Raw genomic sequence first — 144179 nt, forward strand, 5'->3', positions numbered from 1 at the left:
AGGCCATCTGGCCCATCATATCTGCTCCATCATTAACTCATAGTTGATTTCTTTTCAGACTCATTCTCCCATCTTAACCATAAGCCATAATACCTTACGGCAAAAGTAAGACATTTTTACTACAACTTAGATGACTTTGACTTTGATCACATCGGGTCCATTCCGTCTAGCCTTTAGGATATATTTACCTTGGAGACAATGAAGGTAAAATCCACTAGACTGATTCCAAGATTGAATGGGTTATCCTGAAAAAAAAAGATTAAGCAGGGTTGGCCTATACTCTGGGGGACTAAGATGAAGGAAAGGTGAGCTTATTGAAACACATAATTGAAAGGACCTGGCCAGCTAGATGTGAAAGGAAGATTAGTCTGGTTAGGAAATTTAAGAATTAGTGGGCATTTTCTCATGGTAAAAAAATCATCTAATTAAGACATGAATGAGGAGGAAATTCTTCTCGATTCCTCTGAGCAGATTCCTCTTATTAGGAAATTTAGAATTATTGGGAATTATCTTATGGCAAATAGTCATCCATTTCAGAAACAGCTGAGGAGGAACTTCCTCGCTTGAGGTGTTGTAGATCTTTGGAATGCTCTGTCGCAGTGTGGATATTGAGTCATATTATAGATTTTAAGGCAATCAGATATTACTAGGTCAGACAATTAAGTGGAGTTGAGGCCAAGATAAGATTGGATATGATAATACTGAATCGTGGAGCAGGCTCTGTGGACTATATAGCCTAATTCTTATACTCTTCTATTCATTTGTAAAAATAATTATAACAGAATTTTGGACTCAGCATGCAGCAGCACTTGAGAAAAGTACAGCGTACTTTCCCAAAGCATTTCTTGCATTTGAGATCAGGTTGTAAGCGAGGATCGAAATAAAATCAAATCAAGTTTAATTGTCATTCAAACCATACATGGATACAGCTGAATGAGAGTGTTCCTCTGGCGCCCAAGGTGCAAAAACATACACGCACATTCAAAATAACAAGCGAGGGAAAACAAGAACATAGTCATGTAAGAAAACAAATTTTTAGACCAGATTCCCTCCGTGACAAATCCTGCAAATTGATGGAACCTGGCAGTCCAGCCTATAATTCCACTAATCCACCACTGGAGGACAGCACCAATGGGAAAGGCCACCTCCAACCAAGCCCAGACACCAAGCTACAATGCAATCTGAAGGACTGAGGCCAATTCCTATCTACAACTGAGGAGACACTGCTACCTCACCACCTGTCTCCCCACCAAACAAGGGAAACAGGCCTGCGGCAAATAATGTCCCACAGGGTCCTGCGGTCGCAATAGAAAGATCTAAGGCAATCACTCACGGTTTCACTGATGTCTCTTTTGCGCCAACTACCATGCCTCCGAGTAGCAGGCAGCAGCATAGTCTCCCCCCAGGTCAATTCTTCCGAACCCAGTCTGCCTTCTCCTGCAGCCTGACGGCCCAGCTCGAATCCCCAGCCCCAACGGCCCGGCTCAAAACCCCCAGCCCAGTGGCCCGGTGGCCCAGTTTGAATCCCCAGGACTGACAGCCTGGCTCGAATCTTCCGGCCCAGTGGCCCAGCTTGACATCTCCATCTCAATGACCTGCAGTTAAGATTTAAACTGTACCCCACAGATATTCAGCAAATCCAACTAAGGGCCATATTCTGGCTTTTCCCTGGGTTAGGAAGGTCTGCAAATTACAGCAACAACCACATGAGAACAAAGGGGCAGAATTTTAAGGTAATTGGAGGGAAGTATATGGGTAAGTCAGACAAAGTTTATGTTCAAACAGCATGTGATTAACAGCACTGACAGAGTTCTACACATACTAACATCTATGGTTAATGAAGGAAATGTGATAGCTATACTGTAATGAAAATGAGAGTCAATTGACAAGTTACCTCAGGGCAAATGATAGGGATGGAATGACAGGGAGTTAAAGGGAAAGAAATTTAAATTGTATAAATTACATGTAACGCTCTGTAAGGTTTCGCTGCTAATATAATGGCCTCTTTGTAGCAGCAGTGTTTGGATTATGACTAGAGATAACGGAGGCTTTGAAATGTGTGCATACAATGAGAAGCGTGTTTTACTTTCCTGTGTGCCCGAGAGAAGGTTTCTGGGGGCTTTTGTTCAGTGGAAGATGGAGAGAGAAGAGAGAGAATGGGGAAGTCATAGTCTGCAGGACTGAGTGGACATGGAATAGGGTTGGGAGTCAACGGCGCCGGAGAAAATTGATGGACAATGAACAGACAGGAAAACCGTGTGTTCCAACGTTGCACATTAGACTGTTTCATGAGAATGGGCCCTTTTTTTTGTTTTCTTTACTAACCATATAGTCAAATTAAGAATTATAAAGCTCAATTGCTTAATTGCATATAGTGTATTGTTTGTTATTTCAGGTTACTGATTTGTAACAGGGAGCATCCACTCAAACAAGATTTCTTACAAATCAGAAGAAATGTAAGTGCGTCCTGTCAAATATGTGAATCATTAGTGTGATGTACCAATAGCCATATCAGCCCTAGGCCTACCATTGTAATCTCCAGTAGTTCAAGCCCTCAGATGCTACTGAATTGAGCTTGCACCCCAACTTCTTATTCTGGCTTCTGCCCCTTCCTTTAAAGATTCAAAGATTCAAAGTATGTGTCCAGTCTACAACCCTGAGACCTGTCTTCCCTCCGACAGGCACGAAACAAAGAAAACCATGGAGCCCATTCAAAGAAAAACCTTAACCCACCAATGCACAAAAAAATGCATAGTCAACAGAAAAAGACGAGCTATAAACACAGAATATAAAGCACAAAATTGAAAGTGTCCAGGCATATTCAGTTCAGCTCAGTTCAGTTCAGTCTAGTGCTGTGTCGTTCGCTATCTGCAGGCTGCCCTGATGAAAAATGCCCAAAGTAACAACAAAAAACGGAGCAACCAGAAGCCAAAAACACATCACAACATGAACTACAGTGTCCAATCCACAAGCTCCACTGATTAGGCTTTGCCCAAGACCCAGGACTCCGGTCTGATGAAGGGTCTCGATCCAAAATGCCGATTATTTATTTCATTCAGTAGATACTGTCTGACCTGATGAGCTCCTCCAGAATTTTGTGTGTGTAGCCTATGATTAAGGCTTCACTAAGGAATCACATCAGATACTTGAGGCTCAAACAGGAATTGGAGGTTTGTGGTGTAGGTCAGCTGTCAGATAATGGGGATCTGGAGTGGAAGAGGGCATTATTTGTAGACATGAGAAGACTTGGACCTTGCAATGGGGATTAATTAAGTGTGGGGTCAGTTTCTAGGCCTGTCATAGGCTGGGAATTAGATTCAGTGAAAGTCTGAGAGTAAAGGTCAAGAACACTTAGTGGATGAGATTGGGACCAGGAGCAATCAGGCACAATTGGGGCCTCAAAGTCATGTCAAAGGCCAAAAGGAGAGCCAGGATTCAGAGCCGGAATAAATTATGGCTTGAGATAAGGGTAAGTTCAGTATTGTGTTGGCTTGCGGATTGTATGGAGATTTGAAAATAGATGGGTCAAATATAGAGCAGCTAACATTTTCCCACATAGTCTTTCCCATGAAATCATACAACAGTCATTCCCAAATAAATCTTCCTTCATTCCATTGACCAATCTGAGTGATAAGTGTGTAACTTCAGACCTTACAGTGTTAATAACCTTACACAGTTCTTGATAACCTGTACATTGGGTCAGCAAGACATATGGATCAATCATTGACTCCCTGGGTCAGCTCTTCATGGACAAATGGCTGCTCACCAGTCCAGATAAGATGGGACGTCATTATGTCTTACTTAATAGACTGCTTGTTGTCTTGATGGCTCACTTCTATCAGTGAATAATGTTTTTGCCTATCTAAGAGCACAAGTCATAACTAGTACTGACCCTTTAATATGCAAATTGACTACTGTGCATTTTGAGTGCACTTTAAGATGCTTAAAGTGGCTACACAGATTGATAGGGTGATTAATTGGCTTCATTATTTGAGGCACTGAGATCAAATGTCAGAAGTTATATTGCAGCTTTTTTAAATTCTAGGTAGTCTACATTTGCAGTATTGCATACAGTTCTGGTTGTCACCCCATTATAGCAAGCATGTCACAGCTTTGGAGAGGGTGCAGAGGAGGTTTACTTGAACGTGGCCTAGATCAGAGGGCATAACAAGGAGTTGAGCATACTTGGAGCAACAGAGGCTGAGGGGAGATCTGATAAGGTTATGAGAGGCATGGACAGGGGAGACAGGCAATACCTTTTTCCAAAGATTGAAATGTCTAATACCAGACGGCATGCATTGAAAGTGGGAGGGCCTAATTTCAAAGGAGATGTGAGGAGCAAATTTTGTTACTTATACTTTATAGTCATACTTTATTGATCCTGGGGGAAATTGGATTTCATTACAGTTGCACCATAAATAATTAAATAATAATAAAACCTAAATAATTAAATAGTAATATGTAAATTATGCCAGGAAGTAAGTACAGCACCAGCCTATTGGCTCAGGGTGTCTGACCCTCCAAGGGAGGAGTTGTAAAGTTTGATGGCCACAGGCAGGAATGACTTCCTATGATGCTCTGTGTTACATCTCGGTGGAATGAGTCTCTGGCTGAATGTACTCCTGTGCCCACCCAGTACGTTATGTAGTGGATGGGAGACATTGTCCAAGATGGCATGCAACTTGGACAGCATCCTTTTTTCAGACACCACCGTCAGAGAGTCCAGTTCCATCCCCACAACATCACTGGCCTTGCGAATGACTTTGTTGATTCTGTTGGTGTCTGCTACCCTCGGCCTGCTGCCCCCGCACACAACAGCAAACATGATAGCACTGGCCACCACCGACTCGTAGAACATCCTCAACATCATCCGACAGATGTTAAAGGAACTCAGTCTCCTCAGGAAATAGAGACGGCTCTGACCTTTCTTGCAGACAGCCTCAGTGTTCTTTGACCAGTCCAGTTTATTGTCAATTCGTATCCCCAGGTATTTGTAATCCTCCACCATGTCCACCATGACCCCCTGGATGGAAACAGGGGTCACCGGTACCTTAGCTCTCCTCATGTCTACCATCAGCTCCTTAGTCTTTTTCACATTAAGCTGCAGATAATTCTGCTCACACCATGTGACAAAGTTTCCTACCGTAGCCCTGTACTCAGCCTCATCTCCCTTGCTAATGCATCCAACTATGGCAGAGTCATCTGAAAACTTCTGAAGATGGCAAGACTCTGTGCAGTAGTTGAAGTCCAAGGTGTAAATGGTGAAGAGAAAGGGAGACAAGACAGCCCCCTGTGGAGCCCCAGTGCTGCTGATCACTCTGTCAGACACACAGTGTTGCAAGCACACGTACTGTGGTCTGCCAGTCAGGTAATCAAGAATCCATGACACCAGGAAAGCATCCACCTGCATCGCTGTCAGCTTCTCCCCCAACAGAGCAGGGCGGATGGTGTTGAACGCACTGGAGAAGTCAAAAAACATGACCCTCACTGTGCTCGCTGGCTTGTCCAGGTGGGCGTAGACACAATTCAGCAGGTAGACGATGGCATCCTCAACTCCTAGTTGGGGCTGGTAGGCGAACTGGAGGGGATCTAAGTGTGGCCTAACCATAGGCTTGAGCAGCTCCAGAACAAGTCTCTCCAGGGTCTTCATGATGTGGGAGGTCAATGCCACCGGTCTGTAATCATTGAGGCCGCTGGGGCGCAGCGTCTTCGGCACAGGGGTGAGGCAGGACGTCTTCCACAGCACAGGAACCCCTCCGGAGCCTCAGGCTCAGGTAGAAGACGTGGCGAAGTACTCACATAGCTGAGGGGCACAGGCTTTGAGCACCCTGGTACTGACACCATCCGGTCCTGCAGCCTTGCTTGGGTTGAGACGTTTCAGCTGTCTTCTCATCTGTTCAGCTGTGAAGCCCACCATGGTGGTTTCATGTGGGGAAGGGGTATAGTCATGAGAGCAGGATAGGGGACTGTGAGGAGGGGAGAGTGGAATATATGTTGGTTGGGGGCCGACAACAGATGAATCATGTGGGGGATGGGCAGGGGCCACAATGTCAAATCCGTTAAAGAACAGGTTAAGTTCGTTGGCCCTGTCCACACTGCCTTCAGCTCCTCTGTTGTTAGTTTGCCGGAACCCAGTGATGGTCCTCATCCAACTCCAGACCTCTCTCATGTTGTTCTGCTTGAGTTTCCACTCAAGCTTCCTCCTATACCTGTCTTTAGCCTCCCTGATCCTGGCTTTCAGGTTCCTCTGTATTGCCCTTAGCTCCTCCCTTTTTCCATCTCTAAGCACCCTCTTTTTAGCGTTCTGGATGTCCTCAATGGCCTTTGTTACCCATGGCTTATACTTTATTGTCATCAAACAATTGATACTAGAATGTACAATCATCACAGCAATATTTGTTTCTGCGCTTTCCGCTCCCGGATTACAAATATTACATGTTAAAAATATTAAAAGTAGTAAAAATTAGTAAATATAAAAAATTTAAATTATACATCATTAATAGAACATAGAAAAACAGAAAGTAAGGTAGTGCAAAAAAACCGAGACGCAGGTCCGGATATTTGGAGGGTACGGCCCAGATCTGGGTCAGAATCCGTTCAGCAGTCTTATCACAGTTGGGGAGAAGCTGTTCCCAAATCTGGCTGTACGAGTCTTCAAGCTCCTGAGCCTTCTCCCGGAGGAAAGAGGGACGAAAAGTGTGTTGGCTGGGTGGGTCGTGTCCCTGATTATCCTGGCAGCATTGCTTTGACAGCGTGCGGTGTAAAGTGAGTCCAAGGACGGATGATTGGTTTGTATGATGTGCTGCGCTGTGCTCACGATCTTCTGCAGCTTCTTTCGGTCTTGGACAGGACGACTTCCATACCAGGTTGTGATGCACCCTAGAAGAATGCTTTCTACGGTGCATCTATAAAAATTAGTGAGGGTTTTAGGGGACAGGCCAAATTTTTTTAGTTTTCTCAGGAAGTAAAGGCGCTGGTGGGCCTTCTTGGCAGTGAACTCTGCTTGGTTGCACAAAGTCAGGTCATTTGTGATATTGACCCCGAGGAACTTAAAGTTTTTGACCTGTTCCACTTGCGCACCACCAATGTAAATTGGATCGTGCGGTCCACTACTCCTTCTGAAGTCAACAACCAATTCCTTCGTCTTACTGACGTTGAGGGATAGGTTATTGTCTTCGCATCATGCCACCAGGTTCTTAATTTCCTTTCTGTACTCAAACTCATGATTACCCAAGATACGGCCTACAATTGTTGTGTCATCAGCAAACTTATATATTGAGTTTGATGGAAACTTGGCTACACAATCATGGGTGTACAGTGAGTACAGCAGGGGGCTGAGTACACAGCCTCGTGGGGCACCAGTGCTCAGAGTGATTGTAGAGGAGAGCTTGTCCCCTATTTTTACAACCTGGGTCCTGTCTGTGAGGAAGTTGAAGATCCAGCTGCAGATCTGAGTGCTAAGGCCCAGGTTCCGGAGCTTAGGAATCAGTTTATTTGGAATGATGGTATTAAAGGCAGAGCCGTAGTCAATGAAAAGGAGCCTTAAGTATGCGTCTTTATTCTCCATGTGTTCTAAGGAGGAACGTAGGACCAGAGAGGAATTGCTCCAGTAGGCGAATTGCAAAGCGTCGAGGTTGACTGGTAGGCTGTGATTGATGTGTTCCATAACCAATCTCAGAGAGTGGTAGCTGTGTGGGCTGGTGAAAGAGACAAAAACATTATGGACTTCTGGAGATGTTAGAAAGGCACGTGAATAGACAGCAAGTGGAAGGATGTGCAGGCAGAAGAGATTCGTTAACCATTTAATTAATTAATTAATTTAGCAATGCAGCAAAGAGTAGCCCCTTCCAGATCTTTGAGCCACATCGCCCCATTAACCCCACAAGCCCAATTTTACCCTAACCTAATCAAAGGGCAATTTACAATCACCCATCGACCCGCCTGGTACATCTTTGGACTATGGGAGGAAATTGGAGCACCCATGGAAAACATTCCACAGGGAGGACGTAAAGAGACTCCTCAGAGAAGGGCACTGGAACTGAACTCTGAACTCCGGAGCACTCTGAGCTGTAATAGTGTTGCACGAATCAATGAAAGTTGAATTCATAAGAACATAAGACAAAGGAGCAGAAGTCGGCCATTCGGCCCATCGAGTCTGCTCCGCCATTTTATCATGAGCTGATCCATTCTTCCATTTAGTCCCACTGTCCCGCCTTCTCACCATATCCTTTGATGCCCTGGCTACTCAGATACCTATCACTCTCTGCCTTAAATACACCCAATGACTTGACCTTCACTGCCGCCCGTGGCAGCAAATTCCATAGATTCTCCACCCTCTGGTTAAAAAAATTTCTTTGCATTTCTGTTCTGAATGGGTGCCCTTCAATCCTTAAGTCATGCCCTCTCGTACTAGGCTCCCCCATCATGGGAAACAACTTTGCCACATCCACTCTGTCCATGCCTTTCAACATTCGAAATGTTTCCATGAGGTCTCCCCTCATTCTTCTATTCCAAGGCATACAGTCCAAGAACGACAAACGTTCCTCATATGTTAACCCTCTCATTCCTAGAATCATTCTAGTGAATCTTCTCTGTACCCTCTCCAACGTCAGCACATCCTTTCTTAAATAAGGAGACCAAAACTGCCCACAGTACTCCAAGTGAGGTCTCACCAGCGCCTTATAGAGCCTCAACATCACATCCCTGATCCAATACTCTATTCCTCTAGAAACGAATGCAGACATTGCATTTGCCTTCTTCACCACCGACTCAACCTGAAGGTTAACCTTAAGGGTATCCTGTACAAGGACTGCCAAGTCCCGTTGCATCTCAGAACTTTGAATTCTTTCCCCATCTAAATAATAGTCTGTCCCATTATTTCTTCTGCCAAAGTGCATAACCATACACTTTCCAACATTGTATTTCATTTGCCACTTCTTTGCCCATTCTTCCAGTCTATCCAAGTCTTTCTGCAGACTGTCTGTTTCCTCAGCACTACCGGCCCCTCCACCTATTTTTGTATCATCAGCAAACTTAGCCACAAAGCCATCTAGTCCATAATCCAAATCATTGATGTAGAATGTAAAAAGAAGCGGCCCCAACACAGACCCCTGTGGAACACCACTGGTAACCGGCAGCCAACCAGAATAGGATCCCTTTATTCCCACTCTCTGTTTCCTGCCAATCAGCTAACGCTCTATCCACGTATATAACTTTCCCGTAATTCCATGGGCTCTTGTTAAGTAGCCTCATGTGTGGCACCTTGTCAAAGGCCTTCTGAAAATCCAAATATACAACATCCACTGCATCTCCCTTGTCTAGCCTACTTGTTATTTCCTCAAAAAATTGTAATAGGTTTGTCAGGCAGGATTTTCCTTTAAGGAATCCATGCTGAGTTCTGCCTATCTTGTCATATGCCTCCAGGTACTTTGTAACCTCATCTTTGACAATCGACTCCAACAACTTCCCAACCACCGATGTCAAGCTAACAGGTCTATAATTTCCTTTTTGCTTCCTTGTCCCCTTCTTAAATAGCGGAGTGACATTTGCAATCTTCCAGTCCTCTGGAACCATGCCATAATCTATCGACTTTTGAAAGATCATCGCCAATGCCTCCGCAATCTCCACAGCTACTTCCTTCAGAACATGCGGGTGCATTCCATCTGATCCAGGAGATTTATCTACCTTTAGACTATTCAGCTTCCTGAGTACTTTCTCTGTCGTAATTGTGACTGCGCACACTTCTCTTCCCTGCCACCCTTGAGTGTCAGGTATACTGCTGACATATTCCTCAGTGAACACTGATGCAAAATACTCGTTCAGTTCCTCCACCATCTCCTTATCTCCCATTACAGTTTCTCCAGCATCATTTTCTATCCGTCCTATATCTACCCTCACCTGTCTTTTACTCTTTATATACTTGAAAAAGCTCTTAGTATCCTCTTTGATAATATCTGCTAGCTTCCTTTCATAGTTAATCTTTTCCCTCTTAATGACCTTCTTAGTTTCTTTTTGTAAGCTTTTAAAAGCTTCCCAATGCTCTGTCTTCCCACTAATTTTTGCTTTCTTGTATGCCCTCTCCTTTGCTTTAACTTTGGCTTTGACTTCTCTAGTCAACCACGATTGCATCCTTTTTCCATTCAAAAATTTCTTCTTTTTTGGAATATACCCGTCTTGCACCTTCCTCACTTCTCGCATAAACTCCAGCCACTGCTGCTCTGCCATCCTCCCCGTCAGTGTCCCTTTCCAGTCAACTTTGGCCAGTTCCTTTCTCATGCCACTGTAATTTCCTTCACTCCACAGAAGTACCGACATATAGGGTTTCGGCTTCTCTTTTTCAAATTTCTCAGTGAACTCAATCATGTTATGATCACCGTCTCCTAAGGGTTCCTTCACCTCAATCTCTCTGATCACCTCCAGTTCATTACACAATACCCAATCCAGTACAGCCGATCCCCTAGTGGGCTCAACAACAAGCTATTCTAAAAAGCCATCTCGCAGACATTCTACAAATTCTCTCTCTTGAGATCCAGTGCCGACCTGATTTTCCCAATCCACTCACATGTTAAAATCCCCCACAGTTATCATAACACTGCCCTTCTGACAAGCCTTTTCTATTTCCTGTTGTAGTTTGTAGTCCACATCCCTGCAGCTGTTTGGAGGCCTATAAATAACTGCCATCAGGGTCCTTTTACCCCTGCTATTTCTTAGCTCAACCCAAGATTCTGCACCTTCCGATCCTATATCACCTCTTTCTAATGATTTAATATCATTTCTTACCAATAAAGCCACGCCTCCCCCCTGCCTACTTTCCTATCCTTCCAATACACCGTGTATCCTTGGATGTTCAGCTCCCAGAGACATGCATCCTTTAGCCACGTCTCAGTGATGGCCACAATATCATACCTGCCAATCTGTAGCTGTACGACAAGATCATCCACCTTATTCCTTATGCTGCGTGCATTTAAGTATAACACCTTAAGACCAGTATTTGGTACATTTTGCTTTGATTTCACTGCAACTTCATTGCACTACAACTCATCCCAATGGCTACAAATTTGTCCCATCACCTGCCTGTCTTTCCTGACATCTTTACTGCTCACTTTCTTAGATTTATTTCTGTTTTCCCCTTCCTCCGCGCTATTATTCTGGTTCCCATTCCCCTGCCAAATTAGATTAAACCCTCCCTAACAGCTCTATTAAACCTTCCCGCCAGGATATTGGTCCCCTTCGGGTTCAGGTGTAACTTGTCCATTTTGAACAGGTCATACTTCCCCCAGAAGAGATCCCAATGATCCAAGAATCTGAAGTCCTGCCCACACACCAGTCTCTCAGCCAGGCATTCATCTGCCTGATCCGACTACTCTTGCCCTCGCTAGCACGTGGCACAGGTAGCAATCCTGAGATTACTATCCTGGAGGTCCTGCTTCTCAGCTTCCTTCCTAACTCCCAGAAATCTCTCTTCAGGACCTCCTCCCTTGACCTCTCTATGTCCTTGGTACCAACATGTCCCAAGACAACTGGCTGTTCACCCTCTCTTATGAATTCTGAATTCATAACTATAATAATTAAACTGAGGGGATGAAAGCAGAAAAGACTGAAACATGATGTGAGCCATTTTGCATTTAAAGTTGCATTGAGAATTTCTGGAAGCCAAAAAATAACTTCAACTCAAACTACAAAGCCAAAAGAAAAATGGATTGTAAATGTGCATAAATTCTAATTGGATTAAATGAAGTAATTTCAGGACAAACATTGGGATGAGTTTATATTTGGACAGATCTGGTAAACAGGGCAATCATACTGCTGACAAGAGCCTCCATTATTTGGTATACTCAATCAACCTTTATTTTTATCTTCTCAAAGGACATTAAACAGGTTGAATCAAGGCAAATTATACACAGTCAAATGCTTAAACAAGGATGAACAGGAAAGAGCCACTAGATTGCAAAACTACATCAGAACATATATACTTCCCAATAAACCTAAAAACCAACAACCTTTTCTCAAATATTTTGTCAAGAGGTGTGATTATCTTTCCCCCTCACTCTCCATTTGCTGCACACCCGTGAGATAATGTGATGTGTGTCGGTTGTACAGTGGTTCCTTTACTGTACTATTATCTACAGAAATGAATAAAACAGCCATACCCGATACCCACCAAGGCAACTGGAGATATTGAACTCAGGTAATTTTTGTTAAGAAAACACCTAACTTGCTCATTTTCTCCAGGGAAGAAAACCTGCCAGCCTTACCTAGTCTGACCTATTGGTGACTCCAGACCAACTTGGGAAGCTGACTCTGAAATAGCCCAGCAATCTATTCGGTTATGGATAATGGGTAAGCAGTGATGGGCAACTAATGTTGAACTTGTCACTCTTTGTTAACACTTCAACCACATGTATGGTTATTCTTCAACCACAATCTCACCTAAACTCACAACAATGGTCACGTTTCCGTCCTGGCTACATTTTCAGTCAGTCTTGGTCTCGTCACTGATGTTCACTGCTTGTGAGTGAATAAAATCAAAACAGGTGAGGTAATTTTTCTCTTGCAAGAGAAAATCTGCAGATGCTGGAAATACAAGCAACGCACACAAAATGCTGGAGGAACTCAGCAGGCCAGGCAGCATCTATGGAAAGAGTACAGCCGACGTTTTGGCGGAAACGTTGACTGTACTCTTTTCCATACTTTTTCTCTTTGAGCTAATCAGTGTACTGGCTGAAAATATATATTAATTGGTCAGATTCCCAAATGCATTACCACTTTGGTACCTAAGCTAGCTATTCTCTTCCTTCTGTTTTACTTAGAGGTTTACTTAATCTTGCTTGCCACAGTACTCCATGGTGACTTATGCTCTTTCTTAAATTCTCTCCTTCACACTCCATATTCCCCAAAAGATTACCTTTATTCCAATTTCCTGTCTTTAGCTTGCTTTTTCCCCGATCAAGACTTTCCAATCTTGTCACCTTTGCTTTTCACCCTGTCCAGAACAAGCTGGCCCAGAACTCTCAGCATCATGTAACAAACACCCACCATTTTACACACATGCATCTTCCCTGTGGAATGCATGGGTTTTCTCTGGGTGCTCCGGTTTCCTCCTACAGTCTAAGATGCACTGTATAGGTTAATTGCTCACTGTAAATTGTCCCCTGATTACTTTGGGATTAATTGGGGGTGTGGGGTTACAGGGGTGACATGGCTCAAAGGACCAGAAGGCCTACTCCACGCTGTATCAATAAATATGAGGGGTGATTGATAAGTTCGTGGCCTAAGGTAGAAACAGATGAGTTATTAACTTCAAACTTTCTGCATTATCAGTCAAAGAGTTGAAACGCACGTGCATGCAACGAGAGCGTCTTGGATCTCCAGGTGGTCCATAGCAGGGGTGACTGATAAGTTTGTGCCCTAAGGTAGAAGGAGATGAGTTATACAGCTCTCATTGCATGCATGTGCAGTTCAACTGTGAGTGAAAATGCAGAAAGTTTGAAGTTAATAACTCATCTCCTTCTACCTTACGTCACAAACTTATCAATCACTCCTGCTGTGGACCACTTTCTGGAGGTCCAAGACGCCGACTTTTACAAAGAAGGGATCCGTATGCTCCATGACCGCTGGGCTAAGTGTGTAAATGTAGGAAAAATAAATATGCTAGGTTTTCTAAAATTGAATCCTTCTACCTTAGGCCACGAACTTATCAATCACCCCTCGTAAGTAAATAAATGAATCTTCTCCCAATCTATCTCCACAAGGTGCTCTGCTCTTGAAATCATCCTTTTGAAATTTAGGGCCTTAACTTGAGGACCAACGTTATCATTTTCCAAAAGTACCTTGACATTTACAGAACTGTAGTCACACCTCCCAAAGTATTTCCGCAGAAACACTTACACCATTTGTTCAGTTTTATTTCCCAAAACAAAGTCAAGTATTGTCCCATCTGTAGTCAGATTCTTTCCATGTATTCTTAGAAACTTACTTGAATGTAATTAACAAATCTGTCTCATTTTCCTGTTTGCTACTCAGTATCGGAGAATTAAAATACTCTTCTACTGTAACCCTATAGTTTTTACACCTTTATGCTATTTGTTAACTTATCTGTTTCTCTAATTCTAGCCGACTATTGGGAAGTCTATCAATCATATAATGTCAGCAAAATGATTATCCCTTGCTCATTCTTAAATTCTTCCCAAATAGCTTCAATAGATGGTTCTTCCATGATATTCTCTCATTTCTGGTAGTTCTCTCCAAAAGTGTGACACCCCTGCCTCTTTTGCATTCTCTCTGTTACACCTGAAACTTCCAAACCAAAGCTGCCAGCCTTGCCTTCCCTGAACCGTCATTACATGACTGCAATAACATTGTAATTCCAAATGCTGATCTACGCTCTAAGTTCATCTGACTTAGCCGTGATGCTCCTTGCAATGAGGTAAATACAGATTACAGCCTGGTACGGGAAAATCAATGCATCTGAGTGGAAAAACCTACAGAAGGTAGAGGATTTGGCCCAGCATATAATGGGAAAAGCCCTCCCAACCATTGAGCACATCTAAACAAATTGCTGCCGTATAAAAGCAGCTTCCAATATCAAAGATCCTCATCACCCAGGCCATGCTCTTTTCTCACTGCTGTCATCAGATAGAAGGTACAAGTGCCTCAGAACTCACACCACCACGTTCAAGAACAGTTACTACCCCTCAGCCATCAGGCTCTTATCCAAAAAGGATAACTACTGTCATCTATTGAGATGTTCCCACAACCAACGATTTCACATCAAGGACACTTTGTTTTGTTATTTCATGCTCTCATAATTTATTGCTATCTATTTATATTTGCACTAGCACAGTTTGTTGTCTTCTCTGCTCTTGATCCTTCATTGATCCTGTTTACAGTTACTATTCTATAGATTTGCTGAATACAGTATGCCCACAGATAAAAGGACCACAGGGTTGTATGTAGTGGCATGGATGTACTCTGATAATATATGTTACCTTCAACTTTTTGAACTTTACAGTTTAGAAGTTATCCTTTAGAACTACAGGAATAGAACACAAAGGAATATAGGTTCAAGCAAGAGAAATGCAAATCTCTGGTTAGATTATGTCCAAAATATTGTTTGAGCTCGAATAAAAGGTCCTCTATGACCAGCCCTCCCACCAACTCACCTCATGATTTCAAGGAGTCCTTTCTGGTTCTATTGACCCTGGAAATTTCAACAGTGATAATGAGTGAAATAATTATGAGGAGGATTCCCCATCTTTAATTCTAATCTGAAAGTGAATATGACATCAGTAGTACAATCACTTCATGCTGAAGTGGTGAATTAAATTCCAATTTCCCCATGAATTTAGTAACCTGGATCAACAAAGGACCATATCATCACAACTCAATATATTTGAGATTAACCTCATCTAAGAAAAGGTCATAGAGTAGCTTACACCCTTGCATTCAATGTCAGTAAGATGAAAGAGCTGATTGTGGACGTCAAGAAGAGTAAGATAAGGGAACAAGAAGTGGGGAGACAGTGAGCAGTTTCATGTTTCTGAGTATCAAGTTCTCTGAGGATCTATCCTGGTCCCAACATATTGACGCATCCATAAAGAAGGCAAGACAGCAGCTGTATTTCATCAGGAGTTTGAAGAGATTTTGTTTGTCTCCTAAAACACTTGAAAACTTCTATAGATGTACCGTGGAGAACATTCTGACAGGTGGGGGGGGGGGGAAGGGGTGCTACTGTATGGAACTGAAAGAAGCTACAGAAAGTGGTAAAATTAGTCAGCTCCATCTTAGGTACTAGCTTCCATAGTATCCAAGACATCTTCAAGGAGTGGTGTCTCAGAAAGGTAGCATCCATTATTAAGGACCCCCATCACCCAGGACGTGCCTTTTTCTCACTGTTACCATCAGGTAGGAGCTATAGGAGCCTGAAGGCACACAGTCAATGATTCAGGAACAGCTTCTTCCCCTCCGCCATCCGATTCCTAAAAGGACGTTGAACCTATGAACACTACAGTACCTCACTTTTTTTAACACACAGTATATTATTTCTGTTTTTGCACTACATTTAATCTATTCAATATATATATAATATATACTTACTGTAAATGATTTACTTATTTTTGTCCTTTTTATATTATGTATTGCATTAAACTGCTGCTGCTAAATGAACAAATTTCATCGCACATGCCAGTGATAATAAACCGGATTCTGATACACTATTTATGAAATTGCTCTAATGAAGGAAAAATGAAGGAGAATGATACTTCTGTCTCTTTCTCCACAGATGTTGACTGAACTGCTGAATGTTGCAACATGTTCTAGTTCTGTTCCCCTAAGTATAGCTCTCTATTTTCAGTAAATACATCTTCGAAACAGCATTAAATTGTCAGATTGATATATGAATTGCGAGGATTAAATTATGAGTGATTACACAACAGGATTACATTTCTGAAGGTTATTAGATGAGGTGATCTGATCAAACTTTTCAAGTTATTAAGAGCAGCATATAGAGTAGATAAAGGGAAATAATTTCCGCTGGTCAGAGCCTTACTCAGCATCTGTGGAGGAATATAAAAGATTTTTTTTTACTTTATGTCAGAACCCAGAGAAGGAGTCAGATAGATAAAGAAACATATCAAGCGGTAGTTATGGAAGAATGATTTGTAATAAAACGGAGAAATGAAAACAATGCCAAAGTCAAGGCCCAAGGGCCAAATCAAAAGTCCAGAAGCTGTGGCCTACTGGGCCAGAAACTAGCTCTGCAAATCTGCTGGAGTGGTCAAAGGCCCAATGTCTGTGTTTTAAGTCCAAATCTGAGCCTACTGGAGGCTACAGCCAAAGAAGGCAGCCTGCCTTGGGGTTAGAGGACTGTGTCTGTGTCTGGGTGGGAGGGAGGAAAGGGACTTGATTTGCTGTTGTACTTTTGCTGCTTGTTTTCTTCTTTGTTGTGTTCAGTGTTGTTCTGTTGAGCATTGTGGGCCTGCTACGTTGGCACCAGAATGTGTGGAAGCATTTGCAGGCAGTCCCCAGCACACCCTCAGGTGTCGACAAACACAAGAAAATCTGCTGATGCTGGAAATCCGAAGCTACACACAGCAGGCCGGGCAGCATCTATGGAAAAGAAAGGCCATAAACAGAAGAATTCAGAGTTTGTAAAGAGTGAGCATTGAGTGATAATAATCATTTTAAAAAATCAGATAAATGGATTTTATATTCTGAGCAAATTGAGCAGTATTTTGAAGCAAATGAAAAGCAAGCATCAATTTGCAGAGTACATTGGGTTTAACGGCATACAGTTTGCTTCGAAGTTTGACTGCTCCGACAAAACCAACAGATCTAAAGGCAATTCTGCCAGGAAATGCAACAAAGTAGGTCACATAGAAAGAGCATGTCAAACAGACAAAAATAAATGGATTGCACAGAGAAGAGAATAAGATAAGAAGTCAAATTGTAGATTCAAAAAGAACACTAATCTGCACTCTGTTGATGACAGATCTGATAATGATGAGAGTAGCACGGGACTGTGTAGGCTTGAGATTTACAGTGTGAAAATTAACAATAGACAAGCCATATGGCTTATATCAGAAGTGAACCACAAATTAATTAAAATGGATGAACACTGGCTCGGCTGTTTCAGTCATTCCACAAAATGAGTTTGAATTTCATTTCAAAGATACCAAACTGAAGCCTGCAGATATCCAACTAAGAACTTACACGAGAGATAAGTTAACTTCTGACATTTGTACCTGTGAAATACAACAACCAGCAAGTCACATTGAGTTTGTAAGGGTAGTGCAACCATCATTGTGAGGGCGTGCGTAACTGAGACAACAACTTGATTGGAGATCCATCCACAGTTTGTATGCAACAGCCCTTGCAATGAAGGCGTATGAAAGCAAATTAAGAACGCTATTGGATGATGCCAACTATCTCCATGCTGAACACGATGAAACGCTGCCCAAATGAAGACAAACAAGTGTTTGTGCCAACCTCTGTGACTCTAGTTGGGAAGTGTATTGGACCGAGGAAAGACCATTCTGCTCAGAGAAATTGTGAAAGTGACAAAAGCAGTAGTAGGACTGCAACTGTTTTTATCAGCAACATTATCTGAGAAAGCTTCTGATATGTTAATCAGGCAGTTACCTGTGAAATGCGGCTTGGTTGTAAACTGGAAGAGAGTTCAAGGAGCTTCAGGAAAGTTGAAATCATTTGGTTTTTGTGAGTATAAAGAACCAGAATATACTCTGCATGCATTAAGGATATTGTATGAAGCTCAAGTGGGAGACAAAAAGCTCCTTGTAAAAGTAGATGCATAAACCAAAGCCCAGCTGGATGAATGGAAGGCCAAAAAGAAAAAAGTCAGTGGGGATATGAAAACAGTGGATATGTCTGATGACGTTGTGGATCAGGAAACCAAGAGGGGAGACCAGAACGTAAAGGGAGCAAAAGAAGAATTAATAAGAGAATACTCCAGTGAACTAAATAGTTTGTGCATCTTGATCCCAAGATCAAGATGCACAAACTAGAAGAGAAAAAAAGAGGGAAGAGAGGATAGAAAGAATATGAATGGGGAAGAGAATGGTGTGAAAGAAGAAAGCACATGCAAAAGAAAAAGAAAGGGATCCAAGTAGATCAAGAGAGAGAACAGGAAAAGAAAGGTGTCAAGAGCTGACAGGACCACTTCCTGCAGTCTTAGAGTCAACCCCTGCAACCACCATCCACAACGCCCCAGAACATGAGATTGTTTTCACAGTCAGAAGTACCACTGGCCAGGCAGAGAGATCTTGTTTGTTAGGAAAGACATTATCTATAAGATTAAGGAGAGAGTACACTGTTAAAGCAAGGGCCTTAACATTGTTGCTAAGCAGAAAGTTCTTGAGATCCAAGTTCATCGTTCCCTGGAAGTGGCTACACAGGTCAATAAGGTGGTTAAGAAGGCTTGTGGAATGCTTGCTTTTATTAGTCAAGGCACTGAGTTCAAAAGTCAAGAGGTTATGTTGCAATTTTATAAAACTCTGGTTTGGCTACATCTGGAGTATTGCATGCAGTTCTGGTCACTCCACTATAGGAAGGATGTTGAGGCTTTGGAGGGATTGTGGAAGAGATTTACCAGGATGCTGCCTGGTTTTGAGGGCATGTACTATCCGGAGAGGCTGGATAAACTTGAGTTGTTTTCTCTGGAGCACTGGAGGCTGAGGGGAAATCTTAGAGAAGTTTATAAGACTATCAGAGGCACAGATAGAGTGGACAGAAATTACCTGTTTCCTAGGGCTGAAATGTCTAATACCAGAGGGCATGCATGGAAGTTGAGAGGGGATAGGTTCAAGGAAGATGTGAGGGGTAAGTTTTTTACTCAGAGGATGGTGGATGCCTGATATGGTGGTAGAGGCAAATACATTAGAGGCTTTTAAGAGACATTTGGATAAGCACATGGATATAATGAAGATGGAGGGATATGGGCATGGTGCAGGTAGGAGGGATTAGTGTTTGAGTGTTTTTTGGTTTGCTTTTAGCTGGCACAGCATTGAGGGCCAAGTGGCCTGTTCCTGTGCTGTTCCTAAAAGTAAATTTGAAATTAGACTTGCAATTCGAACTTCTGTGACATCCTTTAAATTAGTTTAATGTTCTGAAGTTAGAAAACCTATCAATTATATCCCCACTCACCATTTCCAATTTCATATGCTTTTCCCTACACCATAGGAAGGATGTAGTTGTACAGAGGAAGTTCACAAGGATTCTGCTGGATTGGAGAACTTTGGTTCTGGGAAGAGACTGGATGGGCTGTGTTTGTTTTCCCTGGAGTGAAGGAGGCTAATAGTTGACATGACTAATCAATATCAGATGATGTGAAGCATAGCTTGGGTAGAGAGACAAGACATTTTACCCATGATAGGGGACATAATAAGCAGCAAGGTATGGTTTAAGGTGGGAGTAAGGAGTTTAAAAAGGGATTTGAAGCTAATTATTTTTAAGCATAGTGATTGATATCTAGAATGTGCTGCCAGAAGTAGAGGAATAAGATATAATTGCCATGTCTAAAAGACACTTAGATGCACACCTAAATAGGGAAAGCATGAAGGATACTGTTCTCATGTGGGCAAATGGGATTAGTATAATTATGCAAAAAGATTGGCATGGATAAGTGGAGCAAAGAGTCTGTTTTGTGCTGAACATCTTCCGGATATTCAATTCATTTTAAATCCTGGTAATGTCACAACAGTAGAGAGTGGTTTGTCCCCATGAATCCTCAGTGAACGAGGGGGACATGACTATACTGCATTGAACTGTTACCTCTACACATGACTGTTTCTCTGGCTTGGATTTCCACTTTGCTTGCTCAAGCTTGGCTTCATCATACTGTTGCTGCCATTACTCCAGTTCACGCATCAATTGTCGATGCACACGAAATGACTGAGTTAAGCTGTGTTTGAATTAGAATTGTTCTCTTTCTTTTCAAATGTCACCAAGGTTTATCTCCTCTTATTTTATGTTATCTCTTCCATTCTACAATCGTTGAAGGTCTCTGCACTTCCAGGATGTACTGCTGAGGTTTTATAAGGTGTTGCTAAAACTGCATTTGGAATATTGTGGACAATTTGTGGCCCTGTCTCTATGAAAAGTTATGCTTGACCTTCAGGTGGTCCAGAAGAGTTTCAGAAGAATGATCCGAGAATAAAGTCTTAATGTATGAGGAGCATTTGATGGCTCTGGTCTTGCACTCAATGGAGCTCAGAAGAATGAGAGGACAACTCACAGGACCTAACAGAACACTGGAAGGCCCGGGTGGACTGGATAGGGAAAAGATGGTCCCATTAGTAGGAAAGTCTGGGATCCAAGAGTACAGCTTCAGAATAAAGTGACATCCCTTTAGGGCAGTAATGAGGAGGTCCTGAATCATCACTCCTGAAGAAGGGTCTCAGCTGGAAACTTCAATTGCTTGTTCATTTCCATAGATGCTGCCTGGTCTGCCGAGTTCCTCCAGCATTTTGTGTGTGTTGCTTTAGATTCCCAGCATCTATAAACTGTCTTATGTTTACAATGAGGAGTAATTGCAGTCAGGAGGTGGTGGATCTGTGGAATTCATTGCGACAGGGTGCAATGGAGGCTAGGTTTCTATACCTATTTAAAGTAGAGATTGATAGGTTCTTGATTGATTGGGGTGGGTTAAGGATTATAGGGACAAGGCAGGAATAGGGTGGAAAAAAATCAGCCACGATTGAACAGTGAAGGATATTAATAGGCAGATTGGCCCAATTCTGCTCCACCTTATGCTCTTATGGTCATCTGATGATGGCCTTTTGCACAACCTTAATTTGCATTGCACCTTTATTGTCAGCCATTCTTTCAAAACCTGAGACACCAAGCACAACCTTTTCCTCCCTATCTCTTCAATGATCAAATTATCTCTGTTCTCTGACAGTTCTCAGGTGGAGAATATGAACACTCTCCGTAAGTGCTAAGTACAGAAAGTTCACTGTATAAATACAGGTTGTCATAGTATACTAGTAGACATCACCACCTTGCTGTGCCTGGGAATGTATCCTGTCAAATAAATCCTACCTACCAAATACTCCAGGTTGTGATTTGACAGTTCAAACCTGTCACTGTAAATTAGGCTTAAAATAGATAGCACACACCCCTCAAAATTACAGAGATACTTGAAATTCTTAGGAGTCCAAGCATAACTGAAGTGATATTTTACATAGTTGGAAATAACATGACACTGAGCCCAGCATGTAAACTGGTATGACAACTGAATCCTTCAGCTATAACAAAGGCTGAGGCATGGCATTTTCACTTATCAACCTGTCTTTACATTGAAAGGGGAGAAATCTCACATTGAAATACAGAAAGCAAGAGTTGCAAGACATACTTTGAAACATTCTATTTCTCCAACAGTTGCAGGAGAAAGGCGCTAACTAATATAATGTCGCTGACCGCCTTTCATTTCTGGAAGTGCTTTCTTTCAAAATGAAAGCACTCCTGCTTCACCTTAACCAGGTGAGCAATAGAATCATACCATATAAGCAACACAGAAGCTGAATATCTGAACAAGACAAGAATCAGAAAATGCTAGAAAAATGCAGTAGGTCAGGAAGCACCAGTGGAAAAAGTAACTGTTAGCATACCAGGTTGGTAGACTCTTTATCAGTGTTCTGATGAAGTGTCTGAAACATTAACTGACTCTCTTTCTGCTGATGCTGCAGACTGTTGTCTCTTTGCAACTACATATCAATTAAAAGAAAGCATGCATGCAGGAGATGGATTTAACTGGTGTATTCACATTGGAGAGAGAGAGAGAAATGCACATGCATAGACAACAGTCCATACATGGTGATAAGTGGAGTCATTGCTCTAAAAGAAATGGATCCATACATTACACTTTCTCCCCCTTTAAATACTATGACATAAAACTAAGTATGTACCAAACATTCAGTTTCAGTTTCACAAACCATATTCCAAATAAACATGCTTTCACAATAACAGTCCATAACTAACTTCACTATACTAAATATTCAGTCTTTTGGGTGGCGCTCTATTTCTTTCAGGATAGTGCCTCTGGAACTGGTGTGACATCAGGTTTGGCAGGTATCTTGTCAAAGTTAACGTTCTCGGTTTCCCATGTCACGTCACTGTCAGTGACATAGTCATCACTGAGAGGCACTCTGGTGTGTTCTTTGGTTGAGCATGTGGTATCTGGTCATGACGTCTCCATGTGTGATCTCCGAAATCCACAGTGTACAACAGTGGTCCTGTTCTTGTAGCCATCCTACTGGGTGTCCACTTGTGTTCTCAGTAATCCCATGCTAGGGCTTCCTTTCCAACCTTGAAGCTCCTTGCTGATTCACTTGGCAACTGGATGAACTGTTTATTCTACACTTCCCTCCATAGATCTGGCTTCAGGAGGTCCATGCAAGATCTCAGAATCCTGCTCATGAACATCTTTGCAGGTGTTTGATTTACCATGTGAACAGAGTTCTGATACACAAAAAGGAAATAGTCCAACTTGTGCTGTAGAGAAATGTCCTCCTTGTCCACAGATTTAATGGACTTCTAGAAGGTTTGGGTAAACTTTTCAGATAAGCCATTCATTGCTGGGTGGTGAGGAGCTGATTTAAAATGTCTGAACTCCTCTGACATGTATCGTGGTCCATTGTCACTCAGAATTTCTTCAGGTAAGCCATTGCTGGCAAAGATTGTCCTCAGAGCGGAAACGGTCTTTGCTGATGTGGTTGGCTTCATTGGTGTAACCTCTGGTCACATCAAATGAGCATCCACAGCAATCAGCAACATGGAGTCCATGAATGGCCCAGTAAGGTCAATATGTATTCTTTGCCATAGTGACAATGGCCACTCCCACAGGTGTAACAGTGCCTATGGGGTGCATTTTGAATTTTTTTGGCATCTGGAACAGTTTTTGGCCAAGTCTTCACCTGTTTATCTATTCCCAGCCACATAGGTCCAGGCGAGCCTCTTCATCTGGTCAGTACTCAAGTGTCCTTCATGCAGATTTTCTAGCACTCTCTGGTTTGCAGATTAGAGGGAACCTCAACACAAGATTCACACATCAGCATCCTTTGACATACCGACAGTTGGTTTCGGCTCACTGAGAACTCGAGAAACATAGGGTTACCATGAACTGGTCATCCTTGTATGGTGATGTCATAAACATTTGACAATGTTGGGTCATTCCTTCTATCTCTTTGTATTTCGGAATTTGTTACCGGTAACTAGTCCACCAATGCGGTGTGGAACACCTCAGCTGGGTCAAAGTATGAACACTTTTCTTCTTCAGTTACCAACAGTGGAAGATGTGACAAACCATCAGTGTAGCTGTGTTGTTTGGTACCCTTGAACTCTGTGTCATAAGTGGGGGCTCCTAGGAACAATGCCCAACATCGTAACCAGGTAGCAGACTTCACTGGAATTCCCTTCCTCGGATTGAAATTGTACACAAGGGGCTGGTGATCTGTCACTAGCATAAACTTTTGTCTGTAGGCTGGTGATGGAACTTCTTTATTCCCCATACTAGAATAAGGGCCTCTCGAAAAACACTTGAAAAACTCACATTTCTCTCTCTTTGCAGACAGACTATAGTCACTCGGCTTGGTAAGCACTTTATCAAGGTTCTGGAGCTGCTCTTCATCATTCTTGCCAGTCATGATGATGTCATCAAAGTAACATTGTGTTCCGGGATATCTTGGAGAACTTGGCCCATTGCTCTTTGCCAAATTGCTGGAGCTGATGCGACACTAACGGAGAGCCAATTATACTGGAACAGTCCCTTGTGAGTGTTGATTGTGAGCAACTTCCTGCTTGACTCCTCAATCTTCATTTGCAGGTAGACATGTGACAAGTCAATCTTTGAAAACATCTTCCCACCTGCCAAAGATGCAAAAAGTGTCTTATTTGTGGCAGAGGATATTGCACAGTACACAGCTCCGGGCTGATACTCACCTTGAGATCCCCACATATGTGAACGGCTCCAGCCTTCCCTTTCTTGATCACTGGGACAATGAGCATGGCCCAATAGCTCCACTCATCCTTGGAGAGAATTCAAGATGCCTTCAAGCTTTGAAGTTCAGCATCTACTTCAGTCAATTTAATTGCTGCTTCATTCAATTCAATTCTGGCCTTCATGCCTTTGAGTTTACTAATCACCTTCTCATCAGCATTAGGCAGCTGTGTCAGTCTCTGGTTAGTGCTACCATTCAGACTGCAGTTGCTTGTTGATGCTACATTGACAGCTTTTATTGAGTACCAATCTAGTTGGATTTTTCTCAGTCACTCATGTCCGAAAAGTGCTGGCCCTCCAATTTTCAACACATAAACCTCTACTTGCTGTGTTTGGCCTCCATACATCACATTCACTTTCACTTTGTCTTAGGGAGACACTTTTTCACCTGTGTAGGTCTTTAGCATCACTGAGGTCTTCTCTAATGGTATCTTAGAGAACAGTCTATTGTAGTTGGCCTCTGAAATAATTGGCAAATCTGACCCTATACCCAGCTCCATTTTTAGTTTTACACCAGACTCATCCATTGCGATTCTTATCATTTTGTCTTCTGCCTCAGTAATACTATGCAGTTCTCGGCATAACAGCTCACCTTTGTCAGACTCCATGTTGTCTGATTCTATTTCACATTCAGTCACTTTATACATTTTCTTAGTTATATGTTTGAAACTGTTTACTCACTATGGTTTTTCTCTTTGGTTGTGCTTTTTTTCAGACTTGCACACTCTTGACCTTGTCTGTGACACTTACTGCAAATCTTGTTTTTGAACCAAGTGTCAATTGCACCATGGGAGGATTTGTCACATCAATAACATTTTTGGCTTTTTGCACCATTCAGGTTTATTTTATGCATTTCACATTCTAATTACTTTTTCTGTAGTTCTGCTGCATCCTTTGCTGCAGTCTCTAATGGTATTGCAATAGTCAACACCTGTTCTAAGGTTATGTCTCTTTTTGACAGTAGCCTCTTTTGATTGCTTTGACTATGCAAGCTGCATACAAGCCTGTCCCTTAATGCATCAGAAAGTCCAACTCTAAACTCACAGCACTGAAAAAGTTTGTGCAGTTTTGCAATGTATTCAGAAATGCTTTCATCCTTTGATTGTCCCCTTTTGTAAAATCTAAATCTATCAGCTATTACCAGCAGTTTAGGGCTCAAGTGATTTTGTAAAATTGTAACAATTTCATTGTAACTCTTGCTTGCTGGCTTTTCAGGGTTCACTAAGTTGCAAAAGAGACTGTATTTTCTTGCATCCATTAAGCTCAGAAGCTTGGGGGCTTTCTTTTCCTCATTCACGTTGTTCACATTACAATACTGTTCAACCCTCTCGATATACAACCCCCAGCCTTCATTAGCACTATCGAATTCATCAGTTTTCCCAAATAAAGTCATCACCACATTATTTTCACTTTAACTTTGCTAGTTGTACACTTCACAGCGTACTATGCAGGTACTCACATGTATCAAGTGTGCAAAAATAGCATGATCAAGCATATTAATGCATGGATGAGAGACTGGTGTAGGGGGCAGGGCTTCGGGTTCCTGGATCATTGGGGCTCCTTCTGGGGGAGGTATGACCTGCACAAAGAAGACAGGTTATACCTGAACCAAAAGGGGTTCAATATCTGAGCAGGCAGGTTTAATAGAGCTGTTAGGGAGGGTTTAAACTAACTTGGCAGGGGGATGGGAACCGGAGTGACAGGGCTGAGGAAGGGGGATACAGAAATACATCAAAGATAGCGTGCAACAGAGATGGTAGAAAGGACAGGCAGGAGATGAGGCTTAATCACAGCCAGTGGCATGATTTACAGGGCAATAGAGGCGTGGTGCAGTTCAAACACAAAGCAAAAAGTACTGGACTGAAAGCATTATATTTGAATGCACGCAGCATGAGAAATAAAATGGACGATCTTTAAATTCAGCTACAGATTGGCAAGTATGACATTGTGGCCATCTCTGAAATTTGGCTAAAGAATGGCAGGCATTGGAAGCTGAAACTCCAAGGATATACGATGTATCAGAAAGATAGGTTAATAGGCAGAGGAGGTGGTGTGGCCCTGTGTATAAGAAATAATATTAAAACATTAGTAGGGGATGACATTGGATCAGAATGTGTAGAGTCTGTATGGGTTGAGTTAAGAAATGGCAAGGGTAAAAGGACCCTAATGGCAGTTGTATACAGGCCTCCAAACAGCATCCAGGATGTGGATTATAAGTTACAGCAGGAGATAGAAAAGGTGTGTCAGAAAGGCAATGTTATGATAATCGTTGGGGATTTTAACATGAAAATCGATTGGGAAAACCAGACCAGTACTGGACCTCAAGAGAGAGTATTCGTAGAATGTCTAAAGGATAGCCTTCTAGAACAGTTTTTTGCGGCTGCATCACTGGGGGAGGGGGGTGGCTACTGCACAGGACTGAAAGAAGCTGCAGAGGGTTGTAAATCTAGTCAGCTCCATCTTGGGTACTATCCTACAAAGTACCCAGGACATCTTCAGGGAGCAGAAAGGCAGCATCCATTATTAATGACTCCAACACCCACGGCATGTCCTTTTCTCACTGTTACCACCAGGGCATCAAAAGGTATGGGGAGAAGACAAGGGAGTGGGAATAACTGGAAGAATTAAATCAGTCCATGATTGAATGGCGGAGCAGACTTGATGGGCCGAATGGCATACTTCTGCTCCTAAACCTTATGGGCTTTTGGTCTGTTTATTACAAATGTTTGTAGGTCTGTGACGTCTTTCTCCGTACTGTGTAAGCCTTTCTTCTCGCTGTTTCGTCCTGTAATCGTCCTGTAACTGTTGGTACAGTTGGTGATATTCTCTGGCGTTCAGGTTTGTACTCATCACCAACTTGTTTTGTCTTTGCAACTACATATCAATTAAATAAAAACATGCATGCGGGAGATGGCTTTAACTACTGTAATCACATTGCAGTCAGAAACAGTGAGAGAGAACAATGCGCATGTGTAGATAACAGTTCATACGTAGTGCTGAAGGGAGTCAATGATCTAAAAGAAGTAGATCCATACATTACAGCAGACCATCTAGTTTTTCAGCATTTCCTGCTTAATTTCAAATAAACTATTGCCTAGGTGTATTTGTAAAATGATAGCCAATTCCTTCCAAGCCAGAAAGGAATTATTTTAAGATAATTATTTAAGCACTTAAATTAGTGTACATAATGGACAGCCTCATACAATGCTTTCAATAATTGCATCATTTTCATTGGAACATACAAGATGACTGTCCATACCTTCAAATTCTTCAAAGGTCATAACTTGCTAAAGTAGTGAAAGCATTTCGGTTTTTACTCTCAGGTGTTTTTGGCATCTCCAAACCTGGATGCTTGAAACCATAGTGAGCAAAATAGTTCTGAATTATCTTACTACCTATTTCTTGCCAACTATCAGTAACAAAAAACACTGCTTATTGAACACAAACATGCAAGTGATGCTTTTTAAGAACTATTTGCTCTAAGCACAGTGTAGTGTCTAATGGGAACACGATGTGCATGTGACTAACACCCATTAATAAATGTTTGGCAACAGTCACCTGCTCCAATTAACTGGCATAGTGTCCCAAATAAATGAAGGGAGTACTGGCTACTTTCTTGATTTGTTTTTGTTTAAGAGTTGCCCCAAATAAGCAGAAGCCCTGATTAACTGATAGCCCAATTAACTGGATTTATGCCTTATTTCATTAAAGCGAAACAGAACCTGGCCAAGTTAGACTGGAAGCATCTATCTGCAGGTGGCCGATTAGGAAAAGGGGAGGTGAAACGAGACCTGGGTGTCATTATACACCAGTCATTGAAAGTGGGCATGCAGGTACAGCAGGCGGTGAAAAAGGCGAATGGTATGCTGGCATTTATAGTGAGAGGATTCGAGTACAGGAGCAGGGAGGTACTACTGCAGTTGTACAAAGCCTTGGTGAGACCACGCCTGGAGTATTGTGTGCAGTTTTGGTCCCCTAATCTGAGGAAAGACATCTTTGCCATAGAGGGAGTACAAAGAAGATTCACCAGATTGATTCCTGGGTTGGCAATCTTTATATGATGAAATTCTGAATGAACTAGGCTTATACTCATTGGAATTTAGAAGATTGAGGGGGGATCTGATTGAAACGTATAAAATCCTAAAGGGATTGGACAGGCTAGATGCAGGAAGATTGTTCCCAATGTTGGGGAAGTCCAGAACGAGGGGTCACAGTTTGAGGATAAAGGGGAAGCTTTTTTGGACTGAGATTAGGAAAAACTTCTTCACACAGAGAGTGGTGAATCTGTGGAATTCTCTGCCACAGGAAACAGTTGAGGCCAGTTCATTGGCTATATTTAAGAGGGAGTTAGATATGGCCCTTGTGGCTAAAGGGATCAGGGGGTATGGAGGGAAGGCTGGTACAGGGTTCTGAGTTGGATGATCAGCCATGATCATACTGAATGGCGGTGCAGGCTCGAAGGGCCGAATGGCCTACTTCTGCACCTATTTTCTATATTTCTATGTTTCTTTCTACATTGTGGGAAACATTCCAAGGAGAAACAGCAAGAGTTCAGAACCAATGTTCCTCTCAGGGTAAAAACGGAGGGTATCAATTATAGGGAACCCTGTAGGTCAAAGTTTCATAAAAGGGAAAAGGAAGCATATAGCAGATATAGAGAGTTAAAGATAGAAGAGGCCTGTTACTGTCATAAATCTGAAGATGATAAAAGGAAGTTAGAAAGGAAAAGAGGTGTCACAAAATATCATTGAGACAGAGGATTAAGGTAAGTCTGAAGGGGTTTTATGATTATATAAAGGACAAAAGAATAACCAGAAGCGGAGTAGAGCCAATTAGGGACAACAAGGTAAATCTGTTCATGGAGTCAGAAGTATGGTGGTTGTAAATGAATCTTTATCAACACTGTTCACAAAGGAAGCACATTTTGTGGTTAGAGAGCTCAGCAAAAAGGAAGGTGAACTCAAGTGCAAGTCTTTATAAATAAAGAGAAGGTAATCAAAGCTTTAGCAGGCTGAAAGATGGATAAATTTGAGTGGCATGGTAAAGTAGCTGTTAGTGCAACACTATCATAACAGCAGCAGTGCAGGTTCAATTTCTCTGGCATCTGGAGGGCATTTGTACATTCTCCTCATGACCGTATAGGTTTCCTCTGGGTGCTCCAGTGTCCTCCCACTTCCCAAGTCGCAAGGGTTAGGACGTTAATTGGTCACATGAGTGTAATTGGGCAGCGTAGGGTCGTTGGGCCGGAAGAGACTATGTCATATCTCGAAATAAAATAAAAATAAATCCACAGGCCTGGACAGTTTTTATCCCAGGCTACAATGGGAAGCAATAGAAATGATAGTGGAGGCTGGCTCTGATTGTCACAGGTGAGATGGCAGATGACTAAAGGACAGCAAATGGGGGCTCACCTTTTCAAGCAGTGAAAAGCTTGGCAATTACAAACTTTTAAGTCAAACATTGATGGTAGAGAAGTTATTGCAAAACATTCTGAGAGACAGGATTAATAATCACTTGGAAAGACAGGGGCTGTACAGAAAAAGCCAGTGTGACTTGGTCCAGTTCAGATGTGTCTGACCATTTTGACTGAATTTTATGAGGAGATATCCAAGTGTATTACTGATTACAAAGCAGTAGATATAAAGTTCAAAGTTCAAAGTAAATTTATTTTCAAAGTAAACGTACCTCATCATATACAACCATAAGATTTATTTTCTTGCAGGTGTACTTAATAAATCCATAATAGTATAATAACCATAATAAAATCAACAAAAGACTGCACCAACTTGGGTGTTCAATCAGTGTCCAAAGGACAACAACTGGTGTAAATACAAAAAGAAACAATAACATTAAATAAATAAGCAATAAATATCAAGAACATGATGAGATGAGGAGTCTTGAATGTGAGTCCATAGGTTGTGGGAACATCTCAATGATGGGGCAAGTGAATTTGAGGAAGTTAATTTCGAGAGGATCAGAGGGAGATCCTTTGCACCCAGAGAGTGCTGAATACCTGGAATACACTGTCAGAGAGATGTGGAAGCAGAGTTACCACCCATACTTCAAAAATATCTAGACCTTGAATATTAATATGGATGGATGCCCACTGTTCAGTGTGGATGAGGTGAGGTAAAGAGTATGTTTCAAAGCTGGCGGACTCTATGACTCTCTGACTCAGTGAGTCAATCAGAGCCACATTGTTGAATTCTGGTAAACATAATAGCATAGGGCTTTTTTATTCAGAATCTAAAATCGGTCTTCTTTTTCTGGCAGAGAAAACAACCCTAACCTATTGAGGCTCGTTGCATCCTCTTGAAATTCAGCTGGGCACTTTAGTCAAAGCTCACCTTTGTGCATCACACCTGATTTTTGCATTGGATGATATAGTTTCATGTGTAACAATTTGCATTACTAGGAACGTTTATCCATGTTATCCTGTGAGCAGACACACCTGGGATACATACTTACTTACTTACTTACTTACTTTCTTTCTTTCTTTATTAAGATACAGTGCAGAATAGACCTTTCGAGCCACACCGCCCAGCAACCCCTGACTTAATCCTAACCTAACCCTACGACAATTTACAATAACTAATTAGTCTACCAACTGGTCCGTCTTTGCACTATGGGAAGAAATTGAAGCACCCAGAGGAAACCCATGGGAGAAAATACAAACTCCTTACAGACATCAGAGGGAATTCTAGTGTCATGCCATTCTTCCCTGCTGGGATTCTCTTCAGGCATGTTGCGTTACTGTCACTCCTCTGTCTCCTGGTGCCAATCCCACACCCACCAGTCTCATCCCTCCAAACTCCCTCTCACTTGAGTCCTTAATTGACTAAAATCCCATTTCCCCCATTTGACATAATTTACAAATCCCTGGGCTACTGACACCCTGATCTTAGAAATCCTCCAGACTCATTGAAGTCCAACCCACACAATAACCCCTGCTCCCTTAACTCCCTGTCAACCTTTCCATTTTTCTGAAGATACAGGCTGACATTTTGCCTCTAACTACGCAACTAAGACTTTGGTCTCAGCCAACCCTTTGATGTTCCTTGAGGGCCCTGATCAAAGCCCACTACCCTAGCCTTGATTGTTGCTGCTATTTGCAGCAGAAGCCCACTACTGAAACAGTTGTGGGTGCGCAATGCCATTATTCTATTGTTTTAGACCACTGGCTAACACTTAGGCCAAGGCTAACACTTCTACACCTCTCAGTGGCCAATGAGACAGCGACACATTTAGGAACAGATGCTCTGTTCCTTTTAGATGGTTAGCTGTCAAATTAATGGAACAAGAGAGAAGAAATGTTATAAATAAATTATAAAATTAACACACAGTGGGATTTCAAACAAAATAAAAGTAGGACATTGGCCTCTTTCTAAAGGTGTGGCAGACAGTGAAGAGAATTTCACTCCCTTTGCTAATCCTGTGCATGCCTTTGTTATTCCGCGTAAAAGTAAAAACCATACTCAAAATTTATGTCAATGCACTTACCATCAACAGCGAAGCAAGTCAAGGCCCTGAGCATTCTGAAAGAGCAGTTCGATACAATAATGTCAATTGTTCCTTCTGTTCAAAAGCAAGTCAGCTTAGGGATGGAATAAGCTTCTCCAAGGTCATTAATTCGCAGTATCAGAAATATAATGGGAATCTTTTCTGCAAATAGTGAAACAGCAAAGATGACAGATTTGAAAAGGATGCTGACAGGGTTAAGTGATAAATGGAGCAGTAAGTTGCCTGGGTGGAAGGAAGGAGACTAAATGCTCTTTTGTGTTTATTATGATGAAAACATGCAAAGATGTGTGAATAAAAAGTGTTCTGGCAAAGATTTTTAACATGCATGAATAAGCTTCTTGTAATCATTTTCTTTTGTTACTCATTCATGTTATTTAACATAGTGACACAATTTTAAAAAGTGTTAATCTTCTCCTTGTTTTGAAATAATTGTTTTTACTGATTTTAGTGATATTTCACAAACTCAGATGCTTCCAAAAAATAGCTGAGATCTAAGAAAACATGACAATAATTTTTGTCCTTTTATTGGATTTCAGATATAATACAGCAGGAGATTTAGCTGAGAATGTCCCACTGTACCTTAACAAGAAGCACTAATGAAAAACTGGAAGCAGTCCAGGTTTTTGCTTTGAATAATTTAGAAGCATTTGGGCACAATTTCCATTGGGAGTTTTTGGATTTCCTTTTACGATGTCTCTTCAAGACCTGTGAGTGGCTATTTATACATTTCTCAGAGATTCCATCTAAATTATGATTGGAAATTAGAGCATCTACACCCTCTCAGATCACCTGCACCATTAGGAAACACATTGTAATCCAGACTAGCACTTTAATGTGGTTTTAAGATGATGTTACTCTGATAGACATATCACTTTATAAAGAAATTAATCTCGACTCTGAACCAGCTGTACAACGGTCTGAAGAGGAACAAAGAACTCTGGTATTCTAACCAACCTCCAGCATTCAGCAACTATTTAATCAGGTCTTCAGAGTTCAAATTTCAAAGTAGATTTATTGTCAAAATGTGTCTATTGCATCATATACTACACCAAGATCCATTTTTGCAGGCATTCACAATGGAAAAAGAAATACAATAGAATCAATAAAAACTACAGACAAAGACTGGCAAACTGTGAAAATATTTTTAAAAATCAACAATAAATAAATACCTTAATTCCTTCATCACTAGGAGACATTGGAGTGTGTAGCAAGAGACAGATTTCAAAAGAAGTGATTAGAGGCATTCTTCTTGCCACACATCACTAGGAACCATTAGAGTTTACGTAGAGAGAGAGAGAAATCAAGATAAGCAAGTGAGGACAGTTGGGATATTCTGCGCGTCACACATCACTAGGAGGTTTTGGATTGTGTGTAATTAGGCAGTTGGCAAGGTCCAATTAAAAGAAGCTAGGTTTGAGTGAAGCAGCCACTCTAAGAACAGGCCAGTGTTAGAATGTTAGACCTCCACTCTCTCTACGCGCATGATGATTTACCTATGTACAGCTCAAATGCCACCTATAAACTTGCCAATGACACAACTATTGTTGGCAGAATTTCAGGTGGTGACAAGAGCGTACAGGAGTGAGATGGATCAGATGGCTGAGTGGTATTGACACAAAAAACTTTCACGCAATGTCAGTAAGACCATGGAATTAACTGCAGACCAGGAGCGGAAGCCAAGAGAAAACTCGACATCATTGAGGGATCAGCAGTGAAAAGGGTTCCTGGGTGTTAACATCTCTAAGATCAATCCTGGGCCCAACATATCGATGCATTACAACGAAAGCATAACAGCAGCTATATTTCATTTGGAGTTTGAGGGGAATTGGTCACCAAACACTCACAGATTTCTACAGATATACCATAGAGAGCATTCTAACTGGTTGTATCACTGTCTAGTATGGAAGAACCACCACTACACAGGATCAGAAAAAGCTGCAATAAGTTCCAAACTCAGCCAACTCCGTCAAGGGCATTGACCTCCCCAGCTCTGATAACATATTCAAAATCGAATGCTTCAAAATGTTGGCATTTACTGGATCTTTAAGGATCCCCATCACCCAGGACATGGCCCCTTCTCATTACTACCGTTAAAAAGGAGGTATAGGAGCCTGAAGGCAGAAAAACAAATTCCATGACAAATGCCAGAGATATTAAATATTATTCTGATTCTGATTCTGAGTAGAGTGTTCAGCCGTTCACTCATAGAAGTGTCCATGACAACTACACCTGCAAGAAGTACAGCCAGCTGCAGCTTCTTACAGACCATGTTAAGGAATTAGAGCCGGAGCTGAATAGTCTGGGTCATTCGGGAGACTAAGGAGTTGATTGACAGGACATACAGAGTGGTAGCTGCACCCAAGGTGCAGGACACGGGTAACGGGGTGACAACCAGGAGGGGTAAAGTGATAGGCAGTCACTACAGAGTACCCCTGTGGCCATTCTCAATAACAGATATACCGTTTTGGATACTGTTGGGGGGTGGGAATGACCTAGCAGAGGAAAGCCACAGCGGTCAGGTCTCTGGCACTGAGTCCGGCTCTGTGGCTCAGAAGGGAAGGGGGGAAATACAACAATCTGTAGGGACAGGGAATTCAATGGCTTTGGGAACAAACAGGAGGTTCTATGGACGACATCGAGGTTCCCAGAAGGAACGTTGCCTCCTGGTGCCAGGGTCAGGGACGTCTCAGATCACATCCACAGCATTCTTAATCACACAGGATGTGCACTGTTCTCAATGCTACCATCAGGGAAGAGGTATAGAAGCCTGAAGGCACACAGTCAACGATTCAGCAGCAGCTTCTTCCCCTCTGCCATCGGATTTCTGAATAGACCTTGAACCCATGAATACTACCTCACTACTTTTTATTTTAATTTTTGCACTACTTGTTTTATTTAACTATTTTATATATGCATATTTGCCCTAAAACCCACAAACTTCTGAATCTAGGAGTAACTAAATACAATTCCTGAATTTGGTAAATATTGCTCACAGCCTTAACAAGTATTCATAAAATGATTGTCATACAGCATAGAAGCAGTACCTTTGGATCTGTCCTCAATGAACATCTTACACCCATCTACACTACTCCCATTAACTTCCCCAAAATTCTCTTCCCAAGGTTTACCAATCGGTCATACACAAGGGGCAATCTACAGTGGCAAATTAACTTTATAATCTGAACATCTTTGGGATGTGTGAGGAAACTGGACACCAGGAGGAACCACTTGTGGTCACAAGAGAGAAAATGCAATGCAGTCTCTGGAGATCAGGATTGAATTTAGTCACTGCTGAGCACTGTAGCACAGAAATTGAATCTTCTTCAACTTTCATTTGTTGGTTGGTGTCAGGTTGTCCTAAAATGCCCCAAGTTTCCTGAAAATATTGTCTCATGCGTTCAGACCACCACTTATGTTGAAATAATGAGGTATCTGATCTAAATAACCTTAGCCGCTCTCTATGTTTTTAATTCAAGTTTCTTAAACAACATGCACAGCTCCAGCAAAGAATATCATGATCCCTCTACGTTCCTGTCAAAAGGACGTTTTTCCAAATCTAGTCATAAGCAGATCCAGCCAACCTTCAGGAATGCACAAGGTACATAGAATATGTCCATTTTGGTTCAATGGTGGCACTCCAGCCTCTAGTTCGGGTTGTTCTTTGTTGAAGTCTTGTACAGAAATCTGAATATAAAATCCAGGTTGTACCCAGTGAGGGAAACCTTCTGAATAAAATATTATACGTAGATTCATAGAATTATACACCATGGTAGTGGGCCCTTCAAAGTTCAAAGTACATTGTACATTTATTATCAAAGTATGTGTATTGACATATGTGTATACAGCAACAGACGCTGCTCTAACACAGACTGAAGCTAGCCTTTCCAGGCGCAGATCCATGGTCTCGCGAGACTAACAGATGCCATCGTGTATGTATGTGTATTGTATGTAGCCTTGGGATTCATTTTCTTGCAGGCAGCCACAAAACAAAGAAACACATTAGAACCCATTTAAAAAAACCCACACCACAAAAACCATCAAACACCCAGTGTGTGAAAAAATAGAACCAATCGTGCACACTATGAAAAGTAAACAAATAACACATAGAACATGAACTGCAGAGTCACCGAAAGTGAGTCCACCAGCCATGTAGCCAGTTCAGTGCTGAGTTGAGTGAATCCGGTCCAGGAGCACAATGGCTGCAGGCCACAGCCACAGAGCCAGTTCAGCACAGAGGCAAACGCCAACGCTTGTAGGTCACAGCAGAAGCCAACTTGTCCATGTCAACCTAGTTGTCTCACTGAGCTAGTCCCATTTACAAGCATTAAACTAGGTATCTAACAGAACACATACAATCTCTTTTGCAAGTTTTGTCCAATACATATTCCTCAAACTAATACATAACAGCTGATTACCTGTTCAATACCTAATTTATGGGATGTCAAATTGGCCTTGTGGTTCCCTGCTAAATATTTGTGATTATACTTCGAAATGTACAAATTGAATGTAAACATTTTAGAATATCCGTGGTGATGAATTATGATACACACTTCCTTCTTGTTGCTGGGATATAAGAAGATATGATTTAATCCCACCATTTTTCAGATGAACATACAGATCTAACTAACGTACACAAAATGCTGGAGAAACCCATCAAGTCAGGTAGCATCTACGGAGAGGAACGAAGAACCGATGTTTCAGGACAAACTGAGATCTGTGCTTATTTTCCTTTCAGCCTTTAAGTTATGATCTCTCCCTTATTTTCCAGTTTGCTCTATGTGCTTGAGAGGAAAATGATTCCCATCACTTTGAGATGTAATGTATTGGCATATTACACATCACTTTAACCGCTGTGTACTATTCTGTGTCGCTCATGCTTACAGTTCAACTGTATTACCCATGTTACATATGAAGATGTTTAATACTCATATATCACAATTTTTCACAGCATAGAAGACCATTCAACCCATTAAGTCAATGCCAGCTCTCAGAGTAATCCCCTCAAACCCTTTCCCCAAATGAAGCATGGGGGGAGGGATGGACCCATGCAATCACAGAGAGGGATTCCGATATCCACACAGGAAGCATCTAAGCTCAAGATCATATCTGAGTTGCTGGTGCTGTGAAGCATTATAACACTATTTGCTGTACCAAAGTGCCACTTGCGTGTTTTCCTCCCACACATCCCTCTTAATTTTACTGTGGGCAGACCAAGAAAACATTTGTAAGAAAAAAAATTCAGGCATGGATCATTACGCTGCATTAACTTACAGCAATTTAACATGCCGAGCCACAGAAAAGGTCTTGGTGTAATTGATGAAGAATAATACAAAATAATCATTGGTTATGGGGATATTTAATGATTGTTGTTATATTTCCAGTGTAATTGGGAAGGAACATAATGTTACTTACAAAAAGAGGTCAATATGCTTGTGGAACATAAGCAGATAATTATACACAGAGCAACCAGCACAAAATGCTGGAGGAACACAGCAGGTCAGGCAGCATCTATGGAAATGCATAGAATATTGATGTTTCAGACCTAGACACTTCCTCATGACTGGAAAGGAAGGGGGAAGATGCCATAATAAAAAGGTAGGGTGAGCGGAAGGAGAACTAGCTAAAGGGTGATAGGTGAAGCCAGGCGGGTGGGAAAGCTAAAGGGCTGGAGTAGAAGAAATCCGATAGGAGTGGAGAATAGATCATGGGAGAAAGGGAAGAAGGAGAGGGACCAGGGGAGGTGATGAGAAGAGGTAAGAGGCCAGCATTGGGAATAGAAGAGGGAAGGGGGTAGGGAAAAAAATTACCAGAATGAGAAATTGTTGTTGGAAACTCCTTTGATGGAATATGAGGTGCTGCTCCTCCAAACTGAGATTGGCCTCATCGTGGCAAAAGAGGAGGCCATGTACTGACATGTCAAAATGGGAATGGGGATAGGAATTAAAATACTTGGGCACCATTCAATTCCGCTTTTAATGGATAGAGTGGAGGTGTTCGACATAGTGGCCCCCCCAATTTACATTGAGTTTCACCAATGTGGATGAGAATGCATCAAGAATACTGAATTCAACAGATTTGCCAACAGATTCGCAGGTGAAGTGTTGTCTAACGTAGAAGGACTCTTTGGTGCCCTGAATGGAGGTAAGAGAAGAGGTGAATAGGCAGGTGTAGCATTTTTGTCACTTGCAGGGTTATGTGCCGGGTTGGTGATTAGTGGGGAGGGATGAATGGACAAGCAAACACAGAGGGAGCAATCCCTGTGGAAAGTAGAGAGTGGGGGGGGGGTGTAGTTGGGGAGTTAAAGATGTAGTGATAGGCTGACTTGATTTCAATCACTGCAAACAAGAGAAAATCTGTAGATGCTGGAAATCTGAGCACACGCACAAAATGCTGGAGGAACTCAGCAGGCCAAACAGCATCTGTGAGAGAAAAAGAAAAAAGTACAGCTGACATTTTGGGCCAAAACCCTTTGGCAGAATTGGAGAAAAAAAGCTGAGGAGTAGATTTAAAAGATGGGGGTAGGGGAAAGAGAAACGCCAGGTCTTGGGAGGGGTATGCTGATTTTTCACCATAACAAGGAATCACCAAATAATTAAATAAAACTGAAAATACTTTGTTCTAATTATTTTCCTTTTCTCCAGTTTACTCCAGTCTGGTCGAAAGAGATTAATTCCCTAGCCAAGGTTCAGTTTTGCAAGCGGTGATTGAGTCAGACAGGATGGAAACTGGTTCTTGATCCGCCAACTGGACACTGACCATGTCAGACACATATTTACACTATTCCTGCACCAATCCTATTTCATTCTCCCCCACGTTCACATCAACGGCCCCCTAGATTCACCTGCTTGCTAACTGCAGCGGCCATCATTCAGATATCGGAGGAAACTGGAACACACTAGGAGGAAACCACAAATTTGTTAAGAAAGTGAGGATGGATTTAGGCTGGAACTAGCCTCAAGGCTATTTGTATTTCATTGTGTTAGACAATAAACTACGTTGCCTCTGTGACATTCTGAAATACAGATTAAAAGCTACTTAAATGAATCATAAGCTCACAGAGATATAAACACAGAAATAGCTCTTCAGCCCAGCTCATCATGCTGAGCAAGTTGTTTATCCAAACTAGTCCCACTTGTCTGAGTTTGGCCCATATCCCTTTAAACCAGGGGTTCCCAGCCTTCTTTATGCCATTGACCCTTACCATTAACTGAGGAGTCCATGGGCCCCAGGTTGGGAACCGCTGCTCTAAACCTATCCACATACCTGTCGTATGACATAGAGCAGCGGTCCCCAACCACCGGGCCACGGACCAGTACCAGGCTGCAAAGCATGTGCTACCGGGCCGTGAGGAAACGCTATGAGTCAGCTGCACCTTTCCTCATTCCCCGTCTCGCACTGTTGAACTTAAACATTACGTTGCCAACTGTCCCGTATTGGCCAGGACATCCCGTATATTGGGCTAAATCGGTTTGTCCCATACGGGACCGCCCTTCTCCCGTATTTCCCCCGGTAAGGTGAAGCATTCCTATGAAACCCTTCGTGCCAAAATGGCGTGAAGCGAAGAAGCAATTACCGTTAATTTACATGGGAAAAATTTTTGAGCATTCCTAGACCCAAAAAATAACCTAACAAATCATACCAAATAACACATAAAACCGAAAATAAATAACACTAACATATAGTAAAAGCAGGAATGATATGATAAATACACAGCCTATATAAAGTAGAAATAATGTATGTACAGTATAGTTGGAAAGATGAAGGCAAAACCGATTTGTGGGGGAAAAAATCAGCAGGTATGCGCATGCGCACATCACACGTGCACGTCACACATTAGCACACAAGTGCCCACGCAAGGCTTCATGGTCATGGTAGTCTTATCCCAGAGTGAAGTGTCCCGGGTTCTGACTGCTACTTTTGTCCCTTATTTGGGAGTGAGAAAGTTGGCAACCCTAACTGTAAAAGACATGCTAAGGTGAGTTTAACCCTACATGAGCACCCAACCCGGTCAGCCGGTCCGCAAGAATATTGTCAATATTACACCAGTCCATGGTGCAAAAAAGGTTGGGGACCTCTGACATAGAGTGTAATGATGTGTAAGAAATGGAGAGAAAGGCCACATTGGAAGACTATTTTAATGCTGTCCTCAGAGTACTACATTATCGTCATGATCCGTGAAATGGCTTAAAGTTCAAGAAATAATTCACTCTTGCTGTGTCTTGAGTGTGTGGCATTGTTGTAGAAGTGTCGAGGATAAATTTGGGAATGCAATACATTAACAGTATTTCTTCAGGTCATCCACCAACCAAACAAGAATTTCCATTCAGAATAAATATCTGGCAAATGGCCCTCGAGCGTACTAATATAAAAACGTAACAATAAAGTGTGTTGAAAGGTGACTTGGATGCAATGTTGATTCCATCTATTCTGTTAATACTGACACTACCTCTGAGGTAAATCTGGTTTTCAGTTTCAAAGCCAAGTGTCATTATTTATGAATAAACTCAACACATTCTGCAGATGCTGGAAAGCCAAAGTAACACACACAAAATGCTGGAAGAACTCAGCAGGTCAGGCAGCATCCATAGAAATGACCAAATAGTCGACTTTTCCGGCCAAGGCCCTTCTTCAGGACTGGAAAGAAAAGAGAAAGATGCCCGACATAAAAGGTAGGAGGAGGGGAAGGAGGATAGCTAAAGGTGTTAGGAGAAGCCATAGTAAAGGGCTGGAAAGAAAGGAAATGATAGGGGAAGAGAGTGGACCATAGGAGAAAGGGAAGGAGGAGGGGCAGCAAGGGGAGATGATAGCAGATGAGAGAGGTAAGAGGCCAGAGTTAGGAATAAAAGAAGAGAGGATGGGGAAGGAATATTTCTTAACAGAAGGAGAAATTGATATTTATGCCATCAGGTTGGAGATAGAAAATAAGGTGTTACTCGTCCACCCTGAGCATGGCCTCATTGTGGCACAAGAGGGGGCCATGGACCAACAAGTTGCAATAGAAATGGTATTTTTGGTAGTCAGAATGTTCCACTTTAGGTGGATGGAGCAAAGATGCTCGATGAAGCAGTCCCTCCATTTACGATGGGTCTCACCAATGTTGAGGCGACATCAGGAGCACCAGATACCATAGATGACCCCACCAGATTCGCAGATGAAATGCTGCTTCACCTGGAAGGACTCTTTGAGGCCAAGGGTAGAGGTGAGGGAGGAGGTGAATGGTGGGAAGATAGCCTGGGCATGGATATCTAGCAACTGGAGGAGAAGCAGGTGAGGACAGCATCAGTCGTGGAGGAAGGGAAACCCTGTTCTATGAAGGAGGAGAACATCTCTGATATCCTGGAAAGGAAAGCTTCATTCTGGGAACAGATGTGGCAATGAAGGAACTGAGTAAAGGGAATAGCATTTCTACATGACACTGGGTGGGAAGAGGCATCGTCAAGATAGCCGTGAAAATTGGCAAATTTTTAAAAGATGACCATTGACAATTTGGCTCCAAGAGATGGAGAGAGTGAGATCAAGAAATGGGAGAGGGTGTCAGAAATGGAGCAACTGAATTTAAGGGAGTGGTGCACGTAGGAGGCAACGTTGAAGAAATTGACGAGTTCAGCATGGGTGCATGAAGCATCATCAACACAGTCACCAGTGTTGCAAAGAAAGAGTTGAGGAGAATTACCAAGGAATGTTTGGAACATAGACCACTGTACATAGCCAATGAAAAGACAGGCATAGCTGGGGCCTGACTGATTACCTGACAGGCAGACCACAGTACATGTGCTTACAACACTGTGTGCCCGACAGAGTGATCAGCAGCACTGAGGCTCCACAGAGGACTGTCTTGTCTCCCTTTCTCTTCACCATTTACACCTCAGACTTCAACTTCTGCACAGAACCTTGTCATCTTCAGAAGTTTTCGGGTGATTCTGCCATAGTTGGATGCATCAGCAAGGGAGATGAGGCTGAGTACAGGGCTACGGTAGGAAACTTTGTCACATGGGATGAGCAGAATTATCTGCAGCTTAATGTGAAAAAGACTAAGGAGCTGCTGGTAGACCTGAGGAGAGCTAAGGTACCGGTGACCCCTGTTTCCATCCAAGGGGTCAGTGTGGACATGGTGCAGGATTACAAATACCTGGGGATACGAATTGACAATAAACTGGACTGGTCAAAGAACACTGAGGCTGTCTACAAGAAGGGCCAGAGCCGTCTCTATTTCCTGAGGAGACTGAGGTTCTTTAACATCTGCCGGACGATGCTGAGGATGTTCTACGAGTCTGTGGTGGCCAGTGCTATCATGTTTGCTGTTGTGTGCTGGGGCAGCAGGCTGAGGGTGGCAGACACCAACAGAATCAACAAACTCATTCATAAGGCCAGTGATGTTGTAGGGGTGGAACTGGACTCTCTGACAGTGGTGTCTGAAAAGAGGATGCTGTCTAAGTTGCATGCCATCTTGGTCAATATCTCCCATCCACTACATAATGTACTGGGTGGGCACAGGAGTACATTCAGCCAGAGACTCATTCCACCGAGATGCAGCACAGAGCATCATAGAAAGTCATTCCTGCCTGTGGCCATCAAACTTTACAACTCCTCCCTTGGAGGGTCAGACATCCTGTGCCAATAGGCTGGTCCTGGACTTATTTCATAATTTACTGGCATAATTTACATATTACTATTTAACTATTTATGGTTCTATTACTAGTTATTATTTATGGAGCAACTGTAACGAAAACCAATTTCCCCCGGGATTAATAAAGTATGACTATGACTATGACTCTGCAGGTGCACATGGAGGAGGTAGTTGTGGAGGGGTACCAGTCATTTTTTTCCGTGAAAGAAGTGGAGATCTCTAAGGCCTTTGTGATGGGGGATATAATTGTATAGGGATTGGACACCCTTGGTGAAAATGAGGCGGTCAGGGCCAGGGAATTGGGAGTGAGGCAATTGAGAGAATGAGAAATTGGTGGGAAAGGACTGAGCCAAGGGGAATAGAATGGATTTGAGGTATGAGGACACGAGTTCAGCAGGGCAGGAACAGGCAGAGACAATGAGCCTACCTAGACAGTCAAGTTTGTGGATCTTGGGTAGGCAGTAGAAGTGAGCAGTGTGGGGTAAGGGAACTATGAGTTTGGAGGCAGTAGGTGGGAGTTCTCCAGAGTTGATGAGGTCAGTGATGGTGTTAGAGACAGTTTTCTGATGGTCCAGAGAGTGAGGTCCTTTTCAAGGGGTAGGTGATTGGAGATATATGAGATTTGCTGCCTGGCCTCAACAAGGTAGAGGTCAGTCCACCACATTTCAACAGCACCCCCTTTGTCTCTGGGTTTCATGGTAAGGGCAGGATAGGTATGGAGAGAGTGGAAGGCAGTGCATTCAGAGAGGGTAAATTTCAAGGAAGAGAGGAGTGATGAAGTTGAGTTGATTGAAGTTTCATCAACAACTCGAAATGAAAAGATCCAGGACAGGCAGGGACCTAGCACAAGGTGTCTAGGCAGAGGAAGAGGGTTGGAGATGGTGGAAGGTAACATCTATACGGGGTGGAGAACTCTGGCCGAAGAGTGGTCTCAGAGACGGAGACAATGGAAGAAGAGCTTGGTGCCGTGGCAAGTGTGTAACACACTGAGGTGTGGGCAAAGGGGGACAAAGGTAAGGTCCTTGCTGAGGACAGAATGTTCCACCTCAGAGAGGGAATTTCAACAGGAATGGTGAAAACATGCAGGAATTAGAGCTGAAATTGAAGGGGGGAGGAGAGTAGGAGGGAGGGTTAACGTGTTCACAAAAGGTGGGGTGGGTGGAAGATGGAGGCTCCCAGGGTTCAAGAGCCTGAGAGACCCAGGCTAGGAGAGTGGTGGTCAGGGCAGGGGAGCCCGAGGGCCCAATGGCATTGTGAAAGTGCTCAGCTTTCAGCCAAGGTCCAGGCTGAAATTATAAATGAATGCTTATAAATGTAGCATTGATAGCTGACTAAAACATCAATCCTATATTTTAATCCATGTCCCTTCTCCTCCACCAATATATGCTCAATCTTAGTCGTGGAATGGCGTAAAATGTAGGATTAATCAAATATCCTAAAATGAAATACTAAATATGGAATCCCAAACAGTAAACACAAATTTAGTCAGGCAATAGAAAAGTCTCTGACAGGAAGCACTATCACTGTTTCTCTCCAGAATCAAAATCAGAATCAGGTTTATTATCACCAGCATGTGACGTGAAACTTGTTAACTTAGCAGCAGCAGTTGAATGCAATACATAATATAGAAGAGAAAAAAAATTAAATTAAAATAATAATAATGATAAATAAGTGAGTAAATCAATTACAGTATACATATATTGAATAGATTTTTTTAAAAACATGCATAAAACCGAAATACTGTGCATTAAAAAAAGTGAAGTAGTGTCCAAGGGTTCAATGTCGATTTAGGAATCGGATAGCAGAGGGGAAGAAGCTGTTCCTGAATTGCTGAGTGTGTGCCTTCAGGCTTCTGTACCTCCTACCTGATAGTAACAGTGAGAAAAGGGCATGTCCTGGGTGCTGGAGGTCCTTAATAATGGACGCTGCCTTTCTGAGACACCGCTCCCTAAAGATGTCCTGGGTACTTTGTAAGCTAGTACCCAAGATGTAGCTGACTAGATTTACAACCTTCTGCAGCTTCTTTCGGCCCCACCCCCGCCCCATACCAGACAGTGATGTACCCTGTCAGAGTGCTCTCCACAGTACATCTATAGAAGTTTTTGAGTGTATTTATTGACATACGAAATCTCTTCAAACTCTTTACGAAGTATAGTCGCTGTCTTGCCTTCTTTATAACTACATTGATAGTTGGGACCAGGTTAGATCCTCAGAGATCTTGACACCCAGGAACTTGAAACTGCTCATTCTCTCCACTTCTGATCCCTCTATGAGGATTGGTATGTGTTCCTTTGTCTTACCCTTCTTAAAGTCCACAATCAGCTCTTTCGTCTTACTGGTGTTGAGCTCCATAAGAGCTGCCTGGAGTGTTTCCAGTGCTTTTCCATTATTTTTATAGATCGATTGGAGCATCTTCAGTACTTTACTTTTAGTAAATACCTTCAGTTACCCTTTCGGCAGTTTTCAATGGTGAGGATTATTAAAATAGGCATGTTGTATCCTTGTTAAAAATAATTAACAACTTCATCAGCTTACTTTAAATGGGATAGAAAGAATCTATCTACAAGTTCCTGAGGGTAATGAGGGAATATTAAGGAGACTAGTTTTATTTTGTCACAAGTACATATAGGTGCCAATTCAAGATAACGCTGGTGAAGCACAGCGACGACTTGCTGGCAGCAATCACAATTATTAACTATTTCATTACTCAGACTTTTTCTGAAAAACAATCACTGCAATCAATAGTGCATAAGTTCCCTTTTAAAACCATCTGTACGACCTGGCATTTTTGTGGTGTGAACAGAAGACTCGAAGGTGCAGGATGGTTGCGGCATTGTGACTGCTAGGGTTGCCAATTGTCCCGTATTAGCTGGGACATTCCGTATATTGGAGCTAAATTGGTTTGTCCCATACGGGACTGCCCTTGTCCCGTATTTCCCCCGCTAAGGTAGAGCATTCCTATGAAACCGTTCGTAAGCCGAAATGGCGTACAGCAAAGAAGCAATTACCATTAATCATATGGGAAAAATTTTTGAGCATTTCAAGATCGAAAAAATAACCTACCAAACCATACCAAATAACACATAAAACCTAAAATAACACTAACATATAGTAAAATCAGGAATGATATGATAAATACACAGCCTATATAAAGTAGAAATAATGTATGTACAGCATAGTTTCACTTAACAGAATCGGGAAAATTAAGCCAAAACTGATTTGTAGAAAAAAATCGGCACGCATGCGCACACAGGTGCCTGAGCAAGGCTTCATGGTCATGGTAGTCTTTCTCGGGGGTAAACACAAGTGTCCCGTATTTGACAGCTACTTTTGTCCTTTATTTGGGAGTGAGAAAGTTGGTAACCCTAGCGACTACTGACCAAATCAAGGTGCCAGGGCCCAGGCCTGAGAGCAAGGAGCGAGCCAATATTTGGCCACTGCTGGAGCAGACTTGGAGGAGATTCAAATTAGCAGAACCAAGGCTGGAAAGACTCAAGGACCTAGGCCCAGAGCCAGGAAGGACCTATTGTTTGACCGAGTTTGTCATAATGGGGCGGCTGGGAGGCGGACTCAAGTGCAAGGCACAGACACTGAAGTACAAGGAACAGGACTAGGTTAGTCAAGAAGGCAAGGGAAGATGGGAGGAAATGATGCTGGACATGGACACAGACCCTGGACGAGACAAGGATGCAGGGCCTGGGTTAGGACTTGACCAGGATAGCGGAACCAGGATATGGAACTTGGAACTAGGAGCCTGGGCATGGACTCCGAGCCAGAGACTGGGCAAAGACCCAGAACCTGGGTCTTGCCTCGGGCTCGGACCCCAGAACTAGGTAAGGACATGACATGGTCTTGGGAGAGCAGAAACATGGAGCACAAAGCCTCGGTCTTGGGAGAGCAGGAATATGGAACATAGAGCCAAGACCCCTCCTTGGAAACAGGACGTAGGGCGGGGTCTCATTACACAGAATGCAGAATACGATGAGACAGTTCCCAACACAAGACAGCGGCAAACGGCCGGACCTACCTAGCAAAGGCGAGGACACAAAGGCAGATCCCAACAATACCTTCAGGATTCAGCCTCTGGCTGCTGGATTGATCCTGTCCATACCCCCTGTCTGAATCCTTTCCCTTCCTCTTCCTTCTGTTGCCTCGTCTCGCCTTGTCTGAAGCCTTGCCTCAAGCCTTGCCTCGTCTGAAGCTTCCTACGTCCTGTGCCCGAGGAGGGGTCCCGTCTCTGTGTTCTGTTTATGAGTCTTGGCCCTGTGTCCTGTTTCCAAAGAGAGGTCCCGGCTCTGTGTTCCATGTTCCTGTTTCTCCCTCAACTAAGTCAAGGCTTCGGGGTCTCGTCCAGTCCTAGCCATGTCGAAGAACCTTGTCCTGTCCAAGCCACGGCTTTGTGTTCTTGTCCTGTCCTCGTTCCTAGTTCCCCGTCTGGGTCCCACTTGCCTAGCCATGTCCAGTCCTGTAGCGACATCATGTCCTCGCCTCGAGGAACCCAAGCCTCGAAGTACCCTAGCCTCGAAGAACCCAAGCCTCGTCACGTCTTCACCTAGATCTGGGGTCCGAGCCCAAGTCAAGACCCAGGTTTTGGGTCCTTGTCCAGTCTCTGGCTCGGAGTCCAAGCCCAGGCTCCTAGTTCCAAGTTCCATGTCCTGGTTCCGCTATCCTAGTCAAGTCCTAGCCCAGGCCCTGTATCTTTGTTTCATCCAGGGCCTGTGTCATGTCCAGCATCCTTTCTTCCCCACTTCCCTTGCTTTTTTGACTAACCTAGTCCTGTTCCTTGCACTTCAGTGCCTGTGCCTTGCACTTGGGTCCGCTCTCAGCACCCCCACTATGACAGAACAGTCCAGCCAGACTGGAAAGGTTGGATTTGGGCTGAATGAAGCTGGGGGGGGGGGGGGCCTGGGCCTGGGCCTGAGGGCGTATTGAACCAATTTAAGCGCGAGGCCAAATTGAAAATGTTAGGGTGTTGGCCGGAGGCGAGGGATGGGTCTGTGTTCAGCTCACTGCTCCACAAGGGTTACTTGTCTCTGCAATAAACTGAGTCTGTAGCCGACAACTAACAGGCTCCCGAATCGACTGTGACTGGCTTCGTGGCTGTGAACTCACTTTCATGAACTTCAGTTGTGAATATTATTTGCTTACTTTCAATGTCTGCACAATTTGGTTTTTTCCAGCACATTGGGTGTTTGACAGTGTTTTGACAGTCTTCTTTTTTTAAATGGGTTCTATTAGGTTTCTTTGTTTTGTGACTGCCTATAGGAAGATGAATCTCAAGGTTGTATATAATACACACACCTTGGTAATAAATGTAGTTTGAACTTTGAAATTTGAAACAGCAAAACAAATGTGTCATCTGTGGCAACAAACGCTCAGTCCTAGGATGTGCTGGGGGCAGCCCTTAAGTTTCACATGGTTCAGGTGCCAACATAGCATGCCCACAACTAACTAACCCTATCTGTACAAATGTGGGGGGAGGGGGGGAATGGAATCCCCGAGGAGAATGTACAAACTCTTACAGACAGCGGTGTGAATTGATCTCTAATTGCGAGCACTGTAATGAGTTGTGCTAACTGATATGTTACTGGGCCATGCTTTGGCTATTAGAATTTCTGTTAAGCAGTCATGATAGCCATGTGAAGGGACCTCTACAGGCAGTTCAAAATGGGAGAGTTAACTCCCTCCACAACTCCCTGTGGCAATGAAATCCACCAGATCACCCCCTTCTGTCTGAAGAAATTCCTCTTCATTTCTGTTGTAAAGGGATATCCCTTTAATCAGAGGCTGTTTTCTCAATCTTAGACAGTCATATTGATAGAAACATCTCACCATTTCCATTTCTATCCAGGCCAATAGGTTTCAATGAGATCCACCCCTGCCCCATCTTTCAAAACCCCATCGAGTTCAGACCAATAGAACCCTCATATTTTAAGAACTTGAGGACATTCTTGAACTATTTCTTCTCTATATCTGGCAACTTCTTGCCACAATGCAGCTCAGAATGGATAGTCTTCAAAGTCTGGACATCCCATAGCTTGCCCATCATTCAGACTGCGTGCAACTAGGGCTTCAGTGCTAAAGGTGTTGGTGTGGGAGAGGACAATGACATTGGGTCATGTATCCTTCCAGTAGATTTGAGAAGAGAATGTTGGTGGCACCTTGAGATTCCTTAGGCTCAGTTATGTTAGGTCTTAATGACTGTTAGACCATAGTTTGAGATTTGAGGTCTTGAATTTTAAGCATTCTCTTTCTCAGAAATCTAAAGACGCGTGGTGCATTAAATTCACCTCCCCTGGGTGATATCCATCTCCTCCCTAACCACCCCTCCCCACCACCGTGCTACATAGTTAGGATTGCCTGCCTCACACTTTAACTTTGCCACACCAACTAAGACACAGGATTTTAGTCAGTCTGCGCAAGCAGTTTACCAAGACATAGAGCATTGCATTTAGCCAGGTATCAAGTCAAAATCAAAGTACATTTATTATCAAAGTATGTATACCATAAGATATAGGAGCAGAATTAGGCTCATCGAGTCTGCTCCGCCATTTCATCACGGCTGATCCACTTTTCTTCTCTACCCCAATCTCCTGCCTTCTCCCCACATCCCTTCATGCCCTGACCAATCAAGAATCTATCAACCTCTGCCTTAAATATAGATAAAGACTTGACTTCCACAGCTGCCTGTGACAACAAATTCCACAGATTCACCTCCCTCTGGCTAAAAAAAATTCATCCTTATCTCTGTTCTAAAAGGACGCTCCTCTATTCTGAGGCTGTGTCCTCTGGCTTAGACTCCCCCACTATAGCAAACATCCTCTCTACATCCACTCTATCAAGGCCTTTCACCACTTGTTAGCTTTCAATGAGGTCACCCCTCATTCTTCTGAATTCCAGTGAATACAGGCGCAGAGCCATCAAATGTTCTTCATATGACAAGCTGTTCAAACCCGATCTCATTTTACCGAACTTCCTTTGAACCCTGTCCAGTTTCAGCACATAGTTTCTAAGATAAGGCCCAAAATCGCTCATAATACTCCCAATGAGGCCTCACCAGTGCTTTATAAAGTTTCAACATTATATCCTTGCTTTTATATTCTAGCCCTCTTGAAATAAATGCTAATATCACATTTACCTTGCTCACCACAGACTCAACCTGCAGATTAACCGTTAAGGAATCTTGCACAAGGACTCTCAAGTCCCTTTGCACCGCAGTTCTTTTTTATTTTCTCTCCATTTAGGAAATAGTCAGCCCTTACATTTCTTCTACCAAAGTGCATGACCATACACTTCCCAACATTGTATTCCATCTGCCACTTCGTTACCCATTCTCCTAATTTGTCTAGGTCATTCTGTAGCCTCTCTGCTTCCTCAAAGCTACCTGCCCCTCCACCTACCTTTGTATTGTGTGCAAACTTTGCAACAAAGCCATCAATTCTATCATTCAGATCATTAACATATAACGTGTACAGAATACAACTTTGAGATTCATCCTCTCACAGGCAAACACCCAATGCACGAAATGGCACCATCTCATCAGTCAGTCTTCCACCCAATTAGCTCCTACATGTGCAAATCCAGACCTGTAACCACACCAGTGTCATGTTACAATGGTACAAGACACTGGTGAAACTGTACTTGGACTATCCTGTGCAGCTTTGGTTGCCTAGTTAGAAAACAATATCATTAATTTAGAAAGGGTGCAGAAATGCTTTACAAGAATGTTACCGAGACTGGAAGATTTGAACGACCAGAGTGGAAGGAGTAGTTAATGATGTTGACTGCCTTCCCAAGGCAGCGAGAACTGTTGGTGGAGTCAGTAGAGAGCAGATTAGTTTGCCTGATGGACTGAGCTGCAGTTTCTTCTGGTCTTGGGCAGAGCAGTTGCTATACCAAGCTGTGATGCATCTGGATAGGATGCTTTCTTTGGTGTATCCATAAAAAAATTGGAGTCAAAAATTAGAGGACATGAGATGAGAGGGGAAAAACTTAAAGGGAAATGGAGGGGGCATGGTTTTTACAAAGAGTTATGTATGTATATGGAATGAGCTGCCATAGAATGTAGTAAACAGAAGAAGAATTACAACATTTATAAGATAGTTGGACAAGTTCATGGATAAGAATAGTTTAGAAGGATATGGACAAACCGAAGGCAAATGGAATGAGCTCAGATTGGTATTGATCAGCATAGGCAAGTTGGGCTGAATTAATCTCCGACCACCATCATCATCATTATGTGTCATGCTGTGTAATGTGGGCAATCATGGTCACACCCTTGATCTTGATTGTTCTTGGCAATTTTTTCTACAAAGTGGCTTGCCATTGCCTTCTTCTGGGCAGTGTCTTGACAAGATTGGCGACCCCAGCCATTATCTATACTCTTCAAAGATTGTCTGCCTGGCATTAGTGGTCGCATAACCAGGACTTGTGATATGCACTAGCTGCTCATACAACCATCCACCTCCTGCTCCCATGGCTTCATGTGATCGGGGAGCTAAGTAGGTGCTAGACTTTGCCCAAGGGTGACTCGCAGGCTAGCAAAGGGAAGGAGTGCCTTACACCTCTGGTGGAGCTGTATCTCCACACTGCCATCCAACTCCAACCACCATTCTACTCTTCATCCTCTCCAAATGGAACAAAGAAAATCTAAAGTGGCCTGAATGGAAACTTTTTCTCTCAGAGAATGGTGACTTTGTGGAGTGAGGTGTCAATGGAGGTGTTAGAAGTAGGTACAGTTATAACATTTAAAATACATTTAGACAGGTATGTGGAATATGAAAGGTTTAGTGGGATATGGTCCAAACTAGCATACAATGAGCAATTTTTTTCATTATGGATGAGTAGGTCTGCTTATATGCTGTATAAATCTAACTCTAAAAGTCTAGAGGATAAACATGAAATCAAGGTTTGACGCATCAAGTAAAAGCCAATTTGTGTGAAGAAAACTAAACCAAAAGCACTTAACTTCTTGAGCTATTCAGCGTAATAAGAGATACAAAATAACTGATGCTATAGATGGTCAAAGACGCCCAGCACCTATTAACGACGACTTATCCACCACTTCCTCAGGATGTATGCTGCATCAGCAGAAGGTGGTTCCATGAAAGCATCCACAAGTCTGTAAATCCATAATATCATTGCTGGCTCATATCCATTCATCCTGTGCCAGCTATTCAGCTAAGTAACAATAAACAGACATTCAGACTCCCACTCAGTCCAAATTTTCACATTTTCTAATCAGCTGCAAGCCCCTGCAAGAGATTTTTAGTGTGAACAATTGATATGAGGATTTTTTGTGGCATATAGGAAGTTACTTCAGGCATTCATAATGCTGCCTGTATCCTCTTTCTCCCACATCCCTCCCCTAATTCCCTTTATCACTCACATATCATTCCAGATCTACTTGGCATATTTGGCTCTCGAGATGTCTTTTGTCTGCTTTGATCACATATTTTGGCCCACTTGCAAGTAATTGTATCCTTCTGGAAGGAGATAGAATTTAAAGCAAAGTCTCCTCTTGTAGCACTGAACGTAAAAAAAAAAGACCTTGCGTTTATTTATACCATGCTAATGAACTTAAAATAGAAGTGCAAAGTTCTAAGTAAATTCGTTATCGAAATACATATATGTCACCATGCATTACCTGAGATTCGTTTTCTCGCAGGCACCCACAGTGGAACAAAGAAATACAATAGAATCAATGGAAAACTATACACAAAAAGTGACAGGTAAACCAGTGTGCAAAAGAAGGCACACTGCAAATACAGAAAAAAAACAAAAAATACTACTAATAATAAATAAATGAATAATACTGAGAAGATAAATTGTAGAGTTCTTGAAAGTGAGCCCATATGCTAGATTCAGTGTTGAAGTGAGTGAGGCCATACAGCAGTTTGTCAGCATTTCTGGACAACCAGCAACCCTAGATAGCATTAAGGTGGGTAGCAAACTAACCTGCTTCTGGTGGTAACCATAGAACCATAGAAACTACAGCACAGAAACAGGCCCTTTGGCCCTTCTTGGCTGTGCCGAACCATTTTCTGCCTAGTCCCACTGACCTGCACACGGACCATATCCCTCCATACACCTCCCATCCATGTATCTGTCCAATTTATTCTTAAATGTTAAAAAAGAACCCGCATTTACCAGCTCGTCTGGCAGCTCATTCCATACTCCCACCACTCCCTATGTGAAGAAGCCCCCCCTAATGTTCCCTTTAAACTTTTCCCCCCTCACCCTTAACCCATGTCCTCTGGTTTTTTTCTCCCCTTGCCTCAGTGGAAAAAGCCTGCTTGCATTCACTCTATCTATACCCATCATAATTTTATATACCTCTATCAAATCTCCCCTCATTCTTCTACGCTCCAGGGAATAAAGTCCTAACCTATTCAACTTTTCTCTGTAAATGAGTTTCTCAAGCCCCGGCAACATCCTTGTAAACCTTCTCTGCACTCTTTCAACCTTATTTATATCCTTCCTGTAATTTGGTGACCAAAACTGAACACAATACTCCAGATTTGGCCTCACCAATGCCTTATACAACCTCATCATAACATTCCAGCTCTTATACTCAATACTTCGATTAATAAAGGCCAATGTACCAAAAGTTCTCTTTATGACCCTATCTACCTGTGACGCCACTTTTAGGGAATTTTGTATCTGTATTCCCAGATCCCTCTGTTCCACTGCACTCCTCAGTGCTTACCATTAACCCTGTATGTTCTACGTTGGTTTGTCCTTCCAACGTGCAATACCTCACACTTGTCAGTATTAAACTCCATCTGCCATTTTTCAGCCCATTTTTCCAGCTGGTCCAAGTCCCTCTGCAGGCTCTGAAAACCTTCCTCACTGTCTACTACACCTCCAATCTTTGTATCATCAGCAAATTTGCTGATCCAATTTACCACATTATCATCCAGATCATTGATATAGATGACAAATAACAATGGACCCAGCACTGATCCCTATGGCACACCACTAGTCACAGGCCTCCACTCAGAGAAGCAATTTTCTACCACCACTCTCTGGCTTCTTCCATCGAGCCAATGTCCAATCCAGTTTACCACCTCTCCATGTATACCTAGCGACTGAATTTTCCTAACTAACCTCCCATGCGGGACCTTGTCAAAGGCCTTACTGAAGTCCATGTAGACAATATCCACTGCCTTCCCTTCATCCACTTTCCTGGTAACCTCCTCGAAAAACTCCAACAGATTGGTCAAACATGACCTACCACGCACAAAGCCATGTTGACTCTCCCTAATAAGCCCCTGTCTATCCAAATGCTTGTAGATTCTGTCTCTTAGTACTCCCTCCAATAACTTACCTACTACTGACGTTAAACTCACCAGCCTATAATTTCCCAGATTACTTTTCGATCCTTTTTTAAACAACGGAACAACATGAGCCACTCTCCAATCCTCCGGCACTTCACCCGTAGACAGTGACATTTTAAATATTTCTGCCAGGGCCCCCGCAATTTCAACATTGATAAGAGAGAAGTATACACAATGTGCAGCAAGGACAGCCTACTGCACAAGCCTTGGACGCATTGGACAAGTCTTGCCAAGGAATCTATAGCATCCTGCTGATGGTCATGAATAGATGGCTAGGCTTAAAGGTTATTAAGGCTGGTGGTTCCTGGAATGTATTTCCTCAGAGTGGCTTTTCTTAAAATGGAGGGTGAAGAGAAGGGTTGCAAGGGCTGGGGGAGGTGTGAAAATTCCAAGTGGGTCTTCCACTTCCAGGATTCTTTTACAAAGCATCTCAACGGCAAACTACGTCAAGCATTTGTGGATTGTCAGGAATAATATATGTGTAAAAAACCAAAGTGGAGCAAGGGATGTGGGAAAAAGAGGATATTTCCCCAAGGTAGATTCGTTATGGTAGAAATTAACCTCCAGTTTTTTTTAAACTCAAAGGCATCCTAAGATGCTCCACAGTAGCAGAGGCCAAGGAAATTGAATGAAAAGTTTTGAAAAGTGTCACGGCAAGAATGGAAGAATGGAAGAAAATAGGAATAAGTGTAGTCTATTTGGCCCCTAAAGCCTAGCTGGCCATTATATGATCATGGCTGATTTGCCTCAGGCTTCAACAACTCTTCTGTGCAGTTTGGCTAGAGCCCTCAATTCCATAATCTTTCAAAAGCGTACTGTATCTATGTTTGTACTTTCACTTTAAATACCCCCAACAATCCAGCCCCTTTAAAGTTCACCTATTGCTCAAACCGGTCCACTGATGATGCCATGGCCTCTGCCCTCCACCCTATCTTGTCCCACCTGAAAAATGGTGTCTTATAGGCCAGGACGCTGTTTATCGACTTCACCTCAGTGTTTAATACAATTATCCCTCAGAAGCTGTTCTTGCTGGATCTCAATATCTCTCTCTCTCTCTGTAACAGGATCTTAGACTTCTTGAGAGAAAGGCCACAGTCTTCCTCCAAGCTGTAAGACTGCTGAACTCCCTCACACCACCCATGTCTGATCATGTATGAAGCGCTAGTAGTGATATACTGTTTACTTTGTATCTTGTGTTGTGCACCTTGGTCTGAAGGAACGTTGTTTCATTTGGCAGTACACATATGTATGGTTGAATGACAGGGCCTCTAGTATCATTAAGGATCCCACCCATCCATCCAGCATTCTCTTTTATCTTTCTACCATCAGGAAGGAGACTACGATGCATAAAAACAAGAACAGTCAGGATGAGAAACACTTTCATACTCCAGACTATAAGGCTTCTGAAGTAGGTACAGAGGAGATATCAGGGATAAGTTTTTTACGCAGAGAGTGGTGAGTGCGTGGATTGGGCTGCCAGCAACGGTGGTGGAGGCGGATATGATAGGATCTTTTAAGAGACTCTTGGATAGGTACATGGAGCTTAGAAAAATAGAGGGCTATTGGTAACCCTAGGTAATTTCTAAAGGAAGTACATGTTTGGCACAGCATTGTGGGCCGAAGGGCCTGTATTTTGCTGTAGGTTTTCTACCTTTCCATTGCTCTCAACCTGGCTGCATCATATTCAAAGTGTCAGTGGTTAACCTGTTCCGTACTTTACAATATTTAATAATAATGCATTTTAGTTTGTTATTTATGTGTGATTCATCTGTAGATCTTATCCTAACCGTAAGTTATCATGTGTTATGTGTGTATGTGTTTTACACCCTGGTTCAAAGAAACGTTGTCTCATTTCTATATACATTATATGGTTATATATGTTATACACATGTATGTAGTTAAATGACAATAAACTTTACTTAGGAATTTGGAGAAACAAGAAATTAACTTTTATTGAATATAATGCATTTAATTACATAACAGTGTTGACACTTTGCAATAGTTCAACTAAGCTAAAAATGTTTTATTGATGATTTTCATTTGTACTCAGGGTCTGAGGCTTCTCACTTAAGTGTCCAACAATAATCAGACAGCATTGATGGATTCCGGTTGTCCTGATACTGTTTCTCCATGACAGCAATTTCCTGATGAAACCTTTCACCATGCTCGTCACTGACAGTGCCACGATTTGCAGGGAAGAAGCCTAAATGGGAATGCAGAAAATGAATCTTTCAATTCATGGTTTTTGTGTGCTTGAAGCATGTTGTCAACCAGGTGCATATAGTTTGGTGCTCTGTAGCGTTGCCTGCCATGTGATTTTACTCTTCCCACTAGAAGTTCTTTGCCTGTCATTGATGACCTGTTTGATTTGTGGACCAAAAAAAATGCCTTCATTAATCTTGGCATCAGTTGTTCTGGCAAACATACGTCTCAAATATTGAAATCCTTCACACAAATTTACAGCCTTTCTAAAACCTATCCTTCCACACAGCATCCGCCCTGTCTAAGCATGCCCAGGCATGCCTGGACAGGATAGAAAACTTTTCAGCTTGCATTGTGGGCAACATTTTAGTTGACATAAATTATGAATTGAAATAACAAATATAGGTGATTTCAAAAAATAGTATATGACAGGGAAATTTTGTGGTGATTTTCATGATCAGGGGCCCAAAATCCATAAGATACACACAAAAGTATTCAGGAAGCATAATCTTTGTTGTCCAGTGCTATGTTTCATGCACAATAAAATCTAGATGCCTCTGTATTCCATTCATTTTCAATCCATCTTCATTTTTCACAACTTCAGGTAATCCCATCATTTTCACAGCCAATGACATGATTGTGAAAATAGCACTTCTTAAATTTGCACACAGTAATCTTGCCCATGCAGAAAATCCATAAAATCACAAAAATATATAGCATAGAAAGACACTCCTGTGATCATATCTAGATACTGTAATGAAAAATAAACATCAACTACAGATAATGACATGTACAACATGCTGGAGGAACTCAGTAGGTCAGGCAACATCTACGGAGAGGAATAACCAGGCAACACACACAAAACGCTGGAGGAACTCGGCAGGCCAGGCAACATCTGCGGAAAAAAGTACAGTTGACGTTTTGAGCTGAGACCCTTTGGCAGGACTGGAGAAAAAAAAGCTGAGGAGTAGATTTAAAAGGTTGGGGGAGGGGAGAGAGAAACACAAGGTGACAGGTGAAACCGGGAGGGGGAAGGATGAAGTAAAGAGCTGGGAAGTTGATTGGTGAAAGAGGTACAGGGTTGGAGAAGGGGGAATCGGCAAGAAGAGGACAGAAGGCCATGGAAGAAAGGGGGAGGAGCATCGGGGGAGGTGATGGGCGGGCAAGGAGATAAGGTGAGAGAGGGAAAAGGGGATGGGGAATAGTGAAGGAGAGGTGGGGTAGGGGTATTACTGGAAGTTCAAGAAATCAATGTTCATGCTATCAGGTTAGAGGTTACCCAGACGGAATATAAGCCTCATCATGATAATGGAGGATGCCATGGATGGACATATCGGAATGGGAATGGGAAGTGGAATTAAAATGGGTGGCCACTGGGAGATCCCACTTTTTCTGGCTGACAGAGCGTGGGTGCTCAGCGAAGCGGTCTCCCAAACTACATCGGGTCTCACCAATATACAGGAAACCATGTCGGAAACACCGGAGACAGTATATCATCCCAGCAGACTCACAGGTGAAGGGTCACCTCACCTGGAAGGACTGTTCGGGGCCCTGAATGATAGTGAGGGAGGAGGTGTAGAGGCAGGTGCAGCACTTGTTCTGCTTGCAAGGATAAGTGCCAGGAGGGAGGTCAGTGAGGAGGGACGAATGGACAAGGGAGTCGCTAAGGATCAATCCCTGCGTAAAGCAGTAAGTGGGGGGGAGAGAAAGATGGGCTTGGTGGTGGGATCCCATCGGAGATGGCGGAAGTTGCGGAGAATTATGTGCTGGACGTGAATGCTGGTGAGGTGGAAGGGGAGGACAAGAGGAACCCTATCCCTGGTAGAGTGATGCGAGGATGTGGTGAGAGTAGACGTGCATGAGATGGAAGAGATGCGGTTAAGGGCGGCTTTGATGGTGGAGGAAGAGAAGCCCCTTTCTTAGAAGAAGGAGGACATCTCTTTCATTCTGGAATGAAAAGCCTCATCCTGAGAGCAAATGTGCTGGAGACGAAGGAATTGAGAAAAGGAGATGGTGTTTTTACAAGTAACATGCTGGGAGAAGGTATAGTCCAGGTAGCTGTGAGAGTCTGTGGGTTTGTAATAGACGTCAGTAGATAAGCTGTCTCCAGAGATAGAGACAGAGAGATCAAGAAAGGGGAGGGAGGTGTCCGATGTAACCTGTCAATGTTTCATGTCGAGACCTTTCATCAGAATCAGGTCCTGATGAAGGGACTTGGCACAAAACGTTGTCTGTTTATTCATCTCCACAGATTCCACCTGAACTCCTTTTGCATTTTGTATGTGTTACTCTAGATTTCCAGCATCTGCATAATCTCTTAGGTTTACGAATGGAGATGATAGTTATATTTGATGAGGATCCTGCTCGTGGCCATTTGATTTAATGAATCAGGAAAACTGTCGCTGATCTAACAGCATTTTCTTCCACTAACTTTGTTATGTTTGTAAATAAGTGTAACATTACAAAGTATCCACTTGATAAAACCTACAATCATTATTTTACATACCATTATACTAGACCTCACGGAAAGCACATTAATATCACAGATAAAAGAGGGGAATTGGTATGAAACTATTTGTACTGTACAGAAACAGGAAGTATTAATTATGAATAATTTTATTAAGTGGAACATTGATGGATATCTTTCAGGAGGAAAAATGCTGTTTCTGCTCCAGGCCTGATTCTTGCTATTACAAGTTAATTAATGTCCCTGTGTGCTCGTGCTATTCAATTAAAATGGTGCTTAGTTTTAAGTGAATATCATAGAGCGATAGTAATAACTGAAAGTGATATTTTAGAATCAGAAATAACATAGAGCAAATAACTATGACTACCAGCAGTCACCAGATAAAGAAGATGCATAACTGACATTTATGGCAGTAATTCATTTTAAGGTTCTGCTGATATTCTTAGGGTGTTCAGCTGTCGCTGTTGTAGACCTGAACTGCTTAACTAAAATGATTTGCTGTAACATATTGCACCAGTCAACTATTATCCTCCATGCATGGCAGATTAAATGAAAGGCTTTCCTGGATTATGTTTTCCCATACAGAAAATTATACTCCAAATGAAGAAAGAAAACATTATACATGAAATGAGGTTTTGAGCCATTACTAGGCTTTTATTAACTAAAGGTCAGCTCCTCTTTGCACAGACTCATAGCATCATTAGGTAACCAAACTGTTAGATAATGCACTGGCTTGAATCACTATCATGAATTTGTAACCAAAAAAATAGAGGTCTTGCAACCTTGTCCTTTGCTTTAGTGATTTTCTTATCTTCAGGTTCAGTAGGTATAGATTTTTTTTTATTTTTCAATTGTGAATGCACAGTAGATACATCTCAGAGTTAAAAGAGTTAAAGGACGTTTTGGTAAACCTAAAAGTAAGACTGGTGTCCAGCCAGTGTTAAACAAAAAAAAAACTTTAGGAGGAGAGAGAGAAAGAGAGAGAACTAAACATGCTTCATAATTTTCAAATTCTAGGAAGTAAAATTTGGGAAAATCTTGATGTTACGTTTCATCGTGTTAGATCCAGAGGCCAGGAAGTGCAAGCGGGTGTGTTACTGTCTGTAACCCTAAAGAACAAGGAAATCCAAGTTCACAGAAGCAGATGCCAAAATAATATCAGGAGGTGAGAGAAGCTGCAGTGATGGAATAGGGACACTGCAGATTAGAAGAGGGTGGCAAGTATCTTCTTGCATCCTGCCCAGAGGAGTGAGAGACGCAGTAAAAGAAAGCCTCTTTCGCATAACCATCCACTCCCCTTTTGAGTATTTTGTAATCTACCTCCACTAAAGTGCGAGCTCTGTCACAGTCACAAACTCCCCATCAGTGAGGTCATCTTCAAAAAGTGATGCCTCAGAAATGTGGCATCCTTCATTAAGGACCTTCACCATCAACATCATGCCCTCATCTCATTACTACCATTAGGGAGGAGGTAAAAGAGACTGAAAAGCAACACTCGATGTTTTAGTACAGCTTTCTCCCCTCAGCCATCAGATTTCTGAACAGTCCATGAACCCATGAACACCACCTCACTATTCCTCTTTTGCGTTATTTATTTACTTTAGTTTTTATTGTAACATAGTAATTTTTTTTTGTCTAGCACTATACTGCTGTCACAAAACAATAAATTTCATGATGTATGTCAGTATAACTAACCTGATTCTGATTCTGATTCAGAAGCTAGGTTAACTTACCAGAACTACTCAGGGGTTTAGAAGGAAACTGGAGTCCCCAAAAGAAACACAAATAGATAGAACATGCAAACCACACACGGTCAGTATCAAACCCCAGTACCTGAAGTTGCAAATACTGTGCCAAGCTTGATTGACTTGTAGTAGGTAGTCAGGAATAATTAAGAAAGGGCTAAGAGTGGGGCCATAGAAGTTAGAGGTGATGGTATTAGACTGAACAGATGCATGAAGAGTCCTGACCTGCTTTGAACCGAAAGAGTGAAAATTACTTTCCTCCCACAGATGATGCCTGACCCCTGAATTCCTCCAGCAGATGGTTTGTACCTTCATATTCCAGCATTGGCTGTCTATCGAGCTTTCAGAGGCATGGAGAAATGAGAATGACTGAATAATGGAAGGAAACGATAGTGGAAAATAGCCCTCAGCCACATGTAATGTAACAGGGACATTACACTCTGCTTCCAAAATTCCAGTTCAAATTTCAAATGTGGAGTATAAAGAAGTATGGTTACTATATTGTGATTGAAGCCAACTTTCTACTAGAATGCTTTTGCAAGTGCATTGAAGGACATGGAAATTATCAAGAATCAGCGACTCAGTCAATGCAGCCCAAGAGCGCCATTCTTCTTCAAGAATCCGAATCTGCCAAAGTCGTAAAAACATCCAACTGTATTCCTGGAGCTTGCATCATCTTTCCTGCATCCACGCTTCTTGATGTTATTCTGCATGATTGATCTTCATATTATTTTCAGACTAAAGCCATTATAGTTGTTGAATTAATCTGTGACTTGATGTTTATTAAAGCTTCATCCCATTAATTTTTATAGCTTCAAAACACTTGAGTGAATTATATGAACAGAAATATTCAATTATTTGAACGATGTAATCTAATGTGGACAAAAGTGAAGGACATCCAAATGATATATATCTCAATCAACCACATCTCAGTGAGATGGGTAAGTACTTCATTTAGTGGTGTAAATCTAATACTTTTATTATTTCTGTCAAAAGCCATAGATAAATGAGCTTTTGACCATTTAGTAACAATAACATGACCATTGCCTTTACCTAACTCTACATGTTATTTCCTCCTATTTGAATTAATGTCAGTTAACAAGCAATTAATGTGACAAGATAAATGAACCTAATCTAACCATTTTCTCTCACTGTGGCAATTCTTCCTTATAAAAAGGAAAGGTGTGGAAAAGTAATCACATTTTTTGGCTCTTTCTCAGATGTTCGTGTCTAACTACTGGGCTGTTTTGGATTTTTTTTTAATCAGCTGAGTGTTTCAGCATTTTTCCAACCAACAGCGGAGTTCATCGCATAACAGTAAAACGCATTGTCAATATTTTTGTCCTCTGGTGACACTTATCCTGCATTTTAGCACAAATAGATCAGAAGAACTTTTCAAATATTATTTATTTATTTATTCAAATCCCAGCACTTCCCTACCCGGGAATAGAATTATTTCACCGCTTCTTGGATGCATGCATGATGCATGAGGTAACTGCTTATAGCATCAGCCCAGACTGATGAGGTTGAATGTTTTATTGAAGTGCATGGCCAATATTCAGTACAACCATGCTATTTTCATGCAGCATCACTTCTCTAATAACCTTTTCCATTGGTACATCTGTGAGGTTAAAGGTGATGCATCTCTTTCAACAGCAAATCAATTAACAAAATCTATCGCTGTACCGCAACAGCTGAAAAATAGTGATATTAGCAACTGAGGACAAAGGGAAGTGTGCTCTTTTTTATTGTCAAATTTCCTGCTGATGAGATTGCTCTGTTTTAACATGAGGGACTGCGAAAGGAACCTTGCCAGAGCAGAGACAAGAACAGCAATCTGCAGCCCAGCAGCTAAGTGCAGAGTGAAAATAACAAATATAAATATTTAATTCAAGCTCTTCCATCCGTAAGTACAGCGAAGTGAATGTCTTGCCCTTTGAGATCTGGGCTGATCACATACAATCTAAAAAGTGCTTTTTGGAGAGAATTAAAGAGCAGCCATATGGGGCTTCTAGACTGTGCAGTGGTAGGTGGGCTTCTTTAGTGCTGCTGCCCCAGCCAAATGACCATATTTAGGAATAAAGTCATCCCTTGTGTGTGGATTTGAAAGGTTAAGCTCATTACCACAAGTGCAGATGCCATTGGTTACATATTTGTACATTATTATGTCAATATAAAAGCTAGATTATGTGGAAAATGTTTGGAAATGAGCTTTTAGTAATAACCGCACATGCTGCTCGCATGAATACATACAAGAAATCTTCTGCAATTTTATATCAGCAACTATAAATTTGTAGGATATTGAACAATCCATTTAAAAATAAAGTTGAAGTTGCAGCATTAAATATCCTTCCTTGATACTTTAACATTTTAAAGTGCAGATTTGAATGTTTCCACGTTCCCCTTTAAGATTCCATGTACCATTTCTCAAGAGACAGACAGGCAAGTTGCACTCAGGCCTCTGCTAATGGTACACTAATCGATACAGATAAAGGCCATTTGCCCATTATAATTCAGGCTTTTATGAACGCAGCAGAATTTCAGATCTTAACCATTTTATGTTCACCTTGCTTTGTCTGCATAATTATCCATTTTGTGGTAGAAATGCAGCTTGTCTCTTATTCAGTTGATATGTGCTGAATTATTAGATTTTGCGTGAACGTTCTGCTCATCTCTAGATCCCCCCTTCCGTCTCCCTCCCCCAAATAATCTTTTAACATGCTTCTAGATATCTCACATGAAAGCCTGTGTTCAGTCTCATCACTCCCCCTTCAGGAGCAGTAAGATTTGCCGTATTCCAAATTTTCTTTTTGATTCATCAGAATCTGAATCAGGTTTATTATCGTCACCTTATATGAGGAGAAATGTGTTCTTTTGTGGAAGCTGTACAGTGCAAGTACCTAAATTACTATAAATTACAAAATAAATACATTGTGCAAAATAAAAGGAATAATGAGATAGTGTTCATGGGCCATTCAGAAATCTGATGGCAGAGGAGTCAAACACCAGCGCCTTACATCTTCCTAGTGCCTTCGGTGTGCTTAAAAAAATAAATCCACAAACTTGTTTATTATTGTCACATGTACAGGGGTATATTCAAAAACCTTCTTTTGCATGAATGTTGGCATTCATTTCAAGAGGTCTAAAGTACAAGAGCAGGGATGTGATGCTGAGGCTTTATAAGCTACTCACCTTGATTCTCACCTTGAGTATTGTGAATGGTTTTGGGCCCCTCATTTAAGAAAAGATGTGCTGGCAGTGGAGAGGGTCCAGAGGAGGTTCACAAGGATGATTCCAGGAATGAAAGAGTTATCATATGAGGAACGTTTGATGGCTCTGGGTCTGTACTCACTGGAATGTAGAAGAATAAGAGGGGATCTCGTTGAAACCTTTCAAATGTTGCAAGACCTAGACTGAGTAGATGTGGAAAGGATGTTTCCCGTGGTAGGGGAGCCCTGGAGAAGAGGGCACAGCCTCAGGATAGAGGGGTGTCCATTTAAAACAGAGATGCAGAGAGATTTCTTTAGCCACGTGTGTGGGCACGTGGCCAAATGGTTAAGACATTGGCTACCTGAAGGTCGTGAGTTCGAGCCCCAGCCAAGGGAACATGTTGTGTCCTTGAGCAAGGCAGTTAATCACACATTGCTCTGCGATGACACTGGTGCCAAGCTGTATGGTTCCTAATGCCCTTCCCTTGGATAACATTGGTGTCGTGGACAGGGGAGACTTGCAGCATGAGCAACTGCTGGTGTTCCATACAACCTTGCCCAGGCCTGTGCCCTGGAGAGTGAAGACTTTCCAGGCACAGATCCATGGTCTCGCAAGACTAACAGATGCCTTTACTAGTGAATTTGTGGAATTTATTACCACAGGCAGCTGCAGAGGCCAGGTCGTTGGGTGCATTTAAGGCAGAGCTTGATAGGTTCTTAATTGGACAAGGCATCAAAGGTTACTGGGGGAAGGCTGGAGAGTGGGACTGAGGAAGGGAAAAAAGGATCAGCCATGATTGAATAATGGAGCCGATTCGATGGGTCAAATGGCCTAATTCTTCTCCTAAGTCTTAATACAGATCATTTCATTACAATAGTGCATTGAGGCAACACAATGAAAAATAATAACAGAATGCAGTTACTGAGAAAGTGCACTGCAGGCAGACAATAAGGTGCAAGCTTGGCATGAGGTAGATTGTGAGGTTATGAGTTTATTTTATTGTACTAGTGGACTATTCAATAGTTTTAGAACTGCAGGATAGAACCTGTCCTTAAGCCTGGTGGTATGTTCTTTTGGGCTTTAGCATCCTAATGGGAGGGGGGAGAAGGAAGAACGTCCAGGGTGGGTAGAGTCTTTGAATACATTGGCTATTTTAACCAAAGAGTTGATCATTGATTACTAATATGGGAGGAAGAAGTCAAAGGTCCATAAACCAGTCCTCATTAGGAGATCGGAGGTAGAGAGGTTCAGTAGCTTTGAATTCTTTGGTCTTAGCATATCAGAGGATCTGTCCTGGAGCTAGCACGCAAGTGCCGTTACAAAGAAGGCATGACCGCACTTCTACTTTTTTAGAAGTTTGTGTAGATTTGGTATGTTGCCAAAGACGTTGAAAAATTTCTATAGGTGCACAATGCAGAAAATCTTAATTGGTTGTATCACGGCCTGACATGGAAACCAATGCCCAGGAACAGAAAAGGCTACAGAAAGTGTTTGATACAGCCCTGTACATCATAGATATACACTATTGAGTACACTTACATGGACATCCACGGGAAAGCAGCAACCATCATCAAAGAACTCCACCATCTTAGCCATGCTCTCTTCTTGCTACAACCATTGTGTGGAAGGTACAGAAGTCTTAGGTCCAACTTCCATCAGGTCCAGAAACAGTTATTACCATACAACAACCAGGCTCCTGAACCAGCATGGATAGCATCAATCGCTACTAATCTGAACTGATTCTATGACCTACTGACTCACTTTCAAGGACTTATTGCAGCTCATGTTCTAAGTATTAATTGTTTTATTTGCACATTTTTCTTCCTTTGCCCATTAGGTGTTTGTGTCAATCTTTGTCCATTTATGTACATTTTTTGTAAATTCTTTTGTATTTTTCCTGTAAATGCCTGCAAGAAAATTAATCTGAAGGCAGCATATGGTGACATATACGTATTTTGATAAGAAATTTATATGAGCTTTGAACTTTTGAAACTTGAAGTGCAGACAGAATCCATGGAGGGAAAGCTGGTTACCAAGAGGTGTTGAGATGTTTCCACAGCTTTCAGCAGTTTCCTCTGGTCATGGGAAGAGTAGATATCATAATGCGTCCAGTTTGGACACTTTCTTTTGTGCAGCTCTAAAAATTGGTGTTGGTAAAGAGAGCATGGAGGTGATGTTCAATCCTAGGAACTTGAATCTCTCAACTCTCTCAATCTCAGCGCTGTTGATGTAAGCATGTGTGCTGTCTTATAGGATCACCCAGGATAATTGTATCCTTTACCCAGGATAAGAAGTCACGAGTTAAGGGTGAAATGTTTAAGGGGGACTGCTTCACTCAGAGGGAGGCGAGATTGTGGAATGAGCTGCCAGTGGAAGTGGTGGATGCAGGTTCAATTTCAACATTTAAGGGATATTTGGATAGGTATGGAGGACTATGATTTGGGTGCAGATCGATGGAACCAGGCAACATAATAGTTGGGCATGGACTAGATGGGCCGAAGGGCCTGTTTTTATGGTGTGGGGCCCTATGACTCTATGACTCTAATTCATAAGAGAGTAATTAAACAAAAATAAGTACTATACTGAAGAAGGAGAGCTCCTTTGCTAACGCGGAGCCTGCATTTGCTTTACACAACCCCCATTTTTGTTTTAAGGACATTTCCTTGTTGCTAATTGATTAACTTAAACTGCACCCTCGGGTGACTGAAGTTGGTCTCTACACAGCAGCATAAGATCAAACATTGCTCTGAGGTATTCCGTGGCAAAGAATCTGTGGAGTTCTTTGCTACAGGCTGCTGTGGAAGCCAAGTCTTTGTGTATATTTAAGGCAGAGGTTGATAGATTCTTGATTGGTCAGAGCATGAAGGGATATGGGGAGAAGGCAGGGGATTAGGGCTGAGAGAAAAATTTGATCAGCCATGATGAAATGACGGAGCAGACTCGATGAGCCAAAGGACCTAATTCTGCTCCTATGTCTTATGGTCGTATGGTCTTATGGTATTCCTGAAATAAAAATCTTGTTGTACTTAATTTTTCCATGGTTGCTTTCAGTCCAGGATTCGGCCACATTCCACTCCAGTCTAATATGTGTTATTATAGTTGTCACATCAAGTTAAGCTGCGCTTGGCTTCCTGTGGTTTTCCTGACTCACTAGGTCAGGAAGCAGTCATGTACAATATTTTCTACACCAGTTTCTGAGCCACTTGGGCAATCCCAGATTATATTCACTTGGTTGAAGTCTTCTCTCAAAATAACCTCCTTGTTTCACAAATCTTTGTCATCCCTCAACAGAGGAAACTTTCTATCTTCTGATCCCCTGCTTAGTGTAAAGCCTTTTCTTTACACCAAAGTATTCAACCAGAGAAGCATCTTTTTTCAAGGTTCATTATTGATTAGGTTCAAAACCCTTAAGCCACAAATTCCTATGAGAGGGCACCACCTCAAATCCCACTTCTATTTTCTGAAGACATACTGACCTTGTGCTTCATACTTATTATCATTATCTAGGAATAGCTAACCCTTTGAGTACCTCCCTTCAAGTAATGAAGCTATACTTCATTAGGAGTTTGAGGAGATCTTGTATTTCACCAAACACCCTAGCAAATTTCTACAGATTTACCATGGAGAGTATTCTGAGTGGTTGCATTACCACCTTGTATGGAGGCTCTGATGCACAGGATCGAAAGATCTATGGAACGTTGTAGACGCAGCCAACTCCATCAGAATCAGAATCAGGTTTACTATCACCGGCATGTGACGTGAAATTTGTTAACTTAGCAAGCAGCAACAGTTCAATGCAATACATCATCTAGCAGAAAGAGAAAAAAAAAGTAATAAATAAAATAAAACATAATAAATAAACAAGTAAATCAATTACATATATTGAACAGATTATTAAAAAATGTGCAAAAACAGAAATACTGTATATTTTTTTTTTAAAAATGAGGTAGCGTCCAAAGCTTCAAAGTCCATTTAGGAATCATGGACACTCGGCTCCATCAAGAACATCTTCAAAACACAGTGCCACGGGAGGGAGCATCCATCACTGGGGATCCTTACCATCCAGGACATGCCCTCTCCTCATCACTGACATCAAGAAGCACGTGCAGGAACCTGATACTGCACACTCAGTGCTTTAGGAACAGCTTCTCCCCCTCTGCCATCAGATTTATGAATGATTCATGTACCATTCACTGTTTTTCTCTTTTTTGTACTATATATTTAATTTTTATACTTTTATTGTAACATAATATTTTTATGTATTGCACTGCTGCCACAAAACAGTCCTTTTCACAAAATCCATAGTGTCAGTGATAACTAGCCTGATCCTGTTTCTGCAAAAAAAAATAATACAACTACAGCTTTGCACTGCAATGCCTTAACAGCATCTAGCTCAGGAATAACGTCCTTTCTCTTTTAGCGTTCAGGCACACATTCGCTAGTATAGATTGCCTTGTCCTTTAGCACTCCGTGTCTGCTTGTTTCTGATTGCAAGTGCTAATACATCTTTAGCTTGCAGTCTTTTGGCTGATATCCACCATTTGAGTCACTTCTGCTTCCCACCCCTGGAGTGACATGTGGCCTCTTTGTAAAAGCTCTTCCAAGACCTGGAATCAAGGGATGCCTCATCAAGAGAATTTGTTTCCAAACATAATAAGAACAAAGATTAACTCATTATCCTACGGTCCTGTTCCATACTTTAGTCCCAGGGCAATCAAAATGGTAGGTGTCTACACGCCTGTCACGCTCCAGCTAAGGCTGGCACTGTGGCACAGTTAACGGGGATGCACTGGGTGTGATGCTGAAATCCAATGTTGCCTTTGCACTCCTCCCTGTAGGCTCTGTCTCAGTGCTCTGATCTCCTTCCACACCATAATAATATCCCTCCTCTGGTTTCCCACTTCCTTCCCTCTACTGCACTTTCCTCTTCTATCACATTCTATTTTCCTCAGCTCTCTATATTTTCCACCTAACACCTCCCAGATTCTTACATCACCCACTTCCCCCTCTCCCGACTCACCTATCACTTGCCAGCTTTTTCTCCTCCACCACTCCCCACCTTCGTATTCTAGCTCCTGACCCCTTCCTTTCCAGTCCTGACAGTCTTAGACTGAAATGTCAATGGTCTACTCCTCTCCATGGACGCTGCCAGACATGCTGAGTTCCTCCAGAATTTTGTGTGTTTATAACAAAAATGTGTGGTGTTCTTGCTTAATTAACCACTACAAGATGTCATTGTATATTGGTCAAGTTGATGGAAATGTGTGAAGAATGTGTAGGTTTAGTGTAGATGGCTGCTTAATAGTTTGTGTGAACTTGATGGGCTGAAGGGCCTGTTTTGGGACCGTATGCCTCCATAACGTCCACAGATACCATAAGACTATAAACCATAGGAGTACAACTTGGCCATTCGGCCTATTGAGTCCACTCCACCATTTCATCACGGCTGATTCAATATCCCTCTCAACCCTACTTTCCTGCCTTCTCCCCATAACCTTAGATTCTCTTACTAATCAACAAACCTATTAAACTTATCTTTAAATATACTCCATAACTTGGCCTCTAAAGTGGTATGTAGCAATGAATTTCACAGATTAACCACTCTTCTTTCTCATCTCTGATCTAAAGAGATGTCCTTGCATGCTGGTCCTAGACTCTCCCACTATAGGAAACATTCTCTCCACATCCACTCTCCCTAGGCCTTTCAATATTTGGTAGGTTTCAATGTAATGGGAGTCCATTATAGCTTATGTATCTGAATTGAAGAGATTGTCAGAGCATTGTCAGTTCAGTGATGGGCTTAATGATGCACTGAGAGATCGCTTAGTTTGTGGAATCTTAAAAGAAAGCATTCAAAAAAAAACTCCTAACTGAAGCACAACTCACATTTAAAAGAGCAGTCAAAATTGCTGTATCAATGGAAAAAGCAGCCAGAAATGTAATTGAATTGCAGTCAGGAATGGAAATGAGTGCCTTTAGGCCTGAATAGGACAATTTGAAGTTTACTACGCTGTGGATGTCTATATTGTAGTTGTATTATATGGTATACTGTATATATAGAAAATGCATTTACTTGTTATTTATTTATTGAGATTCAGCCCAGAGTAGGCCCTTCTGGCCCTTTGAGCCACACTGCCCAGCAATCCTCCAGTTAAATCTTAGCCTAATGACGGGACAATTTACAATGACCAATTAACCTACCAACAGGTATGTCTTCAGACTGGGGGGACAAAACTGAAGCACCCGGAGGAAACCCACACGGTCATGGAGAGAACATACAAGCTCTTTACAGGCAGCAGTGGGGATAGAATCCAGGTCACCTGTACTGTAAAGTGTTGTGCTAACCACTACACTACCATATAAGTATATATGTTGAAATGCATTCAATATTGAGTTGGAGCTTATAGTTAAGCAGGGAGGAGTGTTGTGCATTTAATATTTCAGTAATATTGTAGATATATTGTTTGATTAACCATTTTTGTTGTTTACATAATTCGTTACGGGTTATATGTAAAAGTATGTGAATGGCGTACATCATTACACCACCATGTCACATGTAAGCACCTCACTAAAGTAAGGACAAAGTAGACATGTTATCTACGGTTCCATGTTTTTCTTTCTATTAGTTTTTGGAGTTACAAAGCATAACAGTGACCATCAGAGACAAAATGCTGGAAGAACTCAGCAGATCCAGCAGAACCTATGGAGGGATATTTCTGGCCAATTAATTCAGGGCTTAAGCCATTGGATTACTAGTCCAGATAGTTAACATGGCCACAAAAATGAGAGATTCTGCAGATGCTGAAAATCAAGAGTAACACACACCAAATGCTGGAGGAAATCAGCATGTCAGGCAGCATCTTTGGAGAGGAATAAATAGTCAAAATTTCAGGCCCAAAACCTTCATCAGGACTGGAGAAGGAGGGGGAAGAACCTTAATAAGAATGTAGGGGGTGGGCAAGGAGTACAAGCTGACAGGTGATAGCCAAAGCTAGGCGGGTGGGGGAGGGAGGATGAAGCGATAAGTCAAAAAGTTAAAGGTCTGAAGATGAATTCATCTGATAGGATGGAGAGAGAACCATGGGGAAAAAGGGAAGGAAGAAGGGCACCAGAAGGAGGCGATAGGCAGGTATGGTGAAGAAAAGGGGTAACAGGGGAACCAGAATAGGGAATGGCAAAATGGAGAAAAGGGAAAGGATAGAAATTTATTGGAAGCTAGAGAAATCAATGTTCATGCAATCAGTTTGGAGGCTAACTAGCCAGACTATGTGTGGGATGCTCCTCCAACCTGATAGTGGCCTCATCATGGCGGCAGAGGAGGCAGTAGACATACACGTCAGAGTGGAAATGGGGAGTGAAATTAAAATCATTGGCCACCAGGAAATCCTGCCTGTTGCAGACAGGCAACATAACTCTGATGCATCACAACCAACACAACTGTGCACAATGAAGTCTGAACAGTCATACGCCTGGCTCTTTTATTGGCTTTGTGGAACAATCCATGTTTCAAGCCCATACTGGTATCTGTCCCCCACTTTTCCTTCACTACATCGACGACTGCATTGGCATTGCTTCCTGCACACAAGCTGAGCTCGTTGATTTCATTAGCTTTGCCTCCATCTTTCACCCTGACCTCAAGTTTACCTGGTCCATTTCCGACACCTCCCTCCCTTTTCTAGATCTTTCTGTCGCTATCTCTGGAGACAGCTTATCTACTGATGTCTACTATAAGCCTACGGACTCTCACAGCTACCTGGACACCCTGTCTCTTGCAAAAATGCCATCCCCTTCTCGCAATTCCTCCGTCTCCGCTGCATCTGCTCTCAGGATGAGGCTTTTCATTCCAGACGAAGAAGATGTCTTCCTTTTTTAAAGAAAGGGGCTTCCCTTCCTCCACCATCAACTCTGGTCTCAAACGCATCTCTCTCATTTCACACACATCTGCTTTCACCCCACCCCACTAGGAATAGGGTTCCCCTTGTCCTCACCTACCACCCCACCAGCCTCCGGGTCCAACATATAATTCTCCGTAACTTCCGCCACCTCCAACGGGATCCCACCACCAAGCACATCTTTCCCCACCCCCCTCTCTCTGCATTCCGCAGGGATCGCTCCCTACGCGACTCCCTTGTCCATTCGTCCCCCCCATCCCTCCCCACTGATCTCCCTCCTGGCACTTATCCGTGTAAGCGGAACAAGTGCTACACATGCCCTTACACTTCCACCCTCACCACCATTCAAGGCCACAGACAGTCCTTCCAGGTGAGACAACACTTCATCTGTGAGTCGGCTGGGGTGATATACTACGTCCGATGCTCCCGATGCAGCCTTCTATATATATTGGCGAGACCCGACGCAGGCTGGGAGACCTTTTCGCTGAACACCTACACTCTGTCCGCCAGAGAAAGCAGGATCTCCCAGTGGCCACACATTTTAATTCCACGTCCCATTCCCACTCTGATATGTCTATCCACGGTCTTCCCTACTGTCAAGATGAAACCACACTCAGGTTGGAGGAACAACACCTTATATTCCGTCTGGGAAGCCTCCAACCTGATGGCATGAACATTGACTTCTCTAACTTCTATTAATGCCCCTCCTCCCCTTCATACCCCATCCTTTATTTATTTGTTTGTTTGTTTGTTTCCCTTTTTTTCCCTCTCTTTTTTCTCCCTCTGTCCATTTCACTATATCTCCTTGCCTGCTCTCCATCCTCTGGGCTCCCTTCCCACTTTCTTTCTCCCCAGGCTTCCCGTCCCAAGATCCTCTCCCTTCTCCAGCCTTGTATCCCTTTTGCCAATCAACTTTCCAGCTCTTGGCTCCATCCCTCCCCCTCCTGTCTTCTCCTATCGTTTTGGATCTCCCCCTCCCCCTCTCAAATCTCTTACTATCTCTATATATATTAGGACTATCAGTTAGTCCTAATGAAGGGTCTTGGCCTGAAACGTCAACTGTACCTCTTCCTAGAGATGCTGCCTGGACTGCTGCGTTCACCAGCATTTTTTGTGTGCGTTGCTTGAATTTCCAGCATCTGCAGATTTCCTCGTGTTTGCGGTCATAGAGACTATTGTGTTTAACAGTCCTTCAGAGTTCAAGTACCATTAATAATATTCTTTCTCAAGTCATCTCCGGCTACAACATTTATTTTTATTGAGACTGTAAATAAAAAAATGTGCATAAACACATCCGAACCTCTGTGTTGGGGCCACACTGTCAAAATAGACTAACAACATCAATTGGCAGAGAGCTACTCATTTCCCACCTATCTGGGAGTCTAATGCAAGCTAATAAAAGTAATTGCAACATCCACAATCTGTGATGAGATAATTAATCTTAGCCAGGGTGGAAGAATGGGTCAAGGTTTCATCTCAGTGCTCCTGGGCCAAGCGGAATCAGGCAGCAGTCCTTTTGATTCCTGCTTAGTATGCAGGCATAGACACCGAGTTGAGGCAGGTCAAGACTGGCAGAAATCACGCAATGGCTGAATATTCATTGCCTGAGCTCAAAGGGGAGAAATGGCCACCTGTGGGCGCCACTTGAGAGCCTCTGGTGCTGTTCGTGAAGCTACTTTGGAGAAGCAGCGAAACCGAAGATGAGAAAAGAATTAAAACTCAGCAAATCTCCGAAGGCCACTATGCAAAGGCATTTTGATTTCTCCATCTATATTCTGAAAAGGTAACATCTGAATGTCAGACAGCCATTATTCTCTTGGTGCCTGTGGTGTCTGAAGTAATCAACATTGTTTATCATGAACATAAGTAATTTGGACTCAGAAGCTAGAGGCAGGATGCAGAGGAATTCGCCGGGGGTGGGGGTGGGAGGGCAGGCAAGGCGAGCAAAGCTAATAGCCTGGAAGGCTGCCCAAGAAATACAGTGTTTGCAGAGCAGCTGCATGAATGAAAAATTAAGTTCAATCTGGTAAGAACTTAGGTGGTATACTTTGGGGGGAACATCGATACAAAGAGTAGAAGAAGGAATAAGCCATTCAGCCCCTTGAGCCTGCTCTGTATTTTAATAAGATTAGAATTAATCTAATTGTTCCACAATTCTGTCTATTGACAATAAGCTTCTACCTTTTGCTCACAAAGAACCATTGCCTTAAAAATATTTTAAGAGATCCCCTCTTACCTCTTCTCTTCTCCTTACTTGCTTGTCATGTTCCCCTGGTGTCCCTTCTCTTTCCTTTTCACCCATGGACCACTCTCCTCTCCTAACAGATTCCATCTTCTTCAGCCCTTTACCTGTTCTACCTATTGCTTCCTGGGTTTTCAGTTTATCCCCCCTCCTCCACCCACCAGGCTTCACCGATCACCTCCTAGCTTGTACTCCTACCCCTCTGCCCACGTTCTTATTCTGGGCGCTTCCCCCTTCTGAAGGGTCCAAAACACTGACTATTTATTCCTTTCCATAAATGTTACCTGACCTGCTGAGTTCCTTCAGCTTTTGGTGCATGTTGCTCTAAACATTTAAAGACACTGCGTTCACCATCCTTTAATGAAGAGAGTTTGAAAGGTTCATGGCACACTAAGGAAAAATTTTTTCCATCTCAAACTTAAATGGGTGTCACTGTGGTCCCTGTTTCTAGATTCATCTTCTCTATGCTGGTATAGAACCTCAGGCTCTTACAGGTTCCAAACAAGTTCTCTCTCATGCTTCTATACTCCAACAGACAAATGCCTAATGAGAATAAGGAAACCACTAACCTTGAAATGTAAGAAACCCTAGAAGTGATAGAAGAGCAGTATATAAATAACACAGCACAAAAATATAGTTGAAATAGCGAATCTCGTTTCTGGAAGAATAGAATACAGAAGCAGGGAGATGTGATTCAATTTACATAGACTCTTACTTAGATTTCACTTATACATTTCTTGTTCAATGCCCACAAAGAGTCAATTGAAATTGAACAAGAAAAAAGAAAGAATAGAATTGTGAGGAAAACAGCTGGAAAAATATATACAGTCTGAAGCTCTTTTTTCAAGAGAAGAGATCTGGTGGAGGTCTTTCAGGTTATATAGAATTTACTTTTATTCAGTGAGTTGTCATGAAATGGGATTTTTCTCCAAGGATCGTTACTTTCTTTTGGTGGAGAAGCTTGTGAGTTCCTGAGATAGCAAGAGGGATATCGTCTGAAGCTTAGCTCCCAGTAGGGTCACGCATGCTGGTAGGGTGAAGGGGTTGCTTCTAGATAAACAGAGATACAAATAGGACCTCAACGAAAGAGCTGGCAGAAGATGATGACACATCACAACAGCAGTGAAATGGAGGAAGTCTGCAGCAGCAAAGGGTGCCCAGTCATCTTACATTCCATGCAATTGGACCCTGACCCTAATCTGTCAAGAACTGTGTGGTGGCTGCCCACGTTAAACAAAGTCACACACAGGCATTCTCTATTAAGAGGATAACACCTAAGGAGAACATCATTCTTGACTCCAGTGATCGCATTACTTAGTTGTGTTCGAACGGATATTGCATTAAAAATGGACAATGAGGAAAGCAAAGGAGAATCACTAATGAGCTATCTCTTTCAATGGGACACCAGAGACTAAATGGTTTCCTATATTACACCATTCTTTGACCAACAATTCAGTGATTGCCCAGGGTTTCTTTCTGAACAATATGAATGTTCAGCTTGGAATCTGTTTTCTGTAATTAGTAGTTAGTGAAAAGGAATACACTCCCTCGACTAGTGATCTGAAGGTCATGAGTTCCAGCCCCAGCCAAGGCAGCGTGTTGTGTCCTTGAGCAAGGCACTTAACCACACAGTGCTCTGCGACAACACTGGTGCCAAGCTGTATCGGCCCTTGCCCTTCCCTTGGACAGTGGAGAGGGGAGACTTGCAGCATGGGCAACTGCTGGTCTTCCATACAACCTTGCACAGGTCTGCACCCTGCAGAGTGAAGACTTTCCAGGTGCAGATCCATGGTCTCGCAAGACTAACGGATGCCTTTATTTATTTTATTTAGTGTGTGATTATTTCCTCTGTGTGAATTGATAAGTGCTATGAGATTGTGTAGAGTTTGGTATTGCAATTGATGTTTAATGAGATATATAAAGAAATGTATTTATCATTATGCATTGTTAAGCAATGATTACAGTAGAGGATATGAGAACAGTTACAGATTGGAAAAGTGATCATTGGGAATATCAGTATCTGAAATGGATGCTGTAGGTACATTAAATTTAGCTCATATGTAGTGCATTAGCTGGAAAGACTAAGAGAGTGATCAAATTTATTTTTGGTTATATTATAAATGTCTCTAAATAATTAATGCTACAATTTCACAAATGTAAAGTTAACCATTAGTGGAATGTAATGAACGTAGATTGCTGATGGCTTGCATTACTTTTTCAAAGGTAAGCAGTGTTCTTTATATGAGCGTGAATGCGGCTTTAAATATTCTATGTGCTTTGTAGTGTAATTTTTGATGCATCGTTGCACCAATGACTACTTTCAAAAAAAGGTGGCTTTCAGATAGGTTTTCTTGTAATTTCCCTTAGTGAACAACAGCTCCGAAACATTATAGACACCGTAGCAATGGCTTGGAAAAATAAAGGAACACCTTCTTGTCCACTCAAAGCAGTCAAAAGGTTTTTTTTGAGGTAAATGTGATACATGGTCTGCTCCATAAATTGGGTTAGTGATTACTGCAAACCTTCTCCAGTTACCCTGACCACAGCCAGAACTCCTGGTTATATTTTGTTTGACATTTAGTAAAATGCAGCTAATAAACATGTAACACTGCGTTACAGTGCCTGCAATCAGAGATCGAGGTTCAATTCCTGGCACTCTCTGTAAGAAGTTTATACGTTTTCCCTGTGACTCTTCGGGTTTCCTCCCACATTCCAAAGACGTATGGCTTAGGGTTAATACATTGTGGCATGCTATGTTGGCACCGGAAGCATAGCGACACTTGCAGGCTGATCCCAGCACATCCTCTATGTTAGTCCTTACACAAACAATGTAGTTCTCTGTATTTTTTGATGTTTGATGTACATGGGGCAAGTAAAGATAATCTTTAAATTGCTTACAATGGAAGGAGATTACAGTGATCTTTCTCAATCTCTAAATTATTGGCTGATAGGAACACAAGATGGAAATGAAGATGCTGACAACCTACATCTGGTTTACTCCAGCGTGTCAGACACTCAATTAAAAGAACACTAAGTATTCATTAAGGAGAAGGATATTGAACTGTGTGAGATAAGGGAAACAGGTAGGGAAGTAATGGAAACTATGATGATTAAAGAAGAGGAAGTACTGGAGCTTCTAAGGAATATAAAAGTGGATAAGTCTCCATGTCCTGACAAGATATTCCCTAGGACCTTGAGGGAAGTTAGTGTGGAAATAGCAGGGGCTCTGACAGAAATATTTCAAATATCATTAGAAACGGGGATGGTGTCGGAGGATTGGCATATTGCTCATGTTGTTCCATTGTTTAAAAAGGGTTCTAAGAGTAAACCTAGCAATTATTGGCCTGTGAGTTTGACGTCAGTGGTGGGTAAATTGATGGAAAGTATTCTTAGAGATGGTATATATAATTATCTGGATAGACAGGGTCTGATTAGAAACAGTCAACATGGTTTTGTGCATGGAAGGTCATGTTTGACAAATCTTATTGAAATTTTGAAGAGGTTACTAGGAAAGTTGACGAGGGTAAAGCGGTGGATGTTGTCTATATGGGCTTCAGTAAGACCTTTGACAAGGTCCCACATGGAAGGTTGGTTAGGAAGGTTCAAACATTAGGTATTAATATTGAAGTAGTAAAATGGATTCAGCAGTGGCTGGATGGGAGATACCAGAGAGTAGTGGTGGATAACTGTCTGTCAGATTGGAGGCCAGTGACTAGTGGTGTGCCTCAGGGATCTGTACTGGGTCCAAGATTATTTGTCATATACATTAATGATCTGGATGATGGGGTGGTAAATTGGATGAGTAAATATGCAGATGACACTAAGATAAGTGGAGTTGTGGAAAATGAAGTAGGTTTTCAAAGCCTGCAGAGAGATTTAGGCCAGTTAGAAGAGTGGGCTGAAAGATGGCAGATGGAGTTTAATGCTGATAAATATGAGGTGCTACATTTTGGTAGGACTAATCAAAATAGGACATACATGGTAAATGGTAGGGTACTGAAGAATGCAGTAGAACAGAGGGATCTAGGAATAATGGTGCATAGTTCCTTGAAGGTGGAATCTCATGTGGATAGAGTGGTGAAGAAAGCTTTTGGTATGTTGGCCTTTATAAATCAGAGCATTGAGTGCAGAAGTTGGGATGTAATGTTGAAATTGTACAAGGCATTGGTGAGGCCAAATTTGGAGTATTGTCTACAGTTTTGGTCACCAAATTATAGGAAAGATGTCAACAAAATAGAGAGAGTACAGAGAAGATTTACTAGAATGTTACCTGGGTTTCATCACCCAAGTTACAGAGAAAAGTTGAATAAGTTGGGTCGTTATTCTTTGGAATGTAAAAGGTTGAGGTGGGACTTGATAGAGATATTTAAAATTATGAGGGGGATAGATAGAGTTGATGTGGATAGGCTTTTTCCATTGAGAGTGTGGGAGATTCAAACAAGAGGACAGGAGTTGAAAGTTAAAGGGCAAAAGTTTAGGGGTAACATGAGGGGGAACTTCTTTACTCAGAGAGTGGTAGCTGTGTGGAACAAGCTTCCCACAGAAGTGGTTGAGGCAGGTTCGATTTTGTTGTTTAAAGTTAAATTGGATAGATATATGGACAGGAAAGGAATGGAGGGTTATGGGCTGAGTGCAGGTCGGTGGGACTAGGTGAGAGTAAGAGTTTGGCATGGACTAGAAGGGCCGAGATGGCCTTTTTCTGTGCTGTAATTGTTATATGGTTATATATAACATGATTTAAAGAAATCCTGCTTATCTCAGATTAGCCTGGTCATACTTTACTGATCAGAAATATTTTATGAAAGGGCCTTACGGTTTCCACAAAAAATTCCCAATAGTCAAATGATTAATGCTGGATATCCATTTCCCTGTGTGGGGCCCAACTTGCGTAATTTACTAAGAATGGTGTAAAACTACTACAATTCTGATGCCTATCTCTCTTGAATTAAAGTCACTTCAAGAGGCAGGTGAAGTGATGGGAAGAGAATTTACTTTCTTCACACCCCACATAAGATGGCTGGCAAACATTTCCAAAACCTGCTACCCATGCCAACTTGAGGTCTACTTCTCAAATATTAGGTGAGGTTTAAAATGGTCACCTGACACCCCCTGCCAAGCAGACAAGGTCTTACTTTAAATGACCAAATCAGCATTTTTTCATCAATCCAGAATCCTGATGGAATGTTGAGGTTTATCGACCCAAAGAAGTCTCCTTCCAGTAAAACAACATTGAAAAATGGAACTAATGACCACTGTGGGACGACCCACCATTCGACCTACCTGTTTTCAATCACATTGGCTGTCCTTCCAACAAGCCCTATACAGTAGTTCCTTTACCAGGTCCCATGGTGTACACATCTCCTACATGTTAGCTTGCCTCTCATCTTTAGGCATATACTTTCGTGCCTCATTTCACAATCACTGGATATCCTATCCTCCTCCCACATCCACAGCAAGCTGCTTGAGCACAGACACTGAGCAGTAACAATATGCATCCATCAAATCTAATTAATTGCACCATGAAAGTGCTTCTAGTCTCCTACTGTTGCTATTAGATGGCATTGAGCTGAAAAGAAACTCCAAACATGATGGACTTTAAATCAGTTGTTTAGCCTTTTTTTAAGTGGTTATTGACAAGTACAATGACAAAGCACATGGACAATAATTTAGAAATGCAGATTATCCACTCATTAAAAACCTGTGTTGCTCATATTTTGCTGATTTCAGCGGATTTTTAGATCAGATGAAATTAGTAATGAGCTGATGATCTGAATCATCTTCAGCTGCTTCAATGACCTTCCTTCCATTGTAGGTTCTGACGTGGGATGTTTGCTGATTATTGCACGATGTTCAGTTTTATTCACAGATCCCTAGCAAATGAAGCAGTTCTTGCCCGCATGCTGCACGATCAAGGCAGTACTCAGGCATGGGATGATAAACAGCAATTGATATTGGCGCCACAAAAGCAGAGTGCACAAGTTTAAGGTTAAGCTTAAGATGTTTAGAAGGGATCAGAGGAAGAATTTTTAATCACAGAGAGTACGATTGGAATCTGGAACTCAGTGTCTGAGAGGATTGTAGAGGCAAAGACTCCACAATATTTAAGAAATTTCTAGATGAGAATTTGAATCACCAAAACACCAAAGAATTATTGATGAAGTTTTAATTAAAAGGATTAGTGCAGATGCTCCTTGTTGATCTGCTTGAACATTTGGCTCTGTGACTCCATGCCAACATGGCAAGCAATGACCATCTCCAATGAGAGGGTTTAGCCACCTACCTTTGACATACAGTGGCATTATCGTTGGCAAGTCTTGCATCATCAAACATTCTCCAGAACATAAATATTCTATCAAAAGATTAGTATCCTATAACAAGTGAATCACCTCCTGAAGCCCAAAACATTTTGGCCATCTGCGAAGCAATGGTCAGGAATATGATGGAATATTCTCCAATGGTACTGCATCAGTGTAACTCCAACAATACTCAAAGATGGCAAAACTATGCATCACGACTGCAATGAGTAGCCACTATACAACAGGCTGCAACCTACCCAAGCTACTTCGATAGCATCTTCCTAGAACAAGACGTCTACCGACAAAGAAGGCCATGGGAACAAGTACATGGGGATACCAGAACCTTCTGTTTCCCTCTGATTCACACATTGGCTTCTGAGAAATATACCATTGATCCTTTATTGTTGCTGGGTATAAACCCTGGATTTCTTCATCCAACAGCACTGTGGGAGTACCTTCACCAGAGCAGATCACCAATATTTTATCAAGGGCATTTAAGGATGGCAATAAATGCTGGTCTTGCTCATGATGCCCAGGTGCTGAAAGTAAATAAAGAAAAAATAGATTGATGATGAAAATCTATCCTATGCAGTTCTTCACTACTTCCTCTGCACTCAACAAGGATGCTGAGTTTAAATTAATTTAATTTAAAATCAATGCAATTCAATTTGAATTCCATTAAATCTAAATTAAAGAACTGGTTAATTTGCAGGGCCCTGGAGTAAAAGCTGAGGAAGGAGATGAACGAGATTGTTCTAATGCAAGCAAACTCGATGGGCTGAATTACCTCCTTAGATGGTGCAACAAGTCTTTCTATGAAGGTTATTCAAATTAAAATGATAGGTTTTCTGATTGCACTTTTAAGGGAATGTTTTTAAAGTTGATGCCTGTTTACTGAACCAATTGCAATGGATCTGGTTTAATTAAAAAGTAGTAATAGCCTTCCTAAGAGAGTGATTTTATTAAAGATTCATAATTCCATTTCACCAGGAAGTATTGTCAATTAGAAAGAATGTTAAGAAAACACACAGAGACTTTTCCTTCATTAATTAAGTAAGCAAGGTAAATTAAAGCAATCACGACTTTCACAGAACAGTCAGCAGGGGAACAGGCATTTTGGCCAACCATGTCTGTGGCATCTCTGGTGCCAGTCTAACTAATCCCATTAGCCAGCGCACGGTCTGTCTCCTTCTATTTCTTTCCCGTTCATATGTCTCTCTTAAAAGTTCCTATTGTATCTGGTTCCTCCTCAACAAAGCATCCAAGTGTTAAAAATAAACCTGCTTTACAAATTTCCTTTAAACTTCCCATATACCACCTTAAATCCATTGCCTCTAGTATTTGACTTTTGATATTTACATTCGTAAGCTGCTGCCTGACTTGCAAACCATTCTGGGCATACTTACTGAAATACAAACTAAGAATGCTGTAACGTTTGCTTTGTTTCTTCCTCCACTGACATTGACTACTCTATCTGCAATATTTTCTATGTTTATTTCAGATTTCCAGACATTACAGTATTATGCTTTACATACACCTCCTTGCTGACTCTCAACCTGGGATTGTTTGGTACGCCAGTTTTTCAGTTTGTAAAGCTGACGGTAGTGAGGGATGTTAGGAATGGTGAGGGTGGAGTGCCTTGGGTGGGACAGGTAGTACAGAAGGAGTGCTGTGATGGGCGCTGGCATGGGTGCAGACACAGACACACCCAGTTCTGAGATACCAAGCAAGGTCATTTGATCGAAACCATTGGTTTATTGAACATTACAGAACGTCTTCCTGGTGTTTCCCGCTCCTTCGTCTCTTCTTTCCCCTTTTCCCAACTTTGATTCCCCTCTCCCTGCCTCCTTCCTGCTCTCCATCTGCAATAGAGAACCAGATCAGAATCAGGTTTATCACCATTCACATATGTCATGAAATAAGTTTCTTTTGCAGCAGTGCAATACATAAAATTAATACAGTTCTGTGCAAAAGTCTTGGGCACCCCAGCTAAGATTCTTCATCCAAGCTAATTCTAGTCACTGACAGACAACCAGAAATGGCCCATTTTATTCCTACTCACTGCCTCCTGCCTGTCACCCTTTCCTCTATCCATGCCAGTATCTTTCCTGTAACACCATAGGATTTTATCTTGTTAAGCAGCCTCATGTGAGGCACCTTATCAAATGTCTTCTGAAAATCTGAGTAAATGGCATCCATTGCCTCTCCTTTGTCCACCCTGCTTGCTACTTCCTTGAAGAAATCTAACAGATTTGTCAGGCAAGATTTCCCTTCACAGAAACCAGGGTGACTTTGACTTACTTTATCATTAGTTTCCAAGTACCCCAAAACCTCATCCTTCATAATGGACTCCAGCACTTTCCAAACCACTGAGGGTAGGCTAACTGGCATATAATTTCCTCACCTTTGTCTTCCTCTTTTTCTTAAAGAGTGGGGTGACATTTGCAATTTTCCAGTCCTCTGGGATTATGCCAGACTCTATTGAAAGATCATGACCAATACATTCATTATCTCTTCAGTAGCTTCTTTCAGGACTCTAGAATGTAGTCCGTCTGGTCCAAGTGACTTAGCCACCTTCAGACCTTTGAGTTTGCCTCAAACTTTTTTCTTTGTAATAGCAATGGCACTCACTCCTGCTCTCTGATACTTGCAGACTTCTGGAATACAGTTAGTGTCTTCCACAGTAAAGACTGAAGCAAAGTACTTAATAATTCATCTGCCATTTTCTTTTTTCCCCATTACTACCTCACCACCATATTAATTTTCACCTCCCTTTTATTCTTTATATAACCTAGAAACTTTTAGTATCCTAACAGCGGACTGAAAAGCTTGAGCATGTAGATATTAAGAAAGAGGATGTGCTGGAGCTTTTGGAAGACATGAAGTTGGATAGGTCACCGGGACCAGACGAGATGTACCCAGGCTACTGTGGGAGGTGAGGAAGGAGATTGCTGAGCCTCTGGCAATGATCTTTGTATCATCAATGTGGATGGGAAAGGTTCCAGAGGATTGGAGAGTTGCGGATGTTGTTCGGTTATTCAAGAAAGGGAGTAGAGTTCGCCCAGGAAATTATAGACCAGTGAGTCTTACTTCAGTGGTTGGTAAGTTGATGGAGAAGATCCTGAGAGCCAGGATTTATGAACATTTGGGGAGGCATAATAATGATTAGGAATAGTCAGCATGGCTTTGTGAAAGGCAGATTGTGCTTTGCAAGCCTGATTGAATTTTTTGAGGATGTGACTAAAGATATTGATGAAGGGAGAGCAGTAGATGTAGTGTATATGGATTTCAGCAAGGCAATTGACAAGGTAGGTACCCCATGCAAGGCTTATTAAGAAAGTAAGGAGGCATGGGATCCAAGGGGACATTGCTTTGTGGATTCAGAACTGGCTTGCCCACAGAAGGCAAAGAGTGGTTGTAGACGGGTCATATTCTGCATGGAGGTTGGTCACCAGTGGTGTGCCTCAGGGATCTGTTCTGGGACCCTTACTCTTTGTGATTTTTATAAACAACCTGGATGAGGAAGTGGAGGGATGGGTTAGTAAATTTGCTGATGACACAAAGGTTGGGGTGTTGTGGATAGTGTGAGGGGCTGTCAGAGGTTACAGCGGGACACTGATAGGATACAAAACTAGGCTGAGAAGTGGCAGATGGAATTCAACCCAGATAAGTGTGAGGTGGTTTATTTTGGTAGGTCAAATATGATAGCAGAATATATTATTAAGGGCAAGACACTTGGCAGTGTGGAGGATCAGAGGGATCTTGGGGTCCGAGTCCATGGGACACTCAAAGCTGCTGCGCAGGTTGACTTTGTGGTTAAGAAGGCATATGGTGCATTGGCCTTCATCAATCATGGGATTGAGTTTAAGAGCCGAGAGTTAATGTTACAGCTATATAGAACCCTGGTCAGACCCCACTTGGAGTACTGTGCTCAGTTCTGATTGTCTCACTATAGGAAGGATGTGGAAACCATAGAAAGGGTGCAGAGGAGATTTACAAGGATGTTGCCTGGATTGGGGAGCATGCCTTATGAGAATAGATTGAGTGAACTCGGCTTTTTCTCCTTGGAGCGACGGAGGATGAGAGGTAACCTGATAGAGGTGTATAAGATGATGAGAGGCATTGATTGTGTGGTTAGTCAAAGGCTTTTACCCAGGGCTGAGATGGCTAGCATGAAAGGGCACAGTTTTGAGGTGCTTGGAAGTTGGTACAAAGGAGATGTCAGGGGTAAGTTTTTTATGCAGAGAGTGGTGAGTGCGTGGAATGGGCTGCTGGCGACAGCGGTGGAGGCGAATATGATAGGGTCATTAAAAGACTCCTGGACAGGTACATGGAGCTCAGAAAAATAGAGGGCTATAGGTAACCCTAGGTAATTTCTAAGGTAAGGACATGTTTGGCACAGCATTGTGGGCTGAAGGGCCTGTATTGTGCTGAAGGTTTTCTCTGTTTCTATGTTTCTATCCTGCTTTATATCATTGGCTAGTTTGCCCTCATATTTCATCTTTTCCCTTCTTATACCCTTTAACCCTAATATCTCTCCTATACAAAAATCTGTTTAACTGTGTCTTAAATGCATTTTATAAGACAGCCTCTCCTTTTTCTCTGGGCCAGAAATTTCAGATTCATTAGTCTCTGTGAAAAGCAATTCCCTCTTCTTCTCCTCCTAAATCAACTCCCCTGTCTCATGAGACTATGTCCACTATTTCTAGTGTCACTTACCAGTGGAAACAACTTACTTCATTCTATCTTCTCTGTCACTTTCATACCTTTATGTTTCCTTAAGATCGCCTTTCATTCTTCTGAATTCCATCGAGTATAGACCCAGGCAACTCAATCTCTCCTCATAGGCTAACTGCCTCAAACCTGAGGAAAAGTCTAAGGGCATTCACGCTATCTATGTCCCTAATGATTTTCAAAGTTGAAAGTTCAAAGTAAATTATTATCAAAGTACATATCTGTCACCAAATACAATCGTGAGATTCATTTTCTTGCATGCATAATCACTAAATCCATAATAGAATCAATGAAAGACGGCACCAATTTGAGCGTTCAAGCAGTGTGCAAAGACAACAAACTGTACAAGTAAGGAAAGATATAATAAATAAATATCGAGAACGTGAGTTGAAAAGTCCTTGAACATGAGCCCATAGGTTGTGGGAACATTTTAATGATGGGGCAAATGAAGTTGAATGAAATTACCCCTTTGGTTTAAGGGCTTGATAGTTGAGGGGCAATAACTGTCCCTGAACTTGGTTATGTGAGTCCTTAGGCTCAAGTACCTGCTTCATGATGGCAGCAGTGAGAAGGAAGCAGGACATCAGTTGCAGGGGCCGTTGATCATGGATTCTGCTTTCCTACAATGGTTTTCCGTTTCAATGTGCTCAATGGTGGGGAGAGCTTTACCCATGATGGACTGGGCCGTATCCACTAACTTTTGTAGGATTTTTCATTCAAGGGCATTGATATTTCCATACCAGACTGTGATGCAGTCAGTCAATATACTCTCCACCACACACCTATCGAAGTTTGTCAGAGTTATAAATGTCATGCTGAATCTTCGGAAACTCCCAAGAAAGGTCACCTCTCAGTTTGCTGCGCTCAAGAAATAAATTCCCAGCCTGTACAACGTCTCCCTATAACTCAGTCTCTCAAGTCCTGAAAAGAATCCTGTGAATCTTTTCTGCATTCTTTCCAGTCAGATGACTGTATTCAGATCCATTTTTATTTTCCCTGTTACTAGTGCTCTTCTAACTTGCTACCTCACCAACCTTTCCTAAGATCCACTCTTACTTGTCCTCCCCCTCCAATCCCTCATTCCTTGGTGAAAGCAAAGCCATCTGGGGTTATTACAAGGGAACTGCATGGGCACTTGAGAGAGAATAATTGGTGAGGACATGGAGAAAGCATCAAAAAATCTGCATGAGGGGATTCAGCAGGTGAAGTTCCTCCTGCAGATTGTTTGTTCCAAATTCTAGCAACTGCAGTCTTGTGTATCTCCATGGGGAAATCATTGTGGGAATGTGAATGGGAATGGGAATGGGATGGACAAGGTGTGAATGTCCTAAACCACTCTATGCCAAGCATGTTTGAAACTCTGTTGAAAACAATAGCAGTCTGAATAGATGATTAGTCAGAAGGCAGCTTCTGTTCATTAGCATTCAGAGTGCATGATGTATAAATGGTCAAACTGGGATTCTGTTGTGGTTGACCAAGGGGCTAGACATACACAAAATCACCAGCAAGGAAAGACAAGTAAATGATGCAGAGATTTGCCTTGCACTTTACAAGAGAGCCATAAACAACAGCGGCAATGCAGGGGCTCTGGGAAGGGCAACAGAAGAAACAGGCAGTGTGAAGCAATCGAAGTACGAATGGACATGGGAGAGAAAGCAGATAGGAATCATAGTCTGCATTTTCCTCATACCTACTGTGGGAAAGCATGCATTCTCAAAAATGCCACACCACATCACATTCAAAAATGAAGATCAGAACTTGGGCCTGAGAACAACAAAAGCAACAGAGGAAGTAAAACAAGATAGAGACTAAGATAGCCAAAAGTGACTTGTAGTCACCAATTTACCATGAGTAATTCTACAAGAGAGTTCTCAGTATATCTTTAAAGATTTTAAACCTCATGATTATTTTTGCTATACCATTGTTTCATTTGTTTCTACAGACATGCTTAACTTATGATTCTCTTATGAATTTTTGCTTGAACTTCATTGACTTACTGGGATGCATACCTTTGATTCACAAAACTATCTAGGTTGAGTTCACGTTCAAGTTTATATTTCACTTGACTGTACATACGTACAACCAAATGAAACAAAGTCACTCCGGACCGCAGTGCACCCAAAACACATATATCATACACAGTATATAAAACAAAATATTACTACAAATAAGTTAATAAAATATCATTCAAAATACATAAAAAGTGTGTAACACAGGTAAATAGTAAATAGCTCACTGTCCTAATGATGAGACCTCGGTAGTGCCAAGGTATTCATTAGTTTCACAGCCCGAGGGAAGAAGCAATCACTCAGTCCAGCAGTGCTAATCCTGATGCTTCTGTACCTCCCTCCTGATGGTAATGAGTCAAAGAGATTGTGGGATGTTGGTATGGATCCTCAACAATGTTTAGGGCCTTTCATATACGACACTTCGGGAAAATGTCATAAATAAAGGGGAGGGAAACCCCAATGATCCTCTCAGCAGATTTTACTATCTTCCATAGGATTTTGTGGTCCAATAGGTTAACAACTGTTAGTTGTTGAGCAACTTTAAAGACAAAAGATAAAGTTATAATGAATAAACCCCATGTATAGGGATACAAGATGTATTTCACCCAGCCTTTTCAATTTACAAACATTCTGCTCTATGAAATATTCTCAGGGATAACATTATTTCATAAACTGAAGCCACACATCCCCCCAGTCAAAATATTCAATGGAATTATAACAAAAAGTTATAACTCGAGGACTATCTGCATGACATTCCTTGATTCATTAGTTTAATGCAGCCGTGTTACTCTTAGTGGAAGCTAACAATGCAAAAGATAGCAAAACTCTCCAATGGTATCAACAATAGCAATCTCAGTATTCAATACATTTAACACAACAGTATTATAATGGTATGGATGATACTGAACATGAATATCTATAGATGCTATGTGGAACTGAATTGTTAATCGGAAATTCTTCAGCATTTCTTTTTTCTCTGTAAGTGTCATAAGATCATGATAGATAGGAGCAGAATTAGGCCATTCAGCCCATCAAGTCTGCTCTGCCATTTCATCATGGCTGATCCATTTTCCTTCTCTACCCCATTCTCCTGCTTTCACCCTGTAACCTTTTACACCCTAATCAATTAAGAACCCATTGACATCTGCCTTAAGTACACCCATTGACCTGGTCTCGAAACTGCATGTGGCAACAAATTCCACAGATTTACCACCCTCTGGCCAAAGAAGTTTGTCATCAGCCCCATTCTAAATGAACGTCCCTCTATTCTAAGACTGTGCCTTCTGGTCCTAAACACTCTCACTATAGGAAACATCCTAACCCTATACACTCTATCTAGGCCTTTTAACATTCAATAGGTCATTCAATGAGATCCCCCTCATTCTTCTAAACTCCAGTGAGTACAGGCCCAGACCTATCAAACACACGTAATACAATAACACTTTCTTTCCTGAAATCGATCTCATGAGCCTCCTCTGAAACCTTTCCAATGTTAGCACATCCTTCTTAGATGTACTGTCCACAATACACCATGAGGCCTCGTCAGTGCCTTATAAAGCCTTAGAATTACACCTTTGCTTTTATATTCTAGTCCTCTCAAAATGAATGCCAACATTAAAATTGCCTTCCTCACTGCTGACACACCTGCAAGCTAAACTTTAGGGAATCCTGCATGAAGACTCACAAGTGCCATGGCACCTCGTATTTTTTAAACATTCTGCCTGTTTAGAAAATAGTGTACACTTTTGTTTCTTCTGTCAACGTGCATGACAATACACTTCCCAGAACTGTAGTCCATCTTCCACTTCTTTACCCATTCTCCTAATCTGTCTAAACCCTCCTACACTCTCTGTGCTTCCTCAACATTATTTGTCCTTCCACATATCTTAATATTGTCTGCAGACTTGGCCGCAAAGAGGGCTATTTCAAGAGCGAAGAAACCATTTCGAGCGAGGTTGAAGGTGACATTGGATGCACATTCTGGCAGGGTTTGCAAGACATTACTTCTTACAAAGCGAGACCCAATAATATGAATGGTAGCGATGCTTCACTACCAGATGAATTCGATGCCTTCTATGCCCACTTTGAAACGGAGAATATAACTACAACTGTGAAGATCCCTGCTGCTCTTGGTGACCCTGTGATCTCCATCTCAGAGGCCAGTGTCAGGCTTTCTTTAAAGAGGGTGAACCTTTGCAAGGTGGCTGGCCTCAATAAAGTACGTGGTAGAACTGAAAACTTGTGCTAGCTAACTGTTGGGAGTATTCAAGGACATTTTCAACCTCTCACTGATATGGTTGGAAGTTCCCACCTGTTTCAAAAAAGCAACAATTATACCGGTGCCTAAGGAAAGTAGTGTGAGCTGCCTTAATGTCTATTGTCCAGTAGCACTCACATCTACAGTGATGAAATGCTTTGAGAGGTTGGTCTTGGCTAGAATCAACACCTGTTCAGTGCAATTTGCCTATCACCTCAATAGGTCTATGGCAGATGCAATCTCAATGGTTCTTACATGGCCTTAGATCACCTGCACAATACAAACACCTATGTCAGGTTGCTGTTCGTTGACTATAGCTCAGAACTTAAAACCATCATTCATCACAGATTGTTAAGCTACAGAACCTGTGTCTCTGCACCTCCCCCTGCCATTGGATCCTTGATCTCCCAACTGGAAAACCATATTCTGTGCGGATTGGTGATAGTATCTCCCCCTTTGCTGACAGTCAACATTGGTGCTCCACAATAGTGTGAGCTTAGCCAACTGGTCTACTTCCTCTGTACCCACGACTGTGTGACTAGATATAGCTCAATGCCTTCTATAAATCTGCTGATGATACAACCATTGTGGGCAGAATCTCAGATGGAGATCAGAGGGCAAAGTGGAGCGAGATACACCAGCTAGTTGAGTGGTGTCCCAGCAACAACTTTGCACTCAATGTCAGCAAAATGAAAGAGCTGATGGCGGACTTCAGGGAGGGTAAGGTGAGGGAACATAAGCCAATTCTCATAGATGGATCAGAAGTGGAGAAAGTGAGCAATTTCAAGTCCCTGGGTGTCAAGGTCTCTGAAGATCTAACCAGACCCCAACATATCGATGCAACTGTAAAGAAGGGAAGACAACTGTTATATTTTATTAGGTGTTTAAAGAGATTTGGTTTGCCAACTAAACCACTTTAAAACTTCTATAGATGTACCATGGAGAGCATTCTGATAGGCTGCATCACTGTCTGGTATGGAGGGTGCGCTACTGCATCAGACTGAAAATAACTATATAGAAAGTTGTAAAATCAATCAGATCGATCTTGGGCATTAGCCTCCATTGTACTCAAGACATCTTCAATGAGTGGTGCCTCAGAAAGGGGGCATTCATTATTAAGGACCCCCATCACTCAGGACATGCCCTCTTCTCATTGTTACCTTTAGAAAGGAGGTACATTTGCCTGAAGGCACACACTCAGCAATTCAGGAACAGCTTTTTCCCTTTTGCCATCTGATTCCTAAATGGACATTGAACTCATGAATACTACTTCACTTTTTTATATATATTATTTTTGTTTTAAACTATTTTAATCCAACTGTTTAATATACTGTAATTGATTTACTTTTTTTCTTTCTATATTTTCATTGCATTGTACTGCTGCAGCTGAGTTAACAAATTTCATGTCACATGCTGGTGATAATAAACCCGATTCTGATTCTGATTCAATTCCATCATCCAAATCATTGACATATAACGTAAAAAGAATCGGTCCCAACACTGACCCCTGTGAAACACCACTAGTCACGGGCAGCCAAACAGAAAATTCTCCCTTTATTCCCACTCCTTGTCTCCTGCCAATTGGCCAATCCTCTATCCATACTAGTGTCTTTCCTATATTACCATGGACTCCTAGCTTGGTAAGCAGCCTTATGTGTGGCACCTTGTTGAAAGCCTTCTGAAAATCCAAGTACAGAACATTCACTGAATCTCCTTTGTCTATCCTTCTTGATATTTCCTCAAAGAATTACAACAGATTTGTCAAATAAGATTGTCATTTAAGGAAACCATGCTGATTTTATCATGTACCTGCATAGAACCCTGAAACATAATCCTCAACAATGAACTCCAACAACTTCCAAACCACTGAGGTCAGGCTAACTAACTTTAAGTTCCTTTCTTCTGCCTCCCTCCCTTATTGAAGAGTGAAGTGACGTCTTCAGTCCTCTTGAAAGATCATTGCTAATGCGTCCACAATTTCTTCAGCTATCTCTTTCAATACCATGTGCTGTAGTCTATCTGGTCCTGGTGACTTACCCACTTCAGACCTTTCAGCTTTCAAAGAACCTTCTCCCTAGTAATAACAAATGCACTCATTTCTGTACCTAACACGGTTGAACTTCTAGCATATTGCTAGTGTCTTCCACAGTGAAGACAGATGCAAAATACTTATTCAATTCATCTGCCATTTCTTTGTCCTCTATTACTACCTCTCCAGTGTCATTTTGCGGCGGTCCAATATCCACTATTGCTTTCTCTTTTACTCTTTATATATCTGAAAAAATCCTGGTATGCTCTTTGATATTATTAGCTTCATATTTCATCTTTTCCTTCCTTATGGCTTTTTTTAATTGCCTTCTGCTGGTTTTCTTAAGCTTCCCAATCCTCTAATTTCCCATTAATCTCTGCTGCATTATATACCCTCTCTTTTGCTTTTAGATTGCTTTTGACTGATGACACAAAACTGGGAGGCAGTGTGAAATGTGAGGAGGATGTTATGAGAATGCAGGGTGACTTGGACAGGCTGGGTGAGTGGGCACATGCATGGCAGATGCAGTTTAATGTGGATAAATGTGAGGTTATCCACTTTGGTGGTAAGAACAGGAAGGCAGGTTATTATCTAAATGGAGTCAAGTTAGGAATAGGGGAAGTAAAACGAGATCTAGGTGCTCTTGTACATCAGTCACTGAAAGTAAGCGTGCAAGGACAGCAGGCAGTGAAGAAAGCTAATGGCATTCTGGCCTTCATAACAAGGGGAATTGAGTATAAAAGCAAAGAGGTCCTTCTGCAGCTGTACAGGGCCCTGGTGAGACCACAGCTGGAGTACTGTGTGCAGTTTTGGTCTCCAAATTTGAGGAAGGACATTCTTGCTATCGAGGGAGTGCAGCGTAGGTTCACAAGGTTAATTCCCGGGATGGCGGGACTATCATATGTTGAAAGATTAGAGCGACTGGGCTTGTATACTCTGGAACTTAGAAAGCTGAGAGGGGATCTTATTGAAATCTATAAGATTATTAAGGGATTGGATACGCTGGAGGCAGGAAGCATGTTCCCGCTGATGGGTGAGTCCAGAGCCAGAGGCCACAGTTTAAGAGTAAGGGGTAGGCCATTGAGAACGGAGTTGGTGGATGTATGGAATGCTCTGCCCCAGAAGGCTGTGGAGGCCAAGTCTCTGGATGCTTTCAAGAAAGAGATGGATAGAGCTCTTAAAGATAGCGGAATCAAAGGTTATGGGGATAAGGCAGGAACTGGATACTGATTGTGGATGATCAGCCATGATCACAGTGAATGGTGGTGCTGGCTCGAAGGGCCGAATAGCCTACTCCTGCACCTATTGTCTATTGTCTATTGACTTCCCTTGTCAGCCACGGTTGCGTCATCAAGCCTTTAGAATACTGCTTCTTCTTTGAGATGCATCTATCCTGCACACTCCGAATTGTTCCCAGAAACTCCAGACGTTGATTTTCTGCTATCTTCCCTGCTAGTTTCCCTTCCAATCAACTTTGGCCAGGTCCTCTCTCATGCCTCTCTGTAAGTCCCTTTAGTCCACTGTAATAATGATACATATGATTTTAGCTTCTCCCCTTCAAATTATAGGGTAAGTTCTATCATATTATGATTACTGCCACCTAAGGGTTCCTTCTGGTTCATTACACAACGCCCAGTCCAGAATAGCCTTTCACCTAGTGGGCTCAATCACAAGGTGCTTTAAAAAACCATCTCATAAGCATTCTATAAATTCCCTCTCTTGGGATCCAGCACCAAAATGACTTTCTCAATCTATCTGCATATTGAAATACCCCAGAACTATCATAAATTGCCTTTTGACATGTATTTTCTATCTCCCGTTGCAATTTGTAGCCAACATCCTGGCTACTGTTCAGAGGCCCATAAATAACTCCCATCAGTGTCTTTTTACCCAAAAGGATTTCACATCTTCTGGTCCCTATGTCACCTCTTCCTAAGGATTTGATTTCATTTTTTCCCAATGGAGCCACCCCACCCTTTCTGCCTACCTGCCTGTCCTTTTGATACAATGTGTATCCTTGAGTGTTAAGCTCCCAATTATGATCTTCTTTCAACCGCGACTCAGTGATGCTCACATGTCATACATGTCCATCTCTAACTGTCCTCCATTCATCACCCTTTTAGATTTTGTCCCCATGTGACACTGCACCTCATCCTACTTTGCCTTGTCATCTGCCTGTTTTTCCTGACAGTTTCACTGTACATTGCATCTAGTTGTACACTGCACCTCATCCTCTGCCCTACCACTCTAGTTCCCATCCACCTGCCAATTCAGTTTAAACCTTCCCCAACAGCTCTAGCAAATCTGCCAGCAGGGTTATTGGTCTCCCTTAGGTTCGGGTATAGACTCTCCCTTTTGAACCTTCCTCAAGAGAGATAGAAATGGTCCAGAGATTTGAAATGACTAGAAGGAAATGAATCACAGGACGGTACATGGTAACATATACTCAGTGGCGACTTTAATTTGTACACATGTGCATTAATCTAACTATCTAGTCAGCCAATAATGCAACAGCAACTCGATGTATAAAAGCACGCAGACATGCTCGAGAGTTTCACTTGTTGTTCAGACCAAACATCAGAATGGGGATGAATGTGATCTAAGTAACCTTGACTGTGTAATGATTGTTGATGCCAGACAGGGTGGTTTGAATATCACAGAAACTGCTGATCCCCTGACCCAAGAGGTACTGCAGATGCTGGAAATCTGGAACAATACACACAATGTACTGGAGGAGCTCAGCAGATCAGGCAGCACCTGTGGATGGGAATAAACAGTTGACATTTTGGGCCGAGACCCTTCGTCAGGACCGGTAAAACGTCGACTGGCTATTTCCATCCATAGATGCTGCCCGGCCTGCTGAGCTCCTTGTCTGTATTACTGCTGATCTTCTGGGGCTTTTGTGCACAACAATCTCAAGAATTTACAGAGAATGGTGTGAAAAACAAAAAATAGCCATGGAGCAGTGGTTCCGTGGGTGAAAACGCCTTGTTAATGAGAAAGGTCAGAGGAGAATGGCTAGTCAGTTTCAAGCTGACAGGAAGGTGACAGTAACTCAAATAACCATGGATTACAACAGTGGTATACAGGAGAGCATCTCTGAATGCACAACACTTCAAATCTTGAGGTGGATAGGTTACAGTTGCAGAAGACCACGAACATACACTTAGTGTCCATTCTATTAGACACAGGAGGCACTGAATGAAGTGGCCCTTGTGTGAATACGTTCTTTGATAATAAATTTACCTTGAATTTTGAAACAGCTTCAATGAAAGGTTTCACCATTATACTCCACACAGTGCAACAGTCTCATTGCCATTTGACAAAATTAGCAGTATTTAAAATATTGTTGTAATCATCCCTGCTTGCTCAGCTGGGGTGCTGTGAGCAGCCTGTGGAATGCACCTGCCGAGCCGTTCCCTGCACATAAGCAAAGCGCTGGAGGATCTGCCATTGTGCAGGCGGGAGGGAGAAGTGGGTGGACGGATGGGAAGGGTGCATTGCAGGTGTTTCCCTCGCACTGTCAACACTCATTATTCTCACAGAAAACGAGCATAGGAAAAAATACAAGTGTGTACATTAATAGGAAGAAGCATAAGGCTGGTTTTGAGAACTTCATCCACCTGCATGCTATTTTTGGCACATTGGTTAACTTGGCTAAGCACAATTTAATCTAACACTTTGTGTTAAATCAATGCAATGAGTGTCCAGGAAGTTAATATGGACTCACTAAAATACTGTTCTTTTAAGTTCCCTATTCTCAATGGAGAAATGAATTAAGATTTACCCAGCAATTTTTAGACCTGGCTTTTCTGATTTCCTCATTGCTGAAATTCGATGGGGTTAAAACTAACATACGTCTCTGATCCAGCAGATAAAGTCGGATCTGCTCTGTGCAATGGAGCATGAGGTAAAAGGTGCCAGAGGGCCACCATGGTAAATGTGGTAATTGGAGATTTTGGGTCTGCTCTAATACCAGAACCATGGCAAATGCTTTACTGAACAAAAAGCTGTGTTAGATAAGTACCTTCTTGCTTATGTATATTATAGCTGGGGTGCCTAAGACTTTTGAACAGTACTGTAGTATTTTTAAGTACTGCACTGTACTGCCGCCACAAAAAAAAATCCTGACGTGTGAGTGATGATAAACCTAATTCTGATTTGGGTCTCTGTTGTGGATTAAGAGTGGCAAGGGGCCAGGGAGAGAGGAATCATGGCTGGGAAAAGGGGAAGGGACTGGGAAGCACCAGAGAGAAATTCTGCAATGATCAACAAATCATTGGTTTGGAATCAAATGACCTTACCTGGTGACTCAGAGCTGGGTGTGTCTGCACCCATACTAACCCTTCCCCTGGCACTCCATCACTGTCACCTGTCCCTGGCGCTCCACCCTCACCATTCCCAACATCCGTTGTTCTCGCCAAACTCGCTCTCCACTCCATGTTGGCAAATACAGAACTGTGTAAAATCTTAGGCTCCCTAGCTATAAATATCTGACTGAGACTTTTGCAAGGTACTGTACATTGAAATGTTGAAACATTTGATTTCCATCAAATTAAATTGGGAAGGATAATAGTGGGAGCAGCCCAAAAATGTTACCATATTTCTGGAGCCAAAGCATTGCCCATGACTTATTAACCCTAACCTGTACATTTTAGAAGGTGGGAGGAAACCAGGGCACCCAGAGAAAACCCACATGATCACAGGTTTGACTGAAAATGATGGTTGAAATGTTTTGCATTGGTGAAGATGGTATCCCTAAATCTGTAAAGAACAGTACAGCACAGGAATATACCCTTTGGTCCATGATATCTGTGTCAAACATGATGCAAGTTAAACTAACTCCTTCAGCCTGCATGTGATCCATATTCCTCCATTCCTTGCATATCCATGCCCCTTTCTAAAAGCTTCTTGATGTCACTATTGTATCTCCTTCCAATAGGACTATAAGACCATAAGCTAGAAGAGCAGACTTCGGCCATTTGGCCCATCGAGTATGCTCCACCATTTCATCATGGCTGATCCAATGTTCCTCTCTACCCTAATCTGCTCATATCCCTACATGCCCTGCACAATCAAGAATCTATCAACCTCTGCCTTAACTATTCAGCTGACTGTGGCAAAGAATTCCACAGATTCACCATTCCCTGGCTAGAGAAATTCCTCCTTATCTCTGTTTAGAAAGACGCCTTTCTGATCTTAGACTCTCCTACCTTAGGAAACATCCTCTCAACATTCACTCTATCAAGACCTCTATCAAGGTCACCCCTCATTCTTCTGAATTCCAGTGAATACAGGTCCAGAGCCATCAAACACTTTTCATATGACAAGCCATTCAAACCTGGAATCATTTTTGTGAACCTCCTTTGAATCCTCTCCAGTTTCAGCACATCCTTTCTAAGGTAAGGGGCCCAAAACAGCTCACAATACTCCAACTGAGGCCTCATTAGATTAGATTAAATTCAACTTTATTGTCATTGTGCCGAGTACAGATACAAAGCCAATGAAATGCAGTTAGCATCTAACCAGAAATGCAAAGGATAGTGTTATTTACAAAATAACTGCGAACAAAAAGTAAGTGCTACAGCACACAAATATAAAAGTACTGAGACAGTACAATATGGTGCAATATTGCATAGCGCTGTGATGTGAGGTTCAGTATGGTCACAGCCTCAGGGAAGAAGCTCTTCCTGTGCCTGCTGGTGCGGGAGCAGAGGCTCCTGTAGCGCCTACCAGATGGGAAGAGAGTAAAAAGTCCATGGTTAGGGTGAGATGCATCCTTGATAATGCTTTTCACCCTGCCCAGGCAGCATTTATGGTAGATGTTCTCAGTGGGGGGGCAATTGGGTGCCGATAATCCGCTGGGCAGTTTTCACCACACGCTAGAGTGCTTTGCGGTCCAATATGGGATAATTGCCATACCACACTGAGATGCAGTTGGTGAGTATGCCCTCAATGGTACTGAAGTAAAAGTCCGTCAGTATCCTGGGACAGAGGTAAACTTTCTTGATGCTCCGCAGGAAATAAAAGCACTGTTGCACCTTTTTGATCAGAATGGAGGAGCTCAGGGACCAGGTGAGATCCTCGGAAATGTGGACACCAAAGAATATGAAGCTTGATACACGCTCCACTACAGTTCCATTGATGTAGATGGGGACGTGAGTGCGGCTCCTAGCATGTCTGAAGTCCACAATGATCTCCTTGGTCTTCTGGGTGTTAAGGGCCAGGTTGTTGTTTGCACACCATGTGGCTAGGTTCTGGACCTCGTCCCTGTAGGCTGTCTCATCATCCCCTCTGATCAGACCAACCACCGTGGTGTCATCTGCAAACTTGATTATGGAGATAGAACCATATACAGGAATGCAGTCATAGGTGAAAAGGGAGTACAGAAAAGGGCTCAGCACACAGCCTTGAGGCACACCGGTGTTCAGGGTGAGAGTGAAGGAGGAGAAGTTGTCTAACTTAACTGATTGGGGTCTGTTAATCAGAAAGTCCAAGGTCCAATTGCAGAGGGATGAGCTGATACCAAGCTGGTGAAGTTTGGCAATCAGCTTGGAGGGGATCGCAGTATTGAATGCCGAACTAAAGTCAATGAACAGCATTCTGACGTAAGAGTTGGGACTATCCAGGTGGGTCAGGGCAGAGTGAAGTGCCGTGGAGATGGCGTCCTCTGTTGACCTGTTGGTGCGATAGGAAAATTGATGGGGGTCCAGGGTAGTGGGCAGACAGGATTTCAGATGTGATAGAACCAGTCTCTCAAAGCACTTTGCAATGATGGGGGTGGGTGCTACTGGGTGGAAGTCATTCAGGCCCGTGGCAGTGGAATGCCTCGGCACTGACACGATGGTGGCGATCTTGAAGCTTGTGGGGACAACTGCCTGGGCCAGGGACAGATTAAAAATGTCCGTGAAGACCCCAGCCAACTGCCCTGCACAGACTCTGAGTACACAGTCAGGTATTCCATCCAGACCAGCTGCCTTCCATACATTCACCCTGCTCAGGGTGGGGCAAAAATTGGAGGTGGAAAGTGAGAGAGGCAGTTCACCAGGTGGGAGATCCGCTTTGAGGGTGACCTCCTTGTTCTCTCAGTCAAAACGAGTGTAGAAGTAATTGAGCTCATCAGGGAGGGAAGCAGAGCTGGAAGGGGGCACAGTACTAGGTGGTTTTAAGTCTTTTTATATTATATACAGGACTTTATAAATTCTCAACATTAAATCCTTGCTTTTATATTCTAGTCCTCTCAAAATGAATGTTAACATCACATTTACCTTCCTCACCACAGAACCAACCTGTAAATTAACCTCTGGGGAATCCTGCATAAGCTCTCCCAAGTCCCCTTCTGCCTATTTTTTTTTTGATTTTCTCTCCATTTAGAAAATAGTCAACCCCTTCATTTCTTCTACCAAAGTGCACGACCATCCACTTCCCAACACCAATTTCCGCCTGCCATTTGTTTGTCCATTCTCTTAATCTGTGTAAGTCCTTCTGCAGCCTCTCTAGCTTCTCAAAACTACCTCCCCCTCCACCTACCTTTGTATGGCTACAAACTTTGCACCAAAACCATTAATTCCATCGTCCAAATCATTGACATATAATGTAAAAAGAATCAGTCCCAACACAGACCCCTGTGGAACACCACTAGTCACGGGCAGCCAATTAGAAAAGGCTCTCTTGATTCCCACTCTCAGCCTCCAGCCAATCAGCCTCTGCTTTATCATTGCTTGAATCTTCCCTGTAACACCACGGTCTCGTAGCTTGTTAACCAGCCTCATGTGCAGCACCTTGTCAAAGGCCTCCTGAAAATCCAAATGCACAACAACCACTGATTCTCCTTTGTCTATCCTACTTATTATTTCTTGCTCAATACTTCCTATGAAATGATGTTCCAAGCACAACGACTTTATGCTGTCCGGTATAGTATCAGGGAAAGAGTATATATACGTCACTGAGGTGAATAGACCTCTCTCTCCCTCTCTCTCAAAGTATGAAGTTGACCAAATGGAAGTGTTAGCATCTGACCTGAGGATAGTCTGTGTTGCCTTTGCTCCATAATGTACCTAGTCCACTCCACTATTGTGGAATATCTCCAAATGTGAACCTTGCAAGACCATAAAGAACAACCAAGTATTGAGGATGTGTTTCAATGTTGGAGGTGCTGTCTCTTAGATTAAACCTTAAAGAAAACCGCTCACTACCTTTTCAGATGAATATAAAGTATTCTTTTCACAATTGAAAAAAAACGACCAAAGTGTTCTGATAAAGATCTATGATTCAAAATATCAACTCTGTTTCTGTCTCCATGGATGCTGCCTTACTGGATATTTCCAGGATATTAATTTTTTATTTAAGACCATTATATATAGGCATCCGTTAGTCTCATGAGACCATGAATTTGCGCCTTGGAACTTTTCCAGGGCGCAGGCCAGGGCAAGGTTGTATGGAAGACCAGCAGTTGTCCACGCTGCAAGTTGCCCCTCTCCACAACACCAATGTTGTCCAAGGGAAGGGCATTAGGACTCATACAGCTTGGCACCGGTGTCGTCGCAGAGCAACGTGTGGTTAAGTGCCTTGCTCAAGGACACACACACTGCCTCAGCCAAGGCTCGAACTAATGACCTTCAAATCACTAGACAAATACCTTAACCACTTGAAGATTATTTTATTTAAGAAGGACAGCACGATATTGTACTATTAGCACAACGCCTTATAGTACCAGTGATCTAGGTTCAATTCCTGCCGTTGTCTGTAAGGAGTTTGTACATTCTCCCCCTGACTATGTGGGTGCTCTGCTTTCCTTCCACAGTCCAAAGGCACACCAGTTCGTAGTGCCATTGGTCATTTTAAGTTGTCCCACGATTAGGCTAGGGTTGCTAGGCTGCACGGCTTAAAGGGACCCAAGTGCCTGTTCCACACTGTATCTCAATACATTAATAAATAAATAAATAGAAAGCTTCTGGCGTCCTGGCCAATATTTATCACTTGTCAGACATCGTTAAAAATTGATGAGCTGGCCAATTATCCATTCCAGCATGTGAGACCCCACTGTGCACCAACTGGCTCCCACATTTCCTACACTAGCACACTGACTGCATCATAAAAGGAACAGAATTGGCTTTGGGATGTGCTGAGAGTTTAAGTGCAAGCTTTTTCATTGTGTACTGTATTCTGATCAAACAAAGTGTACTGATTTGAAATTCTTAATGTGTTTATGTCACAAGATAAGTGGGAGCCAGTCATAGGAAGTTAATGATGCCAACACACCTCAGAAGCACATTGAAGAGCAACTGGCAAAAGGCACAAGGTTTAGATCATTTCAAGGAACTTCATTGTTCCAAAAACTACTTCAGTTCCACTTCAGAAATCTAAAAAAAAACTATGTCCTTTAAAATTAGTTCCTTTCTACTTTTGAGAAAATGGAAATCCTTTGTTGTTCTGTTTGGAGTGGTGAGTCATTCTGTGGGGATGCCCCACCCCACAGTGTTTTCCGTGTTGTGCCTATAACAAAGATCTGAATGTGTGTAGCACAGCGCCCCGAAGACAATAGCATGCAATACAATCTGTAAAGCAGTGCAGCCTTTATTCCACTGGGACCATTTTTCACAAAAGACAGTGTTCGATCTCATTCGCAGGGACAACCAAGGAATAAATGTATCATTGAACACTGTCAAAAGACAAATCCTCTTCTTGCCCTCGAAAAAATAATTAAAGATTTAATAAGTATAAGGGTCTAAATGTTTCATTCTCAGCTTCAGTGAAATGAAGATGTGAAATACGTCTGTTGAACTCCTTAAGTTTTTTTTTCTAGTTTAATGAAAAGATAAAGTATTATGGTGGAGAGTCACTCTGGGGCAGTTACAAAGGGTATTAATGAGGGTTTTGAGTGTGTGAGTGCACGCACACACCTTTAAGTGGCAGATGGTGCCACATGTATGTATATTATAAGACCATAAGACCTTAAGATATAGGAGCAGAAGTAGGTCATTCAGCCCATCAAGTCTACTCTGCCATTCAATCATGGACTGATCCAATTCTTCCAGTCTCCCCACTCCCCTGCCTTCTCCCCATACCCTTTGATGCTGTGGCTAATCAAGAACCTATCTAGCTTTGCCTTAAATACACCCAATGATTTGGTCTCCACAGCCACTTGTGGCAACATATTACACAGATTTACCACCCTCTGAGTTATGTAATTTCTCCACATCTCTGACCTAAATGAACGTCCTTCAATCCTGAAGTTGTGCCCTCTTGTCCTAGACCCCCCTACCATGGGAAATAACTTTGCCGTATTTAATCTGTTCAGGCCGCATATTTGTGTTGGCTGGGATATTCTCGAACCTTTGCAATTTACTTGCAAACGTTTCGTCACCATACGAGGAGACATCATCAGTGCACTGTTAATCGTGGTGTGTTCTCCGAATGCTTGGATTTTACATACTTATCAATCAGCTGATTGGTTGTCATTTCAGAATTCAGTTCTAATGTGGGGAAGAAAACTCTTCGCTGACTGGTTGCGTGGCAAACTTCATGCGTTGGGGTCCGGAATTTTGCCCGCATTGGCTCATAAGCAGGATCGAAGTATACTTGGCTATTTACGGAATTGTTTGCCGAAAATCTCGCTTCTAGGAATTCCTTTGCATGCCGCATGTTTGTTTGTGCCGTGACTTTCCCTGGTGCCCAGTCATAATTTGTGGCCCCCTCATTCTTCATGGGTAGGAATATTTGTGTTGGAGGATTGGTAGTGGTGATGGATGGAAGTGTGTGTGTGTGTGTGTGTGTGTGTGTGTGTGTGTGTGTGTGTGTGTGTGTATATATGGTATGGGGGTTGGTTACAATGGTTGTTTTACATGTGTGGACTTGTATGAGGAGGACTGGTTTAGTCAATGCTGTCATATCCCATGAACAAATAAATTGAATAGTGTTTGAATAATAGAGTTTGCAGCAGGAGTCTGTATCTTGATCTTAAACTGGAACAGGAAAGAGCGTTCCGATCTGGCCATCAACCCACGGTACACCGTACATGGAAACATGATAGCATAGCTGTTAGTGCGGTTAACCATCCGACCAATCAGACTCAATGTTACTAGACTGCTTTGGTCGCATCACCTGGGAGGTATTTCAAGCTGAGAACATCTCCAAGTACACATAGATAGTCACAAGCTTCATTTGGAAGTGTATTGAAGACATTGTTCCCCAAATTAGTCTAGGTCTACCCAAACCAGAAGCCTTGGATAAATAGTTCAGTGTGTATTGCTCTCAGTGCAAGAGATAAATCCTTCTTCCCCAGAGACTAACAGGAGCTCAGGAGATGCACTATGATTTACGAAGAGCCATCAAGGTGGCAAAACAGCAACACAGGGACAAAAGTGAGTCACAACTCTGCGACAATGCATACGGCAAGGACTGCACACCATTGCTGACTTCAAGAGGAAACACAGCAGTGCAGTCCACATTGCCGCCTCATTCCCGGACGAGCTAAATGTATTTTACACCCGATTCGAGGTTGATAAGACTGAAACCCCGAGGAGAGTAGCTGACAAGACCTTCTCCTTGGTAATTTCTGAGGCTGAGTTACATAGAACATTTCAACGCGTCAACAGCCACAAGGCAGGTGGGCCAGGTGGCATCCCAGAGCAGGTTCTCAAATGGTGTGTGGAACAGCTGGCTGGTGTGTTTACAGACATTTTTAATCTCTCCCTCTCCCAGTGTGTAGTGCCCTCCTGTTTCAAATTGTCCATTATTGTCCCTGTATCTAAGAAAACCAAGGTAGCATACCCAAATGATTGGTGCCTTGTCACTCTCACCTCAATTATAAGCAAATCCTTTGAGAGGCTGGTTAAAGACTACATATGCAGCATGTTACTACCCAGGTTAGACCTTACAATTCACCTAACGACGAACCAGTCTGCCGATGGCACCATAGCCACAGCACTACACACCATCCTCACTCACCTGGAGAAGAGGGATGCATACATTAGAACACTATTTCTGGACTACAGTTCAGCATTCAACACAATAATTCCCTCCAGACTTGACAGGAAGCTCAGAGACCTCTGCCTGCACCCTACTTTGTGCAGCTGGATCCCCAACTTCCTAGCAGATTGCTGACAGGTGGTAAGGATGGGCTCCCTCACCTCTGACCCACTAACCCTTAACACAGGTGCCCCCCAGAGTTGTGCCCTGAGTATCCTTCTCTACTCCTTTTACACCCACGACTGTACTGCCACACACAGCTCCAATCTGCTGATCAAATTCGCAGATGACATAACATTGATCAACCTTATTCCTTGCAGTGACGAGACAGCCTACAGAGGAGAGGTTAGCACTCTGACACAGTGGTGCCAAGTTAACAACCTTTCCCTCAATGTCCAAAAAACAAAAGAGCTGATCGTGGATTACAGGAGGAACGGAGACAGGCTCGGTCCGATCAACATCAATGTGACTGCAGTAGAGATGGTGAGTAGTTTCAAGTTCCTCAGTATACACATCACCGATGATCTCACCTGGACTGTATGTACCGGCTGTGTGGCAAAAAAAGCACAGCACCATTTCTTCCACCTCAGGCAACTTAAGAAGTTTGGAATAAGCTCCCAAATCCCCAAGACCTTCTACAGGGGCACCTGACTGGTTGTATAGCAGCCTGGTACAGGAACTGAACCAAACCTTGATGGCTGGGCACTGAAGAGAGTGGTACGGTCAGCCCAGCACATCTATGGACATGAACTTCCCTTCACTGAAGACATTTACAGCAGCAGGTGCAAAAAGAAGGCCTGGAAGATAATCAGGGACACCAGTCAGCTGATTCCATCTGGCAAACGGTACCGCAGCTTTAAAGCCAGGACCAACAGGCTATGGGACAGCTATTTTCTACAAGCCATTAGACTTAAAAATTCACATGTTTGTACATTGCAACAGAGATTTTTACTCCCTCATGTTGCGAGATGGATGTAAGATTTAAATAAATTCATTCATTCAGTTCATTCATTACAGCTCGGAGGGGGTCAGAGTTCAGAGTTCAATTCCAGTATCCTCTGTAAGAAATTTGTACCTCCCCATGAGTATGTGGATTTCTTCAAGGTGCTCTGCTTTCTTTCCACAGTCCAAAGATATACTGTAGGTTAATTAGCCATTGTACATTGTCCTGTGTGTAGGTTAGGGTTAAGTAGGTGAGATGCCTGGCAGTGCGGCTCATTGAGCTGGAAGGGCCTGTTCCATCCTGGATCTCTAAGATTAAAGAAAACTCCAAATGACCATTGTCGTCCTCTCTGCTCCTGTGGACCTGACATTGTGATGAACATCCTGGTGTTGGGACATTTTCATTGAAGCGATAGGGTAATAGTAATTTTGAGAACTTCCTTGTATGTTAAACTGTTAGCCTGAGGAAGGTGAACATGATAATTTCATAGAGAACCATAGAGTTATATAGCACAGAAACAAGTCCATTGGCCCAACTTGTGCATGCTGATCTTGTACTTGTCCCATTTTGGCAGACGTTTGATATGGATAATGGTGACACATTCCAGAGGTACTAACGTTGACACAAAGTGTGACAACATTATTACCAGAGTGAACAACAAGGTTACATTACTGTACATTTGAGCTCACAAACTTTGAATCTTGTGTAGGCACATGATAAATCAAATATTTTATCAAATGGAATTTTGATGCAGTTGGATAAAGAAATGATTTATAGATACTTTTTAAGTCCTAAAAGTTGTGCAAGGGTTATGTGTGTAATTTAAGAAAAACATAATTTAGCCTAAGGTATCAAACATGCAGATTAATATTTTCTTCCCTTCAGTAAAGACAATAAATTCACAAATCTCTTTATGATATCTCAATAATGCACAGTTGACACGTAATTTCTGGAATGAGAAATCTTTATTCCCAGCCAATCACACATTACTTGCAATGATTATGCTAGGACATCTTCTGTTCAACTAATGAGCTGCTACAAAGGTATTGAAATATTCAGCCAACAGCTAAAAAACATATTTAATGCCCTTGGCCTGGAAATGAAGAGGAAGCAATTAATATGCGAAAGTAATGTCCAGTGGAAGCAGGTACTGGAGACTACATATTGCATCTAATCTTTTTCCCAACAGTGGCACAGGCATTTTAAAGAGGAAACTAGATATGTGTGTCAAGAAAAGGGAAAATGAAGGATATATTAACCACATGTGACAAAACTGAACAACACACACAAATTGCTGGAGGAACTTAGCAGGTCAGGCAGCATCCATGGAAAAGAATAAACAGTCAACGCATTGGGCCAAGACCCTTTTTCAGGACTGAGAAGGAAGGAGGAAGATGCCAGAATAAAAAGGTGGGAGGGAGGGGAAGGAGGCTAGCTGGAAGGTGATAGGTGAAGCCAGGTGGGTGGGAAATGTCACAGACTGGAGAAGAAAGAATCTGATAGGAGAGGAGAGTGGACCAGAGGAGAAAGGGAAGGAGGACGACGCAGGTGAGAAGAGGTGAAAGGTCAGAATGGGGACTAGAGGAAGGAGGGAGTGGGGGAAATTTGCTTACGAGAAGGAAAAATTGATATTCATGTCATCAGGTTGGAGGCTACCCAGATGGAATATAAGGTTTTGCTCCTTCACCCTGAGGGTGACTTCATCTTGGCATAGGAAGATGCCATGGACTGACAGATCAGAAAGTGAATAGGAATTGGAATTAAGATGCTTGGCCACTGGGAAGTCCTGCTTGCGGCGGATGGCATAGAGGTGCTCGACGAAGCGATCCCCCAGTTTACGACAGTCTTACCAATGTTGATGAAGCCAATAGACGACCCCAGCAGATTCGCAGGTGAATGTTGCCTCACCTGGAAGGACTGCTTGGGGCCCTAAATGGAGTTGAGGCAGGCAGTGTATGGGCAGGTGAACTGAGAGGAGGGTCACGTGGAATGTAATAGGCTTAGATTCAGATTCAGATGTATTTATCACATGTGCAGAACTGTGTAAAAGTCTTAGGCACACATAAAAAATTCTGTAAAACAACAATACTTTCAAAAGTAATGAATTGAAGAGCTTTTCAATTACTATAAAGAGGAATTCACAGGAAAAAGCTAAATCAAATCAATGTTTGGTGTGACTACCCTTTGTTTTTAAAACTACATCAATTCTCTTCGGTGCACTGTTGAGCAGTTTTTTAAGAATATCAGCTGGTAGGTTGGTCCAAGCATCTTGAAGAACTTGCTACACTTCTTCTGCAGACTTTGGCTGTTTCGCTTGCTTCTGTCTTTCCCGGTAATCCCAGACAGCCTCGATGATGCTGAGATCATTCAGGGCTCTGTGGAGGTCATCTGAAATCATATACAAAATCTAGCGTGCCTAAGACAGTTCTGTACATTGAAACATACAGTGAAATGTGACATTTGCGTTAACAAGCAACACGCCCAAGGATGTGCTGAGGGCAGCCCACAAATGTTGTCACTCATACCAGTGCCAGCAAAGCATGCCCAGAATGCTCAGCAGTCCAATTTAAACAGCAGCAACAGCAAAAACAAAACAAGACAACAGCAAAAGAAGCCTCTTTTCCCATCCTCCCACCCTCCCACCAACTTACACTCATAAACACAGACCTCCAACTTTGAGGAATGTAAATTGAAGTGATGGCCACATGAATTCAATAAGCTGCTGGTTATCAAACTTGGCCCAGGCAAAAACAGTGTATCATGATTGCTTGTAACTAATAACTATGTTACTCACTCTCTCCCTCAGCAGCAACTCTGAAAGAAACAAAAGATGAAAATGCAAGAGTATGAAATTGCAAAACTCCCCCTTGATGTCTAAAGCTAATTAAAATAAGATGAAGAGATCAAACTTCCCACTGTACACATGTTGCAAGTTATACTTGTTTTTACAATGCTGTAACATCACCCACTGAGAATAAATTTTCCTGATCCTTGACAATGTAGTATTCCCATCCTTGATATAAAGCTGGCAACACTGATAACTCCCTATAAATATTAACATCCTAGGACCTCTAAACTAAGTTTGTGTTCCATCATTAAAACGTTCTCCTATGGTATATTTTAACCTAAAGATTGGATGGTGTATTTCATCCCTTACAAAGTTTGTTTATTTTCTTCAAGCCTGCTGAATGCACATGGTTGCCCTGAGAGCTACCAGAATGGTACTACCAAAAACCAGAAGAGTGATGTCCCAAAAAGCACCATCGCACTTGCTGGCTTGGAAAAGAACAGTGATCAATTTCCCAAGTATGTACAAAACTTCATTACTTCAGACTGGGGGCCATGATTCACATGTAACCTCAGGCAGTGAGTAAGGCATCACCATTACTCAGCATAATTCAGTCCTCCTGCAACCAATAGGTGCTCCTGCTGGATAAAAATCCACACAACAATTTACATCACAGCACTGAAGACCACATAAAAAGACTGTTGTGGTAGAATCTGCAAAAAAAAACAGAATGCTGGTGTGATGACAAACCAAGTTATTAGAAGATTGATGCTAATGAGAAAGAGATAAAGGAGACAATGGAGGAATGTTCAAAATGTTAATGAGAGAGAAGAGAGAGATAATGAAACGAGACACAATTCAGAGTATTGACAGACCGATTGCTTTGAACCTGAACTGTTTGAAGTTTGATGGACAGGCGATACCCCAGCAGGGGGATAAAAAGAACAGGTTCACTAAGGCACGACACACACCACGAGATCACGAGATAACGAGACCCTGGAAGAGCGGTGTGTCCCCACAAGTTGATGGGAGTTGGAGGTCTGGTTCGCGGGAAACGACCATAGACGCACAGGGTGAAAAGGGTAAGATTGGTGGGAACCTGGTATGGGTGTCCGCACTTGCCTGGGTGCCGGGTTCACCGCAGAAGAACGGTCATATCCGGAATGGAGGGGTCACCGTCGGTGACCACAGAAGACATAAAAAGGGTCCGCCCGAAACCACCTGTGAACATCAAAGGTCTGCTTGAATCAAAATTTGCATTTCTCTCTCTCTCTCTCTCTCTCTCTCTCTCTCCAACAGCACAACAGCGATTACTGTGAACTGTACTAAGCTGAACTGAACTCTGCATCATTTGAGACTGATCATTTTACCCCTAGACTGCGATAGAGCTTGGTTGATTCACATTACCATAGTTCTGTGTACATGTGTATTTTATCATTGCTAACCTGTTGCATTTATATCCTTATGATTAGAGTACTGTGTTACTGATTTCTTTAATAAAACTGTATTAGTTTCTAGTAAACCAGACTCCAACTAGTGGTCCATTTCTGCTGGTTTGGCAACCCAGTTACGGGGTACGTAACACTGGAAGCAAAAGGTGTATGTTGATGTCTTGAGTTAAAACTCCCATCAGGACGCCAACCCATACCTTTTGCCTCCACAGATGCTGCCCGACCCAATCAGTTCATCCAATGCTCTGTTTCATTTATATTGTAGAACTATTGTGGACTACACATGCATAGTGAAGGAGTGGCATATTTTGAACATGCATTTTCTAAGGGTTCTAAGAAGATGGAAATGAAGATGCTGACAACCTACATCTGGTTTACTCCAGCATGTCAGACACTCAATTAAAAGAACATTGTTTCACTAAGTATTCACTAAAGAGAAGGATATTGAATTGTGTGAGATAAGAGAAACAAGTAGGGAAGAAATGGAAACTATGATGATTAAAGAAGAGGAAGTACTGGAGCTTCTAAGGAATATAAAAGTGGATAAGTCTCCATGTCCTGACAGGATATTCCCTAGGACCTTGAGGGAAGTTAGCGTGGAAATAGCAGGGGCTCTGACAGAAATATTTCAAATGTCATTAGAAACAGGGATGGTGCCGGAGGATTGGCGTATTGCTCATGTTGTTCCATTGTTTAAGAAGGGTTCTAAGAGTAAACTTAGCAGTTATCGGCCTGTGAGTTTGATGTCAGTGGTAGGTAAATTGATGGAAAGTATTCTTAGAGATGGTATATATAATTATCTGGATAGACAGGGTCTGATTAGGAACAGTCAACATGGTTTTGTGCATGGAAGGTCATGTTTGACAAATCTTATTGAATTTTTTGAAGAGGTTACTAGGAAAGTTGACGAGGGTAAAGCGGTGGATGTTGTCTATATGGGCTTCAGTAAGGCCTTTGACAAGGTCCCACATGGAAGGTTGGTTCAGAAGGTTCAAACATTAGGTATTAATATTGAAGTAGTAAAATGGATTCAGTAGTGGCTGGATGGGAGACACCAGAGAGTAGTGGTGGATAACTGTTTGTCCGATTGGAGGCTGGTGACTAGTGGTTTGCCTCAGGGATCTGTACTGGGTCCAATATTATTTGTCATATACATTAATGATCTGGATGATGGGGTGGTAAATTGGATGAGTAAATATGCAGATGATACTAAGACAAGTGGGGTTGTGGAAAATGAAGTAGAGTTTCAAAGCCCGCAGAGAGATTTTGGCCAGTTAGAAGAGTGGGCTGAAAGATGGCAGATGGAGTTTAATGCTGATAAATACATGGTAAATGGTAGGGCATTGAAGAATGCAGTAGAACAGAGGGATCTAGGAGTAATGGTGCATAGTTCCCTGAAGGTTGAATATCATGTGGATAGAGTGGTGAAGAAAGCTTTTGGTATGCTAGTCTTTATTAATCAAAGGATTGAGTATAGGAGTTGGGATGTAATGTTGAAATTGTATAAGGCATTGGTAAGGCTAAACTTGGAGTATTGTGTACAGTTCTGGTCACCGAATTATAGGAACGATGTCAATAAAATTGAGAGAGTACAGAGGAGATTTACTAAAATGTTGCCTGGGTTTCATCTCCTAAGTTACAGAGGAAGGTTGAACAAGTTAGGTCTTTATTCTTTGGAGCGTAGAAGGTTGAGGGGGGACTTGATAGAGGTGTTTAAAATTATGAGGGGGATTGATAGATTTGACGTGGATAGGCTTTTTCCATTGAGAATGGAGGAGATTCAAACAAGAGGACATGAGTTGAGAGTTAAAGGGCAGAAGTTTAGGGGAAACATGAGGGGGAACTTCTTCACTCAGAGAGTGGTAGCTGTGTGGAACGAGCTTCCAGCAGAAGTGGTTGAGGCAGGTTCGATGTTTTCGTTTAAAGTTAAATTGGATAGATATATGGACAGGAAAGAAATGGAGGGTTATAGGCTGAATGCAGGTCAGTGGGACTAGATGAGAGTAAGAGTTCGGCACGGACTAGAAGGGCCGAATTGGCCTGTTTGCTTGCTGTAATTGTTATATGGTTATGTTGTTATATTTTTCAACTTTTCTGACTAAAGCTGAAAAAGCGCACTTGAAAGTCATCTAGAAAATGACTTTGTTTTCACTGATTAAACTCTGCCAGCAATAAATGTCAAACATGCAAGATTTACGTTTTCATTCATTTTGCTTTAAGAATGTCATATGTGCTTTTCAAAATGCTCAATTAGTACCGATCAATACTGTTTGTCATTGAGATTTACTGGGTTAGTGGCAAGGCACTAATGAAAAAGGCAGCAAAGATGACGTATGGACAGAAATGGAGAGGGAAACAAAAATGCTGATGATTATAAGAACAACAATAAAGATTTTGTCAAAGCAATTATAGACAAGTCTAAATTAATCTGCAGTTATTATTATTACCAATTTCAACTTAATTATACATAATAGAATCCTAAAATTGATGCATCTCTCGAGAAGTTTTTTTAAATAATCAAAAATGCCCAATTTCGCTAAACTTTAATATAACGTGGAAAAAGAAAACATTCCTTAATAAGAGCTAATATAAAGTTAAAAACATTCAAGCCATGGGTGTATTTCACCTACAATATGCATTAACCCTATTAACACTGGTTTCTTTTTGCATAAAAGCATTTTGTCATATGAATTATTCCTTGAAAATAATTATTTTAAACACTGACCCATTGAAACCATTTTTTACAAAAAGGCAGATATGAATAAAGAGTCTGCAGAATGTGGAATTGAATTCAGAGAAATTTCCATGGTTGAAATCAGAACCCTGGAAAATATTACTTAATAACATTGGCTAAGGATCAGTGCGGAGAATGTTCATATATTCCTCAACATGCAGATGCCTTAAATGGTTGTGAGCAGAACCAAGAGTGAAAAGAAAGCCTCAGCCAACAGGAAATTAAAGATGACTCCCACAGACTCACACCATCAAATATCAGTTGCATTTATTAGATCCAGCCAAAATCAAAAGAACTACCTTAATTATTTGCTGAACATAAAAATATAAATATATATTTCTGTACTGATATCCAATTCTACATCGTGGTTTTGAATTCATTTAATAAACACTGCAGCTAGTAAGATATGCTTCAGTTCAATTGCAAAGAGAAGTTGCAGAGACAAGTTGTGGTATGGTTAAATACGGGCTGTTCTAATTGTATATTAAACAGAAATCTGTTATTTATTTTCACAAAATATTTGAATTATTCAAAGCTATTAACTGAATAATTTTAAGGAGCAATTGGTCTGGATACTTCAGCAAAATGATGAGAGCTCCATATCTAGATGACCTCTGTGTTACAGTGATTTGAGTAATGGAAATTCACCCTTGTGGAACTCACTTATCAAAATATTGATATACAGAATGACACTTATTGAATTTTGTGGGAAAAAAACATAAACATGGTGTAAGAGAAGTGACTAATTTGCTTGATTTGTCTTTCTTTGCCATGCCCTATCCAGTCTGAGGATGTGCAAAGAGACAACTCAGAGGGCAATATTCACTGATACGGCATTTTCTCTGTCACACTGCTTTGTCAGGAACCACTGTACCCATGGCCCGCTCCAGAAAGTAATCGGAAACCTTTACTCCACTTCCACTAAGTAATGATGCATTGCCCCCTCAACTCCTTCTGTAGCAGCTTTCTCCACTGAACCCCAATCCTTTTCCCTGATTGAATTGTTCTTACGAGTGCCTTTATTTCTTTTTTTTTAAATTAGAGGCATTCACAAATATTCTAGCAATTTCACCGTCTCTCCACAGCTCCCCTCCCCCCACCTTCAGATCCTACTTGGGTCCTTCCGTTTTTATCGTTTTCCCACCCATCCCTCAGTCCCCCTCCTCTCATCGTCTTTCCCCTCCCTCTCCTGATTTCATCCACCCACTAGTCACACAGATTTTACCTACAGTTTTCCACTCACCCCCTCCATCCCAATTCTGATTCTGTTCATCTCTCCCTAATGGTTCCTTTCTTGTCTCCTTTACATATTGGAGTCCAGCATCGGCAACCCTTGTCACCCTGCAGCAGCTATTTCCAACCTTCACATCTTCTTTCATCCACCTTACTCCACCTGCTTTTATTCCCTCTTTCCTCCCTCTCTTTGCCTCCGTCTTTCATTCCCCTACCACTCCAATTCCATCCCTGCTCCCCTTCCAAACCTGGCATGACCTGTGAAAAAACAAGACCCCCCCACCACCACACCCCATGCCCCAGGACAGTGAATATCCATCACAAACCTACCTGTCATCTTACACTTCTCCTCAGTCCACCCATCACTTCAGAACCCTTTCTCACCACTCCCATTTTCCATTCTCAGTCTAGGTGTCTTCTGGACCTAAAATATAAAGAAATCTTTTCCTCCCATAGCTGGTGCTTGACCCACTAAGTCCCCCAGGCAAATTGCTATTCGGTCTGGATTCCAGTTGCTGTAGTCTCCAGTGTATCCAAGCTGTCTGATAACTTTGACAGTTGATTCAACCTGGGGTCACAATTACACCAGTTGTACAAATATTTCAGTCACACAAATGCTGGAAAAACTCAGCAGGTCGGACTGCATCTATGGAGGAGAATAAATGTCTTGGGTTGAGAACCTTCACCTGGACAGGAAAGGAAAGGGACAGAAGCCGGGGAGAGGGGGAGGGAAAGGAGTACAAGCTAGCAGGACTGATGAAGGACCTCAGCCTGAAACCTCAACTGTTTATTTCTCTCCAGAGCTGCTGCCTGAAATGCTGAGTTCAACCAGCATTTTGCTCATGATTTCCAACTTCCGCAGAAGCTTTTTTGCCCAAATATTTCAGTGCAGTTCATGGTCAGAGTGATCAGGCCAGGTTCAAGGACCAATTCACCAAATGAAGACCTGCTCCGGGTGAATGCATATCTAACAGGGCAGAAGAAGAGTGACCTGGAGGCAATTTCAGGAAAATGTTTTCAATTGCCAATGAATCAGTAGCTAGAAGACTCAGACTTAAAATAAATTGGCTAAATATCAAACACAACATAAGCAGGAAAATATTTAACAAATTTTTATGAGCAACAATGTGCTGTCTGGAAGAATCTTGGAAGCAGATGTTGACAATCTGAAGTACCAAAAAAAAAAATCAGGTTAGTGGAGATGGAAAATACTTTGAACTTGTTCAAAGACTTCAGTGCCACAAAAGATTCTGCAGATACTGGAAGTCTTGAACAACACGCACAAAATGCCAAAGGAACTCAGCAAGTTAGGCAGCTTCTATGGAGGTTTAAACAACTAATGTTTCGAGCCTAGTCCTGATGAAGGGGCTTGGCCCAAAGTGTCTACCATTTATTTTTCTCCATCGATGTTAGCTGAGTTCCTGAGTATCCAGCAGCATTGTGTGTATTTTGCTAAAGGCCTCGGTACTGTGCATGAAGTACAGTCCTTGCTGTAATGTAGGAAATGTGGCAGCCAACTAGCACACAAGAACTCCCACAAAAGTCAAGTGATTATAACGAGGTATTCATTGATTATTTTGATATTGTTAGTGAATCCCCTAATTAATCCATGGAAACCTCTATGTCCAAAAAAGATAGCAAAGTGGATCTTGATTTAAGAATGCAGTTAAGAAAGTACAGCTGTTCTTTGGTGCAGCAGTCCTTACAGAATTGTGTGCTCTAGTTTACTTTGCCTCTCTTTGCTTTTTCTGCCAAAGGATAATGCTACCTTAAAGTTCATCTGTGAAGACTTAACCATTTCCACTGGCCTGCCTGTCACCTTGAAGTTTATTATTCTGCTCCTTGCATTTAACTGTGGATCTAAGTATTGTATCATCTGCAGCATTGGAAACTATACCTGTTGTAAGTCACTAAAGTGCATTTTGAAAAGCAGTAGTCCTGATATCACCTTCCTTGGAACCTTACTGTATACTTCACTATTATCAAAAAAAGCAACTGTTTATTATTATACCCTATGACTTGAACAATCCTCTAGCCATTCTGTGTCTTTCTGTTATTTCCGGGTTTCAGCCTTGATGCTGAGCTTATTACGTGGTGTTTCATTAAACACCTTTCAAATTTTCATGTACACTATATCAGCCTTCTTTGTTGCATGATCACAAATTTTTGCAAGCTAGTTAAACACGATTTGTATTTTTTAAAAATCTATGCTAGTTGTCCCCAATCAATGCATTGACTACTTGTGTTGCCCTGGTCTAACATTTCTAAAGGTTTCACCAACAGTAGGGTTACACTGATTGACTTACAATTGCTGTCTTTACCCTTACACCCTTGCTTAAACAAGTGCAGATTTTCAATTTCCAGTGCTTAGGCACCAACTCAACATATAAAGAAATACTTAGTTAATCTGATCTATTTTAGAAAGATGAAGATCACCTTTTTTGGCACATTGCAATAAGGATATTTGGATTTTGAGAATGATTTAGAGTTGAGTAAATATATAAAAATGTGGCAAATGGAGCTTAATGTGGGAAAGTCTGAGGTCATGAACTTCATTCAAAGGTACCAAAAGACAGGTTAATACACAAATTGAGATAGTTCCTGAGCTTCAAAGTCTCAAAGGATCTATCCTAGGTCCCAACATATTTACAGTATGCGATCACAAAGAAGGTAGGAAGCTCTACTTCATTAGGATTTTGAGATTTGGTAGGTAACCAAAAAACTCTTGCAAATTTCTAAGGATACACAATGGAGAGCACTCTGACTAGTTGCATCACTGTCTGGTATGGAGGCTTGAATGCAAAGGATTGAAAAAGGCTCCAGCACAGACACAAGCTTCCCCACAATCTTCAAAAGGCGGTTCGTCAAGAAGGCAGCATTCATCATTAAGGACCCTCAACACGTGAGACATGCCCTCTTCTCATTATTACCATCCGGAAGAAAGTACAGGAGCCTGAAAACCAACATTTAATGTTTTAGAAACAGATTTTTCCCCTCTGCTATCAGTTTTATGAATTGTATATGAACCCTTGAACTCTACCTCACTATTTCCTTTTTGCAGTTTTTATTTGCTTTTTTAAATTGTAGCTTATCTTAAATTTTATGTCTCGCATTTGCTGCCAAAAAATAACAAACATCACAACATGGAGACAATAAAACTGGATTCTGAAATGTCAGATTATTTTCTTATAGTAAAAGATTGCAAATGAGTGGAATACAGAGGCATCCAAGTGCAAAATATTAGCAGGCAGGTGCAGCAAGTGGTGAGGAAGCCGGATGGCATAATGGCCTTTATTACAAGAGAGCAGTTGTTCAGAAATAGGATAAGATTATTACATTTATACTTAGTACTAGCAAGGACATACACCTGAAGAACTGTGGGTAATTTAGGAGCCTATTTAAAAAAAGAATATTGGAATTGGATACAGTCTAAATGAGAGAACTGCGCCTGGGATAAGAGACCTGTCCAATCATGAGAAGCTAAAACAATAAGGTCTACAGGCTTTGGAGCATAGGAGAATGAAAGATGACCTTATGGAAACATATAAGATCCTTAAGGTGGTGTGGCAGGGTAGATGTAAATATATTCCCAATCACAAGAGAGTGTTTCAAGGACTTACTAGATTAGGAGGTAGTCATTCAAAACAGAGGCACACATGAACTTCTTGCTGAGGGTGGTGAATCTCTGGAATTCCCTACCTTGGAGTGTTGTGGCAGGTGGATCAATTTGGCATGGAATGGCACTAGAGATTTTGTTTTCAATAGTACATAGTCTGTGCAGGTTGGAAATAACATCTCCTCCTCATTGACAATCAGCGCTGGTGCACTCTTAGGGTGTGTGCTTAGCCCACTGCTCTACTCTCTCCACACCCACAAATGTGTGGCTAGGCACAGTTCACATGCCACCTATAAATTTCCCGGTGACACAACTATTGTTGGCAGAATTTCAGATGGTGACGGGGAGACTTACAGGAGTGAGACAGATCAGCTGGTTGAGTGGTATCACCGCAACAATCATGTTCTCAACCTCAGTAAGACCAAGGAATTTATTATGGGATTCAGGAAGGGGAAGTCAGAAGATCACTCGCCAGTACTCATTGAAGGATCAGAAGCAGAAGGGGAGAGCAGTATCGAGTTCCTGGCTGCCATCATCTCTGAGGATCTGTCCTGGGCCCAAGTTAATGATGCAACTACAAAGAAGGCACAACAGCTGCTATATTTCATTAGGAGTTTGAAGAGAATTGGAATGTTACCAAAGGCACTTGCAAATTTCAACTAATGCATCGTGGAGAGCATTCTGACTGGTTGTATCACCATCTGGCATGGAGGGGCTACTGCAAAGGATCGGAAGAAGCTGCACAAAGTTGTAAACTCAGCCAGCTCTATCATGGGCACCAACTTCACCAGCACCAAGGGCACCTTCAAAAGGCATTGCATCATGAAGGATCCCCATCACCCAGGATGTGCCTTCTTCTCATTACCACTGCCAAGGAGGCGGTACAGCAGCTGGAAGACACACACTCAGTATTCCAAGGAACAGCTTCTTCCCCTCCACCATAAGATTTCTGAATGGATAATGAACCATGAACATGAGATCAGTACTTTTTTACTTCGCTTTTTGCACAACTTGTGTAATTTTATATAAAACAGCACAGTACTGCTGTCACAAAACAACAAATTTCACAACATATGTCAATGATATTAAAGCTATTTCTGATGCTGAAGATTTGATAACTTTGCCATCTAGAAATCTATCACTGCTTTGAACACAATCAATGACAAAATCAAGTCAAGTCAAGTCACTTTTTATTGTCATTTCGACCATAACTGCTGGTACAGTACACAGTAAAAATGAGACAATGTTTTTTAGGACCATGGTGCTACATGAACAGTACAAAAACTACACTGAACTACGTAAAACAACACAAAAACCACACTAGACTACAGACCTACCCAGGACTGCATAAAGTGCACAAAACAGTGCAGGCATTACAATAAATAATAAATAAGACAATATGCACGGTAGAGGGCAGTAGTTTTGTGTCAGTCCAGGCTCTGGGTATTGTCCACTACCCTCAGAGGTGGAGAATTCCAGCTGTTCTGAGGTGTCTCATCTGAGCAAAGAAGTTTTTCCTCAGATCAATTGAAAATGGTTTGCCATTTATTTTGAGTCTCTGGTCCTTACTTCTAGACTTCTTAAATAGGACTAGCATTTTTTCCACATCTGCCCTGTCAAGCCCTGAAGGAACTGTATACGTATGTTTTAATAAGCCCAACTCTCACCTCTGATTCCTAGAAAATAGAACATAATTTCTCTTTGTATATGAGATCCACCATTGCAAGAAGCAGTCTGTTGAAATTTCTTGTTACCACCTTTTTAGTAAGTATATCCTTTTCTCTGTTAAGAAGACCGCTATTGTATATGGTGCTTGCATTTGGTCTCAACAAAGTAAATGTACTACAACATCTTTACATCTGCACTCAAATATTCTTGCAATAAGGATATTACATTTGCCCCCTTACTCTCCCACTGCATCCACATAGAATCACAGAGACAAAGAATAATAACTATACTGCATGTAAAGAAGACTTCCATCCAGAATTATCCATGCTGTATAGCTCTACAATATGTTATTTCAGTGACTTGTGTGCAAGACAGCTAGATCCCTTTGAACAGTGATGTCTCAGCATTTAAAGAAGGTTCAGGATTTCTATTGTACCGGTGAAGTGAATAACTTCACATTTTTCCACACTGCACTCTGTCTGTCATGTTGTTGCCCAATTATTCAGTTTGTCAATATCCACTTGCAATCTTTTTTCAGTTTCTGTAAATTCCTTGCATGCTTTTTCTTCTGTGCACAATGTGTCTATATGTAAAATAATGGGAGGCTATTCTATCCATTAAGCTCGTGTTCAGTTGGTGGTATTGTAAATTAAACCCAGTCTACTAACCTATTATCATATCCAGTCCAACTATAAGTTATTTGTTTCCCTGAATCTCACCATATGCTTGGTCTGAAGCACACCATCAAATTGATGGCATGTTGCCTAAATGACTAGGAAGTAGATCCTTACTGCAGTCACATTATTCCAACTCTCTTAGCAATATTTACATTTAACTCATAGCTATCTTCTGTTCCCAGCCAGTACGTCTCCACAAAATGCCTGCTGGATAATGAATACTATGGTGAAAAGCATAAAGCTAACGAGTTCTGTTATATTTGTGTTAAGGAGGCCTTGTGTTTTGGCTCCACTAAACCTGGCATTTGGTCTCAATTCAGTGTGACCCAACCCTACCCCCCCCCGAGCCTCAAAATTTTTCCAAAGCAGCCTAGTTAGTGGTTCATAACCCCAAATTAAACCAAACATTCAGCTGTTCCGATGTGTCCGGCAAGAGGCATACGGTAAAAGAGAGTTCTATTGTCATTGGAGCAACCCATTTACAGAGGGTTAATTTGAAAAATGTCATCTTGAAATTTACAATGATCACATTCTAATAGAGTCAACCCAACCAGAAAATATTTGTAGGTTTTCCTTGCCTCATGAACTTCAAAAATATGCTGTAATTAAACAGAATGGGACATATTGACATTTATCTCCCATGAACTGACTCATTGCAATTAGCAATAAAGATCTACTTACTGTATTGCTCATAATCAGGAATCCTTAATACTCTCTGTTGTCAAAGAATGTAAAGCATGACCTTGACAGTCCCTGGAGTCAGTCCCGGTGGTGCCCAGGAAAATTTACACAAAGGGCCTGTTTTAATTACTTTGTCACATCTTCATGTGTTACTTACTGACATGCTCTTTATTCCATCATACTCTAACAATTCTTTATTTCTTTTAGAGACACAGTGTGGTAGCATGCCCTTCCAACCCAACGACTCCGCGCTGCCCATATGTCCCTGTGTTTCCAATTAACCCACTCATCCATACACCTTTGCAACTGTGCAGTCATGGTGAGAATGTACAGGCTCCTCATAGGCAGTGGGGAGAATTGAACCCCAAGTGATGGGGCTGTTAACAGCATTACGCTTCCCCACTTTGCTAGCATCTCTTTGGTCCCTCTCTGCACCTTGTGGCACATCAGGCAGCAACCTTGCCGACTCTTTAGCATTTGTATGTTTTTAACAAGGCCGAGTTGCTCGCTCAGTGCTCAACCCAGTTCAGGTGGAAAGTGTGCAAAGAGCTGGCTGGATTCGAACCTGGGACCCCTGGCCTCGAAGTCCGGTGCGGATGCCACCGGCCAGCTATGTTATGCTTCTGCGTCCCCACCACCACCACCACCCCCCACCAAAATTTTCATTTGGAGATACAGCACAGTAACAGGCCCTTCCAACCTACAAGCACTCGCCACCTAATTGCATGTTTTTTTTAATGTATTTTAATTTACATTCTATATTGTCATGGAAACAAAGGCAAGTTTGTAAAAAAAGAATTAGTGTAGTGGAATTCATTTTTGTCAGCATTTCCATTGCTTGCATTTGGAACGAGTCATATCACTATGAATGTTCAATTTCATGAGGCATTCTGTTGGAAAAGGTGAATTTTCCATAAATCTGGGAAACAGCCTGTCTGCAAGTTCATTCATGAAACCAAAATCCACATGGAAAGTGAGAAACCATATTGAGTAACCTTTTTTTCAGTGTAAGCTGTAAAGACAAGCTCATTAGTATTGAGCATACAGTTCACAAGATGGTTGTCACGGGAACAGAGATGCACACTGCTAGAATGACTTTTTTTCCAGGTGGCTGTTACAATTCAAGTCTCTGCTTTTCCTCTACAGAATTGGAAAGCATGCAAAATTTAAGCATTAAATCCAAGTTAAACCATCTACTGTAGATGCTAATATAAATGTTTGTTAACTTGGAGCTTCATGTTTAGGTTTCATTGCAGAGAGAGGATTCTTGAATGCAAGATTATCTTCTTGCTGTCCTCCAGTATAATGTATCCTAGTTCTAACACTGCATTATTTTAGAATTTGCAGCATACCATGTACTGTAAAAATACTGTGACTTCAAAGACTGCAGGAATAGTGAGAAATGGTCTCTTTATTCAGCTATACACTAAGTGGCCAAGCTATTAAGTACAGGAGGTACGTTCATGGTCTTCTGCTGCTGTCGCCCATTTACTTCAACGTGTGATGTGTTATGAATTCAGAGATGCTCTTCTACACATCACTGTTGTACTGTGTAGTTATTTGAGGTAACTGTTGCCTTCCTGTCAGCTTGAACCAATCTGGCCATTCTCCTCTGACGATTCTCATTAACAAAGTGTTTTCATCAACAGAACTGCTGCTCGCTGGATTTTTTGTTTCTGTTTTTGCACCATTCTCTGTAAATTCTAGAGACTGTTGTGCATGAAAATCCATGAAGATCAGCAGTTTCTAAGATAACCAAACCACTCAATCTGTCACCAACAATCAGTCCAAGGTGAAAGTTACTTAGTTCACATTTCCTCCCCATTCTCAATCCAATAGGTACATTTAATGTCAGAGAAATGTATACAACATACATCCTGAAATTCTGATGTTTGGTCTGAGCAACAACTAAATCACTTGACCATGTCTGTCTGCTTTTAAGCTTTGAGTTGTTGCCAAATGATTGGCTGACTAGAAGGAGGGAGGAGAAGATTTTGGCATGACGCAGCGCACGCGGCCGTTCTGAATGATATCGTATGTGTAACTAGGGGCCATGCACAATCCGGATTTGATGGAGACAGCCGTGAGAAATGCAGAGGAACATCTGGAATAACTTCTGAAATGCCTGCTTCACTGCCACTCCTACTGTGCAATCAAGAATCTCCGGAGACGAGGGCCCCAAATCCTTGGCTTTGCATATCACCTGTTGCCGGGGCCGGGGTCTAAGCGCTCAGTGCTCGGTGTCGAACAGGCAGTCGGAGGCTTGGAGTTTTTCGGACGGACTCGGAGTTGGACTGTGGTTGGATGCTTCCGGGATGCTGCACCGGCAAGTTGGCGGCGCTGGTGGTTTACCGTCTGCATGAGATGATGGGACTTTCAAGAGCCTTTGAGACTTTTACTGTGCCACGGTCTGTTCTTATCAAATTACGGTATTGCTTTGCACTGTTGTAACTATATGTTATAATTATGTGGTTTTTGTTAGTTTTTAAGTCGGTTTGTCATGTGTTTTTCATGATATCATTCTGGAAAAACATTTTATCATTTCTTAATGTGTGCATTACTAAATGACAATAAAAGGGGACTGTGTATCCTCATAATCATAATAATAGTTGCTTGCATTAACGAGCAAATGTACAATTCCACCTAATAAAGTTACCACTGAGTGTCCTTACAATAACAAACTGAATATTGTGATCTACTGGTTGCTCTGCTAGAATGCTAATGGGCCATTGAAACTAATCTTATTTTGCATTAGCATTAGCATTGACTGACCTGCTGAGTATTTCCAGTATTTGTTTCAAATTTCCAACATTTGTAGTATTTTGGTATTGCCTTTAAGAGTTCCCTTCAATTATGTAGTAGTTGGGCATTAGAGAGGTGCTATTGTTCAAAGCACCAGTAACGTATCTACTTCCTCAAAAGGAAAAGGAAATTTGGAATGGCCCTGATGAGTCGTACTCATTTTATAGATGCACCATAGAAAGCATCCTATCCTGATGCATCATGGGTTGCTATGGTAACTCTTCTGCCCAAGACCACCAAAAATGTCAGAGTTGTGAACGCAGCCCCATCCATTATGCTGTAATAAAGTATTCTGGAATTATGTGACTATAGCAGATATTAATTTAAACAAGAACCAGTTTTTAATGTGGATTGTAAATTGCAAGCTGAAGTTAAAAGTCTGCTGACCAAGAAATACGGTTTGAAAAATGGTGACCATGAGACATTTGCAAATGTATGAGTCTAGAACAAAGACAATGGGGTTGTGTTAATTGGCCTGCATCAAACCATGCAACATGGGCTAAGTTTTTTGCACCATTCTGACTTGTTCAAGCTAGCAGACCAGACTGATGTCACATAGCATATCAAATATGTTCAAACTAGGTGAACAATAGCTCTTTATGTACTTAGAGAGAGCCCTGATAATATTAATTTTGTGTATCTGACTCTCGGTCTTCAGTAGCTTTGTGTTTTTGAACACTCAGAGGTGTTTCTTACTGTAGATATGCAATTCAAAGGATGTATTGTTAGCCCAAAATAATGAAGTAAATGACATCATTGTAACTATTGAAATTGCATTGAATCACCTTTGACCTTAAGGTTATAAATAGGTGATGTGTTTTTTGGGTCTGCGCCCTTCCTCCGAGAGCGTCTCTGGAACTATGCCTGTTTGTTGGGCTGAATAAAGACTTCTATATCACCAGCTTTAGTGTCTCTCCAGTGACTTTGATCACAGTCACAATATTTGGGGGGTTGTCTGGGATACGTTTGTGACCCACTGTGTGGCCAGTGACTTAAACAGTCTAAGGGGGTGCGTATTTTTAAGAGTAGCATCCACGCTTAGATCTGATTAGGTCAACAACCACAAAACATTGTATCATTTCTTAATGCATGTATGCATTTCTAAATGACAATAAAAGAGGACTGAGTGTTCTCATAATCTAAAAGTATCAAAGAACTCGTTGGAGAGCTGAACCAGTAGATATAGAAGTATAGTGCATCTGTGCATGTGTGTTTGTGTATGGGACGAGCTATAAGATTGTTTGGTGTAGCTTGGTGAAACAGGGTGACCTGTTGTGAAGGGTGGTTACTGACAATTTTGAATGTCAGATGATTGTATGTATACTCGTTCAGGGGGATTTGTACATCTGTATAGTATTTGAGAGTGTGTTTGTGTATTTTTAAGAGTAAGTTTGAAACTTTGGAGTAACAGACTTTATATAGAGGGGAATACAAAAGACATGAGTTCAGCAGCACATACTGGAAGTGGATGATTGTAGAGCACATACTGTACTCGGTGGTTTTAAGTATGTACTGCTTAATTTGTATCATCCCTTGTAGTTGGCTTAATATGCGAATTAGTTTGGAAATATTTGAGGGAGAGATTATACCCTGGTATATCTGTTGGGATGACACCTGTTGAGGTCGAGAATCCTGATGATCCCAGCCAGCCCTTGAAACAATGGGAGTAATTGGGCAGAAGTAGAGCATTTTGTCTGAGCTACCCTTACTTAAGCTTGCTTGTGGAAATTCAGAATTCTGGTGCACGCTCAAAGCAATGATTGAAATTCTTCAGATGCACACAAAACTTGTGAGCCTGAGGAGAGATAAGTTCCCTGGTCCTGATGGAATGCATCCCAGGGTAATGAAAGCATTGGCAGAAGTTATTGTAGAGGCTTTGATAATTTACCAAAATTCTCCGGACTCTGGATGGATCCCGGCAGATTGGAAGAAGGCAAATGTCACGCCACTGTTCAAAAAAGGATGTCAGCAAAAGGCAGGTAACTATAGGCCAGTTATTTTAGCATCTGTAGTTGGGAAAATGCTTGAAGCTATCAAACATTCATTGAAGCTATCATTAAAGAAGAAATAATGAGGCATCTGGAAAGAAATGGATTCATCAGGCAGACACAGCATGGATTCAGCAAAGGCAGGTCCTGTTTGACAAACTTACCAGAGTTCTTTGAGGAAATAATGAACGCAGTGGATAGAGGGGAACAGGTGGACATTATTTACTTGGATTTCTAGAAGGCGTTCGATAAGGTGCTGCATAAAAACGATCTGGAAGAGTGGACCGAGTGCAGTGTATCTAAGTTTGCTGATGATACTAAACTGAGTGGAAAAACAAATTGTACAGAGATATGGAGAGTTTGCAGAGAGAGTTAGATAGGTTAAGTGAATGGGCAAGAGTCTGGCAAATGGAATACAATGTTGATAAATGTGAGGTCATCCACTGTGGAAGGGAAAATTTAAGAGCAGATTATTATTTAAATGGTAAAAAAAATTGCAGCATGCTGCTGTGCAGAGGGACTTGGGAGTGATTGTGCATGAATCACAAAAGGTTGGTTTGCAGGTGCAGCAGGCTATCAAGAAAGCAAATGTGATGTTAGCCTTCATTGCTAGAAGAATTGAATCTAAGAGCAGGGAGGTTATGCTGCAACTGTACAGGGTACTGGTGAGGCTGCACCTGGAGTACTGCGTGCAGGTCTGGTCTCCTTACTTGAGGAAGGATATACTAACTTTGGAGGTGGTACAGAGGAGGTTCACCAGGTTGATTCCAAAGATGAGGGGGTTAGACTATGAGGAGAGATTGAGTCGCCCGGGACTGTACTCTCTGGCATTCAGAAAAATGAGGGGAAATTTTATAGAAACATATAAAATTATGAAAGAAATAGATCAGATAGAAGCAGAAAAATTGTTTCCACTGGTAGATGAGACTGGAACCAGGGGACATAGCCTCAAGGTACAGGAGAGTAGATTTAGGATGGAGATGAAGAGGAACTGCTTTTCCCAGAGAACGGTGAATCCATGGAATTCTCTGCCCAATGAAGCAGTGGAAGCTACCTCAGTAAATATATTTAAGACAAGGTTGGATAAATTTTTGCATAGTAGGGGAATTAAGGGTTATGGGGAAAAGGCAGGTTAGGTGGAAATGAGTCCATGGCCATGATCTTATTGAATAGGGGAGCAGGCTTGATGGGCCAGATGGCCTACGCCTGCTCCTACTTTTTATGTTCTTATGTAAAAGGTATGTATGTTTTGATAAAAATTAAATGCCCAAGAAATATGTGGGACAGTCTGGCTTAGGACGTGTGGAATGGTATGTGAGTAACTAGCCAGATCACCAGTAATGAAGAGATATTGCTTCTTTAAGAGGGAAGTTGAGGCAGCAACTGGGGAATGATAATGTCAGTAGTTCAGAAAGCTTATGAATCTGCTTTGGTTTGTGCAGAACACAAACACTGAACATACTGTAACAATGAGCACAGAGAGGAGTGAGCCTCAGTTACTTGAGATTGAAGGAGTATGGATTTTTGGGTGTGACCCACACAATGAAGGTAATGTCCTGCGGACAGACACACGAAGTAAGGCAGGGACTATGATAGGCTCAGGAAAGGAAGAAATAACATGGACAATGAACATGTATGACCCACAGAGAAGACAATGTGGCTCACAGAGAGAGAGAGAGCACAGCACCAAGCAGGGACAGAACATGGGCAATCTGTGTGAGTCATGTCTGGAAGTCCCAAGGCTAGGTGCCAAACACAGAGAAGAACTGGTAGAAGTACTGCAGTGGCATTGATCGTGTGGACAGTCAGAGGCTGAAATAGCTAACACAAGAAGGCACAGTTTTAAGGTGCTTGGAAGTAGGTACAGAGGAGATGTCAGAGGTAAGTTTTTTTACACGGAGAGTGGTGAGTGCGTGGAATGGGCTGCCAGTGACAGTGGTGGTGGTGGATATGATAGCGTCTTTTAAGAGACTCCTGGACAGGTACATGGAGCTCAGAAAAATACAGGGCTATGGGTAACCCTAGGTAATTTCTAAGGCAAGGACATATTCTGCACAGCTTTGTGCGCCAAAGAGCCTGTATTGTGCTGTAAGTTTTCTATGTTTCTGTGTTTTACAAGTGCTTCATTAAAACTACAATTAGTAGGCAGCCGTCAATCCCAAGGGATCATGGGCTTGCGCCTCTGGTAGGCTGTGTACTCTCCAGGGCGCAAGCCTGGGCGGGAAGATTTGAAGAACCAGCTGTTGTCTGTGCAACGGGCTCCCCCTCTCCACATCACTGATGTAGTCCAAGGGAAGGGCGAGCACCGATACAGTTTGGCACTGGTGTCGTCACAGAGGTTGCCAGGGTGAAGTTGTAAACAACATCAAACTGCCTTAGGGACCCTGGCTCCTGATTTCTTCCTCGGGGTTTACTCCTGAAGCCTTTTCCATGGGTAGATGTGGCCACAAGGCAGCAGAGGTTTAAAATCAGAGTTTTCCTTCACCTAGGCAAGCTGACATCCAAGGCTGATGAGCCCCACCTGCCCGATAGAATAAAATAAACTGTGTTTAAACTATTTTCTAAACTGGAAATATCTCCTCTATGGTGAGGAAGGCGGACCCATCATTCAAGCAGTAGATATTGGCAGCTGGACCTCAGCAGAGACTAGACAGGGAAGTAAACAAGTCGTTAAAGAGTAGGCACATGTAATATCACCTCTGTATAGTGAGGATACCTGTACATATTTATATAAGGGTTAAATAAGTCAGATAAGGCTTATTTTGTGTTTAGGGCCTCTGGACAGGGATACCTATACCATTATAGCATGAACTATATGGATGACACTCCAAACTAAAGCATTTTTCTCTATTTGATACATATGACACTAATGAAACAATTATTAATACCAGGGCAATAAGTTGGAAGAAGTCTTGATATCTCATGGCTTGCGGCACAGATTAAGCACAAGAGCTATTGGTGCTTTATTAGACTCTGATTTATTCTTAGCAAAACAATGAATCTTCTGATTTGAGGGCACAATGAATGTAAAGAAGGACCCTATATCTACACTGTTGTTTTTCCTGTATTTATTTTCAAAAGTATAGTTTAAAAGTAAAAAAAAAGTCATTGGAGGACTCCTCCGTTTTGCAGGATGACCATGGTAATTGGACCCTCAGTGCCACGAGAACAAATGGGAATTGCAGGAAGAGTGCAGGTGGCTATTGTAGGTGGCAGGTATAATCCCGGTATGACCCAGTCCCAAACCTTTTCTCCAATAAAACTCTGAGCCAGCAATTGATGTCTACCATTCAGAATTGATATTTTTATACAATTTGCAATAAGAATGCAGCACGTGGCTTTTAAGTTCCCAGTGTCCCATCATATTGGCTTATAAGACGCATTGGTCAGCGGAATGAACAGAAGTGAGTCATTTTGGAGAATAAAAGCAGGATAAATGGAGAGAGAAACAAAGAGTACTGACGATTCCATGAAAGAAAGTACAGATTTTGTTGAGGAAGTAATTAAGATTTTATCTGAATCTGTCTGAAATTGTTATTATTATCAATATTAACTTAGTTGTGCTCCAGCAGTGTATCTCTTGACTACTTTTTGATTATCAATGGAAGTAGTCAACTTTGCCAAACACTGATCAGAAGTGGAAAAAAAATACCCAGACAGAAGTGAAAATAAAATCCAAAGACGTCAATCCATATGCAGCCTTTCTGTGGCTTTGTACTTTTAATAAAGCTTTTCATTCTATATACTTGTAGGCGATGCACGTCAAATAGGCTACCAAGTCATAGCATGCCATACACAAGCTTAAGTCCTACATGGGTCGAAGGTCAAATGCTTCCCTGCACACACAAAAGGAGCTTAGTTTATTACTCACAAAAGCAAAAGAGCGGGACTCATTTTTTCCATACTGTAACCTTGAATTTATATTTATATTGTGCTTTGTGTTAATTCTTCATCACAATAAATATCAAAACTCCTTGTTGAATAATGTATATACCAGATCCCTGCCATAAATGTTATCTCAGGAACAATATTAAAGATGAAACAATGGGTGTAGTGTAAGAGAATGGAGCTTTTAGATGAGACTTGCAAATGTGGCCGGTTCTTTTTATTGCAAATTCTCGGAATAGGGTCAAGCCAATAATGTATGACAGACAGTGGTGTTTATAAGATTAGAAAAGGGCAGACAATATATTCACAAGATGTATACAGTGACGTGAAATGTGACCAAAAGAATGCCTTATTTCTCTTGCATTGCCTCCTTCAGAATTTAGTGGCTGGCTCTGTGCCTACATTTTCAAGCCATTTCTGGTATGAGCATTAATATTCGCTGCTTGTTGACTTCACATTTTTTTTTGCAAGCGTTATTCAACGTGTACGTATGTGTGCAAATTGCTGAATATAAGAGCTGAGTGAGGCAATACTGACTATCCGTGGGGTTTTCTTTGTCTTAGATAACATATTGGCCGAGGATTTGGGATTGTAATGACAGTGATACTGTCAGCACTCGTTGTCATTGCACTGTGCAACTGACAGCAACTTCTGATATTCAAACATAGACAGTTCATTGTGGGAATTCAACTCTTGTCAATGATACTCCTCCACAGTATTGTTGCAGAATCAATGATTTGACATGAATCTCACTACTCTCAATGTAATAACTGGAGAAAATATGATATTGTACTGAATAACATGCAACTGATGAGGTAGCCAGAGCTGGACACAAACCCCCAGTTGTTGCTTAATGTGTTCTAATAAAGACTCCAAACCTCCTTATACTCATTCTCCCTGCCTTTATTTATGAAGCACATCTCAACTTTCCCAGCTGCTTTCAAAATATGATGCACTTAATCACCTAGCTTACCTTGTCATGACCCATGTATTTTATTTGCCCACCGGCACTGTATTTCCTCTGCAAGTGCATCACTGTAGTCTGTATTCAGAATCAAAATCAGGCTTAATATCACTAGCACACTGCATGTTGTAAAATTTGTTATTTTGCAGCAACAGTACAGTGTAATGCATATAAACACTATAAATTACAATATGAAAATTAAATAAGTACTACAAAAAATGCAAAAATAATGAGGTAGTGTTCATGGGCTGGTTCATTGTTCATCCAGCAATCTGATGGCAGAGGAGAAAAAGCTGTTCCTAAAATGTTGAGGGTGTGTCTTTAGTCTCCTGTACCACCGTCCCGTTGGTAGTACTAAGACAAGAGCATGTTCTGTTGTTTTATTCCCCATTTTGCACATCTTGATGTAATTATGTATGTAAATATACATTTGAATGGCATGCAAACAAACTGTGTTTTACTGTATCTTACGTGTGTCAATAATAAATTAATTACCATTTACCAAATTGTTCCAGTGTTTAGAATTTAGCTGACATCATCTCTGCTCATTTCTACTGCCAGAAGTGATGTCCATTGATATTGATATTGCATAATGACCAAATCCACACACAATGAATAAATAAAAACAAAGGTAAAATAAGGTTCTAACTTCTAAGCTTTCATAGATTTCAAAAATCAAATTTAGCATTTTAAAAATGAGTTTTCAGTAAATTGAATTTGAAGGTCACAGCAGGTCTACTTTAATCATACACTCAAACAGAGATTTTATCAACTCTGTGGGAAAATATCCTTAGCCTTCATGACCCTACCAAAATGACCAAATGAAGTCTTGTTCACCATAACAAAGCAATTTGGCACTTATTGTCTTATATTTATAATGACGGAGACAGAGGCTATTTAACCCATGAAATCCGTGCTAATTCCTTTGGGAACAATGCCATTAGTTCCAGTTCCCCTCTCCCTTATTTCCTGGTGCCCCAGCAATAACTTCCTCTTACATAAATCCATCAGTTCCTTTTGGTTCTTTTCACCAATGACAATTAATTATCTTCATATCTTTGGGATATAGAGGAAATTGGAGCACCTGCAGGAACCCTGTGTGGTTATGGAGGGAATGTGCAAAACCCACACAGCATATCCAAGGCCAGGATCGAACACAGCACTGTGGGGCAACAGTAACAACCATTCAAAGTTCAAAGTAAATTTATTACCAACGTGTGTATATGCTACCGTACACTATCTTGAGATTCATTTTCTTGCAGACGTTTACAGGGAACAAGGAAGAAATGCAATAGAATGTACAAAAAGCTGTACTTAAACAAAGACTGTCAAAAAACCAATGTGCAAAAGAAAACAAACTGCAAATAAAAAAATACGGAGAACATGAGGTGTAAAGAGTCCTTCAAAGTAAACGTCTGGGTCATAGATTCAGTTTGGAGTTATAGCAATTGAAGTTATTCACGCTGGTTCCGGAACTTGATGGTTGCTGGGTAATAACTGTTCTTGAATCTGATCACAAGAGGTTCTGCGGATGTTGGAAATCTACAGCAGTACACACAATGTGCTGAGGAGCTCAGCAGGTCAGGCAGCAGCTACAGGCAGGAATAAAAGGTCAACGTTTTGGGCTGAGATCCTTTATCAGGACTGGAAAGGAAGAGGGAAGAGATCAGAAAAAGAAGGTGGGGGGGGTGAAGTAAACAGCTGGGAAGTTGATTGATGGAAATGATAAAGAGCTGGAGAAGGGAGAATCTGATAGGACAGGATGGAAAACCATGGAAGAAAGGGAAAGGAAAGGTGATGGGCAGGTAAGGAAAGAAGGTGTGAGAGGGTCACAAGAATGGGGAATGGTGAATGAGAGGAGGAGTGCAATTACCGGAAGTTTAAGAAACCAATGTGTTCATGCCATCAGGTTGGAAGCTACTCAGACAGAATATAAGGAATATAAGAAATATTGGTGAGACCAAATTTAGATTGGGAAACTGCTTCGTCGTGCACCTTTGCTCTGTAAACCACAAAAAGTGGGATTTCCCGGTGGCCACCCATTTCATTTCTACTTACCAGTCCCATTCCCATGGCCTCCTGTACCGTCATGATGAGACCACACAGGCTGGAGGAATAACACCTTATATTCCAACTGATGGCATGATGCTTGCATCAATGACCAACACAATGTAAGAATGTGCTGATGGCAGCCCAGGGGTGACACAATGCTTTTAGCACCAGTGTAGCATGTCCACAACCTACTAACCATAACCTGCATGTCTTTGGAATATGGGAGGAAACAGGAGCACCAGGAAGAAACCCACATGGTCATGGGGAGAACGTACAAACTCCTTACGGATAGTAGTGGGAATTGCGTCCTGATCGGTTGCTGGCACTGTAAAGCATTGCGCTAACTGTTCACTATGAATTAAGATCTACCAAAATTTCCAGTACTGCTCAATGTAGAAGATATTGGCTAAGACCACAGTGGATTCCGAGGAAGTCAATTTAACAACACCCTAACTGGGAATATTTTCTACAGGAACGTCGGCTGGAAAATGTACTTGTCGTGTACATAGTTCATTGCTGACTCCCTCCACAGCAAAGGAGGGAGTAATATGTTTCCAACAATGCCTTATCTTTGAAGCTTTTCTCTGTGCATGCTCCATAATGATTTTAGATGTCAGTCTTATTCATCCCCTTATGTTCATCCTTCATCTCTTTTCATTTGTCTCCTCAGTTTCGATTAGGAGAATTGTAGTGATGAATCCATTCAATCGTATGAAACCATAGAAACATGAAATCATAAATACAATGTATGAAGGGTGTAATTTGGCCCATCTAATTTGTTTTGGTAAATGCAATCCAGTTTATTCCATTGCCTGGCATTTTCCCTGTATAGACGCCTGATTCAATTATTAATCCAAGCAATCCAAGTCATTTTCCAAAGCTCGATTTGAAGCTCTTTGCAACACTCTTTCATGAAGTACATTCCGTTTTACAGTGACTCACTACTTGGGAAGGATTTTCCTTAAATCACCTCTATCTCCTTTGAAAGAGCCCAATTTCTGAAGGTGGAGATGCAGTTTTAGGACTGATTCCGCTCTGTAGAGAGGCTGGAAAAGGGGTTGATAAATCTTCATTCTTCATATTAGCTTGCTGATGCATAAATATTCCCTTAGCACCTCTTTGTGTACATGGACAGAAAAGGTTTAGATATGGACCAAACATGGGCAAATGGAACTAGTCCAGGTAGATATCTTGGCAAATATGGACAAGTTGAGCTGAACTGCCAGCTACCACATTATGTAACTTGGTGATTCTAAAATACTACAAGATAAGGAGGAATCTCTTGCATTTAACTACCTAAGTCCCTTTCATATTGCTTCTTGTCATAGAGATATTAGGCCTAAGATTCCCAAAAAGAGGAAAGAAGATTAATGGGTGCCATTTAATCTTGTTGTGTTTAGCTATTAATAGGCAAAAACAAATTAATCTAGGCGAGGAATTGGTGATCACAGTAGTTCATCAATAAATGACTTGGCATTTCAACATTTTCTTCAACATTCGGGATATTGTCCCAAGGTGCCTCATAGAAGTGTCTCACAATTGGGCAAAATAGAGACAAAGCCATTGAAGAAGCTCATAGAAGCAACTACTTCAAAAGCCTGATCACAGCAAGAGTTCCTAAAACTTTAGAAATAAAAATCCTCTTGATGATGCATGGCATTTGCATTCTGAGCATTGCCTGCAAGACAAGCATTTATTGTTCATCAGAATAGCTACCTCCTTTCAGCCATGCTGCAAAACCCTGATTACTACCTCATTATAACAACACTATGATGACTTTGGTCAGGTACGAGCTGACTTGAGACAGCAGATCCCGGACCCAAAACATATCGAGGTGGCAGGGTGTAGGTCTGAGAACAAGGAATGACCTGCTGTTTAAGCGATATAAGCGGGAAGCCAGATTAAAAAGGTCAGGGTGCTGGGGTCGGTGGCAAGGATCAGGCCGGTGTTGAGCTCATTACTCATGAGGTTTACTCACATCTGCACTGAACTGATACTGTGTCCTGCAGCTAATGGGTTCCCGGATCGGCTATGGCTGGCTTCATGACTGTGGACTCATTTTCATAATCTTCAGTTCTGAATGCTATTTGCTTACTTTTATTGTTTGATTAATTTGTTTTTCCTGCACGTTGGGTGTTTGATAGTCCTCTTTTTCAATGGGTCCTATTGCAATTCTTTGTTTTGTGGCTGCCTGTAAGGAGGTGAATCTCAAGTTTGTATATTGTATACATACTTCAAACTTTGGACTTCTTTGTTTTAGTTGGATTTTCTGTTGTATAATTTATGTTTATCTTGTGAATGTTGTATATCAAATGTCTGGTACCTGTGGTGTTGCGGCATGCAAGAGTTTCTTTCTTTTTTTTCTTTTTCCAATCTTTTTATTGATTTTTTTAAATGTGTATACAAACAGGAGGAGAATATCTCTGGTGTATATGTCAAGAACAGTACATACAGAAGGTAAAATAAACAATATCAGAATCACACATAATGTTGATCTACAAGGTATAAATTTGATACATTATGTATAATACAGAAAAAAAAATGTAATTCATTCTCCTCTTATCAATTTATGAAGAAAGGAAGGACTATTAGAAATTTTATATTAAAAAAAGATTTTCTTTGCACCTGTGTATACATGTATTTGTGCATTATTATTATAAACCAAATTTGGCTTTGACAATTGCCTTTTGGTTTGAGTAGCTCAAATATTTCAGTGTGTATTAAAGTACCCAACAGCTTCTGTACTTCAGTTCCAACACTGTCATTTTATTTCCTCAAACTCTCCTTAATCATCTTCCTCAACTTATGTTCTTCCAGAGAGATTCCTCAGTCTAGATATTGCCTAAAATATTGTGTCACCAAGACAATTTAGATCCTCACCCCACCACTACCTTTAATCTCTTCACTATTTGCCATCTATGATGAGTCCTGTATACACTTAGGGAAGAAAAGTTGCGGTGGAGGAGTACAAATACTTGGGTGTCCATCTCGACAATAGACTTGACTGGAAAACCAACACTAAGGATGTTTACAACAAAGGAATGAAAAGACTCTATTTTCTAAGGAAACAGATCCTTCAATGTGTGCAGCAGGATGTTGGAGATCTTTTACCAGTCTGTTGTCGCGAGTGCAGTCTTCTTTGCAGCTTTATGTTGGGGAGCAGCATCGGTGCTGGTGATGCAAAAAGACTAAATAAACTCATCAAAAAGGTTGGATTCATCCTTGGCTACAACCCAGACCCTTTTGAGTTAGAGGTGGAGAGGAGGTCACTAAACAAACTGTTTCCATTATGGACATTCTGGCACATAATCTCCATGACCTACTGAATAGGCGGTGGAGCAACCTTTCGAACAGACTGATTCAGCTCTGCTGTCACAAGGATTGTTACAAAAATTATTTCCTACCAAATGCAATAAGCATATATAACAGTTCATCTCTGTGCAACAGGAGAACACACATCATAGTACAATAGTCTCCGTTTTATTATTTCATACATTATTATTGCACAGTATTGCAAATTGGTAAACTATTATTGTGTATATTATTATTATGTACTTTATTATTAGTTAAGTCTGCACACTGCTAATTGTGTTTTTAAATGTTGCTACTGTAACAAAAGAATTTCCACGGGATCAATAAAGTATTTATTATTATTATTACTATTATTGTCATCATTATCATTCATTTCCCTAACACAAAATGTAACACGAGCTTTATGTCTCTCCTTCCAGGTTTGATGAAGGATTATTGCCCTAAAATTTGAAATAATTTTCTGTACCACCTTAGTGCAGCTTGAACTTTATGTTTTATTGTACCTAAAACTTGACCACGTTGATGGGTCTGGAGTCACATATAGACCAGACTAGATAAAAGTGATCGTTCTCTCTTTCTGAAGAATATCAGTGTGTTTATACAATGGTTCAACCGCTTCATCATTACCATTACTGACTTATTCATTACCTGAATTAAAATTTCCTGGTTGCTGTGGTCAAATTCAATTCTCTGGATTCTTTCAAGAAAGAGTTAGATAGAGCTCTTAAAGATAGTGGAGCTAAGGGATATGGGGAGAAGGCAGGAACAGGATAGTGATTGTGGATGATCACAGTGAATGGTGGTGCTGGCTCCAAGGGCCGAATGGCCTACTCATGCACCTATTGTCTATTGTCTATTGTCATACCTCCTGATCAATATTCCATGCCCTTGGATACAAAATCAATCACTTAACTACAATGCCAAGTTTGTTGAGGGAATTGGTTAGAGGAAGATAGAGATAAAGAAAGATTAGGCTATGAGCACCTTAAACACAAACACAAATAAATTATAGTACGGAATTTTGAGTACCAAGAGCTAATCATATCTGCAAGAACAGGAGTGACTGATTGTTGGACGTGGTATTGTATAGTATAAAGATGGTAGGGATCTGGATGAGCTGAAGTTTTACAGGTGGATAGAAGGAGGAAAAATGTAACAGGAGGCAAGTCAAGCAAAGGGAGCATTAGAAAATTGTGATAATAATCATCTGATATCTATCTGTTTCCTATTTTAACAAGGTGATTTTTGGAGAAGCTTTGGGCTTCCTGGCAGGAATGTATCACAACTCCCACCCCAAACCCCAACCCTGCACTTCACTACATTTCTGCTTCTTTCTAATTATTAAGACCAATGCCACCAGCAACCGAAAATGCAATGACGCATTTTGCTTTTTACAGTGTCAAGGCAGTTCAGACCAATGAATGGAGATGTTCCTATAATGTGCTCTATCAGGCAGAGAACAATTTTATTTTCATTAAATGGTTCCTAATACTCTGGGATATATTTCTGAAATGTTGTTGCCATTTCAGAGATAATTGCCTCTAATTTTACAACATCTTTGCTTGACTGGACGAATTTATGACTTTATGATTACAAAGAGCAAGAGCCAAATCCAAATTAACTGTTGCATCACCTTGATAAAAAAAACTTTATGCACCATTAAAAGACTTTACTGATGCTCCAGTTGTCCTATCTTTATTTAACTTAGCTTCTTTTTAACACTAATGCCATAATTTAGCTGGATCCAGATGCTGCAGTTTTAAGTCCCACCCTGAGCACATTCTAAACTAATTGTTCAGCAGAGTATTGAAACGTTAAGCGTCTGCTGTATGGAGCCTCACTGGAGTGACATGTTGAATAGAAAGCTAGGCAAGCTGCCTCTTATTTTCTAAGTAACACACACAAAATTCTGGAAGAGCTCAGCAGGCCAGTCAGCATCTATGGAAAAGAGTACAGCCAACATTTTGCACAATGGCAAGTTCCAGGAAGGTGGATCATAGCACTGCACAGGCTTAACTTCAAGGACAACCATTAAAATATGGATTTCTTATGAACTTATGACTTGTATTAAACTTCAATGAAATAAGAGCAGGATTTCCCAGTGGCCACCCATTTCAATTCTACTTCCCATTTCCATTCCGACATGTCAGTCCATGGCCTCCTCAACTGCCACAATGAGGCCATACTCAGGTTGGAGGAGTAACACTTTGTATTTTGTCTGGGTAGCGTCCAATCTGATGGTATGAACATCGATTTCTCAAATTTCCTGTAATTGCCCCCTCCCTTCACCATCCCCCATTCCCATTTCCCTCTCTCAACTTACCTGCAGATCACCTCCCTCTGGTGCTCCTCTCCCTTCCCTTTCTTCTACTGTTGTCTCCTATTAGGTTCCCCCTTCTCTAGTTGTTTATCTCTTTCACCAATCAAATTTCAAGCTCTTTGTTTCACCCCTTCCCCTCTCCTGGTTCCACCTATCACCTACCACCTTGTACTTCTGCCTCCCCTCCTCCCACCTTCATGCTTTGACTTCTCATCTTTGTTTCCAGTCCTGAAGAAGGGTTTTGGTCTGAAATGTTAACATTTTTCTATAGATGCTGCCTGGCTTGCATAGTTCCTCCAGCATTTTGTGTGTGTTGCATTAGATTGCCTGTATTTTCAGATTTTCTCGTATTAGTGAAATAGTACCCTGAAAATGTTAATTAAAAGACATGATCTCATCTAGGAAAATGTGATAACAGAGAATTGGAATTATAATAAATGTCCAGTCATTTCATAGTTTTACTGTGCAATGATAAAACAGTAGTGTATTAATAACCCAGATTCTACCACCTTCTTCACAAAGGATACAAAGGATGTTTCTAAATTCTCCAACCGCATCTAAAGATCATTGGAATTGGAAAACAAGCAATAAACATGACTTGACTATATTGCTTATGCCTTTAAACCAAACTTAAGAATAAACTGTAAGGTATCAGCAGTCTGTTCAAATCAAAATGGGAGGACAACCATTGAGGTGCTTTGTGCAAACTGCTCCAGCTAGTTCAGCTGGATATTTTGAACTCCCATGACATTAGGGAGTCTTGAGTTCCCTTTGTGGCATTCACCAAAAGGACATTAACTGGTGATCGGTGAAATTGAATCTTATCCCACAAAATTATTGTCATGCTTACTGATGAAGTAGAGTCACAGTCAAACAGCAAAAAAGTAGGCCCTTCAGCCCATCTAGTCCATGCTGACCAAGATTTGCATCCAAGCTAGTCTCATTAGCCTGCATTTGGCCCATATCCCTCTGAACACTTCCTATGTATGCACTGAACTGCAAAGTTTTTTTTTATTAATTGTGAGGAATTTTAGCACAGCCTTAAATAATTGTGCATATTTATCGTGGTGAGGATCATTATAAACTATAAAGGTTAGTACAATGGAAGCAATCTCACAACCAAACTACAAATACACATTGTTACTAGGTTACATTTACACTTTGTCTTTACTAAGGTAAAATGTCCCAAGATACTAAATGGAACACTATGTCAGGACTTGATACTTTTTGATATATGAGGGGATAGGTGATGAACCTGCTGAGCTATGGGACAATCACAGTCAGGCAGTGTGCAACTGACATAATCCACAATGACTGGGATAGGTGGGTCAGGGAATAAACCTCAGACCATAAATCGATTCCATGCCATGGGTGGCTGGGATGTTTAATAAAATAAAACTCAGTAGAAATAATGACTGCATTATTAAACAAGGTCCCCAGCAATGTCCCTTTAAATCATTCAACTTTCACCAGTTTCAGTATAACATACCACTTTTGAACTCTGTGCTGATAGCACAAGTTGTAAATCCAGAATTTTATGGTCCAATTTCTGCTCCTAAGTAAATAAAAGTGCCGCTCAAGGTGATGACATTGTTACATGCCCCAGAGTACGAGAGGTGAATGACAACGGACTTAGCATGTCTCATATCAAGAACTAACTGAGGTAATCTCACTGGGAAATATGCACAAACATGGAAACGCATGCCCAAAATCGCATGTTATGCAATACCAATAGTCTGAAACAAATGCAAATGAATGACCTTTCATACAATTTCTGGATGTTAATTAATAGAACTGAATATCACCATGGCAACGAAATGCCTATAGCATTGTGGAGTATGACATTGATATGTTCCCAAGTCATCATTTCTCAGATGCATTAGCAACAGAGTGTTTTAAGTCTGCTTTTGCCACATGGCTTCCTCTGCTATTAATTTCTGATTAATACCTGCACTTTGAGGAAAAATACATGGAATAATTAAGATACAGTTCATTCAGGGTGCTGTGAGTGGGAATGGAAATGTTACACCAGGTTTTCTCACTTAGTGGTTAATGAGATATTATGGATGTTTGTCAGTGCGTTATAGGTCAGCTAGAATATAACCCTATTTGAAGAGAGACCTCAGCTAAACATCAGTGCAACCTATGAAATGCAGGGCAGATATGAACATCTGAAAATGTATTTAGAAAAGAGGTACTGTACGCCTCCAAGAGCTGTTTTACACCATGTTGGCTTCACATCTGCTACACTATAACATCGCCAATATAACCCACATTTAAAAAGTTCCCAGATGGTTAAAGTGGCAGTTGGGAACTTTTTAAAATTAATTTTTTAATGAGTTAAATTAACAGAAAGCCATCTGCTAACATTAAAATCTAACCACAGATCTCTGCTCTCATCCGCTTCCACTACTTTGCATCCCTCAAACGGTGTGTTATCCAGAGCTAGCTGCGTGACTGAGATCTGCTACCCAATGTCACCTTCAGCAGAGCCAACTGCCTGACACATAACACGACTCAATGAGGGCTCCAGGAGTTTGATATTGGTTTAACTCTTGGAAGCAACTGGAACTTTCCACTCTTGTAATCTGCTCAGCTGTCACCACATTACCTGTCTCAGCAGTGAAATGCATTAGATAGCAGAGAATAGCTGTACCTGTGTAGTAGATATAATCAAAGCTCATCACAAAAGATTGCCTCGCCTGTTCTGGTATGACTCTGGAATAAAGTTTGTTAATCCAAAATGATAACTTTCTTTTTTTTCCCCTCTGATGCTTTCCTGACCTTCGAAGTATTTCCAATTTTTAAATTGTTAAGTTGGTTTATTATTGTCACATATTGAGGTACAGTGGAAAAACATTATCTTACTTGCCACGCAAACGGATTGTTTTAAGGAATTGGTGTATTGAGGTAGTACAAAGGAAAACAATAACACAATGCAGGATGTAGTATAACATTTACAGGGAAAGTGTAGTGCAGGCAATCAAGGTGCAAAACCATAACGAGATAGACTGTAAAGTCAGGGGTCCACCTTATCGTACCATTCAATAACTTAATAACTATTAGACCTAATCCACTCTGAGTAAGATTGGACAACATAAAAGAAACCTTGAAAAATACTGGGAATAGGCTTTTCAGCCTTTCATTTTTACTCTGCCTTTCAATAATATTTGCTGATCATCAACATTCACTATCCCCGTTCCAGTTTTCTGCCCACATTCCTTGATCCCTTGAGCTTTGAGAACAAAATTTTGTTCTTTCTCTCATGATAGTTGCTGATTAAACTTTCTCATGCCTAAACATAAATTATTACAAGCAGTGGGTCATAACCTCATCCTCATGGAAACAGGTTTCCATGCCTATCATGTTTCCACTGACCAGTGGGCACCGAGCTCTATTATTCCCATCTTCCAGCACTCGGCCCATTGCCTTCTGTGCTGAAGCAATTCACATTTTTGTCAAGACACTTCTTAAAGTGCTGCCAACCTCCCTGGTTCTAATCATATTCTTTGGCAGTATACTCCAGGTACTTGCCTCTCTCTGGGTGAAGAGAAACCTCCCTCACATCAGATGTAAATCTTTCCCACCTACTATGACAAATGAGTCCCCAGTGAGTCTCATTTTTTTTCTCTCTTTCATCATCTCAGCATCTCCTAATTGGTCACAGAATGTAGAATTTGCATTTATTGTGCATCCCTAATTACCCCTGAAATAAAGGGGTAATTGAGTCATACATATGGGCCAGAACAATGAGGATGGCAAATTTCCTTCCCTGTGGGGCATTAAGAAACCATGTAGATCTTTAAGGCAAGCCAACCAGACCTAGCTCATTAGGACCAACACATGACAAATTAAAAAGATGGTCCATATGACAGGTTGGCGATCATGTTGATAGAAGTGAGCTTGAGCTTAATAAAGAGGGAGTTAGAAAGCACCTTGGTGAAGAATGGATGGAAAGGATTCTAATCTCTGGGGCCTAGATTTAAAAAGAACCTTGAGAGATTGCCAGTGTTGTGAATTTACCAAAAGAGATTTAATAGAATGCCTTTTTTTCTTCAAAAAAATAAAATTTTATTCACAAAAATATACAGAAAAAAATACAGAACAGTATCTGGCTTTTTATTAAGGTTCAGCCTGTCTGTCTGGTGCTGGCAGGTAATTAGACAGCACTCTTTCCTCCACAAAGCCTTTGCATTTGGTAATATCAAGTTTCGAAACATTCCTTAGCCACACTCCAGCAGGCTGGAATGCAATAGTCATCATGTGCTTATTGACATCTCATAGCACTGAAAGACCGTCAAGTTTTAGGCAGACCACAGTATATCTCTATTTCCTGAGGAGACTGAGGTCCTTTAACATCTGCCGGATGATGCTGAGGATGTTCTACGAGTCTGTGGTGGCCAGTGCGATCATGTTTGCTGTTGTGTGCTGGGGCAGCAGGCTGAGGGTAGCAGACAACAACAGAATCAACAAACTCATTCGTAAGGCCAGTGATGTTGTGGGGATGGAACTGGACTCTCTGACGGTGGTGTCTGAAAAGAGGATGCTGTCCAAGTTGCATGCCATCGTGGACAATGTCTCCCAACCACTACATAATGTACTGCTTGGGCACAGGAGTACATTCAGCCAGAGACTCATTCCACCGAGATGCAACACAGAGTGTCATAGGAAGTTATTCCTGCCTGTGGCCATCAAACTTTACAACTCCTCCCTTGGAGAGTCAGACACCCTGAGCCAATAGGCTGGTCCTGGACTTATTTCCTGGCATAATTTACATATTACTATTTAATTATTTATGGTTTTATTACTATTTAATTATTTGTGGTGCAACTGTAATAAAAACCAATTTCCCCCAGGATCAATAAAGTATGACTATGACTATGACTTTCTTTGAGTAGAAGATCTTCCAGCAACTCTTCATGTTTATCATGGTAAAAGTCCCTGGGAACAGCTGTTAGACCAGAGAGCATCAGAAGTGAGACACCAACAATCCTGGAAGGAACTGAAGGGGAGGACTCCTCACACTGCCTAAACCTTGAGGTCTTGGTCCTTCTTGCTGAATTCGGGCAATGACACATTCTACCAAATGTTTTTGACAGTTCAATTAGGAAACTATCACATTGGACTCTTCATCCTTCTCCCGCAGGATGTTCCTTGCTGATGGATTTGTGGTCAGAGGTATTTTTTTTCTGGAAAAAAACTTTTGTATGAAGGACAGGAGGTGCGACCAAGTCCAATTGAATGGAACACCAGTCAGCTCTGAAGCCAGACAGTAGGTTCAGGTAGAGCCAAAGTACACCCGGTGGCACTTGTGATAGAAATACTCCGGTCCTATGTACTGCTCGATGCAGCCACACAGAAAGATAGCTATCAGAGTGAGGGTGATGCTAGGCAGACATGTTCCCCCATTCCATGGAATGAATAAGTCACATTAAATAAATTAGTTTTTGAGATAAAGTATCAATTCAAACACCACAGTACATTGCTCCTGATTGAGATGAACTGTTCAGCAAATGTTTGGGTCCATAGCCAGTGTATTAAAAGAATAGAATCAGTCTTGGAGAAAGTTGTAGATCAACAGATATTTATAGAACAACATTTAATCATAGATCCTGACGAAGGGTCTCAGCCCGAAACGTCGAGTGTACCTCTTCCTAGAGTTGCTGCCTGGCTGCTGCGTTCACCAGCAACTTTGATGTTTGTTGTTACGGATTAATGTCTATCTTTTGTCTCAGTGCTCAGCTTGCAGCCAAACACTGCTTTGGGCTCTATTGTCATTAGCAGTTCCAGTAAGTGATTATGGGGAATGTTCAAGGAGATGGTTGAAAAGACATAGAAACATAGAAACATAGAAAACCTACAGCACAATACAGGCCCTTCAGCCCACAGAGCTGTGCCGAACATGTCCCTACCTTAGAACTACCTAGGCTTTGCCCATAACCCTCCATTTTTCTAAGCTCCATGTAGCCATCCAGGAATCTCTTAAAAGACCCTATCGTTTCCGCCTCCACCACCACCGCTGGCAGTCCATTCCACGCACTCACCACTCTCTGCGTAAAAAACATACCTCTGACATCTCCTCTGTACCTACTTCCAAATCGCCTTAAAATGATGCCCTCTTGTGCTAGCCATTTCAGCCCTAGGGAAAAGCCTCTGACTATCCACACGATCAATGCCTCTCATTATCTTGTACACCTCTATCAGGTCACCTCTCATCCTCCGTCGCTCCAAGGAGAAAAGGCCGAGTTCACTCAACCTATTCTCATAAGGCATGCTCCCCAATCCAGGCAACATCCTTGTAAATCTCCTCTGCACCCTTTCTATGGTTTCCACATCCTTCCTGTAGTGAGGCAACCAGAATTGACTACGTATTAGATACTTTCCCTTATTAGCTGAGTAAAAACCACAACAACTGAGAAGTTGTACTATAATCATATACCACACCAATTAGCCACATCTTGATGACGCTATATAGTTTTAATCACCATATGACAGGAAAGAAATTATTCCACAGGACAAGATGCAATGAATATTTATGAACTGATCAGGGCTGGAAAATTGTGGCTAAGGAAGATTAAATAAATTGGGATTGATATATTTGGAAAAGAAGAGATGGGGAGGGAGAATAGTGGGAGAAGGGGAAGAATGTGAAAAATTTGAAAAGAGGTTTACCAAGACACTGCCTGGGTTAGAACGTATGAGCTATAAGGAGAGATTGGGTAAACTTGGTTATTTTCTTTGGACACCAGAAGCTGAGGGGAGACCTGATCGGAGTTTATAAAGTTGTGTGGGGCACAGTCAGAATCTTTTTCACAGAATAGAAATATCAAACACTGAGGGCATCCATTTAAGGTGAGCGAGGGAAAGTTTACAGGATACATGCAGGACAAGTTTTTAACACAGTGATAGGTGTCTGGAATGGGCTGCTGGGGAAGCAGTTATGACAGTGGTGTTTTCCTGACAGCATCACAGAATCACAGAAAACATAACATTGAAGGAGGACATCTCAGCCCATCATGGACAAAGAAGAGTAAACTTCAATTTTCAGCATCTGGAATGTAGTTGTGCAGGCCATGCCTCCTCAAGAATGCATTCAAGTTCTTAAATTTGATTAGAATCTCTGTTTCGTATACCTTATTTTTGAAGAATCATTTCGTCATCTCTCCCCTAATCCTTCCATAATTAATGTAAGCCTGTCTTTTGATCTTTATCCACTCAATCAGGAGGAATTGTCATTCCTATTTTCTATGTCTAAGCTCTTCATCATTTAACATACTTTAAATACATAGAGCATAGGACAGAGAACAGTGTAGAACAGGGTCAGGCCCTTCAGCCCACAATGGATGTGCTGAACACAATGCCAAATTGAGCTACGTAAACACGAGGAAATTTGCAGATGCTGGAATTTCAAGCAACACACATAAAAGTTGCTGGTGAACGCAGCAGGCCAGGCAGCATCTATAGGAAGAGGTACAGTCGACGTTTCGGGCGGGACCCTTCGTCAGGACTAAGCCAATCCTTTTTGCCTGCACATGATCTGTATCCTTCTAGTTATTGATAGCAATCAAAATTAAACCTGATAAATTTTCAGATACTAGAAGAGTTTCTGGAAATTAGAAGGAGCTGTAGGTAGATGGTATAGAGGTGGAAGATAATGCATGGTCTTATTGAACGGCAGAGTAGGATCTTGCTCCTTTATAATGTTCATGAATAAAGAAAATCAGCTTTCCCTTGTGATGGCTGCTTGCACTAAGGAAGTGTTACTGGCCTGCTGACACATGCTGCTGCAGATAGTTTGCTTATACCTGGATTCCTGAGGGAGTTGGTGTCTAATCTGCTGCAGTAACACCACAGAGAAGAAGGTTCAAATGCTATGAACTGTGACTAGGCTGAACAGAATCTGTAACTTTTCTTGGTCAATAGAAGACGGTTTGCTCTGAGCATTTGTTTCCAGACCCTGGGATGATCTGTGAATCAGCTCACTTTGAAAGAACAATGTAAACTGTCGGGA

Source organism: Mobula birostris, chromosome 3 (genome assembly GCF_030028105.1).
Source record: "Mobula birostris isolate sMobBir1 chromosome 3, sMobBir1.hap1, whole genome shotgun sequence".
Lineage (NCBI taxonomy): Eukaryota > Metazoa > Chordata > Chondrichthyes > Myliobatiformes > Myliobatidae > Mobula > Mobula birostris.